This window comes from Acipenser ruthenus, chromosome 2 (genome assembly GCF_902713425.1).
Source record: "Acipenser ruthenus chromosome 2, fAciRut3.2 maternal haplotype, whole genome shotgun sequence".
Taxonomy (NCBI): domain Eukaryota; kingdom Metazoa; phylum Chordata; class Actinopteri; order Acipenseriformes; family Acipenseridae; genus Acipenser; species Acipenser ruthenus.
In genome coordinates, this window is record NC_081190.1 from 68,803,317 (window position 1) to 68,925,212 (window position 121,896).

At 37.9% G+C, this 121,896-nt stretch overlaps 3 protein-coding genes across 7 annotated transcripts in view; 1 reads left to right on the forward strand and 2 right to left on the reverse strand.

The window, feature by feature from the left end:
- Window positions 1-50,282, reverse strand: part of LOC117409386 (lipopolysaccharide-responsive and beige-like anchor protein) — a 282,415-nt gene extending 232,133 nt beyond the window's left edge. For 3 of the 4 annotated variants that reach the window (XM_058999629.1, XM_058999623.1, XM_058999634.1), the window contains exons 1-19: window positions 48,994-50,282; window positions 24,882-25,113; window positions 24,075-24,175; window positions 23,610-23,705; window positions 19,161-19,282; window positions 16,200-16,326; window positions 15,577-15,696; window positions 13,474-13,620; window positions 12,999-13,196; window positions 12,030-12,163; window positions 11,116-11,224; window positions 8,466-8,618; window positions 8,024-8,192; window positions 7,704-7,783; window positions 6,223-6,285; window positions 3,900-3,997; window positions 3,005-3,097; window positions 2,497-2,605; window positions 1,723-1,804 (exon numbers count right to left, since the gene is read on the reverse strand). In XM_058999629.1, the coding sequence (XP_058855612.1) occupies window positions 1,723-1,804; window positions 2,497-2,605; window positions 3,005-3,097; window positions 3,900-3,997; window positions 6,223-6,285; window positions 7,704-7,783; window positions 8,024-8,192; window positions 8,466-8,618; window positions 11,116-11,224; window positions 12,030-12,163; window positions 12,999-13,196; window positions 13,474-13,620; window positions 15,577-15,696; window positions 16,200-16,326; window positions 19,161-19,282; window positions 23,610-23,705; window positions 24,075-24,175; window positions 24,882-25,113; window positions 48,994-49,191 (2,431 nt within the window). In that variant the 5' untranslated portion in view covers window positions 49,192-50,282. The remainder of the gene's footprint in view (window positions 1-1,722; window positions 1,805-2,496; window positions 2,606-3,004; window positions 3,098-3,899; window positions 3,998-6,222; window positions 6,286-7,703; window positions 7,784-8,023; window positions 8,193-8,465; window positions 8,619-11,115; window positions 11,225-12,029; window positions 12,164-12,998; window positions 13,197-13,473; window positions 13,621-15,576; window positions 15,697-16,199; window positions 16,327-19,160; window positions 19,283-23,609; window positions 23,706-24,074; window positions 24,176-24,881; window positions 25,114-48,993) is intronic. The other variant, XM_034015363.3, reaches the window with a different exon arrangement.
- A 9,165-nt stretch (window positions 50,283-59,447) lies between these two features.
- On the forward strand, window positions 59,448-65,567 carry LOC117408320 (small ribosomal subunit protein eS1). Its single transcript, XM_034013215.3, has 6 exons — window positions 59,448-59,596; window positions 60,466-60,569; window positions 60,955-61,142; window positions 61,357-61,565; window positions 64,474-64,583; window positions 65,391-65,567. Exons 1-6 carry the CDS (start codon window positions 59,535-59,537, stop codon window positions 65,519-65,521), a joined length of 804 nt encoding a protein of 267 aa, XP_033869106.1. The 5' UTR covers window positions 59,448-59,534; the 3' UTR covers window positions 65,522-65,567.
- Window positions 65,568-65,711: 144 nt separating this feature from the next.
- Window positions 65,712-120,938, reverse strand: LOC117408318 (SH3 domain-containing protein 19-like). Of its 2 annotated transcripts, none has more exons than XM_034013214.3 (21): window positions 120,443-120,938; window positions 96,369-96,408; window positions 89,648-89,685; window positions 89,140-89,185; window positions 88,275-88,431; window positions 87,930-88,125; window positions 86,049-87,671; window positions 84,846-84,947; window positions 79,634-79,749; window positions 78,869-78,927; window positions 77,986-78,217; window positions 77,802-77,870; window positions 75,076-75,222; window positions 74,621-74,696; window positions 74,094-74,224; window positions 73,155-73,213; window positions 72,078-72,304; window positions 71,661-71,752; window positions 68,449-68,614; window positions 67,928-68,031; window positions 65,712-67,313 (listed from the first exon to the last, which is right to left on the reverse strand). In XM_034013214.3, the coding sequence occupies exons 1-21, from the start codon at window positions 120,534-120,536 to the stop codon at window positions 67,197-67,199; spliced, it is 3,891 nt and encodes a 1,296-aa protein (XP_033869105.3). In that variant the 5' UTR covers window positions 120,537-120,938; the 3' UTR covers window positions 65,712-67,196. The 2 variants fall into 2 exon arrangements, with proteins under 2 accessions (XP_033869105.3, XP_033869104.3); XM_034013213.3 differs by having other exon boundaries at window positions 89,140-89,188.
- Between the last annotated feature and the right edge of the window lie 958 nt (window positions 120,939-121,896).

Genomic DNA, 121,896 nt, shown 5'->3' on the forward strand with positions numbered 1-121,896 from the left:
AAAAAAAGTATTTATTTTCAAATGAATTTAAATGTGGGGCAATGTCACAATCAACCCCAGCGTTACTTGAGCTGAGCTAATCATGGCCTATAGATCGTAATTGTTACAAAATGTGCTGTAGTGCAGTGATTCTATTTCTTTCAGCATTACAAGGCAAGAGCAGATTTTGTAAAGATTCGTTTGGTTGTGAAAAATAAAATACAATCATTTGAAAGGAATTCCAGAAGCATGGTTTGTGTTACACTTATATCAGGTGTCAGCATTTTTTATTTTTTTTTAAAACACAACCACGTTACTATTGATCTAATTTAACAAAGTAATGGCATGACTAAAAAATAATAAACAAACAAACAAACAAACAAACATTCTTAATATAACATGGGCTTTCAAACATTAAAAACTTTGAAACATTAACAAAAGTTTAATGATTCTTGTACAAAACACATTTGGATTATTCTTATGAAGCCATGTGGTTCTTAATATAGGTACGTAACTGGAGAAACCAAAAAGTAAAATCCAAGACAGTTTTTTCTTGTAAAATTAAATTTTAGATTTTGCTATTCCAGTTAGGAATCAACCACCCATCTATTTACTTATGATAAGTCTCAGTACTACACATGGCCATAGTTCTCAATAATAATAATAATAATAATAATAATAATAATAATAATAATAATAATAATAATAATAATAATAATAATAATAATAATAACAACAATACATTTAATACATAACCTTAATATGCTGTTATAAACCATTTGAAATTCATTACAAATTTTTTTTTCTGTACGTTTTTAACTAAAAAGAATGCATGTTTAAATCCAGTATTTTGACAACGTCAGTGTCCATTTGCCTGACAGGAAGGTTTGTATTTCATCTCTTTGATACAACTTGAATACAAGAAGTAACTGATGCATTCAACCTAGCATTCTCGTAGGTTTCTTTTTATGCCCCAACCATTCAAATTATGAGTCACTGATCCTTAACAGCAGAAAATTACCTCGGCATGTATTTAGACTTTTTCCATTCCACATTTGGTATAACTTAATTGAGAAAATGCTATTTTCTTTTAATTTAGCCTGACATTACTAAAGACTGCAATCAGGGACATTTTGAGGCTTCAGTATGGATTAAAATCAGAGGGCTTTATGCAGAGGAAGACATTTGGAAATTCTCCAAAAATAAATGTAAAACTTCAAAATGAGGTTGTTTCATATTCGCATGAATTCAATTTTGGATGAGACTAAAAGATTTATCTTTTAAATTAGGCATTTCACTTTATGCAAAGCTCTCAGAACTGAATCTATTATAGAAATTGCAAACACAGAAAAACAGTTAAAAAGGAGTCTTAAACAGATATTAACATTTAAATAACTTATTAAAATCAATCCTTAATATTTAACCAAACAAAACACACTTTTCTACTTATAATATTTCTCAGTTGTGCTAAGAACCCTTGGTTTAATAAAAAACCTTTTACTCAAATTACGAGTTAACTAAATTAAACTAAATCAAAATATATATTCCAAGAAGAAACAAAAACTCAAAAAAAAGTAATTCTTTAATGAATCAAAGGTAAAAGGAAAAACTGGTTTTCATACATTTTGCAAGTTTTTTTCTTAAGTACATGTTTAAGTTTAAAAAGAAACACACTTTTATTTAAAAAAAAAGATGCAAAAAAGAAATATAAACTAATAATTTCTTGGGATAATAAACACTTACGTGGGTTTTGTATCTTTACCGTGGAGTCAGGGTCAGGATGTTGTTTGTGTATAACCTGGGTACAAATCTGTTCTGTGAGGATCTACAGGGGCAAAAAGAATTCAATATTTATGAGAAAACGGCATATCTGCATCATTACATAAATCTTACTTTGATGCATAATTTCTACAAAGAACATCCGTCAAGATTATGCAACAATGTCTTTTAAGATTTTCCTTTAAAAATACCCAAATGCTTTTCTTAGTTCTTTAAGCTACTTTCCCAGCCTGTCTACAAAAACATTTACAATCCGAGCAAGCTTGCCATGGTAAATCTGACAAAAGTTATTTCAGTTTTCCTTATAAAACTGCAGAATCATTTACGAAAAACAGCTATTCTGTTCATTTTGTGGTTAAAACAAACAACAAAAAACCACTATAAATCACATAGGAGGAGTTTCGCAATGCTATAACTTACAAAGGTAAAGAGATAGTAATAAATACCAGTGTTTGGCAAATTAATGTACAAAAGACAACACTTGTATTCATAAAGCAATTAACTTGTTCTTAGTTAATATTTATTGATTGTGTCTTTAAGCAATTTGTTTAACTCCAACCATTACATGCTGGGCTGATTATTTTATTAATATGAACAAAAAAATGTGTCACTACTTTGTGAGCGTGTTTACTATGAAACTGAAACATACCATTGTAGCAAGAAAATATAGTACTGCTAGGTAAATAAACATTTCCAAAAGCTTTTTTTCAATACAATAGGGAAGTTCACATATGTTACCTCAAACAGGACATTATACGTAGTCATTGTGAATTTATTGGTATGGAGCATCAGCCGCTCAGACAGCAGTGAAAACAACCCATACCCAAGCATGACTTCCACCTTCCTCCTAAAAGAACAAGATCAGAAGCATAGTTATTTCCCCATCCCTAAACACTTATCCAAAGAAATGGACCTGTTCATAAATCTTGAGTATACACATTTTAAGATGATAGCTTTGTACACTTGCATGTTTTAACTCGGCATATACAGTATGATGGTGAGTGCCAAACTATTGGATAATACGTACATACAGTATATGAGCCTTGCTTTAGCAGTTCACGAGAGTCTCATTAAAGTGTAGAATGCCCAATTTCTCCACATTTTTTGTTCCCCGAACTTAGCAGGAGCCACCTCTGCCCCCCTTTTTAAATAAGCTTACAGACACAATGACTACACTATATAAATACATTCAATTATTTCCATTCCACAGAAACTATAAATACATAATCACAATTGCAATACTTACTTGGCCCCTAAATGCTTTAAAAAGTAACCCAACACTTTCAAGGCTTGTACTCGAATCCCTTCACCTTTTGATGCAAGAAGCTTATAGATGACTCTGTAACAAAGTAAAGGCGAATTATGTCACATTCAGAAATGAATAAGCACATACAGCTTTAGAAATTGGAAACACTGCAAAAACGTTTCCCATCAAAATGTGATTTACATATTAAAGCAATACAGTAAATTAAGGAGAAAGAATTATGTTTAACGTTTTGACAATTGATTAAGTATTTTACACAGATAAAACTGTTTATAAAGCGAAAACCTGTTCAATAAAGCAGAACGTGCAGTTTGTAAAGCACGTCATTATACTTTAGTGATGCAATATCAAAACATGTTTATAATACAATTTTAAAACTTAAGCTAAATATGTATTCAGTACACTTATTTCTGACCTATCCCATATTGTAGATCTTCAGCATATGATCAAAAGCAGTATTTGTTGTAATCTATTTTAAACGGGGTACAAACTATCAAAGTGAGTGGGTACAGCAGCTTGAGGTCTTAGCCTTGAGATTACATTTCAGGGCTTCCAGTAATATCATTGTGCCAGTAACATCACATAATCCTAGCCTTCAAGCCAGGAAGAAAACAGGACATGATTATGAACAGTAAAATAAAACAAAGAAAGAACTGAAAGTAAAAATATAAATCCAAAAGAGTTCCTATGAAGTGCACATTCCGACTCCCAGTGAACTTTTGAGCACCAGCAGGAATATGAAATGACCCTGGTAAACAGGTTTTACAAAGGACCCCTGTAAATGTACATAACCTATTTTGTTCTGCTTTAATACCCAGTGTAGGCACATTCATTTGAATTTTACTTTGTCCCTTCTCAGATACAATAAACTCTTTACCGTATTCCATTGCGATGATCAAAGGCCGGGACCATGGAGCCCGGATGTTCAGACATCAACGCAACCAGCAGCTGCAGGACATCCATTAAGTTGTCATCCTAGATAAATAAATACAATAGAAGATCATTAGCATCATGTCTGACATGATAAACACCCAGTTGGTGTTACAGAACCTCCTGCAGTGTTTACAGGAAACACATGTTGTCTATATAGCAGCAATATATATTTGAACATAATCCCAGTTGTTTTGATATTTCTATTAAACACATCATAGGTAAATCAACTAGGGATTTACTTTTTTTTTTTCTAAACATCACAGTGTATCAAGATCATGCTCCCTCCTACAACAATTCTGGTGCTCTGATTGAAACAATAGGCATTTTGATGGAACAGAAACAGAATTGTTGCAGGAGGGAGCATGGCCTGGGTACAATCCTTAAGAGAAATTCCTTTCTCCTCCTGAACAATCTCAAGTAAATGCTGAGAAATGTATTCCCTCATTTGATTTATGACCAAGGTGCGATTAAATATTTGTTTAAAAGAGTGTTATTGCCACTGAATGTTTTAAAATAGAACGCTGCATGGCTCCTGAGTGGCGCATCCAGTAAAGGCGCTCCGCGCGGAGTGCAGGATGTGCCCTATAGTCTGGACGTCGCGAGTTCGAGTCCAGGCTATTCCTTTGCCGACCGAGGATGGGAGCTTCCAGGGGGCGGCGCTCAACTGGCCGAGCGCCGCCCAGGGGGAGGGGGGGTTAGGTCGGCCAGGGTGTCTTCGGCTCACCGCGCACCAGCGACCCCTTTAGTCTGGCCGGGCGCCTGCGGGCTTGCCTGTAAGCTGCCCGAGAGCTGCGTTGTCCTCCGACACTGTAGCTCTTGGGTGGCTGCATGGTGAGTCCGCAGTGTGCAAAAAAGCGGTCGGCTGACGGCACACGCTTCGGAGGACAGCGTGTGTTTGTCTTCGCCCACCCGAGTCAGCGCAGGGGTGGTAGCGGTGAGCTGAGCTTAAAAAAATAATTGGCCATTCCAAATTGGGAGAAAATAATAAAAATAACTGGCAACAACTAAATTAAAAAAAAAAAAAAATAGAACGCTGCAATATGGACAACACAGTATAATATATAATATACATTATATATTATTAAACGTATATTAATATTGCCAGTAAATGCTACAAATATACTGTCTAAGTTTTTTTAATAAAGAATCACATATGAGATTAGTACGTGTAAAAATGACGCAATGAGAAAGTCAGACGAACAGTTCTATGCCAAAAAACAGTAATGTACTATTTGAAACTAAGGCTTTATCAATATAATGTTATTTTTCTTTAATGTAGTTATTTACATATACTTCCTGTAAAAACTAGTCCAACTGTAAACATATTTTGTTTGTTGGATTTTTAGTTTCAAAGTTTATTTTAATATATGCACCTCCATTCAAAACAATTACCGGTAAGTTGTTTGTAAAAGTGCCTTTTTAAAATCTGGATATTTTGTATGTCTATAGTTATTTCCCATAACACAGGATATTTAATTTGTCGGGTGTGGGTGTTTAAAAGTGTTACAGAACCCTCTGCAGTGTATGTTGTCCATATCGCAGCAGTTTTTTCAGTATATTCCAGATGGTTTGGACATATCTTTTTTTTATTTCACACATCCAACCTATAATAATTTTCAACTTTTACTCGGGAACGTTCGAAGATTCTTCTAAACATTGCAATGTGTCCAGCTCATGCTCCCTCCTGGAACAATGCTGGTGCTCGATTGAAAGGAGTGGCATACTGAGGGACAAAAAAACAGAGTTGTTGCAGGAGGGAACGTGATCTGGATACACTGCGATCCTTAGAAGACTTTTTTTCCTCCTGGCAAACGCGCCCGAGTAAATGAGTAATGATGTGTGACAATTTTTTTTATGAAGAGTAAGCAATATGTTTAAAGAACATAACGCTGCGGTACGGACAACATGGGACACAGCAAATGAACTGTAACGTAATGCATTTCTTAGAAACTTTGGAGGGTCTTCTATGTAAACTACAGCATGTAGAAAAAATATTCATTCTTGCTTACGGTGCCACCTTGTGGTAAGAAATAAATAGAGCAGGCAGAGAAATGTATAAACACTTAATTATAATATTACTTCCTCAAAAAGCTTACCATTTCTTCCATAGTGAATTTGAAAAGAGTATTCAATATAATTGCTCTCCCAAGTAGTGGATCAAGATTACACTGGGGCACTGCTGGCTTGTAAGCAGTTTGCCTAGAGAGTGACTGAGTGAAATGTATTTCCTGTCAAGGCCCCTAAATTGTTAGCAAATTACATTTTACCTCATGAATCGTAAGTAGGTAGTTCAGAATACTCTGCAGCTCATCTTCCTTCACACCGTAATCCTACAAGAGAATTGAAGAACATTAACACTCCAACATTCCCATTCCTATTAATAACACAAGCGTCAAACATTCCTTATTCCTGTGCAATGTTAACTTAAAAATAATACAGTAGTCCGACTGCGGTGGGACCAGAGTAAGGGCAGACATGTAAAAAGCCAAATAATTGAATCCTGTTTTAAAATACCATGTAACAATTACTATATTGCACACAATTATTGTTTTGAGATTCAGCTTTTATTAGGGAGCTCCCCTAAATCCCTTGTTTAGAAAGATACAGGGTATTAATGCTTGTGACAGAGTAGCTGTCTGCCGTGTGGGTGCATGCATTCGCTGCCGAGTGACAGGCAGGAGATTGAGATGGAGGTGGAAGTTGATACGCCCCGCAGACAAACAGGATTTATTTACATATCAACACACTGGTAACGAACGGAGCACATACAACACAGTGTACGAAAACTTTGGTAGGATGGATCTACAATCTCTGAACTAATCTTCTCTGTTCAATAATAAACTAAATGTTGCTGAAGAGCTTGATCATGGTGGATAAATGGTTAGGGTGGATGTGTGACAGGCAGACACACAACGGATTACTGTAACATGGTCAACTAATTTGCATAACAACGTTCTCAGTCAGTTTTCCTAGATATTTTCACTCTGACTAACAGCACATTTTTTATGTCACAATAAACTCAATTCATGCATTGCAGAAAATAGGACTACCTAAGCCTTAGACTTGACATCCATGCTGCACATAGGAAACTACTTGTGATACCCCATTACCTGCAGCACAGTTAAAATTAGGACACCACTGAGGGTAAGTGGCTATCATCTGAGTCAAAGTTTAAAAAAAGAAAAAGAAAATCAAGACCATAAGGAATTATGTTGTGAGAATGTTGTTATGCTAATGAGGTAATCCAATGTTTTAAATGGTTAGCAACCAATATTGATTTAAAATATCCATCCATACAAGTTCTCTTAATCTCTTGCAACATACACATTATTCACTATTTGCCATTGCTGAGTCCCAGAGCCTGTTCAGTTATGTCCAGTCATTTTTGCATAAAACCCCTGTACCATTGCTCAGCCAAAGCACTAGCCCCAGATTAGGTAGTCTGGTCAGACTCCTCGAGGCAGGTACTGATTGTGAAATTATATTACATCAAATGCAACACACTGTCAGAACAGGTTTCACACAGGTGCCTTGATGACCTATTTCAGTACTGTAGGCCCTCAGTGGAGTGCAGGAAAAGGGGCCCACAATGATTGGATGGCCTTGTAACAGTTTCATAATATATGAGAGAGAGAGAGAGAGAGAAAAAGAGAGAGAGAGCGAGAGCATAGAACTGCATATTAACTGGAGTATATGGTTTAGCTAGCATTTGTTAACACAAAATAAAATAAATGAACTTGTTGGTTACCTTCATTATTAACTGTTTTACAAAGAGTAACAGAAACGCTCGGAGGGAATTGGTTTCTTTCTGGTTAGGTCTCGGCCCATCTAAATAAGGACAAAAAAGGACACATTTTAAATTTAAAAATCATGCTGGTAGTAAAACAATATGAAAAAGCAGGAACAGAGTCTTTCTCTTATTCCAAATTCTTAAAATGATTTTTGCAAGTGATGCTAAGAATATCTGCAATAGTATATTACCTATACACAGACACTCAAAAGACATTTCTAATGGATGGAGTCACAAACGGAACTATAAATGAGCTCAATAAATAAGCTATTCCATACCCAAGCCTTTCGGAGTAACTCCACTGCGATCCAGAGGATTCACCACCCAGTAAAAGTATTTCAGTGTGTGCATTACTTGCAGCACAGTCCCAACTCTACGGACTGCATTGTAGATAGTCACAGTGCTGATGAACTCAGTTGACAGGTAGGTGTACAGTTGCAGCTGCACCTGTAGAGGAAAAAGAAAAAGAAAAAAAAAAAAAAAAGTAGTCACCGATGCTACAGTCCCAACGATATGCTCACAAAAACTTAAATGGTTTGAATATTTATGGGATTCATGTGGATTATTTATATGAAAATGTTCTATTTAAACATAGGCCATGTATGACAAGAAAATAATTCAAACAGTGACACATTTGAATTGAAGTACCACCTCTAGATATCCAGTGTATGTTGCTCTACAGAATCGATTTGGCAATGCAATATTGGGTGTATTTTTTACCTTGGCTGGGGCATGGATCCAGATGGCCGGATTGAAGAGAATGTGGTCGCAAAGCTGCTTGAGCAAAAGCACTCCGTTCTGCAGGTTACTCAAGTACCTGGCAAAGGCCAGGAATGATTCCAGCACAGCCCGGGTGACATGAACTTTGGAAGACTAAGGGAGAAAGAAAACACGATCTAAGTCTATGAATAACACCAGCGTATAGAATTAATTATGGCTGCTTTGTAAAAAAAACACTCTGATCTCATCCAATAATGAAAAAGGACCAGATATAATCCCTGTATGACCAATCAAGTCTTATCACTTGTATGTATACATTATTATTATTATTTAATTATTTAGCAGACACCTTTATCCAAAGCGACATAGATAATTAAACACAATATAAAAGTATACAAGTGACAGGCAATAAAAATGCAAATGTATAAATATATATAAAATAAATAAAGAAAAATACAAACATATATAAATAGGAATTTACAAATAAAGATTGAATAAGTCAGTTTTGAGAAGACAGTGGTAAGCAGTAAAAGACCAGAGGATAACCGGTAGCTGGTTCCACAGCTGGGGGACAAGGGAAGAGAAGGAGCGAGCATGGGAGGAAGGAGAGGGAAGAGAAGGCATAACAAGTCGGCCAATAGACAATGAGCAGAGAGGGTGAGAAGGAATGTAAGGAGACACAAGGGATTGGAGATATGGTATGATGAATTGAGCGACAGGCAAGAGCAAGGGTCTTAAATTGGATGCAAGCAGAGATAGGTAGCCAGTGGAGAGTGCAAAGCAGAGGGATAGCGTGGGAGTAGGGGGGTTGGGAGAATTTTGGATAAGTTGAAGAGGGCATATAGCTGAAGCAGGGAGACCAACAAGGAGAGAGTTACAACAATCCAATCTAGAAAGAACAAGAGCTTGAACTAGGGGTTGAGTGGAATAAGTAGATAGTAAAAAGCAGATTCTATAGATGGTGTTAAGAAAGAAAAACAACAAGTATGTGTTAGTGAAGAGATGTGTTGAGAATAGAAGGGTCCAAAATAACACCTAGGTTTCTTTAAGATAGAGAAGGAGAAAGATTGAAAGCATCAAGGGAGACAGACAGAGGTCAGAAGAGGGGTAGAAGGAAAGTTAAAGGAGGTCGGATTTAGAAATATTGAGTTTGAGGTGATGTGAGAATGTGTCCAAAATGAGATTGCCGAGAGACAATCTGAAATGCGGGAGATATGGGAGTCAAAGGAAGGAAATCGATACGAGAAGCCAAGGGGAGATAAGAGAACCTGGTGAGCGGGTACAGAGTGAGAATAGAAGAGGTCCTAGGACAGATCCTTGAGGTACAATTGTAGAGAGAGGGTGGGGTGAACAGAGAGCCACGCCAAGAAACCTGAAAAGAACTGTTAGAAAGATAGGAGGAAAATCAGGCAAAAACAGTGCCTGAGATTCCTGGATCAGAGAGAGCGAGAGCAGGAGAAAAGCAAGATTGACCGTGTCAAAGGCAGAGGTCAAGGAGAATTAGAATGGAAAAGAGGGTAGCAGGACGAGCAGAAAGGAGTTAGTTACAGAGAGGAGGGAGTTCAGTTTGCAGCGTGTTGTAGTACAAGCCAAAATGTACCAATTTAGGCAGGTAGAATGCATTTTCAAAATATACAGTGCCGAGAGTTTGTGAACCCCAATGATAATTATGGAAATTCCATAGTTTTACCATGATAGCCTTCTTGAATCAAAGCCAGTCTTTTCTTAAATATCCAATAGGGTTTATATTAACCAATTCCATGTCTTTTGAAACAAAATGATGTATGAAATTAGACAAACAATGAGTAATTAAGATTCAGGGTATGTGAAAAAGTAAGTGAACCCCTGGTTTTATCAGCTCAATTAAGGGGATAATTGGAATCAGCGGTTTAAATAATTAGGTAGATCTTCAGGGGTGAGTTTGGGAGGCCCCACCCTAAATAAAGATCAGAAACTTTGTTAGTTTGGTCTTCACCATACAGGTGTGTGGAAACACGTCATGCCACGATCAAAAGAAATCTCTGAGGACCTCAGAAAAACTGTTATTGATGCTCATCAGTCTAGAAAGTTTCACACATGGATATTGAATGTTGAATCATTTGTGGATAAATAAATGTTGAAAAAGTATCATGTTTTGTATCATTTGTTTAAATCAGGTTATCTTTATCTATTAGGACTTAAATTAAGATCTAATAACATTTTAGGTTTGAAATATGTGAAAATCCTATGGGGTTTACAAACTTTCTTGGCACTGTATAGTGTAGCAGTACAAACAGTTTATGATTTTTCTCTCCTGGCTGCTGGGAGACTGCTAAGAGCAGTAGCAGCGAGGTGGGTGTCTGACTGAGTACAGGCTTTCTCAAACAAAAAAGCAGAGAGCTGCATGCAGCTATTACTTTTAACACCACCACTACCTTCTCTGGACAATCGCTGAGTAGCCATGCAACACCATCATTAGGGCAGTGCATTGCTGCAGAACTTAAAAATATAAATGTCCATACAATATTTTATAAAAATGAAAATACATCAGTAAAACAGACACTGTAATGCACTTTAGTTAGGGGTACTGGATGACCAGGGTTGAAATCCACTTCGTTAGAATATGAGAATTGGTAGAACGGCACATGCCCACCTCCCAATCGTTCCTTACCTTCTCCAGACTGTACCCAATCACAAGAAAGCCCTTGCAGGCAAGGACTTGCTCTTGCATAGCGACAGAATTCTTCAGCAGCTCCATGACAAATGCTAGCAGAGTGGAACTAAGAGAGAACAACAAGGAGGAGGTGATCAATGCAGCAAAATTCAAAAGTATTCCAAGTGTGAAAATGTGATATGTATTTACCGATGTGCTACATTAGAGCATGTGTCTGCTGGCGTTATGAAAGAGATTGCAACTCAGTGATAAACCAGCATGTCACTTCAAATTATACAGTGGCATGACCATTCCTGAGACTGAAGCTACTAGCGGTGTGGAGTAGTGGTTAGGGCTCTGGACTCTTGACCGGAGGGTCGTGGGTTCAATCCCAGCTGGGGGACACTGCTGCTGTACCCTTGAGCAAGGTACTTTACCTAGATTGCTCCAGTAAAAACCCATCTGCATAAATGGGGAATTGTATGTAAAAATAATGTGATATCTTGTAATAATTGTAAGTCGCCCTGGATAAGGGCGTCTGCTAAGAAATAAATAATAATAATAATAATAATAATAATAATAAACAACAATATATGGCATAGGTCTATAGTTTTTTTGTTTTTTTTTATATTCTCTTGGAGTGTCCAGACCACAGGATAAACATGAACTCCTATTTAAATCTAAACAAACGCTTGGATTTAAATCAATTATTGATCAAAATCCTAGTCAAGTGTGTGGTGTTCTGGATGCACTGTAACAAAGTATAGGTTTCTACTTTGAAAGGTAAAAGTCCATTTGAGATCCCCAAACTCAATTCAAAATCAAGCTTCCAGAAAGTGTCTCCCTCTCATGCAACTACTGTAAAATTCCTAAAGTGTTTGTTTGGGACAGGATCTCCAAATCCATTATCTGTGATGTAACTTGTTACCTACCAGACGGTGGTGTCCACTTGGTCAGAGCAGTGCTGCAGATAGTCCAGCTGTGCAAACAGGGGGAAAAGCACCTGCACTCCTCCAATGGAATGGATCGCACTCTGAACCGAGTGTGTTACAACAGCCTTCACATCCTGGAGGAAAGAAACACATGCGCTTTACAAATTTTCAAACAACAAGAAGAATAATCTATTATTGTCTCTGTGGTAAAAGAAGAAACTTGGCAGTCAGTCAGTGGAGCTCTTCATAAGGCAGAATGAGAAATAGTTGCTTTATGTATGTTTAATTATTCATTTTTTGAGGATACCATGTTAGATACCTGAATACAGATCTAAGAATGGTAACACCTGTGTCAAGACCTTGGGTTAGATTTTCTTTTCTTTTGCTGGCTTTACTGTATGTTACTAGGACTTCATGAAAACATTGGTGTTCATCCATTTTTATCTACTTTTTTTTCGTCTCAGAGACGCTTATATTTAGTGAAAGTGAGTTTGGTGTGAAAGCTGACAATTGGTACAATTGGAACATTTACTTGAGTGAAATATCAAGTTGTACTTACAAAAGCTATTCATAACAAGCAGTGCAAAAACCCTGAAGGGGAATTTAATTACAGTATTTGCTGTGGGTTGTATGATGACATTTGCTTATGCAATGCAAGACATTGAGCAATCCAGTTAAAGAGCTTAAAATGAGTGTCACTGTAAAACACATTTACTGAAATATTTATCTACAAGAATCAGCAGGGTTTATTCAACAACTACCCTCACCCCTTCTTGTAAACAGAGAAAGGCACATTTTAAACTGTTTTTGATCATTCATCCTGAATCGTGACCCACAAGTTGCTAGTAACATTCCAATAACGTATATATTTAATCACAGCAAGATCAACTATACAGCAGATAATAGCTTTTCTTCATCTGGAATCACTGTGCATCGGTAATGCTTGCGTAATGCATGAAAGAGCTCTACCTGCAGCATGAGGGCATGAGGTGAGTGTATAAAGATGGAAAGGTTGTCCTTGGGTGAAGACTCAAGGCATAGCTGGGCATCTGTAGCTCTTGGATTGTACATGAATGCAATACAGCTGGACAGCTTCCCCTCATACAACAGCAGCTTGTGATGTTCAGCAAAGAGAAGGTCACTCTCTGCCTTGTATTTGAAAGTACCCTGGAAAGATACACAACCAGAACGCAGTTTATACTGGGCAAATGTTTTTTAATATATACTGCTCACAGTAGTGGACATTACTAGTAAAAGGGTGGACCTATGATGACAAAACACAAGATGGGGAAGACAGCAAAAACTGCCAACAGATTTTGTTTGTTAATATTTGCTTATTACAGGTTTAAAATGTCTATTGAGAATAGAAACAGTGGTGATTCCTAAAATCTAAAAGATCAAGCGTCTTCAAAAAACTTGACAGTTACTTGCTTGCTTGTTTTACCTTGTAGCCTGGACCCAGCTGATAAATAGCTAGAATCTGAGCAGCACTGACTGCTTCGCTGAAGAGGTAGACAGCCCCCATCTGACCACAGAAAACACGGTTGGCATCAGCCGTCTCCGAGGACCCCAAGAAACATTTGTCAAAAGTCTGAATAAATAAATAAATAAATAAATAAATAAATAAATAAATAAAAGTTGATGAATATTTAGTGGTATGCAATGCAAGCACACAAGTTGTGTGTACAGTACTTGGCAAGACATTCCAGTCCAGAAGAACAGATCATGAAAAAGCAAAAATTTGAACTTGAAAGGGATTGACGTCTGTTGAAGGCAGTTCAAGACTAACATCAGCTGACAGGCAACAGGCTCTTTCAAAACATGCTTTAGGTTTTAGGTTGTACCTACAAATAACTGAAATGAATCCCTTCATCATCACACCACCTTTGATTGTGAAGTTACCAGATCTCAGAAGTGAAACAAGGTTGGGAGGAGCTCTATGCTGTGCTGTTGCTAAAGGGCCTAATGTAAAAACTGGACAAAAAACAACCTCATGACACAGATTTAATGAAAACGCTAAGCAAAGCTAAACCCTATGTCCTGGATGGCATATTGTCCCCTCACCTAAACCTTAAGATAAGCCTTAACTGCCCTAGTCATGAGAACATCAATGGAAAGGACATGTTTGCATCTATCCTGTATCTTTGAAATAATCACAATCCATAGACTGCATATTCCTATTAGTTATTAAAACCACAAACTAACCTGACAACATACAGTACTAATTCCTCTGAAGGTCAACCACAATATAAAACTTACAATGTTCATTCATAAAAGAAAAATGCATGCGACAATTTAAATGTGAAAAAGAATTTTCATTTTCATCTGTCCAGGTAGCTCACCATCATGTGTCAATTCGGATAGCTTTACAAAGACAGTTACAAAGATAAATGTTGATGGCTTTTAAAATTAAATTTAACAGCTGTTGCTTGAAAGTGTGAGACTCTTCATCATTGCCACAGCTTAAAGGTTACAACGATTCTTACACTCGCATACAATTTGAAATGGCCTCAGGTTTGTAAATACACTTTGACATGTCATTGAGGAGATGCAAACAAACATTCTGCAAGCAAGAATGAATTAACCTTTATTCTTTTTCTACATATAATATACAGCATATACTGCTGTGGTATATAAGAGCAAAATATTGCCTGAGAAAAATATCACGGATCGCATGAAAAAAAACTGCATAGAAGTAGTTGCTCTGTGCATTGAGTCAGACAATTGCTTGCATCATCAATGATGAAGGTTCAGATGACAAAGACATGGGGGTTCGGCAGTTTTGGATCAGATGAGACAGACTCCGCAGTCTGATTAAGCTTTTTTCTGTTATGCTACAATCCAAATTTTGGAATTTTCTTTTCTTTTTTTAAACTGCAAGAGCTTGTAACTCAGGCATTTTTTTGTATTGAACATTTTAATGCTGTAGTGTTACTTTGGGTGTTAATTATTTTATATTATGTTTGTTTTGTATGTGTTAACTGCACTTCTTGATTCTTTAGCGTGACTGTGTGCTGTGCTCTACCTTACCTAATTGTAAACGTAACTTTACCTACCTAATGTTAAAAATACACTCTCTGCAATAATGCCTGTAATTTTGCTCCTGCCTGAGTCAATGCCCACCACACACATTTAACTACTTTATACCCCCTGGGCGTTGACGCAACAGAATCCGGATGAACAAAGCACATTCCTTATAATCTACAGCTATGGCCACGTACATGACCTATAATTTTAGGATTGAGACATAAAAAATTAAAAACAACTATATGAACATAATTTAGATCTTTTATTTAACATCGTGTAATCAAAGAAACTACAACATGATATCGCAATGTCACATTTTTCAATTAAGTATATGGAAAACTACAAAGCAGTACATAATTCGATATGTTAAGGTAACATTATCCAGCAGGTTTTTTTCGACTTTATGAAGCAAAATTAGGTCATTTTATAGGGTGATGTAAAACTTTTGTCCATAGCTGTAGCTATTTCCATGTGTTCCATTCCTGCTTCTAATGTGTGTTTCTATATACAATGTACTTACATCACTGGTGTTGACCAACCAGGTGATTTCCCCATATGATGCAAGTTCCCCGTTCACGTAGCAACTTATCTCACTGTTCTTCCAGCGATTGTAGATATGTACAATTGTTACCATGTACCACTAAAAAAGACAAACAAAAATACAGTTTATATATATTACATATACATATATATATATATATATATATATATATATATATATATATATATATATATATATATATATATATACATATATACACACACACACACACACACACACACACACACACACACACACACACCTGTTTTTCAATACTGAACTTTATTCTAAATTTGGAGGGGTGAGGCAATTAAAACTCCACCGAAAACTGAAGTAAGAAAAAAAGGTTGGTTACAACTAAAGGATTTTGTGTGGCTGTTTTCAATACACAATATAATGAGCACAAATGCACTGTAAAAAAATTAAACATCTACTTACTAGCATAAAAATAAATAAATACATAAATAAAGTAGTTGAAGTTTTCAAGTTATGAAAATTAAGCCTGTTATGTTGTCCCCACTTAACAAGCGTCCTCTGACTTGTTGGCGAATGTGCACACACAGTTACATTTAATTGTACTCAATATCTACTTTAATACATACCTTCTGTGGTTTGAAGTCATACTTCACACAGTGTTGGAATCCTTTCCCTTTGGATTTTACTGAGGTTACAATCAAACAGCCTCCAACAAAATGTGCAGAGTACCCCTGTCCTTTACTTGTTCGGAAACTGAAAGACAAACACGGTTCACTTCAAATGGGCCAAACACAACCCACTACACATGCATCTGACAGAATTTAATTATTAGCTGAAAATAGGCCAATAAAGAAAAACCTTTAATTTAATGGCTTTCAAAGTGACTAGGCATAAATTAATTGGAACCTCCATCAATGTAGTTTAATCAATTTCTACCACACAGTGCATAGCTGCTTGCCTTTTAAAGTTGATTTGCTTTGAGGGCTATACACACTATAGCATTTATGCACAGCATTTTTTCACACAAGACGTTTCGCTGCTATTTTTGTATTCAGACTTGCACGTCAAACATCACAGGCAAGATGGGGGAACATCTGATTATAGCAGTGTAGAATATCTTGTTCTTTATGTTCTTTAGTTTAGTGCATGCCATGAGATACCGCAGCCCATTATAAAATATAAACTGAACTACAAAACAAAATCACATATCTAATTATATCCAGAAGCACATGCAGGTAAGTGGTATTGTATTTATAAAATGTCTAAAACGGTTTTATGTCGGTCATATGTTAGTATACATGTATTTCTCCCTCCCCCCCCCCAATAATGTAAAAACACGTGACGTTACATCTGCATTGACAGTACAATCTTCCTGCGTTTACTGTATTGTTTATTAAAATAAATAAATAAATAAATAAATAAATAGCACAGCACATCAGGTTGCATCAAAATGATTGCGCTTGGTAGTCCTGTCTGTACTTCTAATTTTGTTAAACAATAACATTGTTGAGATTATTTGTTACCCGTAACACAATTTGAGATTATATAACATATACAGTATATTTCAGCTCTTGCACAAGACGCTGGTACTCCCCTAGGGTTTCCCGTTGCTTGTTATCATAGGGTGAATCCACATTCTTCTCTTTCTTTCTCTTCTTCAGAGCAATAACCAAGCAGCAGCTTGCACCTGATCCATATTGCCTACAGATTACATCCAAATTTAGCAGGACAGGGTGGTGATCGCTGCATTTTTCATCCAAAAATCGAACTGGTTTTCTTTTTTTTCGCAGCTAATTACGCTCAAGTATGAAAGGTAGTATTCAATTCCATAGGTTTGATTTTTTACCATAGAAAACGCAGCGAATAAACGCTGTAGTGTGAATATCCCTTTAGTTTGTGGTAAATGTGTACACAACCGCATATATATAAATATATATAGTACTGTGCAAAAGTTTTAGGCAGGTGTGAAAAAATGCTGTAAAGTAAGAATGCTTTCAAAAATAGACATGTTACTGGTTTATATTTATCAATTAACAAAATTCAAAGTGAGTGAACAGAAGAAAAATCTACATCAAATCAATATTTGGTGTGACCACCCTTTGCCTTCAAAACAGCATCAATTCTTCTAGGTACACTTGCACACAGTTTTTGAAGGAACTCGGCAGGTAGGTTGGCCCAAACATCTTGGAGAACTAACCACATTCCTTCTGTGGATTTAGGCAGCCTCAGTTGCTTCTCTCTCTTCATTTAATCCCAGACAGACTCGATGATGTTGAGATCAGGGCTCTGTGGGGGCCATACCATCACTTCCAGGACTCCTTGTTCTTCTTTACGCTGAAGATAGTTCTTAATGACTTTCGCTGTATGTTTGGGGTCGTTGTCATGCTGCAGAATAAATTTGGGGCCAATCAGATGCCTCCCTGATGGTATTGCATGATGGATAAGTATCTGCCTGTACTTCTCAGCATTGAGGAGACCATTAATTCTGACCAAATCCCCAACTCCATTTGCAGAAATGCTTCACTGTTGCCTGCAGACACTCATTCGTGTACCGCTCTCCAGCCCTTCGCGAACAAACTGCCTTCTGCTACAGCCAAATATTTCAAATTCTGACTCATCAGTCCAGAGCACCTGCTGCCATTTTTCTGCACCCCAGTTCCTGTGTTTTCGTGCATAGTTGAGTCGCTTGGCCTTGTTTCCACGTCAGAGGTATGGCTTTTTGGCCGCAAGTCTTCCATGAAGGCCACTTCTGACCAGACTTCTCCTGAAAGTAGATGGGTGTACCAGGGTCCCACTGTTTTCTGCCAATTCTGAGCTGATGGCACTGCTGCATCTTCCGATTGTGAAGGGAAGTAAGCATGATGTGTCTCATCTGCTGCAGTAAGTTTCCTTGGCCGACCACTGCGTCTACGGTCCTCAACGTTGTCCGTTTCTTTGTGCTTCTTCAAAAGAGCTTGGACAGCACATCTGGAAACCCCTGTCTGCCTTGAAATGTCTGCCTGGGAGAGACCTTGCTGATGCAGTATAACTACCTTGTGTCTTGTTGCCGTGCTCAGTCTTGCCATGGTGTATGACTTTTGACAGTAAACTGTCTTCAGCAACCTCACCTTGTTAGCTGAGTTTGGCTGTTCCTCACCCAGTTTTATTCCTCCTACACAGCTGTTTCTGTTAATGATTGTGTTTCAACCTACATATTGAATTGATGATCATTAGCACCTGTTTGGTATAATTGTTTAATCATACACCTGACTATATGCCTACAAAATCCCTGACTTTGTGCAAGTGTACCTAGAAGAATTGATGCTGTTTTGAAGGCAAAGGGTGGTCACACCAAATATGGATTGGATTTAGATTTTTCTTCCGTTCACTCACTTTGCATTTAGTTAATTGATAAATATAATCTATTAACACGTCTATTTTTGAAAGCATTCTTACTTTACAGCATTTTTTCACACATGCCTAAAACTTTTGCACAGTACTGTATATATATATATATATATATATATACCATTACCACAGAGAATATACACAATATACAGCTTTTATGAATGAAAAAGCTGTGCATTCATTTCCCATATGTCACTTACCAGTACAAGTAAGGTTTATCCTTATCAACATTGATGTTGTTGATGGGGTCCATTCGTAGCCAGGTATGAAAGGTGAAGCCATTTTGGTAGGGCCACTTTGCAATGGGAGGCAGAGCTATCGCCTGTGAAAAAAGTAATGGTACAGTTATTGCAACAACTCCTCAATCAGCAAGTCAAAATACTGCCTTTAAAATAAGACTATATTTTATAAGGACTGAGCATTATTAGGGTAAATGTATTATTTCAAACACAAAGAAACCTAGAAGAAGCAGCACAGTATTTCAGCCCAAACTATTACAGAATAACTTAATTGTTCGTAGGAGCAACCTAATTGGAAAGATGCAAGCTTGATGTCTGGCTGAAGCAGTTACTGCAAGCGTTAACCATATTAGAATTCTAGATAATAAACACAAAGAAACTTTTATTTTTGAGAAGATTTCTAAAACAACTGTATGCTGGGAATAGCTACCAAAGAATAAAGCGACATCCATAACTTCAAACACTGCCACATGCATTGAGTGGCAGGTTTGGTCTCTGGACAGGGCTTCATTCTGGTATACAAAATTGCCTTCCGTTGAAATAGACATATTATCCTGTGCATGTTTTCTGTGCATTGTGTCCATCTGGTTCACCCAGGTCCCCCCTGGTGGTGATACAATGTTATTGTATACCCAAGGAGCCCCATGTCCTTTACTTTTCTGGGCCCACCAACAATTTACATGGGGAATGGGCACATCTCTCACTAAAGACTGGTTGTGTAACTATTTTATTCCAGTAACAGGATGCCAAGTGCAGGATGTCAAGAAAGAAAGAACAAGGTATCAACATAATGTTTTAAAAACCTTTATTTACATTTATTTAATGTGTTCAATGTTAAGGTTCTCAGAGCACTGTCTCTTGCATCCAATTTGTGCAGATGTGCGAAATTATCATAAAACCTAACGCACAACACAACCAAATGGCGTTGTCCCAAGGTGATCTGAAATCGATTAAGCATGCTTAATAAACTGGCTCAATAGTCCAGAAGGCTGCTGATGTACATCCCCTTAGTAAAGATCACCATGGCAATGCATTACTTGATTCCACAATGTCCTACCAAAAAGGTGTATGGGAATACTACCTATATGTCTTATGTGCAGTTTGCAAAAAGTGTATTTTTTTCTATGCAGTATCTGAAAAACTACCAAATAACATAGGAAATAAAGCTCAGCATGTAATCGTATCTAGTATTCTCGGATCAATACTTCCAAATATTTTGTGTGTGTGTGTATAAGGTCACTCAATTCAATTATCACGGGTAATAAACTGATAATTGTTTCTCATATTCTGACGTATCCAACCCTGACAAAGGAAGCCGACGAATGCAGAGCTGTGAGGGAGGGGGAGTGTGGATGCTGCTGCCTCATTAGCATCAAGCCTTGCTCTTAAACACAAGCAGTGATTTTATTTTCATTCTCCAAAAGCCCCAACAGGCAGGCAATCACTGCTGCTGTTTTTACTACTTATCACCAGTTTCAGAAAGTGATGATCTTCAGCTGATCTTGCCCTTCTGATTTCACATTCAAATCCCTCACTCCCATGGAGCAGCTCCTTCAGCCTAGCAAACATCCTCATTTGCCCGAGGATCCTGTTTCACTGAACTACAGTATATCAATACAAAGAAGCGTGGCTCTTCATTTTCTATGTGTGTGCATCATAGTCTGCAACAGACATGCTTATTAACACTCAGCACGGGATTGCAATTTTCAACAGTGTGTGTTATTCTACAAAAATTAACCCTAAGATTGTGATTTGTGATTAAAAATCAAAATGATTATAACTGTACAACAGCCACTTGTGCATTACACTAATTCAGTGGTTCCCAACCAGTGGTCCGCAGACAACTCCCAAAATTTGGTTACGGAGTTCTAAGCAACACAACAAACAGCTTGTGATCGTGTAAACACGAATCAAACTGAATTGTCATTCTGGGCCCTTGATCGGGTAAACACAATAAAAAAAACACACTTTGTTATGGGCCACCATAATTTGCAGTACAGCTTGTTAATGCATATCATTGGATAGAGGGGGAATTCGACTTCACTGCCTGCTTGTTTGTTTCTTCATGTGTCGTCACTGAGACGGGTATTTAATTTTTTAAAGGGCGGAGACATTTTCAGCAGCACAGAGAAACAAAACATGACAAAAACTTTACAGCTAAGAAAAAAAAACTACAGGAAAACACTGTAAATCTGATGTATTTGACTTATAGTCATATTAGAACATTTATTCAGGCTAATGTGTTTTAATATATATGTTTTACAACAATTGTAAATATCAAGAAACAAGTAGAATAAGCAGATACTATTTTTGTCAGGTACATTTTTGTTTTCCTTATTATGATGATAATGGAATGAACAAACTATTATTTTAATTATAATAATAATAGTTTAAAATCAAGAGTAGTGTCCCTGAGAATAAACGTGTATTATGTCATTGCAATCACTCAGGTGAAACAATGTCTTGTAAATTTGCCCAAACATCAATATATTTCAATAAAACTTTCAGGAAGCATTGAAAGGGCTCTCAGGTGATAGAATAACACATTTTTATACATGTATCTCTAAGCAGAATACATAATCATAGAAAAAATACTTGACATTAAAAAAATTAATAAATACATAAATATCGTGTTGAAAAATGAAAAAAGTGAAAAGTTGATATGGTTTCTGAAGTACTTCATAAAGATCCCTGGAGTGTTCTGAAAAAAAGGACAGCAATTCCAAGATGCTACTGTAAAAATATGATTATTATATATATATATATATTACAGCTCCCTTTAACTGAAACAGCTTTCTTATGTGAAACAAATACTAACTAAATAACTGTTAAGCATTAAAAAATGCACATTTGTCTTGTCAATTACAGACTTGTCAATTATAGCCAGCATTATTAAAAAAAAAAATCTACATCTAGCATTCATGTAAATGCACATCTTTTTAATCCATGCTCATTATACTGCTTGTGTTAATTGTTCAGGGAGTGGGGGGAAAAAAAAAAAAATAAAACACCTTTCGCTCCACATAAAAGTAGCAACATTGTCTTAACGATAGGAAATAATGTGTACAGTCTGTTCTGACACCGTCACATTTAACCAACATGCTATAAATCCTATCGACCACACGCCACCAATCCCATTTAATGTGCACATCACAGCCCACCAGAAGTGGCGTGTAACATCCTATATACTGTCCAATCATTTTTTTTAAATTGTTCAGATTGCTACATCGAGCGAAGCTGGCAACTCAGTGAGTGCAATGAGTTATGTTATAAATGGATAGAGTCATTTGCTACACGAGGTAATGGTTGCGGGGGACCAGCACTGGTATTTACATTTACTGGATTCGAGGATGACCTAAACCCCAGTGCATTATTTGTCAAACAAAACTCGTAATCCTACAAAATTGAGAAGCCATTTATTTACAAAGCATTAAGACTCTGAAAAAAATTGCTTTTTTAAAACAAAAGAAAACAGGAACTTTGCCATCAACTTGCGTAAAATGTCAACATTCCTTGATGAACTGGTAGCAAAGATTCAAGCCCAGGAATTTCATTAAGTTAAGTAAGTTATATACATACTTTACTTTCTACATGTACTTATACATCTACAAATTAGTTTCAAAATGCTGTTGTGAAAAAATACGTGGCAAGTGGTCTGTGGGAAAAATCCAAACACCAAGGTGGTCCCTACATTGAAAAAGGTTGGGAACCACTGTCCTAATTCAAATATTGTGATACAAGTGTGCAGTCCTTCTGTTGCTGATTGATATTTACATTAAATACAGGGTCAGAAACGTACACTAGTCCTGCACTCAGCCCAGGGTTTCAGAACTCTCCTGGTTTAGGATAAATTATTAAAATGAACAGGTACCTGGAGTTTGAACAATCAGGCCCCTGCTAAACCTGATCACACTTGAATGAGTCTCAAACTGTGTCTGTAGTATTGACTATTAGTAGTTGTTCATGCAGCTAGAAGGGAAGGAACAATATGGTTTACCAGAGGTTGCTCAAACTCTTGGCTACTAAATCATTTAAAATGATATACTTAATTGATGGTAGTTTGGAAACCCAAAACTGGGTCAGTTTCTAACCCTGTATGCATACCATGCTTTATTTATTAAAACCGTTCTCCTTTAGGGGAGTCATGTTTAACTGAATTGGGTTTTACACAACACTTCTAACCCAGCAGTGTGGGGCTCTAGAAGTTCAGTCTTCTCACTTGCTTCACAGCCAGGTTGCTTCTACTGTGCTAAGCTGAACCAGTATTGATTGCTCAGATGCTCTCTTAATGCATTTCACTACACCCCAAAAAGAGAATCCTGCACATCACGTCACCTAACCAGTCTCTCGCATGCATCACTCAAGTGATCTAAAAGCCAGTTACTTAGTGTGACAAGATTGGGGACTCACCGCAGCACTCTTTCCAGGAAAGCTGAAAAATGAATCGGGACCGTTTTTCTGTGGCATGTGTTTTAAAACCGAGAGCAACTTCACAGCATGTGGAGGCTAGAATACACAAAAACAAATGTTTAATTTTTTAAAACAAAATAAAAAAAAAATACTAAAACTACCTTATTTAGTTACAAATATTGAAATGCGAGTGGCTTTGTAACCCTTTTACCAAAAGAATAAATTGATAATATAATACAATAGACTTTTTTTCAAACATCCAGTATCTTTCAGATAAAATATAAGATTTAAATGCAATGCACACTAGATTATTAAATAAACCAAACAAACTTTATGTACAACATAAACCTTTACTATTACTTTAAAGTTTGTTTGGTTTATTTTAAATATTCTAAACTCAAAGTGAAGAACTTACTGAACATGCAAGTACAGGTATCAATTAAAAAAAAAAAAAAAAAAAGTTACCCATTGCCCTTTTTCTCCTTGGAGTTTGCTGAAGAACAGCTTAAGTTCACGGACAGTTATACTGTAGCTGGCCAAGACACCCAGCATATCTACCAGCAGATCTGCAACAAAAAAACAAGATAATAATCCAATTATAGCCACTGATTACATGCACTTATTTATAATAAATCTTAAGTGCTTCATTTCTGATTCGTCACACCGAGGGAGTGCAGATTTTCATACACTGTATCATTGTGCATCACCGATACACATATTCTATTCAGCACTGACAGCGTTTTTTTTTGTGTCTGTGTACGATCTATTAATTTGTTTTTCTCTTTAACATTGGTACATGAGAAAACAGGCACAGATATTAATTAAACTGATGAAGGGACAAGCCGAAATGTTCGCTGGTAGACTGTCATAGTAGACAAAAATAAGACGAAATGGCAATTATTTTTGTTTTGATAAACATAACTCAAGACTCAAGTGTTGCCAAGTATTGACTCAAGTATAGCTTTATTCTGTGGCAATTACAGTCTGCTGTATATATATGGTAGTGTTTACTTTATTGAGCAGCTTTAGTATTTTCAGTTTTAATTATAGATTTGTGGCAAAATAAACAACCAAAAACAGTCCTTGTTCATGCCATGAATGTATACTCTTAAGGCAAGTCTATTTTAAATCACTGAATTACTAGACTGACTATACACCCTCATAATAAGCAGCACCATCAAGTCATGGTGTGATGACGGCATGTAGCAGATTGCATCAGAAGAGACATTTAAACTTTTAAATCTTAAACCTGCGATTCCTAAACAAACTCACCTGCTATCATACTGTCAGCTTTATCGATCCTCTTGAGGACCTGTTCGATGAGCCCCATCTCGGTGCAGGCTTGCAGGTTACGAATGCTCTTCTTGAGAATGGCTCCGAAGATGCTCCAGACTTCTGCCTGGCAAGTCTTGTCACATTTGTCCATCAGCTCCACCATACAGGAAATACTTTCCACCTCTTGAATGATGAAATTCATTTCCAGATCAAACTGGCCACCTACAAGCTAATAAAAAACAATAATAATAATAACAACAATAACAATAACAATAACAATAATAATAATAATAATAATAATAATAATAATAATAATAGGGTTAGAGGATCATGTTCATGTAACTCGATTAGATAGATTGATACACATCTACTGTATAACCCCTACAAGGAGAGAAGTTTCAAGCTAGGAATGAACTCAAATAAAAAAAAAAGCAACAAAACCATGCAGAACTTTATCTCTACTATACATTCTGAACACAAATTACACGTTTTAAATGGCTGCGTATGCCCCATTAGGCTCCTTAACCTAGTTGTGTGGAATTTATGCTTTGTATTTAAAAGGTCAATGACTCGGCAAGGACAGCTGCCTCCCATGCTGAAAACGTATCTAATTCCTTCCACCACTGATCTGAACACAGTGTCTCTTCCATCACATTGAGAGAGACAGGACTCTGGTTCAGCTTCAATTTTCTGTTCAATAGCTGCCAACCCACCCTAACCCTACCCCTACCCTAATCCAGGCAGCCCTTTATACCTCTTCTCCACTGGCACATTCGACCCGTGAGGGCTCAGTACGGAACGGGTGGTTCTCCACTGCCTTGTCGAGCCGAGCGAGAACCAAACCATGAAACTCCGGCCTCACAAGACATCTGAATCTGGCTCTGAGCCAAGCCGGGCCATGGGCGGGTTAAGTATTTTCATTACATTGCAGACAGTACACTCCAGAAAGACCAACAACAAGCAACTTGGCAGGCAGCGAATGTGAGAGAAAAGCACAGCCATGGGACACTGAGGAAGTGCAAGCGCTAGTTTTTCTGTGGGCAGATAGTGTTTAGGAAGATCTGGAGATCTTTGACAATTTGAAGCAAATGGCCATAAACCGTGGGTACAGTACACAAACACAAAATTCTACCACATTTCTCATCCTTAACCTTTATGTTAATATAAAGAAAAACCAATGTGGAACATAAAATAAATTCTAAACTTATTTACAAAAATATAGTAAAACAAAATACAGCTGTACCATACTACAATGACGACTCTAGTAGCACCTTTTTTTAAGCACCCAAACAAAAAAAACAACTCTGGAAAACTATCCACCCTTAAAACGGGATCTTTGGTAAATCATATTTTAAAACCTTCTTTTTTTCCCCTTCAACAGAACTAATTGAACTTTATTAAGTTAATATAATCAGTAAAATTTGTGGATTATAAAGAAATTCCTAAATATATTTACAAAATATAGCAATACAAGATGTTTGCGCATCTTTTGAAAAACTGATTTAACTAATAACAACTGTCTTTTGTTGTATGTCAGTAGCACGGCTCGGCTTTGCAGTGGAAAAACAAGCCAGGCTCTCTTAACCGCAGCGTGAGGGCTCGGTACGGCCCTGCTCGGTTGTACAGTGGGAAAGCGGCATTAGATGCAGTGCAGCCCAGTATTAAAACAATCACTTACAGGGCATTTTCCAGTATTTCTAAACACTTTGCAGAATATGAAATTACATTATGTAATAATTCCAAGCAGACGTTATGCTCCCAGCAAATATACATATTCTAATTAAGGACAAAACTGCCCCAAGATTAAAGTGAGACCTAGTGCTGGGACGAGCATGGGTTATTCATGTTCGAATATGCTTTTGAAATTTAAACTAATTCAATTTTTCTTTAATTATGAATTGGCTTGAAAACAGAAGTATAATTTGTACCATATTACAATAAAATATCTCTTTGGAGTAAAATAAACCTGGCATCCCATCAAATTACCTATATAAGAAAGAAACAATCTTACAGCAGAATGTGTGTCATTCACTTCAGACGTCATTCATGCGTTGGTTTCTTTGCATGACATCTTTTTGATACAGTCCTTTATTAATTTGGTCATGTGAACTACTGTCATTTTTGCTACTGAATACATTCAGTGAGTTTGCTTGAATACTCAAAACAATGTATCCAAAAAAGCGTTAATATTATTAGCATAATTTTTATAGGAGCATTATGAAAACGGCCCGATAGCTTCAGTGGTGTCCAAGCTGAGGGAGATAATGAGTGAGACTGAAGCCTGGCTTTATCTTGGTTTCATATTCTATTGGGGCTGTGTCCTAGTCTTCTCCTTGGTGTAGAATTATTTAACTTCAAACTTTATGAAAAAAAAAATAATGAAAACACTCATCCAAAATGTTGGTTTGTTGTAAACTCACAGTTCAAACAGACAGCATACCTTGCTTTATGATTAATGTCATTAATATGATTACTGTGTATAACAAAAGATGCTATTGTTTAATGATCACAACATCCCTTATAAAATGCTGTGCAAATATTAAAAACCCCATTTCAGGCAATTATTATAAGCTGAACACAGTTTATAAAAGATTAGATTTCTAAAGATAAACCACATAGCACATATTAAAGAACCTGACTATGAAAAGATAGGTATAAAAAGGAGCGTAGCAATGCTGATGGCGGAATTAATTGTACAGGATAGGCAATTAATTGACAAGTAGGATATTGACAGCAGAAAGATTACCTCAATTTGTCGTGGGACAAACAGTAAAAAATGATTTGATCAGTGGCTTGTAATCAATTTCCTTTCCTTTTTGATGTCAAACTGTCCAATTTAAATTAATGTAGTAGGATTAAAATCAATGGAAAAACGCAAAGTATGCTAACAATGAAAGAAATAAAAGCAACGATTGCTGCTACTTTACCCCCCTAAAGAAATGCATTGCTTTCCTTATTGTGCAGCATTTGACAAAGCGCGTAGATTAGCCGAAAAAGTTCTTTCTACAGCATTGAAATACATTTGAAAAATGAATACAGGGTGTGGGAGAAAAATTACTGGGCCATGGACCGATTTAAAAATAATAATAAAATGAATATGTAAATGTTGTGCCGCGCTGGAAATGAGTTTTCCCTCCATCCATTAAAGCACCCCTCCTTCACCTACCTGCCATGAAAGCTAATAAATCATTAGACCTCGGAAACAGCACACCTTTTTTAAATTTGCATTTATGAGCTGCGTTTGTAGCCAAGTCTTGTAATGGATGCACGCTGGTGCAATCTAAAGGAACTTGTGATTTATTAAATGTGACACCTTTTTGAGAATTACAAATCAGTCATTCTTACACAGTAGTAAGTCACTTGGGTTATACTGTACAGTAATAACCACGAGGTAAAGGCGCAATCACAGCAATGCTAATGTTTCTCATAATCTGAGAATCAGGCAAAAGTAACAATAACATTTTTCTTTAGCTGTACATCTCTTAATATATTTTCCGCCATCAGGCTGAAAGCAAGAAGACGACGAACAAATAAAATGAAACAATACAATGGCACTCATGCACAATCGTGAAATATTGTACTCCTAACCAATCACATCTCTTCTTTTTTGTTTTAGTAACAATCTTCTTGGGTTCATAGTGTATATACAGTATGTGGATTATGAATAACATGTTTACTGTTGATTTATCAGTAGCAGTTGAAAAATGATGCAGAATATGTAAAACCATTGACAAAAAGACAAAACTAAAATGTAAACTATACTTTTAAAAAAAAAAAATAATTAACTACCAGAAGCATCAAATAATGATATCAAGGGCGTGCAAGATGCCTGTAGCAGATCTGGTTTCTGTTTTGTTCTACATCATTACTATTATGGTTAATACGTTTAAATACTACCTGTACAGATTATGTTTGCAGTAATTGATAATACATGTACTCACATTTGAGGGTTTGTTTAAGGAGTAAATACAAGTTTAATAAGGAGCACATGTTTGAGATTTAGACACACTCAATGTTCTAACAAATTCTCAATATCAGATTGTGCTGCACCCTACTGACTGACCACCTGTAAACTAAGCAATGTGCATAGCCCTAACCTGAATGCTATTTTAGGTTTTCAAGCACAGCCATTTAAACATCACCATCTGACCTACAAGTAACTTCATTAACAAAGAAAATATAGGCTAGTGTATTGTAAGCCTCTCCAGGGTCCCCTTTTAAAATAGATTTAGCCCAAAATAATTTAACTACAAAACTGATGAGAGCAAGGTAGGATATTTACATTATAAAAATAAATGATACTAGCACATGCCTCATTATCCCAACATACATATTTAAAAAGACACAAAATTTGAAGAAGAGTTTTGCAATATCATTGTTTATAAACTATACAAGCAAAAATATTGATTGTGTTCAACTTCATTACTTAACTGTCGACTAAAGCCCAAGACAGACAGACTACGGCACGCGAGGCATTTTGCTGCCTCTATTGCCACCATTGCTTTCATATGGTGTTGGACAGATCAGCACGGGACGATACCGCTAGCCCCGCGGTGACACTGAGTGGTACCGCTCAAATCGAATCCAGAGCGATGTTTTCTGGCTGCCGCGCGGTACAGTGATTAACCAATCATAGCCAAGTTGGTGACAACACGTGCTTGGCAGGAAAAATCATGAAAGAAAGTGTTGTCTACGGAGGTGTCCCAGCACCCTGAAGTGTTTGATCCCTCCCATATTTTGCACAAGGACAGGCAGGTCAGTATTTTATACATCGCCCTTAATAAGCATCTTTCCTGCAGCCAATTTGATATGGTTTTCCAGCCAGCAGCTAACCCAAACTACAGTATTTGTTTTGTATTTATTGAATACTGGAACAAATAAAAGACAACTCACTCATCAACTACTAAAGCAGGCACTAATAAAACATATCATGAGAAAAGACCTGGGATGGAGAGGCCTTTTCAAACTTGATACTTTGTTTTGGAAGTTAGACCGTCACAGTAACAAAACACAGTTCTCTCCGACAGGGCTGTAAATTAATAAGAGGAGACGTTGTACCAAGTCAGAGCCAGGACTTCACATATAATTTGTGGTTTCTATTTTCTTTCAAGCAATTATTTCATGGACTCTACTGCACACTAAAACCTACAGATATACAACACCGTTCTACAAGTGTGTCTTGTGTCAGTGAAAGAAGAGACACTGGTTTTCATCTCTGGCATACAGCTCTCCTGGCAGGAATATAAAAAATTAAAAAGCAGGACATCCAAGGAAAAAACGCCCACAGAGTCAGTCAGGTTAGACGATACTTCACTGCTTTTTCACTGGCGACAACCACTAAATAACAGGGACTGTACATTATGAAGTCCTTTCACTCGAATGAACTCACACCCCTATAATACATGGCTGTCGCTTTACTATTCTAGTCTTGTTTACAGTTTGTCTTGGGATGTCAACTCTATGTTGCAGTGCTAACACCATCTGCAATAAAACCTTTTTAATAGTCACTTGTTTCTTCTTGTGTAGATTTTATAACTATGCACATACATTTTTTTGTGTGAATTTTGAATAGGTAATAAGAAATTAGTCATGTTCGTATTTATTTTTTTATACCAGCTGGTTATTCAAATGCTAAAAAGAAGCGGAAAAAAAAGTATGTTTTGGTTGGACCATTTAACATCTATCTGTGGAATACACTGAAAACTAAAGAGAGATTTTCAACTGCTCTTGGACAAGTGGCTGGCCATTCACTTCAATAGAATAGGCTGTAAAGACAGGTCAGGTTTAATTGCTTTCCGCTTGCTTCACAAACCATGTCCTCCTAGGCATACCAGCTAAAGCTTTACTTCAGGTTCATGGTTGCATGCATCATTTTGTAAATATTCTGAAACGGGAACCAGGGCTTTCCTTTCGGATTTGGAGACAAGAGCAAACAGGGGACAAGGTGAATGGTGTGCTTGTGATCTGTCTACATCTCCAAAAAAAAACAAAAACAACAGTTGACTGCTGTATCTCTGACAGAGCAGACAGCAGTCAAAGCAACTTGTGTCATTCTACATTTAGAGATGTTCCAGACTATGAAAATATGTAGGTTTATGACAATAAGATGTTCAAGCACTATTCACTTGAAACCAATACAATAGTATGTTGTACTATACAATTCATAAAGTACAACATACAATTTAGCTCTCATTTTAATATACTTCATGCTGGATTAGCACACCAATTAAATAAGGATTTTAAATGCTATATCTTAATGCCTGGTCCACAGGTCACCTTTTTTAAACAACTAGATCAACTGGATTGCCCTTGTTGTAGTGTAATCAATTGGGATATATTTTACTAAGCAAGACTAACAGGTCATTAAGGGGTAGATGCAAGTATAGGTGCAGTGCAAATAATTGCAGATGCAAAATTCAAATTGCAATTATTTTGCGCTGCGCCCTATGTAAGCTTAACATCAATGCAAATTACTCAACACACACAAATAATGATCCACAATTATGATAATGAGGGTCTCGATGAGCGCATCTGTCTATTTAGCGGCTGCACTTGCAACCCAGAAGTGACAGAGTTAGGAGTACAGAGAGCAAATTGGCGCTGTATGACATTTGTGGAACATGAAAATACAAAAAAAAAAAAATTCCAAAAGGGCAACAAATTCCTTGGTGCACAGAAAAGAAATGAAAAAGAAAAAAGTTTTCTGAGAAGGAGCCGAGAGTCCTTACGGCTGAGGTAAGCATGAAACAGATTATGCTAGTATCCTTAGGAAATAATATGTATTGGCCTGCCCTTTTCAGCATGATATCCAGAAATGTGCCTAGCACTCTGGAAAAGGTGGATTGGGCTATCCCTCCAGGCATTCCAACTGTGGTCTGAAAGGAACCAGGGGCTAAGTAGTGCAGAGAACACAGCACTTTCACATCAAGTGTCTCTCTCAGACATTCGTCAGGATTGCTGCAGTAATTGAATTTATTCAATCAGGAAGCGCAGGTTACCGGGTTCCCCCCAAGCCTTTTCAGCGGCTGTCACCGCCCGGCTGAAAAAACCCGATCCACCCGTCTCGCAGATGCTACTGTGCCTTTAACAATAAGTATTAATTGCGCTTCTAGCAGACTAAATCACTTGCACATTAATGGGTGAAAAAAAAAATAATCTTGGAACCACATGACAGCTGTGTTATGTCTTGACACAACATTTAACCAATCATACAATTGAAGGGGCGGGTTTTCTGTGTTAAGCACATCGAGAGGCTAAAACGTTAGACTGCTAAAAATATATATATATATATATATATATATATATATATATATATATATATATATATTTTCAAAGCAAAAATAGTGACAATTAATGCAGGGTTTTCAAAATAAGCCAGCGATCAGCGCAATCAACCACCTAATACAATATTTACGCCGGCTACTTTATTAAAAATATTAAGATTCTGGGGTATTATCATTCAGTCCATTTTTTGTCGTATTACTGTACTGTAAGGTGATACATAGCTATACATATGCTGCACAAATGTCATCTGATATACAATTACAAATGCAAGTGCAGAGGTGCTGGATTATTACACTCCGGTTTCATGGAACAGTTATGATGGTGACCAAACGTGTCCGAGTACTGTTGTGTAAAAAAAAAAAAAGGTTAAAATAATGAACAGTTGCATTCAAAAAATGTAGAACAGCGAAATACAAAAATAGACATTAACAAGTGAAAAGGTTACCGTTTTTTTTTTTGTTGTTTTGTTTTGTTTTGTTTTTCTGTGTGACCTCCAATAAACCTACGTTATCTTTCCCCAGTCAAATTGTAGAGTGCCTAAATAAGCACGGTCATTTACCATAATAAAAAACAGTAAATAAAAAAATAAAATGTAGAATATAAAAAAGAGCAACCAGATATAGTCAACAGAAAGACAACACATTATTCAAATTCTTTGTCGTATTATATATTTAAGGTCAGGCAAGTTTATGTTTCTGGTAAAAGTGTTCCCGGCTATAATGTTCTGCCGCCCAGCTATACAGAGTTCCTGGGGTAGTTGGTCACTTACGCTAAGCGGAAATGAGTAAGCTTAGTTCATAGTGTTTTTAAAAGCACACAATTACAGAGTTGTGTTTGAATGTCATGGTGGGTATGTCCAATTTCTTTTGTCAATCCCCTGTTGTAATGTTTAGGTTTATAAGCCTCTTCGAAAAGCTGATTAGTATTAATTTTACAGCTTAATACAAAACAAACCTGACATCTTGTTGATTTATAATTATTGAGAAATTAAGAGAAATTTAGCGGGACATTTTTTTTTTATTTCAGGGGGTCATTGGCGCAATGGCGCGGCCTAGCGCAAATACTTGAAGAGATTTGTGCGGTGTGGCCGTTAGGACCGCAAAGCGATGCTGCTAAAACCAAGAGAAATTATTTCTGTTAACAACCTACATTCAAAGTAGTATTTATTAAATGAATGAATTACTGTAGCTTTAAGCCCTTTACCCACCAGATACAACCTTTTGATTCCCAGCGGACCATTTTCACTTTTAATGTTATCTGGTACACAAAAATTACGTTACTGTGATATCTGTTTCATGTAAAGTAGGTCAATTACATTCTAATGTAGGGTGGATGTGTCTTTCCTATTTGTTAATCCAGCCGTTCTGTGTAAATACTGCAGTTGGACGTAATACCTCGATTCCCATACTGTATATATCTTTTGTATAACACATTGTATTTTATAGATTATTGTTGTGTTTTTTGTTTTGTTTTGTTTTTTGGTTAACCCAACTCATTCTGCCTTCATTTACAGCTGGGGGAAGATAACATTCATAATCAGGTCACACTGTATACTGGGATAAAGATATGAAAGGTATTTTTGAACATACAATCAAAATCCAAATTTGTCCAGCCTTTCAGTCAAATACTTCCTAATCAAACACATCATTTTATTTCTTAATTATTTTAACAATCTGATGCATCATCTCTCTGGCAGTCTGGGAACGTAATACTACAGTAGGGGCACAATGTAAGGGGAAATGCAGCTCTAATTGAATGGATTATAAGCATGATGGAAAATTGATGAATAGTGCGATATGTGTGTCATTGATATGGCTAGAGGTTAAAACAACATGGTAGTGAAACTCTCAATGCAACTTTGAGAGACTCAAACACTAGAAACTAAAAACAAAGCATACAATAAAAAGAATGGTATCTACAATATAAATCAAATAGTTAGACTTATAAATGACAGTGTCACTAGCCCCTTATTACATTTTCTTTCACTTAACAGGCAGTAGAACAATCTCTTACACCAACCTTTCCTGGAAGAAAAACATAATCTCTTTAAATATGAAATCAAATGTCAGATGTAAAATAAGAATTAATAAATACGGTACACTTGCTGGCAGAGCCCCAGCACCATCCTTTATACCCTGTACAGTACTAGAACAGAGAGCTCTGCTTCAGGCAATCCTATATTGATTCCTAGAACCAGACCAAGTACTGTGGGGACCAGGGCATTCTCCAGCTCTGCACTTGAGACTGTAAAATACCCTTACCCCTGTCAACTGCTCTAAATGCAGAGAGCCCAGTTGCACACTGACTGCCAGATGCTGCTTATTTTTTTGTTTGCTGGCTGCGGGCCTCAGAGACAGACATCTCTCTGATGTGTTTCTGCTTAGTAGATTGCGAGTACAATGAATGCTTGCTGAGATTCTGAGTGAAATGCCACAGGAAAAAAAATAAAAACGTGTTAGGGATGAATGTCCAACATTTGAAACGAAACATATGAAACAGAACTGACATCATCTATACAAGTGCACGTCATCTCAGTCTTGGAAGCAAATGGGGCAGCAGTGTGGAGTAGCGGTTAGGGCTCTGGACTCTTGACCGGAGGGTTGTGGGTTCAATCCCAGGTGGGGGACACTGCTGCTGTACCCTTGAGCAAGGTACTTTACCTAGATTGCTCCAGTAAAAACCCAACTGTATAAATGGGTAATTGTACGTAAAAATAAATGTGTAAAAAAATATTGTATGTAAAAATAATGTGATATCTTGTAACAACTGTAAGCCGCCCTGGATAAGGGTGTCTGCTAAGAAATAAATAATAATAATAAATGGTTTCAAAACCCATCTTCGCAAACTACTGATATTGGGGAAAAGGGGGTTGAGATCAAAGGCATACTATACTGTGGTTACACTAATATTTAACAGCAACCATGACAAAGTAATCATTTGCTGTAGAGTACTCAATATTTTTATAGATGCTTTATATTTTATAACAACGCTTCATCCAATAAAAACGTTTTTTTGACTGTTTACCTAAATTAGTCCTCATATTAAGCCATGTTACTGTGATAAGAGACTGATTGAAGCTTTTTTGTTTTACCAAGGATCTGACGTGATTGGATTCAATGGTTTTCATTTTTCAATAAGAAACACTGATTGACAATAGTACCAACTTGCTGATTCAGACTAGCTACCTTTTCTATAAAAAAATTCTACTGTATGCCTTATGTCCTTCAGATATTTTGTGAAGCGAACTGAGATGCACAGATGATTTATAAAAAAAAAACAAAAAAAAAAACACAAAAACAAGAATATGGATGCACATTATATTTTCCATTAGACACATGCACTTCAAGCCCCACTATCCAACAACAAACATCTCAAAGCCAAGAAGGGCAGTAGCAGCTGACTTTTGGTTGTAGCAGCCTATAGTTATAGTGTATGAGCTAGTGGAGCTACAAGGTAACAACATGAATAACAACCTTCTCCCTCTCTGTTGTGCTTTTGCTGCTATGTACTGTACATGTGTGTGTTCAGGATTTCGACACCAAAACCCAGTTGCAAATTATATTTATTTGGTTAATCGTTTTTTTTTACTGGTAAGGGATGCATTGTATAGTTTGAATACTGTCATGCCTGGTTGCTTGAGAGAGATTGTACTTTACATGTTTGCCTGGCTCCTGTGGGACCCATTTTAAAACAAGATGACTTGCTGTAGTCAAGTACATAACAATATAATACATTTCAATTAAAGCAATACTCATTTTTAGCTTCTGTCAGTGTCCCTACTGCCTGTTAGCCATACATTTAAAAAGACACTTTGTTCAATAATACAGACATTAATATTCTGATTTGCTTAGCCACTTTTTTGTTGCACTGAAGCATGTTAGTAGTAGTATGTTAAAATAAAGGGGCACTCAAACAAAGTTTTCTTTACTAATAAACAACAGGGCACTTGTTTATCTTCATTAACAGAGGCGCACAAGCTGGTAATTAAGCAATTTATCTGAATGAATTTAATGACACAGATATAGGCAAAAACACCTTTCCTGACACAAAGTAAATTTCCCAGCAACAGCAGCACCTAATCTAGAGAGCTTTCCAGAAGAGCTCACTTACTAATGACCGTAAAGTTTTTCATTCCTAAAAAAAGATGGATAACATTTTGGGGTTTGATGGGACTTGCTCTTGCCATACGGTTTGCCAATTAAAATCATTTGAAAATAAAGTATCTTAAAAGTGGGCAATTATCAGTTTAGGGCTTGGTATCCCTACAGTATTGAAGAGGCAAGCGGTCTGAGTGGGTCAAAAACATGCTATGTACAAATCTCAAATGACCACAAACCAGCAGGTCAGTACACTGTAGTATTTCAATTTCGAATGCTAGATCACTTGAATAATACCAACATGAGCATTTATTGAGTAGAACATAAACATGTACAGGTGTAGTTTTTTTTTCATATTGCAGACATCACAGGTCAGATACAATGAAGCTGATACAGCAAGAACATTTATCAATTACCAGATTTGACAGGCTTTGCTACAGTTTGTGCCTTTTGGCAGCCATATTGTTCTGTATGAAGTATTTTTGGCACCAAAAACAAGCAAACTAATGGAGTTTCGATCCGACCTGACTGAAGTATTGAAGAAAAAACAGTGTAATTGACCAATTAGAACCTACAGGACAGTAATGTATCGTGCTGTCTGATTTATTGGAAGGGAAGCAAAACCGCCCTCATTTGTGCTTATGTTTTCTGCACTAGTACATTCTTGGTCTGTCTGTGCGCCTTCCTGTTTATTATTGCATGCCCCCTCTGGACTTTCCTACATTGAGAACCATCTAAAGGGTTTTATCCTTCTTAAAATAAAAAATAATCACTGTGTTGATGGAATAAAAGCACTAACAGAATAGAAGAGACATGGCAGTGTCATGCACTTAAAGTACGCACCTTTACAGTAAAAATGCCAATACAACAACAAACTGCCATACTTACAAACAAAAACGGCTTGTCTTCCACTTAGGCTGTTAAGTCTCAGAGCTAATAGCAAGAAGCTCATGATAGGGATGTCCCCTCTTAGGAACTACAGAAAGGAAGCTCGGATTTGAATTCTAACAGAAGCTAAATCCAAGTGCAGGGTTCGAAATTAACACCCGCCAAACGCGGGTTAATTTGGTCTGTGGTGCTTAAATTTCACACTTGTACGCCACAGTGGCGGGTACGTTTTTGTACACTTAACATTGCTCGCCTGTCGTTGAAGCGCAAGGCGACTGGCGATCATCACTGTCGTGGTTGGTTGTTTGTAGAGAAGCTGCTCAGTGTTTATCCCTGCGTATATGCAGTCGATAGAGCGGATTATAAAAATCAGATGAAAATGGAGAACGGATGGGTATCAATTGCGGAACAGATGTCTGATACTTGAGTATTTTAACCTCACTGAAAGTGTAACCGGTGAAGTTTTAATTTTAATACAGCGACTGCTGTTTTAAACACACTGTACATTACGAAGTGCCCCAGGTCCAGCACGTTGTAATTATTTTTATTAATATTATTACTGTGCTACAAGATTTTGTTTTTTCAATATTGGATAGTATATCATATATTTTCTGTTATTATTTTGCGTGCTACAAACTTTGAAAAAGAGATTCAAATGATTGCTAGTAAACTATGATGCAACCACATTAAATAAAGTAAACTCTTTTGGTATTTACGACAAATGTGAAATGTCACGGAGGTCACAGAAATTGTGAAAATCGTTAATTTGAACAGTCAGTGAAATCTTGGAAATGGATGTAAAAACACATTTGGTTAGGCACTGACTATTTCCTTTCAAATGCAATATGTCATACACTGAAAATACAAATATGCGAGTATCTGTAAATTGTTTGGTTGTGTATGCACACAGCATTTAAGTGTAGCTATGTAGGTCAGCGAATGAGATTTGTTGTATTTTGTAGCTGAGTGAGCATGTAAATGAACAGATTGTACGTTACTGTAAACTCTTAGTTGTGATCTTCACATACATACAGCGCTTGTTAATTTATTTTTTTAAACAAAAAAGTGGGCTTGCATCTTCAAAACATATTAATGAAACTTCTTAACTTTTTTTCATACAATGTAGCTCGTGTACCCAAGTAGTCTGTTGAAAATAAATACGCACTTCCTCTAAAAACTAAAGATTGCAAAACAAAATACTTTAGATTGCCATTGAACTTTTTAATTTATTTCCTGCAAACTGTAGATAAAACGAGAGGTTTATCTATTTCTGGTCTTTTTTCTGATCTTTGTCATGCCCCGTTTCTTGGACACGGTGCTGCCTGTGTGATTTGACCTTTCAACTGTTTTTTGTTTGTTTTATGTTTAAAAGGGGCAGTGCTTTGTAGGCTACTCAGAAACAACCAATTTAAATGTCTCGTTCTTATTATTGAAGAAAAAATAAGTTACGTTTGTGTGAAAAGGACCTTTAACTAAGTTTTGTACTCTAAAGTAGCATATAAACTCACCAGCAGTAAAAAGCAATAGTCTTTATATTATTGGTTTTTGTGTACTATTTAAAAGCTATTGTGTATGTTGTTGTAGCTAAACCTACGTTATTTGGTCACTTTTCCGTGACTGGCCATTTCTATCAACATTTTATTACATATAATAATAATAATAATAATAATAATAATAATAATAATAATAATAATAATAATAATAATTACAAAATTCAAACAGGAATGCTTGAGTTCTGTGAACAGATTTATCATACAGTTCCACCATGTACTTTGTACTGTATAGTAGCCTATAACTTATTTTCAGATTTTAACTAGCTCTAGAGGAAGTTACCCCTCAGCTAATCACTACTGCCCACAGACTCCTTCAAATGTACAGTTAATAAAAGCTTTCAAGTACAGTAGGTTCATGAAGGTTGTTTTTTTTTTTTTTTTTTAATGTGATTATTTAGAGGGTTTGTGAATCAACAAACCGTTGTCTTCACATTTCTGGAACAAATTGAGCATTAGTGAAAAATACTTTTTCCTTTTTTGTTTTAATCAGCTTGAATGTTCAAAGTTTGACTAAATAAATGACCTTTTTCAGTCTTCACTACAGTTCAGGACGTGAAACACTCAAGGGGCCTTTTCACCAAAATTCCACCTCAAGCTTCTCCTGAGGGTGAAATGATGGAGGAAAGTTTAGCCATCAGAGATTCAAACTGTAATTAACTAACTGTCTCACAAAGCCAAAAGCAGTAAAACATGGAAGACTTTCAGTTCATGTCTGAATTTTTTTAAGGAAAAACCTGCTTTAAGAACTCAAAACTAAAGTGTACCTGTTAATGTGTGCATGCACATTTTTTGCGATCAGGATTTCTCCGAACTGACAGATTTAACCTCAGTGGTTATTTCAGCAACCATAAAAGCTGACCATACTTTTGTAAAAGGCACCAATAACAGCCTCTGGGTCATACCCATCGCTTTTTGTAACTTATTTCCAGTGAATAAAACAAAAGGATGCTTGGATGTGTTTTGATTTGCAACTGTACAGTAAATGTCTTTACTCCCTTGTCAGGACCACAAAATAAGCAGATGGATAAATCTGGGGTCCAACAAAATCAAGTTCCAAATCAAGGGTCTGGAAGAAAATGATGTAATAAAGGACTACAGTAAAATACTGTAGGAGAAACAGACAAGTAAAAAACAAACACCGGAAAAAAACACCTGGATCTGGTTTTAGTGTTGCTTGCTCTTTAGGCAGCGTCTCCCAACTGAACTGAACTGAACTGAACTGACCTGACCGGTCTAGCCTGTTCCATTTTTAAAACCAGATCCACCTCATTGTCCGTTATTCGTGTGGCAAACACAAATAAGAGAAACCCAGCTTCTGGTAGCGACTCCTCTAACTGGAAAACAGCTTTTCTGATTTCAGGCATTGATCCCCACTCCCCAAATAATAAAAAACATCTCTATATTAAATTAACCTAATTACTGGAAACTAAGTACTGTATGTGGCAGGTTGTGTAATGGTGTTTTTTTATTTTATTTTTTTATTTACTTGAAAAAGACAAAATACAGTAAACATGGTTGTAATTATTTTATCCAATGTGTGATTTTGTCCTGTCAGGGATCTGGAAGCCCAGAGTGACAAGGGCTGAGGAAAATAATCAGTCAGTATCTCATCAAGTTCTTTGCCAGCTGCCAGTTGTGCTAGGAATCATAGATGGGATGGACCGATTACTGTATGCGTTACCATTCATTCTTGTTTATGATTCTGAATCACATAAGAACATGATCCTAAACAATTAATAAATAAGACTTCAGCAGTTTCATGGTCACAGCACACAAACAGACATTGTGTAACTTCAGTAAAGGTAAAGTTAGTTTCTAATACCTCATTTACACTAAGATTTTTTTTTTTTTTGTAGTGTAAATGCAGCCTAGTTTCAGTTGTCCTAAAAGTGACCTACTCCAGAGCAGGCTTTGCGACAGCTTAAGGTCTGTTTCTACCTGTGCTGTGAAAGCATCTGTCCCACACAGAGGCACATTGTGTGAAACACCCCTAGTGTTAGTGTCACGCAACTCTCTCTTTGGGAACAGGACGAGTAAGCAGTCAGCTGAAGGTGTGGCCATGATAGACCGGATATCTATTCTGGGCAGTTTCACTCATGGACAGGACCCTGGATTATTATTTGTTTATTTAGCAGACTCCTTTATCCAAGGCGACTTACAGAGACTAGGTTGATATTTGCACTGCATATTTTGAAAAGCGCAGCATCTGTGTGATCTGTGCCAGCACTTAAACTTTGTAAACGATTGTAAGTGAAGCCCCATTCTGTTCAAATGTTTATTTATTCATGTCATTTCAATTATAGTACAGTGCCTTGCATAAGTATTCACCCCCCTTGGACTTTTCCACATTTTGTAGTGTTACAACCTGGAATTAAAATGGATTTAATTAGGATTTTTTTGTCACTGATCTACACAAAATAGTCCATAATGTCGAAGTGGGGAAATTTTTTTTACATATTTTTCAAAATTATTTACAAATAAAAAACTGAAAAGTCTTGATTGCGTAAGTATTCACCCCCTTTGCTGTGACACCCCTAAATAAGCTCTGGTGCAACCAATTGCCTTCAGAAGTCACATAATTAGTTGAATGGAGTCCACCTGTGTGCAATTAAAGTGTCACATGATCTCAGATTAAATACACCTGTTTCTGGAAGGCCCCAGAGTTTGTTAGAGAGCATATCTAAACAAACAGCATCATGAAGACCAAGGAGCTATCAAAACAAGTCCAGGATAAAGTTCTGGAGAAGCACCAATCAGGGTTGGGTTATAAAAAAATCACCCGGAGCACCGTTAAATCCATTATTAAAAAATGGAAAGAATATGGCACAACCGCGACTCTGCCTAGAGAAGGCCGTCCACCAAAACTCAGTGACCAGGTAAGGAGGGCATTAGTCAGAGAAGCAACCAAGAGGTCAATGGTAACTCTGAAGGAGCTGGAGAGATCCACAGTTGAGATGGGAGAAACCGTCCATGGGACAACTATAACCCGGACGCTCCACAAAGCTGGGCTTTATGGAAGAGTGGCGAGAAAAAAGCCATTGCTGAAAAAAACCCATATCAAATCCAGTATGGATTTTGCCAAAAGGCATGTGGGAGACACAGCAAACATGTGGAAAAAGGTTCTCTGGTCTGACGAGACCAAAATTGAACTTTTTGGCCTTAGCGCAAAACGCTATGTGTGGCGCAAAGCCAACAGTGCTCATCACCCTGAGAACACCATCCCCACGGTGAAGCATGGTGGTGGCAGCATCATGTTATGGGGATGCTTTTCATCGATTGGGACTGGGAAACTGGTCAGGATTGCGGGCAAGATGGATGGAGCCAAATACAGGGAAATTCTAGAGGAAAACCTGTTTCAGTCTGCAAGAGACCTGGGACTGGGGCGGAGGTTCACCTTCCAGCAGGACAATGACCCTAAACACACTGCCAAAGCTACACTGGAGTGGTTTAAAAACAAGAACCTGAATGTCTTAGAATGGCCCAGTCAAAGCCCAGACCTCAATCCGATTGAGAATCTGTGGCAAAACTTGAAAATTCCTGTTCACCAACGGTCCCCATCCAACTTGACAGAGCTTGAGCAATTTTACCAAGAAGAATGGGCAAAAATTGCAGGATCCAGATGTGCAAAGCTGGTAGAGACTTACCCAAAAAGACTCACAGCTGTAATTGCTGCCAAAGGTGCTTCTACCAAGTATTGACTCAGGGGGGTGAATACTTATGCAACCAACAAATATCTTTTTTTTTGTTTAATTAACTTTTGTTTCACAATAAAAAATATTTTGCACCTTCAAAGTGTTAAGTATGTTGTGTAAATCAAATGGTAAAAATCCCAATTAAATCCATTTAAATTCCAGGTTGTAACACTAGAAAATGTGGAAAAGTCCAAGGGGGGTGAATACACCTCTAATACTGTTAGCAAATATCATATCCAAACAAACACATGTTCATATGGGACTACTCACACCGATACCCACATACTTCTTTGCAAGAACAACTATTGTCTAACAACAAATAAATACAGTTACTGTTTAGGTTTGAATGACCCTGGCGATTCCATGAAGGTCTATGAACACGTAAGTAAGGAATTAGACAAAGGTTTGACAAACTTTTAAAACGCATTATAAAAACAATTTTATTCAGCCCCCCTGCCAAATAATTTACTGGCTACACCTTTAAAATATATTTAAAAAAAGTAAAACAGTACTCTTCCAAGTTGGCAGTAAAAAAACTAACTTAACTTCTGATTTTTTACCGGTAGATGCACATTCTCTTAAATAGATTTTCTTTAGCAAAATACTGTTTATTTCTTAAATTAAAACCACTGTCCTGGCTGCTACCCACCAGACGTGATGCGGCAAGCGAAACTGTGCAGCGATGCGACAAAATAAATAGAACCTATACTTTTGAGAAGGAGAAGGAGCGTCACTGGAGCAACGCAAAATAAATAGGATCGAATCCTATTTTTTGCGATTTGTCGTGCATCAACTAGGACATTGAGCAAATCAGAGAACAGCTTCAATGCACGTGGTCCAGCAGGGGGAAGCAGTATTCAGAATGACGGAGGAAACGATAATACTTGCCGTTGAAAAAATACCCACAGCTTTATGACAAAGGTTATCACAATTATAAAGATACAGATTTGAAAAACAATATATGGGAGTCCATTTCGAAGGAACTGGATAAGCCTGGTATGTACTGAAATACCATCACTGAAGACACAATTTCCACATCATGTTGACGAAAACGTACTAGTCGATCATAGTTTTGTCAATAGCACTGTTTAACGTGTATAGATCTGGCAGTTTTCACGCCTCTGTGTCGCTTCTGATGTGTATGGTCATGTCGCTGTGAAAGTATCTCATCACCAATTTTAAAAATCGCATCGCGTCTGCTGTGTGGCAGCCTTAATGCATGCAGGGACCATGTGTGCTTACAATATTATTTCACAAAAGCCTCATGTAATAAAAAATTGAAGTACACAAGTGGAGAAATACTTATTTTGGATTAATATCTGCATTTCAGCAACATATACTGGTAACTTTATGCAGACAGAAATGTGTACTCATGCATAGTCCATGCTTTTATTGTAGGCCCTCAGGTTGTAGCTAATCAGAACGAAAACACTAATACAGTGCATGTTTGCTGGTGGCCAGATAAGGGCCTTTTTAGAACCATGAAATGAAAAACAAAGAATTTGAATCGCTTGTAGTCAGGAAACCGCAATATATGTTTATTAACTTTTCATCTTGTGAGGTCGCTATGGAGATTCAGTATAACCTTTGAGGTCACGCACTTCAATGCAGGGGCAATCATGCCTGCTCTGAACCTGTATGAGCTTAAACATAAGAACATAAGAACATAAAGTTTACAAACGAGAGGAGGCCATTCAGCCCATCTTGCTCGTTTGGTTGTTAGTAGCTTATTGACCCCAGAATCTCATCAAGCAGCTTCTTGAAGGATCCCAGGGTGTCAGCTTCAACAACATTACTGGGGAGTTGGTTCCAGACCCTCACAATTCTCTGTGTAAAAAAGTGCCTCCTATTTTCTGTTCTGAATGCCCCTTTATCCAATCTCCATGTGTGCCCCCTGGTCCTTGTTTCTTTTTTCAGGTCCAAAAAGTCCCCTGGGTCGACATTGTCAATACCTTTTAGAATTTGGAATGCTTGAATTAGATCACAACATAGTCTTTGTTCAAGACTGAACAGATTTAATTCTTTTAGCCTGTCTGCATACGACATGCCTTTTAAACCCGGGATAATTCTGGTTGCTCTTCTTTCTAGAGCAGCAATATCCTTTTTGTAACGAGGTGACCAGAACTGAACACAATATTCTAGGTGAGGTCTTACTAATGCATTGTAGAGTTTTAACATTACTTCCCTTGATTTAAATTCAACACTTCTCACAATATATCCAAGCATCTTGTTAGCCTTTTTTATAGCTTCCCCACATTGTCTAGATGAAGACATTTCTGAGTCAACATAAACTCCTAGGTCTTTTTCATAGTTCCCTTCTTCAATTTCACTCTCTCCCATATGATATTTATAATGCACATTTTTATTGCCTGCATGCAATACTTTACACTTTTCTCTATTAAATTTCATTTGCCATGTGTCTGCCCAATTCTGAATGCTGTCTAGATCATTTTGAATGACCTTTGCTGCTGCAACAGTGTTTGCCACTCCTCCTATTTTTGTGTCGTCTGCAAATTTAACGAGTTTGCTTACTATACCAGAATCTAAATCATTAATGTAGATTAGGAATAGCAGAGGACCTAATACTGATCCCTGTGGTACACCACTGGTTACCTCACTCCATTTCGAGGTTTCTCCTCTAATCAGTACTTTCTGTTTTCTACCTGTTAACCACTCCCTAATCCATGTGCATGCATTTCCTTGAATCCCTACTGCGTTCAGTTTGAGAATTAATCTTTTATGCAGAACTTTGTCAAAAGCTTTCTGGAAATCTAAACAAACCATGTCGTATGCTTTGCAGTTATCCATTTTCAATGTTGCATCCTCAAAAAAGTCAAGTAAGTTAGTTAGACACGATATCCCTTTCCTAAAACCATGCTGGCTGTCTCCCAGGATATTGTTACCATATAGGTAATTTTCCATTTTGAATCTTATTATAGTTTCCATAAGTTTACATATAATAGAAGTCAGGCTTATTGGTCTGTAGTTACCTGGTTCGGTTTTGTCTCTCTTTTTGTGGATCGGTATTACGTTTGCTATTTTCCAGTCTGTCGGTACAACCCCTGTGTCAAGAGACTGTTGCATAATCTTGGGTAGCGGTTTGTAAATAACTTCTTTCATTTCTTTGAGTACTCCAAACTGTCATTTAGAGATATCTTAAAATGAGGGTTTTAAAAATATCTGTAAATCATTTGAAGATTTCTTCAAATAACTTCCCGTTTTAGAGATATCTTTAAATGATTTAGAGATGTCTTTAAAACCTTCATTAAGATATCTCTAAATGGACAGTTTGGCGTGCCATGCTAGCACAATCCATATGGTTTCCATTATTTCAAGATATCTTAAAATGCAATTAGAGATATCTCTAAATGACAGTTAGGCTAGCCATAAATGAAAGGTTCTATTGCTTAGAATGAACAGATCGATAATATATCAGAAGGATTCTGTTATGCTTCAATGCGTTTACAATATGCAGGGCTTGAATTTCAGCGGGAATCGCGCATTTTCCAAGTTGAACTGTTATACAATTAATATTTAACAATAATCAATAATGTTAAAATAAATAAACAATCAGCGATGTTAAACGCAACTTTGGAGTAACGATCAGCTTGACCTACAGCGGGTATGCATGTTGTGGTAAGCAAATCAATTTATTTGCATTATTATTATTATTATTATAGGCAGTATTTCCGCACTGTGTGTTTCACAGATAGTGAAGGGTACAGTAGTAACAAGATGCAATGCTTGATGCTGCAGTTGTCACATAAAAAAACTAATGTCTAGTTTATAAGACTACATTCCAAAGTGCTATTTTAGTAACACCCCTGAAGTATGTTAATCTTGCATTAGGCTTGTTGCAAATGTTGTGGTTTTTTTTTTTCTCTCCTGACGTTACCAAGGTGTAACTACCCCTTGCATTCAATTGTTGTGCAGAAGCTTTAACTTACTTAATGTGGTGAATATACAGGCAAATAAAACACTGGGGCCTTAGTTCAGCTCAGAACTGCAGCGCTGGGTTAATCTCATTAATTTGAGTATCATACAGTAGTATAATAGAGCCATATGGTACGGTAAAGTATGTCATATTGTTTATAGTGATATGAAACAAAAGAATTGCCTGCTGATCAAAAGTCAGCAGGGAAAAGAAATGTTCATAAAAAGTTAAGAGATTTAAAAAGAGAAAGATAGTAAAATAACAGATCAAAGAATAATTTCCAAAAACTGCTCATTTCTTTTGCAGGCTAAGGAAATGTTCTTTGCAATTAGTATTTTGCAAGTCATTAATAGAAACATAATTTACCACTGTAATTATGGGCAGTGTTCCTGTGCCTTTACGCACCACAGGTATGAAGCATTCCTCTTACAAAATGAACCGCTTCACTCTGTCTGACCTGATAGACTGGTCAACCAAGCAATACCGCTAAACAGGATCGAATTGATACACTTTCTCACTACATTCCCTTAAGCAGCAATTTTAAGAATGGAATGCTGTTTTAAAATGGAACTCCCTTATAAGCAGTGTTGTGGAGTAGCACATTGCATGTAGGCTTAATGTGTTACAGTAATCCGATTAGGCCTACATTTTTTCAATAACTTCTAACTGTAATCACACATTTAAGAAGGACTGCATGCTTACTGGGGGGGGGCGACACAGTAAATTGTGTCAATAGAACTAGTACAAATTAAATTCAATTCTTAATTATTTTACTGGGGGACACTTCTTACTCTCCAGCATTTATTTATTTATTTATTTATTTATTTATTTATTTATTTAAACCACCATATTAATAGCAAATTATTTTAAAGCCTAGCATCTTGAGCAGAGCAGGTCTGTTAACAGTGTCTACAACTGTAGTGAAATTATAATTTGTTTATTTAGCAGACGCCTTTATTCAAGGTGACTTACAGAGACTAGGGTGTGTGAACTATGCATCAGCTGCACAGTCACTGACAACTACGTCTCACCCGGAAGACGGAGCACAAGGAGGTTAAGTGACTTACTCACTTAATGTAACACCCAACTCAATTTCCTACAGTGACAAAACAGTTTTAAAGGTGTTTATTTACTATGTATTCTTGCCTTATTCATAAAGAGCATCAACAGATTTCAAAGACAACATTGTTTGGAATAAAAAAATAAATAAAAAGAGGGCAAAATGCATCTAAACCAAATAAGCCTAGATCAGATAAAATCATGCTAGTCAAAACTTAAGCCATCCTGCAACCAATATCAAATGTCTCCTTGGCTCATTTGGCAATAGGTAACGGATACAGGTACTTCCTGGTACGAGAAAATAAAAAAAAACTATGGTATAATGATAAGCATGCATTTTAAAAAGGGTGGCCAAGTTATTGCTAGATATCATCCTTGTACAATGCAGTTTATTAATTTACTAATAAAGTCTGTTATTTTCCCAGCTGCAAGCAGAAGACTAAAGGTTAAAATGAGATCAAACCTATCCTTGCAGATCCCCAGGGCATTTTTATTTTTTGTTTTTAAATCACTGAACCATTTGCCTTGCACTGTAGTACACATTTTCAACAGGTGTCTTCAGTAAGTGAAGCTACAGTACAGTGCCTGTCAACCTGTCCTACCAGATATTCTGTGTGTTAGTAAGTACGGTTCTTTTTCCAACACTGTACTGTAGCTTTATTAATTTTACAAGAAGCATGCATTTTAAACAATTGTATAAATTGTCTGCAATATACAGTACTGCTCTTATTTCCAAGCTCCATTTTCTCAATTGCGTGCCGCTGCTCAGCTGTGTGTGTGCGCAACAGGGCAAGACACTGGCCTCACCACAAACTCGTTTTTTCACCAAGATATTATCATACTGTACTCCGGACTGCCTATCAAAAGGGCGCTATATATATATATATATATATATATATATATATATATATATATATATATATATATATAAACATAACCTAATATATTTAATAAGTTATTTTGATTTGCAAAAATAGAGAAAAGGGAATAAATGTGAAGACTTGGCTTCAACGGTTCTGTAACAAAAGCCTCCACAATAGTCATTGTCTGGGTTGCTGTACAATTTAAGAAGTCTGTCTGAAAGTGGGTCGAACAGGTTTTTAAAATAGCGACATAGGCCAATAAAAATGTATCAAAAAAAATTGTAAAGAAGTACTAACACACAAACAAAAACGCTCAAGATGGAATTACAACATGATGTAAGGCGCCCAAACCGAGTAAGGATATTCTGTACTGTATAGTTCCAATTTAGCCTACAGTAGTTTTTAAACATACAAAACGCTGGTAGGTCTTTAATTAGTTTTCGTGAGCGTTTGTTTTTAAATATATTTTTTATTGATTTTCCATTTTGTAGTATAAAGTAGCAGATCGACCCTTTTCAACAATTCTATATTTTATTTAACAGCGATACTGAATAATGAATGTCATGTGTGACATGATACTGTATGTGGGGTTTCTCACAGAACACTATTATTAACAGACTTCATTGCACTGTTTTACAGAATATCTTATATTAGTGGCCTTCGTTTAGCTCTGTTTGTACCGTCTGTGTAAAACGAAACCTAGCAGTGGCAGAAGGCCTGTTTAAATTAATCAGCTTACCAGATTCAAGACAGTCTCCACGATGTCCCTGTTCGAGACTTCCCCAACTTCCACCAGACCGGCCAGTACTGCAAATTTCATCTTTATCCCCCGAATCGGAACTCCGGGGTTCAAGGAAAGGGGAGCAGTTCCTTCGTCCTTACCACCCGCATCACTTGCCTGCAGTCCAGGAGGAACTGGTTTCTCCTCACTGGCCATTGCAAACGAATTAAGTGGAGACTACAGGTGAGATACCGGTTTTACAATCTAGGGCGTGGAAGAGAAAAGTACAAATCTAAAATGTTTGTATTTCTCCCTATAATATTGAGGCAACAAACGCATGCAAATGGCGTTTTCTTTACCCCCGCATTCAACACGAAATTGAATCTAAGTACCGTAATTATAATGGTCTTTTTTTCAAGGATGCAGGTAGCAGCAGTCGTGTCTGCGCAGTAGTTGTCAAGCCAGTGAAATTTAAATTCCGTTTCGGTCACCCTAGTCGTTGCTTTCATCAGCAGGTGAAACTTAAGAGGCAGACCCGACAGTTTAAAAAAACGAACTTGTTATAATATCCTGTGAGTTTTTTTTTTTTTTTTTTTTTTTTAATGGTACCATACAGCACTTGAACCCGGTCTCTCGATTTGTCTGTCAATTCGATGTATTTTGCATATCAGCACAAAACCAGTTGATAGGAAGTTTGCTCCATATATTTTGTGACCAGATTTGACCAAGAAAATTACTTTCCCCCCTTTCTTTAGATCAGCAGGGTATAGTCTGAATATCTACGAAACCCAGCGGCCACAGGTCCTCCTGCTGCTCCGGCAGAGCTGCCAGAGGATAAGCAACTACGGAATGCTCGGCGTTTTCAGTCAGACTTGTTTAAATTGTGGTATTATCCCGTCTTCAGCTCCATCTCTTCCTGGTTCACTCTCTGTTGCAGCCTGCCTCCGCCATGACAGTATTGTCCCTTTGGAGGCTCGAGCATGCGCAGTACGCCACGATTGGTCACACAAGAGGTGTCCAGGTGTATCTCAGGTAGGAGCCGTTGGTTAGCACTCCAGGAAGAATAAGTAACAAATGCAAGGATAGCCGTGGCGCTCCAAGTGTATCTTCATGTCCCACTATTTACTAACAACGAGAAGTGTTTAAGGAGAGGCGTTGTGAAATATTTCAAGCACCATAGAGACATCTAGAGGAGGGGAGGAAGACAAGGCATTTTTAATTATTGTTTTTTAAACACAATATTTTATTCTTCTGTGGTTTAACAGAGAAAAGCTGATTAATCAAAAGACCAACGATCACCTCTTATGCCACATCTCTAGCCTATTCGGCTAAATGACAAGATGGAAAAATACAACTGCAAATGGAGGAAGTGTGCGAATGCCATGCCAACCATCTTACCAGCAAGAAGCACAGCCTAGCACCTCGGAATGAGTGACGAGTGGCTGTGCATTCAAAAAAGACCCCAGCAGGCATTTTCTTGCACACCCAAATGTTAACATTTAGGAAGAAAACTGTTTTTGAGGATTATATCGATATTTAATAAATATTAAACTTTCAAAATTAATTTCTCTAATGTATTTCCAACTAACTAAAAGTGACTATCATTTTCTTAAAGGAAGTGCATATTATAATATTGGATATGGAGGTGTTGGATAACAATAGAAACTCATGTGATCTGCAACTCCAAAACATTGTTTAAAAAGCTGCGTTTCTCTTTTTAGTCAGTTTCAAGAGGCTCAAAAACGAGGATTTGGAGAGAGTAATCAGTCAGGTCATTTATTATTATTATTATTATTATTATTATTATTGTTATTATTATTATTGTTATTATTATTATTATTGTTATTTATGTATCTATGTATGTATGTATTTATTTATTTATTCCTTAGCAGATGCCCTTATACAGGGCAACTTACACAATACAAAGTATCACTTAAAAAAATATCACATTACAGAATATCATCAGTTATAAAGTACAGTAAAATCAGTAGAAAATAAGGTCAAATTCAAATAAGTGCAAAATAAAGAATACAATTACATTTAAGAGAGAATTCGACTGAGCAGTTAAACTTAAAGTAAAATGATTTACTTATAAGTGTGAATTCCATTAAGAGCACGTAGTAAGTACAATAAATGGATAAGATCGATTTCAAATAAGAGCAAGTACAAAAAACGACATAGGTAACGTATGCTGAAACTAATACAAACACCTGTCCTTATAAAAAATCAAAATACAATACTAATTAATTAGCAATTTTGCTTGAGGAAACATTTATAAAAGTTTACCAGTTTATTATTATTATTATTATTATTATTATTATTATTATTATTATTATTTGCTATTATTGCTGTTTTTCTATGCTTTCCCCATGGTTATACTATGCATTTTCCATAGTTTGCCAAGTTTATGAATATGCTTTTCCATACCTTGATATTCTTTACAATGCTTCCCATGCTTGACAATGCTTTCACTAGGCTTTATTACACTTTTTCACACTGCTTTTACTATGGGACACTTTTGAAGGGAAAGCATAGCTTTGATGACAGTTCTTAAGAAGTGCCAAAGTACAGTAATATTTATCATGATTCAATGAAAGCATCATCCACACAATTATAGTAAATGAAAATGACAGTACGTTTTGGGTAATGTTATTCCTGTTATAGTTGTTATACACCTGAATCAATTCATTTTAGTGGAATTAAAGCTGCCTTACTTAGCACAGCAATTTGCAATTGTAATTGTTTGCAATATTCAATAAATTATAGGACCATTGAGGCACATCCATATTATCTATGGATAAAGTTAAATGTTGGCTTTTATACTTAAGGATTATACTAAATATGCAAGACAGCCTGGTCGATGGAAATGTATTACTGAAAATTAACTGTGGGTGATAATCCTTTGTAATTAAATCATGGTTTGTACATTCCGCCTGCCTTGATTTCACTGTTTGCATGTTTTATTCAATTTAAAATTACATTTCTACTTAAAGAAATAATACTGGATTAGAGACACAAGTGGATACACACAATGGGTCCAGTCTGTTATTATTGTTCAGTGGCATACGCTATTTTTATTCCAAAGGGGAAGAATAATTGGTTTGTAAATTTAAGAGCTCCTTAATGAGTCTGAGTTGTTTTGTAACATTTCTATTTTTTCTCTTCTAAAGCTTAGCCTATCGCACAGTACTTGTGTAACCTAGACAGGAATTGATATGTTGAAAACCACCAGGGACTGATAAACCCAATCCAGTTCCACCAATTGGGCTGAGCTATATACAGCAATCTGCACAACTAATTAGTGGGCATTCACTTATTGACAGAGGTATTAAATACCCAACAATAATAACAGCAACATAGATGTACAGTGGTGCCCATAGGTATGGACACACTCTATTTGCTGTAATATTAATCTCCTGAATTGCATGCAATAAATTATTTTAACTAAATGAACTAAATTATCAAAGCCATTTACTTCAAATCCTCAAAATTGATCAGAAAAATATTAGAAAACAAATTAGAAACAACGTAAAGTGATTGTAGCTAGCAAACTAATTCCATCAACCAGAATTTTCAAAAGAGCAACCAGAATTATCCTGGGTTTAAAAGGCATGTCGTATGCAGACAGGCTAAAAGAATTGAATCTGTTCAGTCTTGAACAAAGACTACGTTGTGATCTAATTCAAGCATTCCAAATTCTAAAAGGTATTGACAATGTCGACCCAGGGGACTTTTTGGACCTGAAAAAAGAAACAAGGACCAGGGGTCACAAATGGAGATTAGTTAAAGGGGCATTCAGAACAGAAAATAGGAGGCACTTTTTTACACAGAGAATTGTGAGGGTCTGGAACCACCCTGGGATCCTTCAAGAAGCTGCTTGATGAGATTCTGGGATCAATAAGTTACTAACAACCAAACGAGCAAGATGGGCCGAATGGCCTCCTCTCGTTTGTAAACGTTCTTATGCTCTTATAATTCCTACTGTACCTCTTAGCTAGGCTCAGGGCTCCTTGGCTCCATGCAAATGCAGCCTGTACCAATACCACTGTTCTTTAGATTTCATGACACTTTTCAGATGGGAATTAGATTTTTTACATTGGGTCGGATTGAAAAATAATCATTTTATACTGTTTGACCAATAATATTTTCTTTCATAATAAGGTGTCAAATTTGACCTACTGTAGTCGTATTAGTGTGGACAGGTTTATCATTTGGACAAAGCTGGACGTGCTTCAAGATTCACATACAGTAATATTGTACGTAAGTGAAATGTATCTAATGTTGCACCAAATACTGACATCTTCATTTCTCTTAGTTCTTCAATAGAATGGAGCTTTTATTTCTAGTTTGGTTGATTTGACATGGAATGACCCTACATTTTTCCACTCGTATTGCCTCAAGAGTTGTCAGGGAATCTCACTATCTATAAAGCATTGCTAACTACACTGACATCCCCTGAGGACATTTACTGCCAGACAATCAGAGTCGTGTGAAAGTAAAATAATTTACTATTGGGCAAAAGAAAACAATGTTGTTGACTTATTATCTTTTTTGATATAACAACTTAGTAAAGTACAGTAACACTGCATTTATGAATCTTTTGTTATCTCAGTGCAAAATGTGCACAATTGTTTAAGCCTACGAAACTACAAAGAAACAATGAGATACATATGTGTAGTCTGTGTTGTTTATTTATGTTTTTTAAGTTTACACAAGTACTCATTTTGCAAAAAGAAAATGTTACAAAAGTTCAAATAAAAGACGTGCAGGATTAATTTAGGAATTATTCCTACATGTACCTTAGGTTTAGGTTTCTTGCTAGTTCTGTATTTTGTTTTTCATTTACCAAAAATACTGCAAATTTAACACTGGTGTAAATGCTTGTGAATCTGACTGTAACCATAAAAAAACAGTGCAGACAAGCATACTAATACTGGACCTGTTCTGCATTTTTTTCTGGCAGTGGTGAAGTGCCCTTTTCGGAGTCCATTCAAGGAGTTTTTGCTTCAACTTGGAAGCCAGGCTTCAATAGTTCCTTGGCTGATGACAAATGTGGTGTTGTTTTCCAGGTTTCTCCTCGCCCCTGGAAAGATCTGGGCAGATTACTAGCTAACCCTATGAGTGAAGTAAAAGGCTTCCTTGCCTGTAACTTATCATGTCTATAGGGAACTCTAGGATACAATAATACCTGAATTCAATCTCATGACCATTTAATACAGTAGGTTAATGTGTTAGCATATCAGAAACTGATATTCCATTGGGCCTTGTTTGAACCCCATCAAGGTTCAAATGTCATTTGTGGTGATATACAGTAATCTTAACTTTGTTCCTCTCTGAAACGCTGGAGCCTATTCACAAATAATTAAATAGTCAGTTACTTAAATAAAGCATGTTTTTGTTAGGTCTGATTTGATAGATTAAATAAAGCTTTGTGTATGTGACATTTTTCTTCACTACTGTTAAGGAAAAACCAACAACAACCCTGAACAGCTTCATGAATATTGGACTGTATTTAATCTACTGACACAGACTTTAAAAACCATTCTTGAAGTAATCATGTTAAAGTGTTGTGAATAAGCACCACATCTGACGTGCTTCCTTATCTGATGTGCAGTATAGAAGGCAAAGAGCAGTTGCTCTTATTTACAGTAGTGATTGAAAATTGGAGTTCTTAAGGGGAATGATAATACTTGTTTAAATGGCTAAAATCTCAGAAGACAACTATAGGTCTAGTAGGTCTACATACACTATGTTCACAAGCAGTATCACCAGAGGGTTGCATAATGGTTTGCATAACTCCCTTGCATGCAGCGTAGGCAAATACAGCTGGATCACAAGGTGCATTTGATGGGAGTTATTGTCTGTATCTGCAGCCAACTGATTCCTGATATCAGTCCCTAGTTTCTTCTGACCACTTATTATTTCCTTCGTTTGCCATTTGTTGGGTAAGTATGATGAATTTATCTGAGATGTTCTTCAGAGTCAGTATCTCCAACCTTGGTTCTTGAATCAGATTTCACCTTCAGAAACAAGGGGCCATATTTTCAAAACATTTCCTCTCGTCATTAATTAACTTTAATTAACTCCTGATGAAGGCACATTTGTGCTGAAACCGGTAGATCACTATGTCTTTTTAAAAATATAATAAAGAAACTATTTAATATTAATATTTTGTGTGCACTATAAATTTGTTCTTTGCACATGCAAGAAATTGGATGTATGTTTATTCTGCTTGGCAGCACCTAATGGAAGATAATGACACAAACTTTTCAAAGAATGATTTTTTTTTTTTTTGGAGAACTCCTGTAGCGCAATACAGTTCTTTTATATATATATTGTATGTATGTATGTATGTATGTATGTATGTATGTATATATAGGCACTTTTTTTACATTTTGTTGTGTGAGTGCCTCAGAGTTTCATGCATTTAAATGAGGATTTTTTTCCACTTATCGACAAACCATACTCCACACTGTTAAGGGGAAAAAAGTTTTTATTGAGAAGAAAATTATATATTAAAAATACAAAACTGAAAGATCATAATTGGACAAGTCTCCACCCCCCTGAGTTAATACTTGGTGGAAGCACCTTTGGCAGCAATTCCAGCTGTGAGTCTGTTGGGATAGGTCTCTACCAACTTTGCACACCTAGATTTGGCAATATTTGACCATTCTTCTTTACAAAACTGTTCAAGCTCTGTCAAGTTCCTTGGGGAGCGTTGATGGACAGCAATCTTCAAGTCATGCCACAAATTTTCGATTGGATTTAGGTCGGGGCGCTGACTGGGCCACTCAAGGACATTTACCTTTTTGTTCCTTAGCCACTCCAGTGTAGATTTGGCTGTGTGCTTTGGGTCGTTGTCATGCTGAAAGGTGAACTTCCGTTCCAGTTTCAGCTTTCTTGCAGAGGGCAGCAGGTTTCCCTCAAGGACTTCTCTGTACTTTGCTCATTTTCCCTTCTGTCCTGACAAGTGCCCCAGTCCCTGCCAATGAGAAACCTCCCCATAACATGATGCTGCCACCACCATGCTTCACAGTAGGGATGGTGTTCTTTGGGTGATGCGCTGTGTTGGGTTTGCGCCAAACATAACGCTTTGCATTTAGGCCAAAAAGTTCAATTTTAGTTTCGTCAGACCACAAATCTTTTTGCCACATGGCTACAGAATCTCCTGAGTGTTTTTTTGCATATTTCAAACGGGATTCAAGGTGGGCTTTCTTGAGTAATGTCTTCCTTCTTACTACCCTACCATACAGACCAGATTTGTGGAGTGCTTGGGATATTGTTGTCACATGCACACTTTGACCAGTCTTGGCCATAAAAGCCTGTAGCTCTTGCAAAGTTGCCATTGGCCTTTTGGTAGCCTCTCTGATCAGTCTCCTTCTTGCTCGGTCATCCAGTTTGGAGGGATGGCCTGATCTAGGCAGAGTCTTGGTGGTGCCATACACTTTCCACTTCTTAATTATCGTCTTGACCGTGCTCCAAGGGATATTCAAGGCCTTTGATATTTTTTTATACCCATCCCGATCTGTGCCTTTCAACAAGTTTGTCCCGGAGTTCTTTTGAAAGCGCCTTGGTGCTCATGGTTGAGTCTTTGCTTTTAAATGCACTACCCAGCAGAGGGAACCTACAGGAACTGCTGAATTTATCCTGAAATCATGTGAATCACTACAATTTAACACAGGTGTCCACTTAACTTGGTGTGTGATTTTGAAGGTGATTGGTTACACCTGAGCTAATTTAGGATTGCTATTACAAGGGGGGTGGACACTTGCCAACCAAGCTATTTCAGTTTTTATTTATAATTAATTTTCTACAAATTTCTAGAATAATTTTTTCACTTGGAAGTTGTGGGGTAGGATGTGCAGATAAATGAAAAAAAAAACTATTTTCATGCATTTTAATTCCAGGCTATAAGGCAACAAAAGGTGAACATTTTGAAAGGGGGTGTAGACTTTCTATAGGCATATATATATATATATATATATATATATATATATATATATATATATATATATATATATATATATATACTGTATATACCGTATATATTACATACCGTAAAACTTCAAATAGTTGCCGGGTCTCAAATAGGTCTGCTGGCAAATATATTGTAGCGATCTCAGTTAACGCAGGCAGGCGCATCACACAGGGCGAGGCAATCCACACACAGGCGGAGGGCGGGCGCGATCCTGGGACCTCTCGCACTAAAGCATAGCGCCGATACCGCTGTACAAAAGAGCCGGCTCCTTTGCAGGAACTTATATCAGGCTTATGTATTCGTGTGTGATTATGTCACCTACCAACCCTTCTGCTGCCTTTCCCTGTGCACGCTACACTCTCCCCTGCCAGCCTCAAGTCTGCCTGCCCCAGACTTGCTCACCAGGCTACAGTCCGATGAGTGCGTGCCAGGGTGCCTGCGTTCCCTTCTGATACCAATGTAGCAATCTTGGTTAACGCAGGAAGGCACATCACACAGGGCGAGGCAATCCACACACACTGTTTTATATCCCTTAGTTTTAGATGCAGATTAACTTTGCCTTTGTACATGCTGCTTAATAGGGCATTGGATGATTAAATCTCAATATTTATGATCAAGACGTTTAATAATAAAATGCTTGTAATATAGTGTATATAATGTGAATAAAGTTATGTCAGGTAGAAAGCTTTGATACCATTCTGTGTTGGTCAGAGGAAAGCTTTTGACAGACAGAAAAGATATTTATGAAACAAGCCTGCCACCCAAGAGAGGAAAGAAATACAAAACACATTTAAACCAGAAAAACTGCAAACCATATGGTTCAAAGAAGAACGACTTACCATTCCACTGAAGGTTTTTGGCAAGACGCAAGTGTTATTAACTCAGCAGCTGCTATACAGTATTAATAATATACTGTCGCTTCTACTGTTAATATACTCACTTGTTGCTCTTTCAGTTCATTGCAGTATAATTCAGGACTGTTCGAAACAGGTCTTCAGTTACTTTAGGGTTAATTACCTTTAGGTTAAATTAAACAATTAAATATTTGGTTGTAATAAAGTTGCTAAAATGAATAATTAACGGAATGGACTGTAATTTGATTGAATGAGTCACAAGTGTACTAAAGTACACCTGTTGAACACACATTTCATCCACAATATCAGCAAAGTCCAATATCTACTATACGACTGCTTGCTTTCCCAGCTGTCATTTGGAAATGAATTTCCCTCAACAAACAAACTGCAATGAAAGAGCTGAGGAGACAAGGCATTGGCTGGCTTTTCAGTTGCAGTTTTTTTGTCAAAATAGTTCAAAGCATGCTGAAGTGAATTAATGTAATCAAATGAGACAGAATCTCACTATCAGCTTTAACATACTGTAAATAAAACTGCTCTTAAAATGTAAATGGGATACACATAAAAGGGTTCATAAAATGCATGCTGAAAAGAGCGCCACATAACAAATTAGAAAGTAGAAAAGAGTAGTTCTGTATATATCTATCCACCATTTCTACTTTCTAATTTGTTATGTTTCAGTACCAAGGTTGCACCAAGGAGAGCAGATGGACAGAGTTGGGTCTCTCACACTCTGAGATCATGTCTCTATTTCTTACCTGAAAGTGGCTAATACATATTAAGACAGTAAGTAAAACAGTAAAATAAATGGTTTTCTTCCAAATATGTAAAAATCAGAAATATCAATATGTTGTTGGCTTGAGATTTTACCTTGAGTTTCTATTTTGGTGTTATGTCCATATCATTTTGCCATTTCCTATGCTTTTTCCACATGCTTATATCAGTCTCCAATTGCCATAGTTTAATATGGTTTCTGTTTGTTTTTTTTTGTTTGTTTGTTTGTTTGTTTTTACCATGGTTTGTCCAAATTTGAGCTTGCCTATGCTTTTCTACACTTTGCTATGCTTTTACCATTTTCCATTGTAAACTGTTACTGTGACTAGCTGCTTGTGCCTCTTTCCATGTCAACAGTGATATTAGCTACTAGGCAACAGGGCTGTTTTATGTATAAATCAAACATTTGATAATTGAAAACCTACAGTCAAGGTTGGAGGCCTAGTCATTTAATCTGATGTATTAGTGGTACTAAGCAACGGTACCATGAAAACAACATATTCAAAAAGAAAAACATGCATGAGAAACAGAAAGTTACTTCGCAGATTTGCTGGCATGCTGTATTAGGATACTATAATATGCATCATAGAGGAATGTATTGCACTAGCACTGAAGTATATGTTTACAGGGGAGTATGGTTATAGAGATTTACTTTTTAAAGGTAAACATATTTATTAAAATATAAAAATGTAATACAAATATACAGTTATATAGATTATTTTTAAGTAAAAACATGCAATGAAGTTCTGCTCCTCACTGCAAAGCTTGCCCGTTTCAACGTGCGTTTACGGTTATCTTGTGTACACCTAGACGTTCTTTCGGTTTGCTGCCAGCAGGGGCTCCTAGCGTTCTCTGAGTCGTAGTTCCCGCGAGAGTCGGAGTGACCCGGCTCCTGCTGCTCTAAATTCTCGCGTTATTCCGTAGTTCCTCCTCTTTTACTCTCTGAGTCTAACATGGCAGTCGGCAAGAATAAGAGGCTGACCAAAGGAGGCAAGAAGGGTGCGAAAAAGAAGATGTAAGTCACATAATACACTCAGAAACCGTAAATATATGTACTGCGGAGTCTATATACCCGATTACCGGCATTTATGATCGGAGGATGAAGGAGATATTGTTTGGATGAAGGTGTCTGTACCTCTGTCATGTAACACAGGCACTGAATCGTGGATCAATTAGGTGTCGTGTGTAAATGTACAGCAGTAATGTAGAAACGTAAAATCTCTGTCTTCATTCTGTGTAGATACGCATTCTGTAGTGTATGCCCAGAATTAAGTATTGCTGTAATCACACACTGCTGAACGTAACAGCACGTTTTTGTGTGTTTTTTTCTTTCTTTCTTTCTTTCCCACACCAAGGCCTGTACGCTTTGGTTAAAATGCAACCTGGGTTAAAATTGTTAACTATCCAGTCTTGCAGGATGTTGCCGTGGTGTAAAACGAGAATCGGGTTAGACATGTCGGTTGATTTGTAAATGTGTAAGGAAGCTTGCTGCAAGTCTATGCAGTATTTAATCAAGTTATTTAGGCCTGTTAAAACCTTAATCAACAGTATCACGACATAGACAAATCTATTGCCTGTAATCTTTAGTCCATGTTGTGCTTGGTTAAGAACTAAAGCTTTTCACAGTGGGCAGCGCTTTGCAAGTTCGTTTCGTAGAGCATGTGGGAATTACGAAATTGTAGTTTATGGGTTTGCTTTTAACAGAATAAAAAGGTCGCAGTGCACTGATTCTTGGCTTTGTTTGGGTTGTTTTGTATGTACAATTTATATCAGCAGTGATAACAGGTTGTAATCCCTGACTGGTACAATTGCATCTAAACATGCAGTGGTGTGTGCTTTTGGCATTTTAACATGCATTTCTAATGTTTGTTTTCCTCTTCTCAGTGTTGACCCCTTCTCCAAGAAAGACTGGTATGATGTCAAGGCGCCAGCCATGTTCAACATCAGAAACCTGGGCAAGACTCTGGTGACGAGGACACAGGGAACCAGTAAGTGTCATTAGTGTCATTGTCCTCCAGAAACATTTGCTTGCTATGATTTCACTGTCAACATGGAGCATGAGTTTACTCAGCAGGGGCAATAGAAATCTTTGGAGGCACACTTCATTTTCCAGTAGTCATGCCTTCGACAGATGCAGTGCATACAAATTGTTTTGTTAGTTATGTACATGGTTAAGAGTAGGATGTTTGCAAAGAAAAAACTTAATTTGTGGTGGTTTTAGCAGTAATGCACATTTAATGTAAAGGCTTAAATTGCACATGCAATCTCCTGTGGGAGTATGAGGAGACAATGATTGCTCTGTTCCCGTGTGGCGTGGTTAGTCCACACACTACTAAAAGGACAGACCTGTTAACTTGTTTCATCTTCGTACAGAAATCGCCTCAGATGGCCTGAAGGGACGTGTGTTTGAGGTGAGTCTTGCCGATCTGCAGAACGACGAAGTTGCCTTCCGTAAATTCAAGCTGATGACGGAAGATGTCCAGGGCAAGAACTGTCTGACCAACTTCCATGGAATGGACCTTACTCGTGACAAGATGTGCTCAATGGTCAAGAAATGGCAGGTAAAGGAAATCTGTCAATTTAGCAGCTCCTCTGAAAGTGCATGATTAGAAAGATTCTTCTTGATAATTTTTATATTGCTCCTAAGGTGTAAAATAGTTACCCCCGCAGAGTTCTGTTTCCTGGAAATGGAGTATGTTTAGTTGGGAGGGGGGTTATGCATATAATCACCTGAATACTTTAATGGACTGTTAACTGTTTTGTCTCTGCCTGCAGACCATGATCGAAGCTCACGTTGATGTCAAGACAACTGATGGATATCTGCTCCGCCTGTTCTGCGTGGGGTTCACCAAGAAGCGCGCCAACCAGATCCGTAAAACCTCCTATGCCCAGCAACAGCAGGTCCGCCAGATCCGCAAGAAGATGATGGAGATCATGACCCGAGAGGTGCAGACCAATGACCTCAAGGAAGTCGTCAACAAACTGTAAGTCTGTATACCATTTGTCTGTTTTCTTTGGTCAAATTGACACTCATTACTTTCTACTGTGTTATACTGCAGCCATAATGCGCTAAAGTTTAACTAGCCCCAAATTGTGTGTGCAGGTGAAATACTGCAGTTCAGAAATCCAATGCTAGTTCTGCACCTGTTGCTCCCCCACTTGCAGTACAGCACTGTAGCCATTACTTTCGGTAACAACTGTAATACCAGTCCCTACAAGTTTGTGTGTAGGTGGGTCTTGCTCCTTGTTTGCTTGAAATGTGAAAAAAAATGTTATCCAGTTTGTATTGGAAGTAGAGGGTTACAGGTTTCATATGAGCTCTGTTTCAGAGTATTTAAGACCCTTTTATATTCATTGAAATACCACATTTCCAAAACTTTAGTAATTTGTAACCAGAATTTGGCCTACTGATTTTATAACAAGAATTAATTTACTTACACAGGGCTCCAGACTGCAACTAAATTATTTTGCCAACTTTTCTGTTAGGCGCCATTGGTGCATGTAACACAAATACTGCCTCTCCCTTTTTATAAGTATTAACACCAGCAGAATACGGTAACCCCAGTTTCATGCAAGTTGTGATGGTGACCAAACGTGTGTGAGTACTGTTTTGTAAAAATGTAGCTTAAAATGACCTGTTGCATTCAAGAAATTTTAGAACAGTGAAAAACAAATACACAAGTTTTGTGTTGAATATACGCCATTAACAAAAGAGAATGAATGAAGGGCTGTAATGCAGCAAAAAAGCTAGATTAAACAAAAGAAAAGGTTACCGTATCAAGATGAGAAGTTCTTTGTGAACAACAAGCCAATGTTGTCTTTCGCCAGTTAAACTTGTTTGTCAACACAAACACATTATTTTTATCTTACTTCTGGGATAGTTGCGGCTGCTAAAGAAGATGCAAGATTCAGTTACATCCTTCAGCTGAGCCGTAAAACTGAGGTCCTATTATAAGTGACTTGGCAGCAGCAGTTGATGCATAGTTCATCCCCGAGTCTCTCTAAAGTGTGTATATATATATATATATATATATATATATATATAAATTAAATTGAGTGACCAATTTATTTATTTTCCCCCAATTTGAAATATCCAATTATGTATTTTCTCCTCACCGCAGCGAGTCCCCACACAGCATGGATGTTCTTGGGGCATTTGTGCGGCCTCTAATCTCACAACTTAAAGCCAGAATCGCTTTTACACTGAGCAATCCAGAACAGCGATGGGCGGGCTACCGATTCTGGAAGACAGAGATCAGCCCTGCTTCTTATCTACTCTGAATATGCTCGGTGTCTGGCCAGTAGGGTTCGCTGTTGCGCGATGAGGAGAATAAGTCCCTGCTGGTTTCCCATCCCCACCCCTGGGAGTGTCCAAGCCAATGTGATGCCCCCTTCAGTCCAGCAAAATTCGGCCTCTTTGCACAGCCTGGACATGAACCGTCACCGTCCAAGCTGTATGACTCATCCTGCGCTCGGCAGTGCTTTAACTGGATGAGCCACTCTGGGACCACTCCCACTGGCACTTCTTCCTGGACCACAATCCCATGTAGGGTGAAACCATGTATGTGGGTCGTACCCGGGTTAACCCGTGTCCCAGAGACACACCATGAGCCAGATTGCAGCAGGTCTGATCAACATTTGGGCCGACGATTCGATCTAGAGAAACTTGGATGGAAGCGTCAGTAACAAGCTGCTTCCGGGGCATTGATATCCACGTTATTTACTTGCGTCTGTCACCCAGGTCAACCATGCTTTATCAAAAGCAGAGTGAAATCGAGTACCTGTCCCTCATGACAGCGAGTCCTGACCCGGGTGGGTTCTGACCCAAGTAGAGCATGCCAGTGTCAAAGGGGCTTTAGTCACTTTGAATAAAAGCATCTGCTAAATGAGCAATTAATATTAATTGTTTAAGGATTATTCATTTAAGTATTTAATTGCGCTGCAGATTCCCTAGTTCTATGAAGAGCCATTTTAAGAAAGGTGAAAGAAAGAACGCATAAAAATACTTAGGACTGCAATTAGGAAGTGTACTTCTGAGAGATAAAAAACAAAAGTTTTAGGGAATTAAATGTACTGCAGCTTACTTGATTGCCGTAAAAAAAAAAAAAAAAAACTGCAATTCACTAAATTTAACTCTTGGATTGTGCTTATGAAAATATCTAAAATATATGAAAATGTGCTTGCTGTGGTGCATTTAATATCGTAACTAGCAGAACGACCACACTGCGATTTTAAACTTGTTTCTACAGAAAAATAAATGTGAATATGTAATAAGAGTTGTCAGTTGCATGCTGTTAGATCAGGACTTCACTAACACTGAGGATGGGAGCTGAAGAATGCTCTTTCCCATATTACAACTATAAACAATTAAAGGTGCGGTCACTAATTCCATACACGACACTTGTAAAAATAATTAATGTAAACATGCTGAGTTCACATCAGTCGTTTGCTGCTAGATTAACCATTCAGCAGAATGTGGCAACAAACCAAGTGAGTACAGACGTTAAGTTACTATTTTAGTATCACTTTAGTGTCTGAGCAAGTTGTTTAAGCAGTTGAAGATGATAGCAACCAACTTGCTCTGTTAAATATACGATTTAATAAATAACAAATGGGTACTATACAAGGTTAAGAGACTACGAACAGGGAGATGACAAGTTTGTGTGTACTTGTATCTGCTGTTGAAATGGTATTCCTGATCTGTTCTAGTCTTCAGGTTAACTTCATGATGTTTAGTAGAGGAAAAAAAAAACATATTATATGGTATGGGGAAGGTGGTAAACATGTAGCAGAATATTTTCCAAATCCTATAAAGAGGTAAATAGTCCTGCATTATAGACTGCCATTTGGTACACCTTCATACTAATGTGCTTTTGTTTTGTTGGCTTACAGGATCCCAGACAGCGTTGGCAAGGACATCGAGAAGGCTTGCCAGTCCATCTACCCCCTGCACGATGTTTTTGTAAGGAAAGTTAAGATGCTGAAGAAACCAAAGTTTGAATGTAAGTCTTTGATTCTGTATAAAGTATTTGGCTCACTAAGTGTGGTGTCTCTTGGACTGGGACTTCCACATTGCTAGGTCAACTGTTCTTTTTATTCTGCTTTTCGCCATTAGATCAACATTACTATTAGTTTAATTGAATATGTGTGTTCCAGTAAGTCAGAATATTGGCAAATCGTAAGATTTACTGGTAAGTCAGTATTTACCAAGCAAAACGGCAAGTGTCTGAAAAACATAACGGTTTACTTCGGACATTTACCTGAATCTCAAGAATAAGTGTGTCGTGTGTGTGTTGTGTGTTTTTTTTTTTTTTATTTTATTTTTTTTTTAAATATGCATTGAACTTATTTTTCAAACTACTATATTTGGAGTACAATATCCTTCAACACCATTGTGACTGGTCAATTTGTGTATAAAACCAGAATGTTGGTTGTACATAAGTGGGTCACAATATTAAGTACCATGTTGAATTGCTCAGTTGTGCATTACTGTAAGATAATTGATTATTTTGTTAATGAAAAATGTGTATGCAGAAATAAATTATTGGACATTATTTTGACCATTATATTATATGCAGGAATACATACATTTAATGTCTGCAAATACCTGCATTTACCAATAAGCTTCGGTAAATCATACCAGTAAAACTTGACCAGATTCAGACTTCTACTGTAACATATGTACAGATGAAACCCATAGGCAAAAAATATTGTATGGAAGTTATTTGTTCCCCTGACTGAAAAGACTGCAGTGCATTACTGTAATGTTAAGTAACATGAATGTGTTTTGTTTTGCTCTTCTATTCCAGTGGGCAAACTGATGGAGCTTCATGGAGAAGGTGGCGCCAGCAGCACCAGTGCCAAGCCCAGTGGCGATGAGACTGGTGCTAAAGTTGAAAGGGCAGATGGTTATGAGCCCCCAGTCCAGGAAGCAGTCTAAATATTACAGACCCGCATTCAATAAAAAAAAAAAGTAAAATCCTGAATGTTACTTGTCCTGGTGTATTTGTTAAACAAAACCGGGGTACTGTTTGGAGGGGCATAATCGTAACTTTTGATACAATATTTCAGAGTGCAACCTTGACTATTGTATAATTGTGTAATAAACATTTATGCATCAAAGGTGGTGGTGTGGCTCTACAGTATGGAGTATTGCATTACCAGTAAGCCTCAATTCTTGCCACAGTAGTACCTACCTAATGTTGGAATACTTTTATTTTGGGGCAAAGGTACTGTTGTGGTACTACACCAATGCTAAAACATCCACTCTCTTAGAAATTGATAACTGGGATAATGAGACAGCATGGGCTGTACTAATCTCTTTTCACTGCTGTATCATTGAGACTTTTGGTCTGTGTCTTGCTGACTTGAAGTGACTTTCATAATCCCAGTAATGTATAATGTGTGTTTTTGTACGTGGTGGGAAATGTACATATGTTTTGCCATTAGTTTATTGAAAAAGATGAATGAATGAGATAACTTGTCTTGAATTATTAAATACAAAAATACCCAAATTCAAGTAATTAACATTTTAGCTGGTGATAAATCTACAAATGGAACAAGGAAGCATCACACTTTCATTTAGACACATACTTTTATTATTAAAATGGTCCACTGCTTAGTGCATTGACAGTTCATGTCCGCTAGATCGTGACGAATGCAATGAAAAAATCCCAGTGAAAAATATACAAGTTTGGCGACTTGGTATTATCCAACAACGAAGGGCTGTCTCAGAAACAAATGGCACTAAGGCGGCACTGTGGCATTTTAACCCTTATGAAGAATTTAGTAAACCTTTAAATGTTTTGACAAGACTTCTAGTCTACACATTTTTCTAAGAATTGATTAAGTATGAGTGGACACAGTAATAAATAACATTTGGGATTTATTTTATATAACATATTGCACAGTTTATTGTTGGGTCTTGCCAAGACAACCTTAGTTAACATAACAAATTAATGTCTGGATCCAAATAAGGATTGTTGATCCTTGGTAAGGTTGAGCATGCTAATTAAATTTGTTTAGGTTAACTAACACTTATTCTGGCACAAATAAACCTTTTCCAGTTGCCATGGAAAAAGGTGGTAGGATTGTGTCATCTTCAATACAAGCTTGCCTTTTGCACTTCATTACCTGTTTTATTTAGATTTTATGGCATTTTACATTACACAATATTTAGCTATTTGAGAGCCTTGCATTCAGAAGAGTAAGCAAATATTGTAATTTAAATCCCATTGCACAAAATAGCACCTTCAGATGGATATTGCAATCTTAATCATTTTTTTATGTCAGTTACAGACCACACCCCCCCCCCCCCAAAAAAAATGTAATGACAAATACTGCAGAATAGCTGTATTAATTAAACTTACATTTTGTTCTGTTTAGAGTCAAATGAAAAAAGGCACATTAATTGTAAAAGAAAGGCTGAATTATCCTGTAAGGCACACAGTTGCAAAGTAATTTATGCCATCCATAGCTCAGTGCAAAGAAATAGTTTGTGTATTAAGCAATGGCATTGGATAATAAATTCCAATCAGCTTTAATTTCAGAGAGCCGTGCCTTAAAGGTAGGTCAACTGAAACAAAACTATTCAAATATTCAAAAAAGTTGCATCTTCACGGTTCTTGCAGCACTTGGACGTAGTTCTTGGGGAACAGACCACATTTACCGTGCAGCTCTCCACAGAACCATTCAGCGTCTATTGACTCCAGCGCTGTAATCACATCCCCGGTCTAAAAAAACCCCCAACAAAACAGAATAAACACCTGTGAACTTTGCCAAACCTCATCATGTTCACAACAATTACAATGTACTGCAAAATTAAAAGGCTTCGAAATACAAGATTGTTATGTACATTATGTCATTTCATAAAAGCATCTCATTGAGAAGGAACAGGTTTAACTTGACACACAGCTGCAGATTCATGTGATAAGAACATAAGAAAAGTGGGGATCTGAAAAAAGCTTTTTGTAATGTGTTAATTTAAGAGAGAAATGCAGACAAAGTATAAGTGAAGTAGCAGGAATGGGTAAAGTGATGTATACTCTGCCAAAATGAGATATGGTGGGCAGTGCAATTGTACCAACTTGTTTATAAATATCCTCATTAGCAAGCCAAATGTATTGTTATGTAAAACTACTAACCAGCATAATAATAAAAAACTCATATGGATTTTGGGAGATAAATGTATTGGTATCTAAATTCTGACTCTCCAAGTCCCCTCATTGTGATAGTTGCATTATCTTAATACCAAAGATGACCACAAGGGTGTGCTAAATACAGTGAACTCCCTCTATGTAAATAGATCTGTAAGATCAGCAAAGTAGTATCTCTAGGATATCGATACCTTAAAAGAGAGCTCCTCTTCGCTCTCGGAAACAAAGTCAAACAATGCTTTAGCCTTTCCCGTTGTACTCCCTCCAAGCTGAGGATTCGCTCCGACGGCTCCCTCTGATGAGAAACAAAAAACATACATTTGATAAATTCAGTTAAAAAATGCAAGGGTATTAAAAAAACGCTTCTAGATGAGTGGTTTCCTATAACAGGCTGTCTTTGTACATCCTTAGCACTGACTCCTGAACATTAATTGAAAAAGAGCAACCAGTAATCCAGAAAGAATGGACTAGGATAACTCTGCTATCCATATGTAGTGCCAGAATCTCACCTCTTAACCCGACAGCCTGAACAATGAATACAGTGATCAGTAAGTCACTGGACAAATGTGACAGAAACATAGCACAGTGCGTATATATAAATTGATCACCCAATAAACACAACAGTGTTTACATTAATGCAAAATCGTATTAATTGATTACATTCTGAAGATACAACTGTCTCCTATAAAAGTATTTCTTCACAGTTTCTCACCCGTGGGCCCTTCGACAAAGATAGCTGGGAAGATTCCCTCATTGCCGTTTAGCCTCCCTCTGTACCACTCTGAGTCGACTTTCTCAGTAATCAGTATCCGATCCCCCTTGAGGAAAGACAGGTCTTCATTTGTCTGGCCCGCAAAGTCATACAGCGCTTCACACCACTGGAAATGAAAAACAAATACTCATGGGTAGACCATGAAAATATCAACCAAGCTATCTGTTTTATTCCTCTGAGAAAACACTTTGAGATCCCGTACAATAGAAACATGTTCGAATGAACTCACACCAGCCACACAAGCAAGCACTTTAATGTACAGAAACAAATAAATGGCACATACACGCCCACAGAGGGAGCTGTATAAAACAATACAATTACACAGATCAGCCAGACAGCAAGTCTGATTTGTCTGCCTTTATGTCTTTTTGTAGCACATTCCAATTATTGCTGTTTGACCCAAACAAAAAAAAAATGTTAATAAGCAAATAGCATCTCTGGGCTTAATTTTTTTTTATGAATGATTGTTAACAGATTTAGCATTTACAATATATTTCAACAGGTAATCCCTTGCAACTCATTGGGATTTTGTCATATACATGAATTAGATTTGAATGGATAAACATAAGGTTTTAAAAAGAGCGGGATGAATCTGTTAGCAATGACACAGACTCTTGGTGAATGCAGTGATCTCTTGGCAAGTGACCCTTTTGCTGCTCACATACACCATGTATTACAAAATGAAGAAAATGCTAAATTCCAACTTGACAAGCACTATATAAAAATAAAATTGCATCACAGACAAATGATGACATATGGTTATTATAAAGAAAAACTCTTATTTGAGAACAGTAGGCCTACACAGCGCAGTTTGCTCGTGTCAAACAAATACACATCTAATTAAATTGCCATAATTTATGTCTCCTTTATTGTAAAATAATAATAATAATAATAATAATAATAATAATAATAATAATAATACATCTGAATTTAAAAGGTTTTCAGTCTTTAGGGTCTGTTTTTACCCTGAAGAAGACCATGATCTATCCGCTGCACTGGGCTATCTCCGGTTTCGGAAGCCGTAGTGCTAAGGACAGATCAGCGAGCAGATTCCCCAGGTAGAAGCACAATGTTCGGTCAGTTAAAAAATTTGAGCTCCGTGGTGCTGCTGGGAGTTGGGCAACGTTACATTTTTTTTACAGCTGCATTTGTATTAAGTCGAGTTACAAGAACACAAATCACAGCATCCCCATTTAGTTAAAAAGCCTTTAAAAATTATTGAAATAGTCATTGTATTATTGTTTTATTTCTATTTAGATTTGCCCGAATGTATAAGAGGATCAAAATAAATTGCTCAGATGAAACTAACAGAAGTCTGTGTTCAAGAGGATTAATTTGCGTGGTTTATTTATGTATTTATTTATTTTAGTAAATATGCTGTAATACGTATACGGGTATATATATATATATAAATAAATAAATAAATAAATAAATAAATAAATAAATACATACATTAATTAAAATGTAACGCGTGTTTAGCTAAATCACAATACATGTATTTTAAATTCAGTTTGCCTTAGGCCTATATTACTCAGGATTATTATTTTTTTTTTAAGACAATATTTAAGAAGTTCTTTAGAAGAAATTTAGGACAATCATAAGAAAAATTGAAGAACTGAACTTAACAATCTAAACTTAAGAAGATGGATGCTCTAGGCGTGCGAACTCAATTCAAGCAAAAAGTTTTGATTAGGCTGTGTGTTCCAGTGGTTAAAGAAAAGGGCTTGTAACTAGGAGGTCCTCGGTTCAAATCCCACCTCAACCACTGACTCATTGTGTGACCCTGAGCAAGTCACTTAACCTCCTTGTGCTCTGTCTTTCGGGTGAGACGTAATTGTAAGTGACTCTGAAGCTGATGCATAGTTCACACACCCTAGTCTCTGTAAGTTTCCTTGGATAAAGGCGTCTGCTAAATAAACAAATAATAATAATCATAATGAGTAGAGCGCCGCCTGAAACAATGAAGTTCGCCTCGACGCTCTTTTGACACCAGCACACCTTCCTCTGCCACGCCGAGCGGCTCTGGTGCACCTTGGTTTCAGAAGGAGCTCCAGCGGCGAACTGAACTAAGCTGCAAAAATAAATAGTTAGCTGTACTACCTCCTTTCTGTGAACATGCCTTCACTTCTCAAAATACACCTTCTAGCAGTTCTTCTGCTGTCAGTTTCGACAGAGTACTTTTTTTTTGTTTTTAATTCAGGATCTCTGCAAGCCTGTGAATCAAGCTACATCATGTCAGTACAGTACAGGGTGTCCCACTTGAAAGTAGCCCTGTAAGTATTTCAGTTAAATGTTGGCATTCAGTCCATGTTCACGTTGGGAGTGACATTCCTGTATAAACCGAGTTTGTAATAACGAGGATTCCTGTACATGTCTGTGCTGCTCCATCATGTGAGTGTTTATTTAATATTTATTTGTACGTTGTAATATTTGTAGTACTTGCTGGGCTGTACTACAGCGGGACACCCTGTATAACCAATGCTGTTACAAAGTGGACAGCTAACGACTTTTAATTTTATTTCAATTACCAAATTTATTATTGATATTGTTTACAATTAAGGAACATATAACCGTTACTCAGTGAATGCTTTGTTTTATTTAGATATTTTCAAGTTGTAAAGAACAATGTAATACCCTTTTAAAGGAAACTGATAAAATATAGAGTATAATTTGAAATGCATTAAGGTGAGTAATAAACCGACTCCATTGTGATTTAGCAGTTGGTTCAAACAATTTAACAGAAAATGCTGGACTTTTTCTGTATAATATATATATATATATATATATATATATATATATATATATATATATATATATATATATATTGTTTTAATGATTATTAATTGTGTGCATTTGACAGTTGGAGGCTTCAGATGTGGGAAAGCTTAGCAAGCAGTAAATGGAGGAATATAAATGCTCCGGCACAGAACTACACTGTTTTGCATTCCATAGGGTTCCCAAAACTACATTTTTGTTTTCACATTGCTTGCTTGGAGCAAACACAGTCATGAAATGCATCTGAGTTTTCTATTTTTGGCAACTGACCATTATAAACAAATACCTTGCCATCAAACTGCACATGTCAGTGCCAGTCAGATAACAGCGAGATGTCTCCATTGTGCTGTAATGCAAGAAAGACATTTCAAACCTACCTGGCCGGATCTAGCAACCTCTGGTTTGGCCTTGCATGATGTGCCAAAGTGTGGTGTTCGTTTTATTTCTCCAAAACTGTTTTGATTTATTTCTGTAAAACATTTATCAGGAGAAAAAAAAAGTTTATAACATTATATACAATTTAAAATCACCCTTGACAACACTGTTGGGACATTTTATAATTTTATAATCATATTAAAATCACCATGACAAAATGCACCTGTATTGGTTTATACTGCTTACACCTGGAAATCAGAATTATTTTATCCCCCTCCACTGATTTTAGCAAACCCTTAAATAGTACAATACAAAAAAGGGCCATGTTCTTTAAGTATAATGTCAATGACTGAGAAAAAATGTTTGTAAACAGCAGATGAACCAACTGATATATATGTGCAAATAGTGCAATTCCTTACCTGAAATAGGGAGTTTATTCTGGCCCAGCTGTTGTTTAGAGGGAGGGATCAGGCCCTCCACAATTTCAACAAAGTTCAGGGGGAAAATTCCAGTCTGACCGTTCATTTCTCCCCGCGCCCACTCCTCGCCCACTAACTCCTTCAGTTTAATCACATCACCTTCAAAGAAGGTCAGCTCATCTGCTTGCTCTCCTTCAAAATCAAACCGGGCTACACATCTTGGACCACTTTAAAAAAAAAAAAAACAAAAAAAAAAAACAAGGTTTTAAAATGTATTTTCTTACCTCTGCCATTTTCACGGCTCCCATTATCACTGAATGCTACCCTGCTACATCACAGTATCTGTGCTAAAAGCCTAAACTGGATGCAGCTGAGTTATGGATAGTGTGGCATTTCCTGACTTTTGTGATTTCAAGCTTAAAACGTAACACTTTAAACAAATTACTATGCACACTCAGCAACTAAAGGGATAACGTGTAATGTACATGTACATTGATTATACCATCCCAGTTATCACACATTCTGCTGTGATGTCTACATGCTATCTACTGGTGAATAAATATACTGTAGCTATTTTGTTTCCAATGTCACTGAACAACCCAGTTCAGTTATGGGATGGCCCTTGCTACAGTACATAAATAATAACACTGAATGAGGCAAACCACTGACAAGGAGAGGGATGTGGATAAGGATTGTAACGGTTGTAGATATAGATATAATGGTGTAGATATAAAGAAAGAACACAATGTTCAGCGAATGCTTGAACTTTGAGTCAGTTGCTAAGCGACCATCAATGAGAGTGTGGGCCTATCACACAGTCACAAGCAGACATCTTGCTGAAGCAATGTCAGACAGAATTTTATGCCCTCAATGCTGTATGTAATCTATTCTATGTCAACTCTGTGGAAAAGCAGGACTGGGTGAGATTTGATAGCTGTATATGTGAGTGTGAGGGTGTGTGTGCGTTTGTCTGTGTGTGTGTAAGGGGAATAATACAAATCAGTGTGCTCAATGCATTATAGTGGTCAGTACAGCAAGGTCAGTGGGAAATCGGAAAGCATCAAATGAAAAACCTACCTGATGGAGGCAGGGGAAGGACTGGCTTTCTTTCCATTGGTTGCTGCCGGAACATCCACCTGAGAAATAAACACACAGATGACATTTTATATTCCACAGCACTCTAAAATCCTTATATAATCCAAAGAGTGTACCGTAGGTTTGTTCTTTGTGCAAGAAATTACTTTTAATGAATGTTCTGGTGAGAGAAGACCACAATGAATACCAGGTTAGGGGTGCCAGAGGCAAAAACTCGATAAATGTTTATAGGGGAAGTACCACATGTTTCCTGTCATATAAAAGTAAATTAAGAACAGGGAGACACTCCTTTCTAAAAACAGCACCCATCAATCTGAAGCTGTAGAGCCATTCCATGTTGTGTAGCAGAAGTCATCAATATCAAACTGCTGGCAAGCACAAGACTTTTTAATGGTCAAACCTCATTAGGATATGCATCACCACACAAATCTTGGGATTGTCTGGTAAGGAATTTAGGGATCTATCCATTTGTATAAAATGGTCTGATTTGTGTTATTTAAGCATGGACTGGCACTGTGAGGTTAGCAGTTGGCACTATAGAAAGCCTTGAAAGACTCACAGCAATGTGCATTATTGACAGCTCAGCCTTCAGTCATGTAAACTATTATGTTTTTTTTAACCATAATAATGGCACTTTAGGGGAGTTTTAAAATTGTGTCACATATCAGACTTTTCTGCAGTTGGCTTGTGGGGTTAAAGGAAAAAAGCCTTGTTAAGGGATCACTTGTGAATAACTGTTTGGCAAAAAGGTTAGATAAATGCCTAAGAAAACCAATGACCTTCTGTGACGGGGTACACCCTGCCCATGTGGATTTTGTATTATTATTTAAAATGTATGGTTTAGGGTATAAACACATGATGTTGTATTATTTTTGTTCGATCCTGAAGCTTGATCCTCAGCATTGACTCAGTTACACTCACTTCAACCTCAATGAAGTCCACAGGGAATATCCCACTGCGGCCCCGACACGTCCCACGGTAGCAAGCTGCATCCAGTTTCTCCAGCTGGGTCACAGTGTCCCCACCCCTCAGCATCAGCTCATCCGAGTGTTCTAGACAAATCAGAAAACTAAATTACTCACTGCATTAGTCAAACTTATTTTTTGTAGCTTTTGAAGTCCATTATGTCATTATTGAGACAACTACACCTGTCTGATAAAGTCTGTTATAGTTTTCTTTTTCATTAACATAGAAAAACTCTGATTAGAACTTAATGAAAATGCATCAAAACTGACAAATTCATGAAAGATAATTTAAATATGTGGATCATTATCAGAACCATATTCTCCAGAAGCACTGGACACAGCAAGTATTCTGACAAATTAGCACAGTCAGGATGGAAGATTACTTCAATTCTTGTCCATAATCTCTGTGGCTTGTAGCCTGTAGCCTGTAGCCTGCAGCTCCCCACACCTACCCCACCAACACCATGAAAAATATTTCTTTACCTGCAGTGAAGTCATGTAGTACTCTGCCTCGAAGGCCACTGCCATCTCCATCTAGTCTGCCAAAACTAAATGACTTCTGAAAAATGTAAGCACAAAGAAAAGCTGTGAACCTAATACAGAGCTCCAAACAAAGGATTTAATAATAAAACAAAACCACAAAGTCAAATGGACAATAGCAGTGAATGTTTCAAACAGGAAACTTTCTTCTCTACCTACTAATATAAGTGTCTGTGAAAGAGACAGCAGAGTATTCTTCAGTATTGTATATTTCTCGAACTTTCCTTTTAATAGGGCAAGTATCAGATTGGAGCTTTAGCATTATTATTTCATTATTAAAACAAAACCTTTTCTAAAGTTCATTGAAGCTACTTTTTGTTTAGATTTTTAACGGTGTGGTTAAATCAAAAGATGTTTGCTGGGTTGTGGCTATTTTTTTTTTTCATATTGACACCCACCTTAAGTGGTCCCATGTTGCCTGTGTCCGCATTCAGCGGAGTGATTATCTTCATGCGAGATTGGAGTACTTTCCCCTTCTCGTCTCCTCCTTGGCACTCGTAACTATTGCTGTCGATCTGCTGTAGCAGCACCAGGACCTCATTCTTCTGCAAAACGGAAAGAGAAAGGGTGTTGTTTTTCATACACTGGTACATATTGTATTAGTAGCACTGGCTGCTGCTGGGAGCAGATGACATGCAAGCTTCCCTATAGCTCTGCCAATCCCTTCACTGCAATGTCTCTAATGATGTTAAACTCACATAAAATGCCTAAATACTGTAGTTCATCTCTGAACAATACTGTCCTTTTCAAATAACTGACCATGTGTTGCTTAGTGACAAAGGTTAAAATTATCATTACACCAGGAGAGGATTTTCAATGGAAAAAATGGTAGTTTTGGTCTTTTATTTGTGTTACAGTGCCTTGCGAAAGTATTCGGCCCCCTTGAACTTTGCGACCTTTTGCCACATTTCAGGCTTCAAACATAAAGATATGAAACTGTAATTTTTTGTGAAGAATCAACAACAAGTGGGACACAATCATGAAGTGGAACGAAATTTATTGGATATTTCAAACTTTTTTAACAAATAAAAAACTGAAAAATTGGGCGTGCAAAATTATTCAGCCCCCTTAAGTTAATACTTTGTAGCGCCACCTTTTGCTGCGATTACAGCTGTAAGTCGCTTGGGGTATGTCTCTATCAGTTTTGCACATCGAGAGACTGAAATTTTTGCCCATTCCTCCTTGCAAAACAGCTCGAGCTCAGTGAGGTTGGATGGAGAGCATTTGTGAACAGCAGTTTTCAGTTCTTTCCACAGATTCTCGATTGGATTCAGGTCTGGACTTTGACTTGGCCATTCTAACACCTGGATATGTTTATTTGTGAACCATTCCATTGTAGATTTTGCTTTATGTTTTGGATCATTGTCTTGTTGGAAGACAAATCTCCGTCCCAGTCTCAGGTCTTTTGCAGACTCCATCAGGTTTTCTTCCAGAATGGTCCTGTATTTGGCTCCATCCATCTTCCCATCAATTTTAACCATCTTCCCTGTCCCTGCTGAAGAAAAGCAGGCCCAAACCATGATGCTGCCACCACCATGTTTGACAGTGGGGATGGTGTGTTCAGGGTGATGAGCTGTGTTGCTTTTACGCCAAACATAACGTTTTGCATTGTTGCCAAAAAGTTCGATTTTGGTTTCATCTGACCAGAGCACCTTCTTCCACATGTTTGGTGTGTCTCCCAGGTGGCTTGTGGCAAACTGTAAACGACACTTTTTATGGATATCTTTAAGAAATGGCTTTCTTCTTGCCACTCTTCCATAAAGGCCAGATTTGTGCAGTATACGACTGATTGTTGTCCTATGGACAGAGTCTCCCACCTCAGCTGTAGAGCTCTGCAGTTCATCCAGAGTGATCATGGGCCTCTTGGCTGCATCTCTGATCAGTCTTCTCCTTGTATGAGCTGAAAGTTTAGAGGGACGGCCAGGTCTTGGTAGATTTGCAGTGGTCTGATACTCCTTCCATTTCAATATTATCGCTTGCACAGTGCTCCTTGGGATGTTTAAAGCTTGGGAAATCTTTTTGTATCCAAATCCGGCTTTAAACTTCTCCACAACAGTATCTCGGACCTGCCTGGTGTGTTCCTTGTTCTTCATGATGCTCTCTGCGCTTTAAACGGACCTCTGAGACTATCACAGTGCAGGTGCATTTATACGGAGACTTGATTACACACAGGTGGATTCTATTTATCATCATTAGTCATTTAGGTCAACATTGGATCATTCAGAGATCCTCACTGAACTTCTGGAGAGAGTTTGCTGCACTGAAAGTAAAGGGGCTGAATAATTTTGCACGCCCAATTTTTCAGTTTTTTATTTGTTAAAAAAGTTTGAAATATCCAATAAATTTCGTTCCACTTCATGATTGTGTCCCACTTGTTGTTGATTCTTCACAAAAAATTACAGTTTCATATCTTTATGTTTGAAGCCTGAAATGTGGCAAAAGGTCGCAAAGTTCAAGGGGGCCGAATACTTTCGCAAGGCACTGTACTTTATTCTCGAAAAAAGCTCAAAACAACTAGAACCAATTGTATCCCTGGACTCCAGGAAGGTTAGAAAACAAGTCAGCTCGTTTGGCAGCTTCACTGGGTGGCATAGAAATATTGGCAAGTCTATTTTGACTCGGTTATTCTATTTTTGACTCTTCTGCTCAGCAGGGAATCAGTCCTAGCTCTCTTCCTGATGTTTTCCCCAAAAAACTATACAAGCTGTGTTATCTGGATATACACCAATATATATATTATATATATATATATATATATATATATATATATATATATATATATATATATATATATAGTTACATATTTCATTAGAGACAGAAACCATGATGTACATTGAAAAAAATCCATTGGTTCTGTAATGGAACTAAGACCTGTATAAAAGGGCCACTTGCCGACAGTGACTTTACTGTAGTATATATCAATTCTAGTTACCTGCAAAAAGCTCTATAACTGCAATCAGAAGCAACACCAAAACATTTTTTCTGGTCAATAAGCTTCCTACAGATGTTGGATGCTTTTTATGTACAAGCTTAACCTTTCCATTTACACACTTTGTGGCCTGCTAAGTAAATATGGGAGCTTTTGTAATTCTGGTCTTGTGTCCCTCAAACATTTTAATTTTACCTGGAAAGACAGCTCTCCTGGGGTCCTGGACATATAGTCACATTGTGCGATTCCATGTGGCACTGCAAGCTTGAATGAAAAAGTAAAACTAAAATGATTTAAAAAGAACAACAACATTAGACAGTACATTCTAAGCAGACTGACTGCATAGATACAAAAGAAGCAATTGTGTTTGTCTCCTTACTGTATAGTTGTTATAGAGGGGGTGGCCCGGGCCAGGTCTGGAAGGCAGCACAGGTCCCTTTTTTGGTAACACCATGCTCTGTGGACGCTTGGACCCTGCAGAGTGGAGTCCAGCCACAGAGGAGGAGTGGCACAGAGATGGAGACTGAGTCAAAACCTTGGGAGGTGGGGGCCTTTTGGGACCCCCTTTAGCTGGAGGGGGCCGGATTGGAAGGACCTTTGCTTCCCTGGGTCTAAAAGCAGAGGATGCACAGTTCATGAAAAGCTACGCAGGAATCTGAACTCTTCATTCTGCATACTCTATTCACTTGTTGGAAACAGGTTGAAGACATACTGTGTTGACATACATGCTGATATGGAAACAACACAGAATAGTAGCTTGAGCCATTGAGGTTTAAGACAATGTCATCTGGAAGCAAGGCTCATAATAATTATTTTGAAAAATGTTTTGACTAAGTGTCTTATTAGTTATGCCATATATTCTACAATTGGGTGTTTATAGTTATGGACGAAGGCTCAAAACAAAACCAGAAATGTATTAATTTAGCAAGTGATTGGCAAGTCCTAACTTAACTTTATATCTTAAAATCACAAGTTTAAAAAAAAGTCTATTGTTGAGGGGTTGGGACACATTGGATATGAAAGCATTTCACATTTAGATCAATCATTACTTGAGTGTTTCTGGCACATTTACAGGCAGTTGCTCCATTTCCGAAGACTGCATTGGCACAAAGCCTGAAACCTCTGACTGACTACACGTGACAGTGCTCCCTCCAGGCAGGATCAAAACTGTGTATGTAAAAGAATGGAGGACTTCTTAAATATGCTAAATCCGACACAAGCACTACATTCTAACTACAACACAAACACACACAAACACTGACCTGCTTGGCATAAGTGGTCGGGCCAATGAACTTCCTCCCTCACCTGAAATCCCAGATTCCTACAGAAAACAAAACATGAAGTGGCTTAAACCAAGGTTTACATTTCACAGTGTTTTTCATTGGGATTCAGTTTTGTTGACTTTATCAGTGTTAAATGTAGAGAATGGGCTGCCTGCACAGCACTGCTCTATACACAGTTGCAGGGTTTCCAGTATCACAACATCTATAGGCTCTAAGCTTTTTTTTATCTGTGTATCATAAATATGCTGAAGTTGTGAATGGCTACATCAGATATAGTCTTGGCTATAGAGAAAGGAATTACATTTTATAGGTCAAGGATATTTGTAACACTGACAGCGATGGTTTGAACACAGTTTTAACTAAGAAGCTTCCTGTCCAGCATACTATCACACAAGAACCAATGCTTGCCTACAATGGAAATGAGGAAAGGGATTGTGATGATGCACCAAGAATAGCACAAAAATGCAAAGCAAGAGGTTATGCACTAGCAAAGGCTTGTTCAAACTGCAGGCTCACTTTACAAAAATCTAACAATGGTTAATTTCCAAATTCTCACCTCTAAGCGTCACTGGTGGACAATTAAAACAAAGTGGTCAAGTTACCATAATAGTGACACAGCACTGATATGGTTTTCAAATGATGACGTGCAGTCTATCATTCTTGCTGCCTCTGCATGGGATGTCATTTACAAGGCTAAGCAAGGCTAGACTGAAGGGGACAGGAAAGCAGGAAAGCCTGTCTTACCAGTTCTGCCGCTCTTGAGGCAATGGTGGGTTTCTTGGGTTTGGCCCCGGTAAAGCCACCCACAGGACCATAAGCAGGGAGGGGGGGAGGGGCCTGGCAATCCTCACCATTGGGGGCTGAAAGACATCAATTCAAATCAGGCAATAAGCAAGAGGAAAACAGAAAACAGTACAGGATTATATAGGACAACCTATTGATAACCTATTTGTGTGGTTCAGGGGGTGTTAGTTGGCCCCATCTATCCTATTATCTCCTTTCATCAATAAAGTCTACTCTATTTAAACCATTAGTCACCCCTATGCTTGTGTTTTAGTTTTCGTTTCATGTATCACTACAGACCCACATCTAAATCGATTATTTGGAATACAGAAGAACACTCTTTCTAGAATCAGGAAAGCAATTTTCTTTCTAGAATCAGGAAATCTCAGATGATGGCGTCATCCCTCTATCCAAATCCAACAGATGAACCAGCTAAAGAAATCTGCCGGTATCCTGTTTAATCCTACCAACATAGCGACTTTTCGACTCCGCACAACACCGACTTTCCACGTGAGCTGCTTCAATGGTACAGTACTCAATCCAAATCTTCCTTGGCATGTCTTTTTAAAAGAATCCTGAAAGCTCTGTTCAGAAAGGAATTTCTTTTCTGTTGCAATCCAGTGCTTAAGCCGTTCAGGCCACCAACATTTTACTCTCAGTCTGCGTTACAAGATCCAGTAGCGCAGATTATCTTTCTGACCTTTTATAAAGACAGCAAGCTTTTTTCAACTCTCAACAATGCCCTTTGGTGCACAATCGCCTGGAATTACTCAATATCAGGATTACCAATTCTGTTTCTAGCCATTGCAGACGCCATTACAGCCTTGTCTCTCCATGCCCATATCGGCATTAGATCTGTCAATCATCACATTGCACTGTTTCCATACAATCTCCTGGCAGCGATCCATTGCTACTTTCTTTCAGTAACTGAGACACAAAATCATAAATCGGTAGGATATTAATTTGGTTCAATTCTCATTCAACACGGGATACCCCGCTTGTTTTGAACTTTACTCATGGTGAAATTGTCCTGGTTTTGCAACGCATTCGTGTAGTCTACCCTCTCACTTCATGAAGTCGTCTCATGCATGTTTAATCGTAACCACTAGATGATATTATGACATCACAAGTTGTGTGTGTTTTCTATATCATTATGTAAGAAAGCCCTGTATTTTCTAATTAAATGATTTTATTACCTGGATGCTGGTTTACTTTAAAAGGCTAATAATTAATGTGCGGAACTGCCAGCAGATACGGAAGAACTATTTCTGCAGCAGCCTCAGAGCAAACGCCTGCAGGGATACGCTCCACCGCACACTCTATATCGATCTGCCCTAAAGCAGCCTCAACATTTGTATAATCTATCCCTCGTCAGCCCTCTTGACCGGACCTCTTTGTCACTGGTCATGCAACTTCTCTGTCATCTAATATGGATTTCAGTCTCCAATCATTTATTATTCAAGACACCACCTTCCCGGTACTCACAATAACACTGTCGATGCTTTAGCTCGGATACAGATATCCAGATTCAGTCATAAAGTCTGCAGCTCATCCAACTCCTCTGGAAGCTCCGCAATCAAATCTATTCAACTAAATCTCTCATTTGGATGTTGTTTTAACAATCAATGGTTTTCTAGTGCATGGATATCACCACACCTAAAATTCACAGCTCTTCTTCAAATGTACCCAACAGTCGCAGCAGTACATATATGGGGTCATCTTTGGTCAAAGAAATCAATACTTTTCTTGTGCAAAAACAAATCTACAGTTCATATTATCAATAAAGGCCGTTCCAGTTCACCTGTTATTATGCAATTACTGCGGCGGTTAATATGGATTTCAATATCAAATAATTTTCTAATCCAAGCGCGCCATCTACCGGGCATTTATAAAATGCTAAGAAATAAAAATGCAGCTGTCGCTCTTTCTAGTTTACAGATTTTCAGATTTTAGTCTGGTCTCTACAGCTCTGCCAACTCCAGCAGTGACAACCCAGTTCAACTAGCTAATTTTCAACTGAACCTAACTATCAGCGGTCTACTCAATACAGCGCAAGCATACATGGCTGCAACACTTGCTATTTCACCAGCTGGACCACCTATTGATTTTCTGTTCCCAAAGCAGGATTAATCCTACTCCATTTAACCAGGACTGGATCATGGCTTTCATAGTTAATGCAAAGGATTCTTTAGATCTGGCAACGGCTACAATCAAATCCTATTTGTCAGATATCCAACACCAATTTCGCTTGATGTCCATCGCTGCTCCAGCTATACTATCAATACCAGCCTGCAAGGAATTTCCAGAAATCTCCGGTTGCATCTCCTGCTCGTCTGCTTATCTCCATAGACATTCTCATTCAATTTGATTTCAATTCTCCATCAAGGCTGCTTTTCTCCAATTGATGATCTAACAATGGAAGCCATATGCCTATCTGCATTTTTTTGATTTCTGAAATGCTCCAAATATTTAGTTCCTTATATTTCCAGTTTTCCTTCTCTGGGTATTCGCTGCAGTGATCTCATGCATATTCTAGATTCTCATTTTTCAAAAACAGATCAGCTTTGGCAAGGACAATGTATTCAGACTCTTCTTTATGCCCATATGCTTCCATGCTGAAATATAATGTAAACCCAAATCTCCTTCTGACCCCCTGTTCATCAATGTAAACAGGTCTATTGTATCAAGGCATTGGTTTTCTTCCCAGCTCTCCACTTTGGTTTCCAAAGCAGGACTTCCCCCGCAATTCTACACTCCTCATTCATTCAGAATCGGAGCACCAACTTCAGCAGCAAGAGCAAAAAATATGGGACGCCGGACTTCATCAGCAGTCAAAGCTTACATTCGTTCTTGTGAACGTGTGGTTGGTAGTGCACAGGTGTAGAGGTGAGGCAGTGATTATAAACAACAGTCCAACAACAGTTCAATGGTCAAAACAAAGCTTTATTATTACTTTTAAATAATATGACAAAACCACGGGGTTCAGTCCTGAAATAATAATACAATAACACACACTTTAAAACACCTACACGATCACCAGTCCAACAGTGAGTGCTCCAGGTGCAAGTGGTGTTTTGAACAGTGAACAGTGAGTAACAGTGCAGTGCAGTCCGGGTTTGATGCTGGCTGAATAGCGACAGCTCCCGGATATTTAGCCGTCTTCAAAGACAAACACAGTTAGCAAAACAAACAAAACACTTAACACTCACTCTCCTTATTAATTATTTCTGTTCTCTCAACGGGTCCTTTCCGTAACCATAGCGAAAGAACAGATCACTGGGGCCACTTCCCCTAAAATACCCTCCATCATGCCCTCTTTCGGTGGCAGGCCAATCATGTCTCCACCAATTAATTTGCTCTCTGTCACAGTTCTTCACCATCTGAAATAGCATCCGCCCATCAGTCCGATGACCTATCCGCCTAGGCCACCAAAGGTTTCCCCCTAAAAAAAGAAAAAAAAAGAAAGGGGGTTTTTCCTTTCCACTGTGCGGAGGGTCTTCACATAGTCAGTAAGGTACAGTTTACTAACCACTTTGTCACGTTAAGTGTTTCCTTTCCTTCTCGTGTGAAATGTTCTCTCTTTTTCTTCTTTTCTATATGCACTGGTGGTTCACCTTTTTCTTCTCATAAATGTCTTCAGCGGGAGCCGGGGATCCATTCTTTGGGGGGTTAGTGATTCCACTTTCTCCAACCCTTTGTTAAGCGTCTGTGGCAAAGTGATTTGCAGTGCCCAGGTGTAGAGGTGATGCAGTGCTCAAGACAATGACATACAACAAAGTACTGGTGAAATGTCTGATGACAACAGTAAAGAAATGGAGGCTGGTAATACACAGTGATGTGTATTGCACAGTTCAATAAACAACGGGTAGCAGTCCCGAAATAATACACACAGTTAAATACACACACAAAACACAAACACGGTCACAAGTCCAAATGAGTGCTGTAGTGCTCAAGGTAAAATACAATTTTAATCCGTGAACAATGGTGCAGTTTATTTATAATGCTTGAACTTGACTTGTCCACAGAGGCATTCCGATTATTTATTTCAATCATAAAATTGGATACGGGTTTCTTGGGAGGTTCTGGTTTTGTTGTCCGGGTTTGTGCTGGCCTTAAGCGACAGCTCCGGATCATGTTAGCCATCTAATGAATAACAAGCAGTACAATTAGACTATACAAACAAACAAAACACTCACGGTTATTTTATACTCATCCTTCAGTGGTTCTCTTAACCATAAACAAAAGAACAGACCATCTAGCCATGTCCCCTATGACTTAATGTACTGCAGCTGTGCCCCCTTTCTAGATAGCCGACTTCCACCTAACCCTGGGAATGAACTGTCAGGCCATCCAGTCCAGGGCACTCTGTTCCCTTTATACAAAGCCCCCAAAGGTCGGGAGAGAGATTTATCACCAAGAATCATTCTGTCTCTGTCACAGCGTCACTTCATTTACCTCTTAAGAGAAGGGTGCTCAGTAAGTCAGAAGGGACCCCTGGCCAAATCCCTCCTTTAGCGTGCATGATTCCTTGTCTTCTTCTCTTTCAGGTTCTGATGCCTCTATTTATGTGAAGGCCCCCAAGCGGTGGAACCCCTGTTGTTTGTCGGCTCTCCTCAAAGATGGTAACCCCTCTCCTGTTTGTCGGGTCTCCTCAGCAACAGAACTCCCCTTCTATAATGTTGGGCTTTTGAAGAGGCGGAACACTCTGCTCTATATGTTCTAATAACTACTAACTACATCTTTTACTTTCTGGTTCGCGAGCCTCTTCATATATCTGGTTACCTCAGAGAAGGTGCTCCTCTTCATATATCAGGTCACCATCAAAGACGGTGACTCCCCTCCTGTTTGTTAGGTTTCCTCAATGACGGACCCCCCCTTCTATACGTTGGGCCTTCGAAGGGACAGAGCCCCTGTCTTCAAGTGTTTCATCTGTTACTAACCCCACGTACTTAAACATTACCTCGCCGGCCTTGCTCACGCCCTGTGAATTCCTATTTAATTAATTGAGAAACATCTATGCTTATAATAGAAAGATTTGCATCCTTCGCTCACATATGAGGGACCGGTAAAGTTATTTTGATGAAAATTACCAAAATGGTTTAATTTACATGCCCCTGTGCTGAAATTCAAGGATATGTTACTTTTTTACCGCCATCTGCTATGACAAACTTACATCTGCTTGGTGGCTTGCCAGTTCTAATCACTGTAGGTTTACGTTGCATGCTCTGGCGGTTCGGCACATTATTGGTTGTTTCCGGTTTGGAGAAATATAAATCTAAGGAAAAATAAAATACATAAATAAACATTTTATGGTTTCTATTTCTGCATTCTTACTGCGCTTGTGTGATTAAATATTGTTGTATAAATTTGTTTGAGTGGAAACAAAATGTTTTTCACCGCCCCTTTACCCAGGGTCGTGCTTAAAGAGTAGAAGTGGGGTTCCAAAAATATATAGCGTTACACATCCCCACGTGTTGCTACAACTGTTTAAATAATGTACCTGTCATTTTAATGTTCATTGTTAAAACCTTTTAAACTTATTATTATTATTATTATTATTATTATTATTATTATTATTTAGTCATTTAGCAGACGCTTTTATCCAAACTTGGGGGTGAACTATGCATCACAACTGCTGCTGCAGAGTCACTTTTACGTCTCATCCGAAGGACGTTTCAAAGCTGCTGTCAAAATGTCAGTTCTAGTGCACTACTGGGGTTGGAGATCTGTCCTCTAAATTACTATAGGAAGAGCGATTAAAAAAAAAAAAGTGCACTGGCTTTTCTGTTCCGTACCACATCATGGATCGTTTTTGCTGTGTTACCTGTTTGACAATGCGGGCAATAATCCTTACACTATCAGTGCACTAAAGCAGACATTTTGAAAAGTGCTTTGAAACAGACTTTAAAGTTATAATTGCAAAAAGCTGTCAGGATGTTAACAATGAAAAGAAAACATTACAGGTACATTATTTTAACAATTGTAGTAACACGTGGGGACATGCAATGCTACATTTTTCAGAACCCCGATACTTACTCTTTAAATGAAAGATTTTTATAACCCCACAGTACACGATTTCAAAAAGAACAATTAAACAGAAACAAAACTGCTCAAGGTTTCTGGTTTGGTAAATAAGCTCTACAGCAGAGGTGGCCAAAGTTGACCTACCCACTCCTGGTTTTTGTTCCAACCCTGTTCTAAATTTTTTAATTGAACCAATGAATTCTCCATCCAGATCCTTAAGCAGTTAATTACATAATTGTATCTGTTAAACCTGGAATGGAATGGCCTACAGGGTTAGATAGCGCAAAGGAGATCTCAGTGGGGGGAAAACAAAGAAAAATGGTATATTTCACAATTTAATTTGCCAACCTACCAGTAATGTCTTCTGAGCTCTTGTTCTCTGCACTATTCCAGCTAATTAATGCCGGTGTGATTTGGTTATTGAAATTATTGAAGTCAAGGCCCGAAGTCGCCAGCTGCAGTGGAGGAGTGGGGCGACTGACTTCGGGCTTCTCATCTGGTGCCCCAAAGGCTTTAGCCCTTTCAGAAATAGAGGGCCTCGGAGTTGAAACCATTGCTGGTGTGGTTTGGTTATTGAAGCTGTTGAAGTCAAGGCCTGAATTCACCAGCTGCAGTGGAGGAGTGGGGTGACTGACTTCGGGCTTCTCATCTGGGGCCCCAAAGGCTTTAGCCCTTTCAGAAATAGAGGGCCTTGGAGTTGAAACCACTGCCGGTGTGGTTTGGTTATTGAAGATGTTGAAGTCAAGGCCTGAATTCGCCAGCTGCAGTGGAGGAGTGGGGTGACTGACCTCCGGCGCTTCACCTGTGGACCCAATAGCTTTAGCCCTTTGAAATACAGAGGGTCGAGGAGCTGGCACCACTGCCTGTTCAATCAAGTCTGTATTTTCCAGGCTGGCATTTATTTTGGTTAACTTTGGTCTTGGGACTGGGACTGGCGTCTTCTTTTTTTCGTTCTGCAGTTTATTTATAATGCTTGAACGTGACTTGTCCCCAGAGGCATTCCGATTATTTATTTCAATCATAAAATTGGATACGGGTTTCTTGGGAGGTTCTGGTTTACCACCAAAAGGCACTTGTGTTCCCTGCAGCTTTGGTAGTACAAAAACAGGGCCATCCTTGATGGCAAGATCGGGTTTTGATTCTGTCAAAGTGTCCAATTCCCCTGATCCTCTATTTGCTGGTTTGGGGGCTAAAGATGGTCTACAGGCTGCCACAGGGGGCTTTTGAGCTAGCGTGCGGAGCGGGATTTCTGGTCTCTTCGAAAGCTCCCCATCGTTTATGTCTGTGCTGGTTTGGGACTCAAAGGCCTGTATTTTAGCACGGATATTTCTTTGGTTGCCGTAAGTATTCATACTGTCTGTATCACTTTGCTCCTCTGGATAAAAACACTCTAAAAGCTCCTGCAGATAAGTTGCAGTGGATTGTTCTATGCTGTTAGGCAAAACCTTACTATTTTCATCATCATCTTCTTTTTTAAGTTCCACCAATGTCTCAATTTGTGCTTCTTTGACTTGAGGTTTCAAGCTGGTCATCAATCGAGGCCTTGGTACTGGCCGTCTTATTATCACACCCTCCTTGGCTGCTGGTTCTACCACTAAGACAGGCTCAACAGGGACCACAGGAGACTCAGTAGGGACAGCTGAGGATTCAGTGGAGACAAACAGAGGCTGAGAGACAGTGTTTGTGTGGACAACCGGACACTTGCTAGGAACAACCGAGGATACAGGAACAAGCAGAGGCTCGCTGGGGACAATCAGTGGTTCGGTGGAGATAATCAGAGGCTGAGAGACAGCATTTGTGTGGACAACAGGACACTCACTAGGGACACTAGAAGATTCAGGGACAAGCAGATGCTCACTGGGAACTAGCTGAGGCTCAATGGAAATGAGGGGAGATTCTCTCGATATGAGGAGAGATGCTGGTTTAATAGTCAGTGGCAGCACAGATGGCCTTGGGGGTTTGGGCGGTCTTCTCACTAAAAAGAGAAAAAAAATATTAAAATATTGTATATGTGGATGAGTTCATATGCGAACTTGCCATTTATCTCTGGGGATTCCACATGGAGCACTGTATTAGCTCTGGCTCTCCATCAGGTTAGAGAGGCAACAAATGGTAGGTACCCCAAAATGCGTTACAATGACCAACACTAGCCAGACACAATTAGAGCTTTATCACTGGCTCACGGAAAATGTATTTTTATACTTTACAAGATAAGGACTGTAATCATGCTTACCAGCAGCAGGAACAGACTCACTCTGAGCTGCCTGGCTAGTTACATCACTTCCCGAGGCTGAGCTCTCAGCAGCATCATCACAGTCAGTCTGCGTTGAGATAGTCACAGCTGAAGGTCGAGGGGGGGCATTCGTGGTTGTCGTGGAAACCTGCTCATGTGTAATCTCTCTGATTACCTGGTCATATGATGGCGGTGGCTACAAAACACAAAACAGAAACAAAAACATTTTAAAACTATCAACTGCGAACCTTAGATTTCTTTATTATAATTTGTCAGACAATAAAGCTAATATAAAAAATGGAGACTACAACTTTTTTTTCTCGTGTGTGGTGAGACAGCGGTTACCTGAGCTGATGCGGGAATGCTGTCCCCCCAGAGGCCCTGAGAATGGGCAGGGGGAAAGCCAAGAGGAGCCGAACCTGAAGCACAGCCTCCAGGACCCCCTGGAAACCAAGTCCCTGGCCCGAGAGGCTCCACAGCCAGGATTCTGATCTCCGGCCGCCTGCAACAAACAAAAACACTGTCCATTAAGGGCACATAATTGTCCCTGTGGTCAGACAGACCTGCTTTCATTATGTTAGAAGCAGCCTTGTGATGACTACCTAATGACGTTTTACAACACAATAAGCAATTAAGTAGGAAAATAAAGTGAAGTAATCACTATTAGATCTTTTCCGCATTAAATACTAATTTCTAGTTTGGCCTTTCTCATTTCAAAAATGCTGCACCCCCTATTTAATAACATATTTTGTGGCACCTGTTGCAGTTTGTGATCTGTCTACTCAGAACTGAGACCAAGAATAAACATGATGCAAAAATCTGACTAGGAACCAAACAGGGGACTTAGCATGAGAGTTACTAGTTGACTGATTCACCCAGCAATCAGGTTTACGATTTCAGCACATACTGTTCATTTAACTAGTAACTAAAAATCACCACAGTTTAATAAAATGAAATGGACTGCATGCAGTTTACGTGAGATCTTCACACTTTCCTATAGTGCTAAATTACAGATAAACATGGGTAACATTTCATGTATGAAAGTGTCATAGCTGGTGGGTCAGTCTCAAGTTAGGTTCTTTCGTTTGTTGATGAAGAAGACTAAAGACACTACATAAATCTATACGCTGTTGTAGGCCAATCTAAGTAGTTGTGATGGACATGAAGGGACATTCCAGGACTGAAACCCCTTAGTAAACAGGGAGCTCACCTTCTGTCTCTCTGCTGCTCGCTCGGAGAGTTAACTCTTGTTGAAGCTGCTGAATTGAGCATAATAGGATAAACAAAACAGACAAAACACCAAAGTACCATGTGAAATTAAATTCTCATGATTTACATACTACATGAGGAATAGAGTTGTCTCGATCTTAAGAGGAATGTAAAGATTAATGGCAAAAGCTCTGGCAAAGAAGAGAAGAGCAGATTGACACAATTTTACAGCAGCCATTTCAGTAATTAATAACAGATTGTATTAATGTCTGTGATTCACCTGGGTGCATTCTGAAACTCAAAACCGCTGTTGAACATGGAGTCCTGGTGTTGAGCAGCACTGACTTAACAAATGTACTGCTTTGGATGGCTGATTCTTTGAGGCAACGGGGACAACACTGAAAAGCATATAGCTATGTGTTCTACGCTACATGTTTTAAGCTACATGTTTCCCTGTGCATGTATATAAAAACAACTGGCTATTTAAGAGAAAAAAATGTATAACTCACATTTGATGGCAGCCCGTATGGAGGAGAGAGGTCCTTGACTAAAAGAAAATGAGGAGCAGGTTCAGTAAGAGCTGTTCTTTTCCTGTAGTGGTTTGCTATTTGGGAATTTCCATGCTAATGGAAACTTTACACATGTGTAAATGTTTGAGTAAACTGACAAGTTGCAGCTCGATTTCTTTGAGATTAAATATTAAAATTAGATAAAACACACACTGGAGATATAGTGTAGATAACTTTGTCCGAAAAAAAGAAGCTGAAGAAATTTTATCTGCACATGGAAGTGTATACTATCCCTGTCAAACACGATCCAAACATAACATGATGACTTACAGGGTGTATATAAACAATATTGTCACATTTATGTCTAATTCAATTGATTATTCTAATCTAGAAATCTTAAAATATTATCGTGTGTTTTTACCACTGTAGCAAGCAAATTCTATATTCTAGATCAGTTTTTAAAAAATGTGCAACATTCATATCAATGTCTGTCCACGCTGTTACGAACATGAAAGTTATTATATCAACTCTTTAGGAAGGAATAATACTCAAAGTTTTCTTTTTTGGGAGCAAACTTATACCTGTACTTTTTATGAAAAAAAGGATGCAGGATTTTGTTAATCACTAATAAAGGTTTTTAATCTTGCATCCTGAAGTCTGTCCACTCAATTTCTACGTTTATAACAAACAGGAAGTTGATTGTGTTAAATCCAAAACAGCACTTCTGACTGAAGAGAGTCGTCATTTTGCGTCATAGTGCTATTATTGTTATTGATCTGTTGGTGTCGGTCCTTCATGTTGCAAATGTGATTGTGGTTAAGAACTATCACTTACTTGCTGAAGTGTATAATTATTTCGTGGATTACATCTTCCATCTCTCTGGATTAATAAAGAAGGTACATTTCTTGATTTTTACAGCAATTTGACCGAGATTGATGAAGCGTGTGTTTCAGTATATCTTGTAAAAAAAGCTGTGTGGACGGAAGTGTATGCCTTTCCATGTAACCTTTCCATGTAACCATGGTAGTAATAACAATACTCCACTTGTAAGCAAAACTTATCTTCTTCCTTGATCTATCCTATTTATTTATGTCATGCAGAGGTGTTGTTTATATGACACATTATATATTATTGTTTGATAAGCACTATAAGTCTGTGATGGAGAAACGTAATTCTCTCTCTGACTGTAGTAAGAGACACTGTATTTCCATCACTCAGCCAGAAAGCGGTTCTCTGCCCACAGTAGCTTTAAAAACAAAACTGCAAACTAAAACTGATTAACTTTCTTTTTGTAAATTGATAGATAAAAAACTACCCCATAAATCAATGTTTATTCAATTTGTGTGTATTTGCTCGTCAGGAATCGGGGAATGGCATGAGAATGAAATCTGTATTTATACATTTGTTGTTTTGTTTTTTTAGTGTGATGTATCATTTTGGGTAGCAGAGTGCACACTGCTGGTAAAGTGAACTCGTATTTTTTAAGTATTCTTTGCTAATGAAAATGCTTCTACATACAGGAGTTGTGAGTTTTAAGATTGTTAACAATTAGTTATAGACATGGTGCTTACCATTGGCTTTAAGGAGTGCAGGTAATGTACGTCCTCCTGTTCTCTGTGGCAGGCTGTTATCTGTACCGAAAGGGGAGTGCGCGCCTGAGGCTCATGCTTGATATGCGCTGTTCTTTCGGGGTCGCGCTGACCTTTTCCATAGAGGGGACATTTAATCTTGTTTAACCCTATTATTTTAATAATGGTAAATTTAATAAGGGTAAGATTGAGTTTATATTGAAATGAATGTGAAATAAAGCATTCTTATTGAGTAAATAATAATAATAATAATAATAATAATAATAATAATAATAATAATAATAACAACAACAACAACAATCTGGATGAATGTATAATTATTATGGGTATTTGCCCAGTAATGGTTTTGTTGGGGGAGGGACCTACCTGAGAAGGTATAAAGGAGGTCAGTATGAGGAGCTCTGGGTGGGCTGCAGTAACTGACCTCTGTGGTGGCCTAGGTATAGAAGGATTGTGTTATATGCCAATGGGTTTTTTTTTTTGTTTTGATCCAGGATCAGTGTAAAATAGTTATTTGTTGAAAGAACAAGCTTACTTTTGTTCACAAATAAAGTATTTGCTTCTTTTAACTGAATATTTGGTTGTGCGTCCTCCCTGTTTAACATCAGCCACTCGGCACACCCTCACAAAGTCGCCTTGGATAATTGATAATTGTGTGCAAGCAACAAAACTTTTGATCTTTTGAACATCACATTATGAACTTTATTTTTCAAACTTTGTGTTACACATGTGTACCCCGTAAGCTTGGAAATGCCCATTTAACACTGCAAATGAGTGATCTTTAAAATATTCATAAGCTGAAAACTGAAGGAGGTAGAGGTTCTTAGTAAAGATTAGCATTTAAACTGTTTAGTATAAACAGTTAATTAGGATACCAACGCTGCTCCTTTTAAAACAAACAACATGTCAGTTAATACCATACAAATTAATGAAACAAAATCCTTTTGAAAGACCCTTTTTTCAAGGATGGTCTGTTGTATGGTAGGGGGAGGGAGGGAGGGGTAGGTCATCCCATCTGTTTCAATTACATACTTTGCAAGTAAAAGAGGCCATTATTTAGGCCTCTCGTGCATTAACGAAGCCAAAGTGCAAACCGTTATAAGCACAATACCTCCGTTTCCAAGGTTACACTGTTATGTTTGCTGACCACTGCAGCTGCTCCATGTGCTTTATGTTACAATGCCTCAGATCCTATAATACAAAGCTATTGCAAAAGTGCACATCCGCTTCTACTGGTTCATATTAATGTTAAAAAACAGGCTTGAAATAACCCATTGTACATGGATACATAGCCACACTGTCACAGTATGAGGTTTGGCAAAGGTGGGCAGAGGAAAGCAAACAGTTCTCCATTTTGCAAAGGTATCCTCAAGAAATTGTCACACCACTTTAGCTGGGGGGGAAAAAGCTCATTTCATAAGTTCACAGGTGCAGTCTACAATGCTCTGAATAGCACCTAGTATCGTACTCAATACAGTGTGTGTGTCTGTGTATATTGGTGGTGGTTGGCAGGGATGGGGTTAATTCCTACCCCTGCCAGATGTGAGAATGTGGCTGTTCCCAAATTAGATAATTGGTGCTAATTGGGGACAGACACAGGATATAAAAAGGGAGCTTGAATCTCCATTAGAACGAGGATTGTCAGGGAGCTGGTAACAAAGAAGAGTACTGGGATGGTATACTTGTAGAGTATATGGTTGATGACCAGTAAACAGCTTAGCTGTCTGGTTTAGTTAAGGAAAACCAGTGAAGGGTTTGCCCAGCCTGGTGGTTTTGTTGGGAAAATGGCTGAGCAGTTCCAACCCTTTCGTTAGAGAAAAACACAAGTTTAGTTAGTGCTCCCAACTGGAGTTAGGCTTTTGTTTTGTTTGTTTTTGTTTTACTGTATGTAAATAATAAAAGTTCACAAAAGCTTAAACTTACAGTTTCTGTGTCCTGGTATATCGCCCCCCAGCTAAGGCTGGGTTTTGGCGCCCTTCAAAGTATGTGACCCAGGCCCAGGCTGGGTAAATGAACCCCATCACTGCTAACCACCACCAAAACAGATAGCCCCAATACTTTATTTACAGGCAGGGCTCTATATATTGTAACACAGCAGGGAGGGGGTTAAAATCCTCCCTGCATAAAAATGTATGTTTATTGTTTGTTTGATTGTTTAATTATAATTGTATTATTGTTTTATTATTAATTATCCCCTGCACCTGGCTATCATTACATTTAGCCAGTCTCGTCAGGGCTGCTGTGTGGAGAGCCCGCCTGTGTGTCGTAGTCCTCAAAGGTACTGTGTGAAGCCTTGTTGTTGTGAAACGTATTTGTAAACCTGTGTGTTTTGTTTTTAGCCAGTAAACTGCCTAGCTGTCCGGTTATTAGTTGAGAGTTACAGTTTGTGTTTAGTTAGTACTAAAAAAACTAGGTGTTTATTTTCATTTTACAAAAGTGCTTAAAACCTCCAGTCTGTGTGTCCTGGGTCTGTTTAAAAGGGACAACAAACGTGAGAGAGTGCAGCTCGATCACAATACATATATATATATATATATATATATATATATATATATGGGGGGGGGGTTTAAATGGTACAACTATGTTCTCTTATTGTGCAGTGTGTTTATACTGATGAGGAAACAAAATGAGAAAGACTGACCTCCAATTAACCTTATAGACAGCCAATTACCTTATAGAACAGTTGCATAATATCTTGGCTGAAAATGTTGGAAAAAGAAAAATGCTGTGTTTAATCTTGCTGTCTGGCAAAAACAAGTGTCAAATTTCAGATGTTTGTGCTTATTTTTGACCCACCAGCAGATATAATTGCAGCCAAGAGCAAAATGCCAAGGGAACTGGTGCATCAATGTAAAAATCAACCATTTTATTTTCTGCCTTTCTGAATTGCCAGAAGTCTGTGCTTGCAAACAAACCAAGCCAACACAAATGCGAACAGAACGGTTTACAGCAACGTTTCACAGGTCATCTCTAATTATGCAACATACAATATCCTATTATGTGTATTCTTTAAGGTTTACTTGCAGGTTTAGTCCATTTTCCTGCTTCCAGATGTCGCAGCCTGCTCTGTGTGTGTGTGAGCAGGGTCATATTTCACTGGTCCTGCTAGTTCCTTTTAACTCAGGGTGAGAGCTGTGACTTGTATTTTATGCTTAGAAGACTAAGAGATTGACTGTCTGACTATTGTGATTTCTGTTTAATATTTGTGTAATTAATAAAATGTTGCTATTAATTGAACATTCCTTGTGTCTAGTGTGCGTATGTGTGTTCAAAGTAAATCCTCGATCTTGTAACATGTCAATAAAATATTTTTAATAAGAGAACTAATCAACTTATATAAAATTCTAACAATTAAATAATTGTTCTTCCAGGGACATACATTATATCATCAAGTAATGGCAAATATCCCAGAAGACCACTGCTGATCCTTCTGCATGTAGGGACAGAAACTCAGGATAGTCCTGGATTTCAGAATTCATGAGGTAGGCTATATGAACTGATAAGGTGCCAGAAAAATAGATACATTAAATAAATTCAAGCTAAAGATTGCTTTGACAATTTTGTTCTTTATCAAGAAGTTAACATATATTTAACTTAAATGCAGATATAAATCCTGCTATCAGTTTGGCAGATTCCATTTATATGCCACATATTTTTTTTAAGAAAATTAATTATAACGAGGGACTGCATGCACCACAGAGCTTGCATTGGATGCTTAGTGCATGACCACCAGCATATACTTTCTCTAAGCTTACTTTAACAAAGCTAGTACATACAAAGAAATGCATTTAAAAAGCCTACCTTCTTTATGAGGTAAAACCAGGGTGGTTTAAAAATAAACTTGCACTCAAGGCAAATCCTGATGCAGAGAAGACAGATCACATGTTCAATGCACATCAACCCATTAAAACCCAGCTGGTAAAAACAAGTACACAACTAGTTTGGTAAGAGCTATACAGACTCGCTCCAGTCCGCCACACACATATAAATAAAGCTGACTGCACATATATTCTCCATATGACTTGGTCATAAAGGAAGTTTGGCCTCTTCTAGATCCTTAGTTATCACCCAGGGGATCCTCTGCAAAACTGTAGTTACTAATCACAATGAGTCAACGTTCTGCAACACAGTTATCTTAAATGAAACAATATTCCATACATTTAAAAAGTTGCATCTGATCTGCCAAATGTTATTTCCTAGGCAGTTTTATAGCCGTCATCCCAGAGAGAAACTGTGCCAAAGGGCTGTGGAGCAAAATACTTAATCTGCTGCGCTATGGAAAAAAAAACAGTCAAAGCGTGCTCAACTGGAGTTGTTATTCATCAGTTCTGTAACATCTGGACAACTTTTCAAATATCTCAAGGCTGAGCAGCTCTTTGCAACATCTTATAAACAGTAACACAACCAGGGGAGGGGGGTTCAATAAAAAAAAAATACATCATCTGCGTTGCTGGCCTGTTTTGTGGTGGCAGTTAATCAAACACAGGCTTTTGAAACTTTTGCTAATGTAATTGTGTGTTTGTGGCAGGGTGTCCTCGTATAACCTGAAGTTTGATCAAATAGCATCATAAAACAACAAAATAACGCAGACCTAAAAACTGCCTAGTATCTACCCCCACGTTGAGTGACATACATGTAATAAAAGTACTTTCCCCTGAAATCATATCTAGTACAGATTTAAAATTAGGATCCATTTTGTTTGTTTTGATATTTTGATTTAACTTTCACTCAGAAACGGCCGACGTGAGAAAAAATTTCTCTGACGAATGTCTCCTACAACAACACTGATGGAAATGAACGGCTACAGTGGGAATAAAAAAACAGCAGCGTTGTCATGATATTAGAGAACAAACATCAAAAACAGGGTTACAGTGAAGAATACAACTCTGCAATATGTACAACAGCATTAAGATAAAGTAACGCATTTCTTGTGAACGCTGTAGGGTCTTCTATTACCCTGAATATCCAGATGTTCAGCTTTTGTAATGTCTGCAGGTCGAGCTTAAACACGTACTGTTGAAATAATGTACTATATATCAGTGCAGACTAGTGTGGCCTGCAGTGCATGGCAAAGATGCTGAATGTTAAATATATAGTGGCACACACTTAGAAGTTAATAAAGTACGTCTTACCTTGGGAGGTGCTGATCTGGTTTATTTCTTTCAGAGCGATCTGTAAAAAAAGAGCAGAAAAGCATGCTTTTTTGACACAAATGCACAATTAACCAGAGGAACTGGTATTCTGTATTAATCTTGATAAAAAATGAGAATCAGGGACAGTTTTAAGGATTATTATCTGGTATACATCAGTACATCAGAAAATGAGAGTCCTTAGTGTCACTACTCATGAAAATAAATAATTATCTTTATTGTTCACTTATACAAGAAGAATGACTCACTAAGAATCACTATTTCACAGACTGCACTATTGCAGTGATGCTATAGGTGAAACCTTATGAATGACTACCTGAGACAACTCACATCCACCTTTCAATACAACAACCAATGCAAAAGAGAATCTGCTTCTAAGAGAGAAGCGCAGTTTGAAACCTAATGCATACAGTAGCTCTTTCACAAAGGTAGTGAACTGGACTGACTAAGGCAAACATGGTGCTAGGGAATTACCTCGTACCTGAGTTGAAAAACAAAGCATAATAAAATCAGATCATCTTTAAAACAGGTGCTAAATGTACTTTATAAAATAAAATCAATCTGGTTGCATTGACATATAAAATTGCATTTTAATTAAACTTGTATTATATTGGAGGGAATTATGGATCTTGGCATTTTTTTTTATCAACTAGAGGATTTGTGTGAAAAGCTGACAGACCGTTCCTTATGAGGTTATAGCAAACAAAATGATTCCACAGACCTTACCTGTTGTGCACCTCTTTTCACTACAGGACGTAGGTCTCACATGTAACTTTTAAAGTAGCGTGTCTTAGCAAACATATTGTGTTTTCATTTTAAAACCTAGTATACATGCCTTTCTGAAGTAGTCGTACGCTTCCTTGGCCAATCCCTTCAACACCTTTTCTGTCATTTACTATCCAGCAGCTTCCCCTAACAGAAGCAGCCATTAACATGCAGTCGCACTGTCCTCGGAAGTGACAGGCATGCAAACTAAGAGCTTTCTTTAACCTAGGTAACCTGTTTTAAATGTAACCTACATACTTAATGGACAACTGGTTAGATAATATGTAATCATTTCATTAGCTATAACCACTTTAAATACTTGAAATTATTTTGTTTTGATATTGTAAGGTAGAATGGGTGTTCAGATACCCAATGAAGATAATTAATGTGTGTAATGGTTTAATTCAGTTAGCATTATTAATTACAAATGTCTCCCAAACAGGCTCAAGATCGCGAGGAAACAATTGCTTTTATAACTTATCAAAGGTTTGTGAATAAAATGCAGTACGAAAGCAGGAAAGCAGGTTAATTTCAAAATATTATAAAGCAGCACATTAATCTCAGTAAGCAATATGGAGGCAAAATCTCAGTGTAAATATCAATTAAAAGTGAAATCAATACATTAATGTTCTATAATTTGTCTATTCTAATTATATTCTTAAGTCAGTAAATATAATATGAATACGCAGGATAATTGTTTGTTTGAGTGAGTATATAAATTCATATAAATTGAATTCGAATTAATAGGATATTACGAAACTGTTCTAAATTCTGTATCAACCAGTTGTTGAATATATATCCTTTAATTAGAATCACGACACAAAAACATTTTAACACCCATTTATCTGTTCTTTAAAAAAAATAAGATTCAGCACCCCATATTTAAGGTCATACATCGCCTTGCAATTCCAGCTGTTAGCTGTAATTCACTTTCATGGAAGATTAAAACTAGCCTTTCTTTTTGTAAGAAAACAAAATATAACACACACCCTTTTTGCATCAACATTTCTGCAAATATACATTTAATTGTCCATGTATAGTTTCTGTAACCCTTTCTATTCTTTAGTTTAATTGGTAATACTCAGTTTGTTTCTCAGGGTTGATGCAGTGTTGAGCATGCGCGACGTCTTGTAGAGCGATGTCCCCTTTCAGTCTTACAACAAAACACAAATTCTTCCAATAAAATTGACCATTCCTGGTAGATCAATTCAGTCCATTAATTGAGTCTTTAAATCATTAGCTGTCCTCCTCTTTAATGACAATCCCAGGTAGTGAAGTTATTTGTAATGAAGTTATTTGTATTTTAATGTCCTTTAAACAATATTTGAATCTTCTTCAAGTTTATTAATTATTGGGTGTTTTCTAGATGTTATGTTCAGAGCTCTGACATATTATGTATGTGGGGATTTTCTGGATGGTATTAGCAGTGTTGCAGTCCAATTATTAAAAGCAAACTCCCTTTTCTCTGACTTATTCGTTCATGTTTGGAGCTGCTGGTTAAAGATGTTTTTCTGACTTTGCTTGCTAGATGTTGATAGCAGCGTTGCCATTCAAGATGTTTTGCCTGCTCTTCCCTTTCTCTGACTGACTGTGCAAACTCTTGCTTGCCCTTGAAGATTTCCAGACTTACAATATCTCCCCCATTCAATGTATCCAATGGCAATGTGATTCTCTGTAAATAAACATTAAATAGGGATCAGAACTATGGAAAACACAGGTTGTGCAAGTTCACAGTCGGAGCAAAGAACCTCACAGTAATTTGGTTTGATACGTGGTTTATTTAACTGTTCGTATTTCTCAAAACATTAAATACAAATCCAGTTGTTCACTGAATATTCAGACATGAAAAATGCATGCCCATACAGAAAAAGGAACATTTTCACAACTTACAAAACAATGCTCCAAGGATCACAGATTAAATGATAGCACACTTCATAACCTTCAATTGAAACTGAGTACTTTGCCCATTTATAGGCTATATAGAATGTTCTGATTGCAAGATGTCATTAGCAGACATATTTTATTCTATGCTTTGAGAAACACTGAGTGGTCTTTGCCAGTCCAATAAAATTCAAGAACCAACTAGCAAGCACATGGCAAAGCCTAAAGACAAGACCAGCTACAAACTGCAAGAAAATGAATTTATAGGTGATCAGATCATCAAGGTGTCAAAAATATTTTAAGTCCATAAGTATCATGTAAGTTGCAGCCACGGAGGGGCAGACAGAAACATACAAAGGCTCCTCTATATTTTCTCAGATTCTTACACCATACTATACATGTACTCTCATTAACTGTTGGTTAAATATATCTTTAAAAAGTTTTATCAAAATTGACTCTGCAGTTCTCTAAATAAAGTATTTAAAAAATGCAAGAGTGGCTTGCGTACAAATAAAAAGACAGACAAACAGGAACCTCCTTATAGCCCCGGGACCTCATAATGTCAGTAGCATGTACCAAAGAATGTCCTAAACTACTTTAATCACAACATTGACTCATAATTCTCACTTTATATGTAAAACACTAAAGTGCCAGCACTTCATTATATCCCTGTCACTCAGCGGAGGTAATTATTGTTCAAACAAATGTCTGTAAATCAATCTGCTGCAAAAGAAACAGCCTATAAAAATCAGTAAAAGTCCAGCCGTGTACCTATTTAACATCCGGAAGTCATAGTCTGCCACGAAACCCTTAAAAATGTCTGCTGCTGACTGTATTCGGAAAGAAATGCTGCCACATTGTACAGGCTTTAGGTTTTAAACTGTGTGGAAAAAATGTCTCATTTCTTTACAGCTGCTAATTAGCACACTTTGCTGCTGTCACATAAAAATAAGAACTAACATTATTTTCACAAAAACTATAACTTCTACCAGTGATTTGTTTACCGAGAACCTTCATTAGCCCTCCGGCACAGCCTTTGCTAAGCCTAATGAGCGTAAGTAATGGGTGTACTGTGTCACTTCTCTAATGAGCATCCAAAACAGTCTCTGTCTTGTCAAAACCTCTCTAATCACTTCTACATTAAACAGTGCTAATCCTGCATTGCATTAAAACAATGCAGTTAACACAGTTTTACATCATGGAAAAACAAAACATAAACACATCTACCTCTGCAGAAACACTGCTGAGAAGTATAATAAAAAGTAAGAAGATAATACTTAGACCTACGCAGTACATAATGTGCAATAGTAAACATAACAAACTGGCTATAACAGTAGCAAGTCTATTGATTTATTTTTAGTATTTGTAATATATAAAAAGCTCAGAACATTTTTTTCCCCAAAAATACATACTGCATGGTAAAAAAAGGTACACTTCACTTATAAAAAATTACCACTGTATTTTTTGCAAGGTATTTCTTGCAGTTACTATGATTTTCCCTGGCGATACTATTTATTTACCATAGTTTACCCATGTTTGCCATGTTTATTAATATGCTTTACCGCACTTTGCTATTCTTTACAATGCTTTATTACACTTTACTATGCTTTTACAAAGGGACACTTTTATAAGGGTTACTGTACTGAATGTCCCACAAGAATTACATACGAGCATTAAGGTAGTAAAGAACCAAAATAGGTTTTGTATCCTATGACCATAACATCACAGCAGAGTTTAGAACGTCAGACTTGTGTTTTTTTGTGTTTAGTTCGAGTTAGACTAGATTATTTTGAAGAACTCATTAGTTCAAGGAATTTGGTAACAAAATAATCTTAGAAGCAGTTCTGTAACACTGCAATGAAATTCAGATTGCAGACAAAATAAAAGCAATGGAAAAAATAACTATACGGGTATCTTTTTTTACATTTCCTTCCTTGCATTGACTAAGAGACATAATCTGCAGTATATCCTCCATGCAAGGCTGCACATCTCATGGGCACATGTGTTTGTGAAATTTTTAAAAGGACTTTATTTCATTTCCTTTGTAGAAAACAAGCCAAGCAATTAACACAATGTAAATGCAATTAATATCTGTTTGTGCAAACAGAAACAGCTCTGTTACATTTCAACCCGGCAAAAGATCTCAGAAAATCAAGGAAAAGTCAGCACTCGACTTTTTTTTTTTTTTAGGCAGCGGTAGTGCATGCTGCACCACCTTTCTAAACTGTGTATGCATTCAGCTTGTTTCCAATTCATTCTCAGTTTTACATCTGGCAGGCAAGTCACATTGGAGTGTGTATCCAGAATATCCAGGCTCCACAGTAACAAACCAACAACTGAATTTTGTGGCAGGAGGACCAGTGGAAAGACAAATTAAATAAAAATAATCACCTAAGCATTCTGTCTCATAGGTTCTGCATTTTGTTGTAAAACCTATAGACCCTCCATTCAATTTTGCAATGAATTCTGTGTTTTGAAACTGTGGTGCTTGGGATGCAGACATCACAAGATTGAACTTGCAAAGCAAATGTGTTTCTAGTCAGTTACCGTTCAAACTGCAGCGCAAATGACTGTCCAGGACCAAGTACTCTCTATCCCCTGGAGTCTGGAGAAGCAGCTGTAAGAATACTCATCTGACTTATAGCAGCCTTCACCCAAAACCACAGGGATTTCTATGATCCCCAGCCAACTGTTAAGAGAGAACTTTAAACCAGTCCTTCAATTTGGACCCCAGAATTACCCACTTTTCCTTTCCCTGGTTCTTTTACTCCTTAAAAGTGAAAATATACTTTTAAATGTTCCTTTCACGGGCACTTTAAATATTGAAAATGAATGCAACAAAAGAAAGGAACGTTCGGAAACGTTAAATGCAACATGAAAAAGGAATACCACAAACTACTTTAAGTACAAGTTATTTTATGTTAGAGAGGAAATAAGTTTGTGGAGATTCAGAAAAAAATATCTGCAACCAGTTCTGGAAAAAAAACAATTACCATCCCAATCCTCAGGTGTTAAGAGACACACTTTCCACCTGTTTATGTAATGATGGGCTGCTCCCTTTGTTTTTTGCTGTAAACTGCTGGCCAAGCCCTTTCACTGAAGAGGCTTATTCTCTTGTATCTTTCTCGTTCTCATCCAGATTTTTTTTGTTGTTGTTTTTTGAGGGTTTTTTTTGCAATTTGAATCTGTTGTTATAGTCCACCTTTGCAGCAATATATAAAAAAAAGTAACTCTTACCTGCTGTGGTATATTGATTGCTTTTATTGGTGTCTATGTGGCATTGGGATCACATCCCTCCATCACTTTCCATGTTGTATTCCAGTGTGTGGAAAAAAATAAAACCACACAGCCCCAGATAACAACAGTATGAGGGCAGGAGGACTCCGATTGGTGAATTAGCACCAGCCAATCAGGACACTGTAACTGGAATGTGGTAGTTCAGGAAGTTCTGACTGAGTCGGCTGCCTTGCTTTCTCTTTATTATACAGGAAACAAATGACCCTTGATGTACCATACACCGATTTTTATAAAACAGATATAATGAACTGAATATGCCAACTAGGGGAAAAAAAAAAAATTCCCGACAGAATTATGTAAAATGTGAATGTTGATTCCCAGAAAATTAAATAAACCTCCAAATAAGAGTATTGGTTTGATTTACTGGAGTTTGGAAGTGTAACAAAATGCAACACACAGAACACATTGGTTCCTACATCTTGTTACACCATGTTAAATGTGTCATGTTATGGATGTGACATTTGCACACAAAATTGAACTTTGTTACCATACACAAAGACTCCTTTAATGAATTAAAGAAACATTATAGACTATTTAGATAACATATTTTTAAGCTGTGTCCTGTTAATTTCATGGTTCAAAGTCTCACAAAAAAAAAATGTTGTTGCCCAAAGAAACTCACGTTATGGGTGTAACAGAAATGGACAAGCATTGCTGGGTCACTTTACATGTTTTCAAAACATTGAATGTAATTTTGTAAGAAAGACTTGGCTGCTCCCCAAAATCATATTAATTAATATATCAGGTTTTTTTTAACATTACAACCCAAAGTCCAGTGCTATGGATGTGACACGGCATTATGGATGCGATGGCATCTGAACTGTAATCAAGAAATTAATTACAATCTTGTTTTAAAAAAAGAAGAAAAAAAAAGCTTTAATGGACATTTGTCCAATATATACAGATTTTTTTTTTTTTTAATATCACAAAATATTTAACACTAACACTACACATTAACACTACATTTCACATATAGGACACAGAGACATGATGTTAAGGTTTCAGTGAAAAAACTGTCTGGTAATTCAGTCAGCAGGACTGACAAGATTAATAAACTCTGGTCCCAGTTCAGCTCCTCCTACTTGGCACAAAGCAGCCCCAGCTCAACAGAGGAAGCTGGTATCAATGAGGTGCAAAAGCAGGAGGAGAGGATGAGGTGCGTAAAGGCTGTTTCCCAGGCCAAGCAGGGAGAATGGACGAGATAGGAGTGTGGAACAACGCAAGATCAGCTGCTGAGATTTATGGACAATGGAACAGAGCAGGATCAGTTTCCTCATCAGGTCAACATATGATGTTCTCCCATCATCACATAACCTTAATCTATGGGTAGGAGAGGATCCATGGTGTCCTTTGTGTTCATCGCCAGCTACATTTAGACACATTTTGACAGGATGTTTGGTGGGTCTTAGCCAAGGACGGTTTACTTGGCGTCATGACCAGGTGCTGCGATGTTTGGCCTTAGCATTGGAAGACAAGCGCAGCATGACCAACAGGTTGCCACCAATTCCAGCAATATATGACACACGAAGAACAACATTCCTCCATCCAGGAGAGCAACCTCCAAGAAAAGGTATTAAAACCAAAACTCATCTAGGACAACTGGAAGCTGCTAGAGACTGGAAAATGCTGGCAGATGTTGGACAACGGCTTATTTTCCCACCTGAGATTGCCACCACTAACCTTCGACCTGATATTGTCTTGTGGTCTGGATCAGCATGCCTTATTCACCTGGTAGAGTTAACAGTGCCATGGGAGGATGCTGTGGATGAGGCATATGAAAAGAAGAAACTTCGGTACGCTCAACTAGCTGCTGAAGCGGAACAGCGAGACTGGAGAGACCAGGTTTACCCAGTGGAGGTGGGGTTGTCGAGGATTTGTGACACACTCCACACCCCGGTTTCTCAGAGATATCGGATTCAGTGGTCTAGAGTTGCGACGCATAGTGAAGAACTTCTCTGAAGCAGCAAAGAGGAGCTGCAACTGGCTCTGGTTGAGACGAAAAGATTCTGGTTGGGGATCTCAAGCACAGTATAAAGAAAGCAACGTCGATGTAAAGGAAGGTAATTAAGCTGGGTTTAGCTGAGTGGGGGACGGAGGGGGGTAATGCTGGGATGCCAGAATCACTGTCAAGCCCTCTTAAGATGTTGTGGGCTAGTCGACAAAACACTAAGGATGGAAGGTGCCCACTTGAAGACCCCAGAGAAGTACCCTATTCAGCTCAGTCCAAATATAATTTGTTATGGTCTATCCATCTTTCATTAGACTTTACCAAGTCCATATACCGCCACAAATTGGGCAGGAATGACAGATGTAAGGTGACTTTTAATTGGATAATTTATGACACATACTATTTTCTTTAATTTCATTGGTTCTCATTTCATTTTCAGTGATCTGATTGGCCAAAATAGTATGTGTAATAATTAGAATTACAACACGTACTAAAATCAAATTAGAATGTGTACTAAATATTTGAAACGCATACTAAATAACAAGTTTTTGACCCGGATGGCCTTCCATAATCTTAAATCAATGAAAATGATAGAACATTTAAAATGAAACCTTGTGTGTAGTATACAAGTGTTTTTAGCACAATGCCACTAATTTTGCCAATTTAACTAGCGGCACTGTTATGGATGTGACATTTGGTTTTATTTAAACACCATTATTTTGAATCACTGTAAAATAATTTCCTTCATCCCAAGAAAATGTAATATTAATAATTTGGTATTACAGACCCAGTGTCAAAATGTGACATATTTACAAATGTGTAACTTAAACATTTATCCTACCACTGATACCTAAAATGTATGGAAGTCAGACTTCTGAAAATGCTGCTTTTTTTCTACTTTAAACAGAAACTTTAAATGGTTGTAAAGGCACAAACCGAACAGAAATAATACAGCCTGCATAAATATACACGCCATGGTCACTTTATCATGGAATTGCCCATGTACAGTATGAACAGGATGTGGGAAACACAAATGTATCATACAGCATGAGCCGTCGTGAGTAACTAGTGCCACTTTCATAAAAAGCTCTGTAGTAATAAGAAGTACTGTACTGTTGTATCTACAAACATCTATTTTTCCAATTACTGTGCATTGCATAGAAATGAATAAGCAACCAAACAAAGTTTTAACCTTTCTCTCAATATTGCCTCATTAAGGATGTACAGGAAGAGTATAAATATTGCCAGCAGCTTTCCCTGGGGCTAATGGTGAAATCTTTAGGTCTGCTGCTCCCCGCAGTGCTTGACTGAGATAAATGTTGCTGCTGATCTTCTCTCAAAGCTGCTCATGGCTTTACGGCGAATCATCAAACATCAAACGGATTTCAGAATAACAAAATTAGGCTGACATGCGCAGGATTCACAGCTGAAGATGTTTTTAAAAAGCAAAATATTATTGAACTGTCTTTGCTTCAGTAAGCACACAAATGTACACCGCAGACGGTATTTGACAGTTTACCCTCCCTTAAAGAAAGACTTGGGGTAGTAAACTGTGTCGTCAATGTCCTTCAGATGAGACATAAAACCTAGGTCTTATTGTAAGTGACTCTGCAGCAGCAGTTGTGAATCATAGTTCACCCCCAAGTCTCTGTAAGTCGCTTTAGATAAAAGTGTCTGCTAAATTACATAATAATAATAATAATAATAATAATAATAATAATAATAATAATAATAATGCTGGCGACTTATTTAAAAAGGACACTTTGGAAGAGGGGAGATGCTCTTTTAAACCACAGACAACTACTGTACCTCAAACCCCATGCTTTCCTTTGTAAATTGCATAGAAATTCATAAGCAAGCAACCAATCTCTTACTGCTTAGATAATAGGAAACGGGGGAGCTGCACTTTTGTCTAAACATACATGTGGCTCCCACAGGCAACTACATCAAACCCCATGCTTTCCTAGGCAAAACTAATTCTGGGAAATAAATTGTTGGGCATTTGTTTGCTAACTTGACAACTTCACTTCCAACTCAGAAGGTCACACTTTTGAATCAAGCCCAGACACACTTTTGGAATGGCAGTACTTCACTGCTATTCAAATCCTATTGAAAATACTGTCATCTTCAGAATTTTATATTACAGCTCTCATTATTAAACCTCTTATTTTTATGACACAGCCTACAGCAGGGATGGAAATAAGACTCCCATTGCATGGCAGTTTGATCCACTCCTGGTTTAAAAGGACACACCTGAAGCTTGTTGAGTCAATAGGGCTGTATTTTTTTCACACTAAAAAATGGCTCATTTCAAGGCATTTCACCGTTTAAAAATATGTATTTCAATTAAACATAATATTTTTTAAAGCAGAAAATGTGTGTTGTCATATTCAAAAAGTATCATTTTCTCTAGTTATACCAAAAAAAAAATCTAAATATTTAAATGCTTACCTGAAAAACAGTAAATGCTAAATTGCAAATATTTTGTTTTTGTATGTCTAATCTTTGATGCAGCGGATGTATTTTTCTGTTGAAGACATTTTAAAGAAATCGTGCAGTTCTATGCAGTGCGTTCAATCATTTACCAGAAGCAAACTAAACCGGCTGCCTGGTTTTTAAATGCAGTGTAAAAGGCAGTGTGTCAATAAGGCAAACATTTGCTGTGTTCATTTTAAGTGATAACAAATACTGTAATGATGTAGCTTCCTCTATGTTGCTTTTATGTTGCTGCTTCATTAAGACTTCGTTTTTTCAACAAAATGCAAACAACCAGGAAGTGCAAATCAAAAATGCTGTAGCGTGTTTATTTTTCACCAAACAAAATAAACAAAACAAAACCAAACCTAACCCCTCTCAGGTCCTAACTGATACAACATACAATCAGTCGATTTAAACAGGGATTGGCTGCTGCTCCTTCTTCCCCGTACAAAACCACGATTTCTCGTACTTTTCTCTCCTTCTGTTTTTCTCAATATCCGACGCTCTTTCCTTATCTCTCACCCCCACACTAGGGCTGTCAGTTAACCCTCAAAATCGATTAACTGGTCACACAAAATAAAATCATTTGAATAAATATCGATGATTGTACCGCCCACATACATATTCGCTCTACTCCCCACACCCGGACGTGATTATTTTATATCCAGGGAGGTATGACACAGGCCCGGTTTTTGGGATGGAACCGCATAACAGTCTCGCGTTTTGATTGGTCCATGTCTGTCACATGAATACGTCGTCACACGAGTGGAAAAGGGTGCAGGCATTTTTAACATTGTGATCAGATAGCGAGAGTGATCTGCTTTCCACAACCTTACCATTAAAATATAATGTGGTATTACACTGTACTGATATTACAAACTATGAGGAATTACTTTATATAAATTATCATGTTATGCACGAATGTAAGAATTGGCTTTCTGTGGTGGTGTACTTTTTTCTTTCAAGTAGCATATATCTATAATCGTTTTTGCGATATATTTTAATATAAAACATATACGCTATTGCAGTTTTGTTACAGGATACATTAGTTTATCTCTAATGTAATCACAGTTTTACATATAGACTGCCCCTGTTTTCATTTACGTCCCAAATTCTGGGCCGCTTTACTTTTCAGATAATGTCCCAAATTCTGGGCCGCTTTGGTTTTTAGATAACGTCCCAAATTCTGGGCCGCTTTGGTTTTTAGATAATGTCCCAAATTCTGGGCAGCCTTGGTTTTTAGATAACATCCCAAATTCTGGGCCGCTTTGCATTTCCGAATTCAGCCCAGTTTTGGGGAATCAGCTGACAGCCGAGTTTCTAAGTCATGCATGCACAGTTTACCATAAACTGGATCGTGAATTCATTTGAGAGTAACCCTTAGTACATTAATCAAAGTTCATGTATTTTTTACTCTCCCCAGAAATCTTTTTTTTTTTTTTTTTTTAATGAAAAAAACAAAAATGTAAATGTTAAAAAACGTATTTCTTATTACATGAAGAAACTACATTGCACTGAAATAGATACATGAAAATTAATTTAAGCAGTCGTTTTCCTTTATTAAAGGCTAATATTAAAACACATTTTTGGGAAGGAACATGGTATTCCAAAAAAAGGACATCTCGTTTTCTTATGTAACGTCCATCAATATATTGTAGTGTTTCAGGTTCTTTTTGGACAGAAATGAGACTGCAACTGTGAGTAGATGAAGGCCGTTTATTTTGACAATAATTAAAAAATCACAAAATAAAATCATAAAGTGAGGGAAAGGAGACTGGGAGTCGAAAGTGAAAATAAATGATTGTAGTAATTTTTCTTTTACCCTACCCTTCCCAGTCTTTTCCCCGCCCCTCTTGTGCGCAAAACCTGAACTCCAATTCCCCTCCACACACTCCACACACCACCATGCAACCCTGGCACGCACACACCACCATGCAACCCCTGCACGTATACACCCACCATGCAACCCCTGCACACATACACACACCATGCAACCCCTGCACGCACACACCACCAAGCAACCCCTGCACGCATACACCCACCGTAGCAATTCTTTGCAAAATATATTTTCGGGTATTCAGCCCCATTCATGTCTATGGCAGTGTTATAAAACACATTTTCAGGCATATCTCTCGAACCCGAGCACGTAGAACCACCATTCAAAGTGATATAGACTCAGGGGAGCACCCCAAACCACCCCCTAAAAAGGTTCATCCAAAAACTCATGTCATGACGAAAAAATTCACTTTGCCAAGCCGTCCTGGCATTTGAACCATGAAAATGGTGACTCCTTGTGCGGGGCCCCATGGGGCCCCAACGCAAAAAAAAATCAAGTTCCTAACCCCCACAGAACCCGAGATACGCCCTGTCAAAAATGTCCAAAAACGACCCTTTTCGGGGTCATATCTCCATGACCCCGGGGCCTAGAAACCGGGTTGAACTTCCTAGGGTCATGTCTGGGGGCCCTCTTTCACAGGGAGCCACCCGTTTTCAAATGCTGCATTTTCAACAAATTTTCAGCATGATGGCATGTCAAGGTTGCATTTCCAATAGCTTTTGAGCTCCAGGTTGGCAAAAAAAGTCTAAACTGGTGTCCTTTCTAGCTGGGGACACGTCACTTGGAGGGATCGACAGGGGCCCCGAGGTGGACCTCCATACCGATTTTCAAGTCTTGGGGACCCCCGGAACCCGAGATACAGCACCCTGAAAAATGTCTATGGGAAATCCCATTATAAAACACCTTTGGGGCAACGCCCACCATCTGGCGGTGGGGTGGCGTTTGAACCCGTGGCTGATGTCTTTCTTTAGCTAAGACTCTTGTGCACGCAAAGAATGTCCTTCTGAGTTTGTTGGCCCAGGGGTCGTGGAGATACGGGTATGATAAGAGACCACCCCCTTCCCTATGGCAAATCCCATTATAAAAACACCATCGGGGTAAGGCTCAGCTAATGGCGGTCGTGGGTCTTACGAACTCGAAGGAACCCATTTTCTTTAGCTAAGATTGTTGTGCATCTAAAGAGAGTACAGAAGCACCAATTTAAGTCCATTCCAAGTGTTTTGTGATCACAGTATCAGCCTGAGTGTATCGGAGCACAGTTTTGCACCAAAAGCGAGGGGAGGCGAAAAAAAGCACTATATACCCTATTCTTTAAGATATCACTTTGCAGTGCAAATTTGAGGAACACAACCACTTAGCAACTTGCAAATTGGTACTGCAATTTAAAGGCCTGTAGTGTCAGACTGGTAGTCCCTAACTGATTCAAGTGTTTTTGGAATGATTCTTGCAAAGACTGATTTATAAGAAAAAAGAGAGATTGACAAACAGCATTTTGCTTTATATGCAGAAACGGGCAACTACAAGAGGGTGTCAAACAAGCTGTGAATGTCCCAGGAGGCGACAGAGTACCTCTGAGTATGAATCCAGATGCTCGCAGTACCTGTTCTTAGATGTCCGAAATCACTGTATCGCTGTATAACTGTATACCCTATAAATATCACTTTTTATTGTGTATTTGAGGATCATAACCAATTACAAACTTCATTTGAATTGCTGTGCTATCAGAATATCAGTGTATAACTTTGCTGGGTATTGCAGTGTATGCTGGGTATCAAAAGGCCTTCAAACTTTTACAAAAGGCCGTCAAAGTTACAAAAAAATAGGTGTGCCCCTAACCCAATACTTGTCTTTTTAATTCTGTGCATCCAAATACTTGTAGTTAAAAGTTTTAAGAATTAAGCTTACTGTTTGTTGTTCTGTCCTAAACCAGCAGTTTGTCACCCAGATTTATTAAATAAACGGGGGGGTGGGGGGGTCATCAGATTATTCTCCATTTTATTGTAACTGAGGTACCATTCAGTTGAGCGAAAATTGTAAAGGGGTACTCGAGCTGAAACCTCCAGATAGAAGGGGTACAGTTTCAAAAAAAGGTTGAAAACCCCTGACCTACAGTATAAATGATCAGGAATAGATAAGGGAAATGCTGACTAATACAATACAATAGGATTTATTTGAAGTTGTTGAAGGGCACTGGTCTCTTAAACCCAGAAGTTCTGATAAACCCCTATGCCTCACTATATATTGATGGACATTACATAAGCAAATGAGATGACCTCTTTTTTTTTGGTATACCATGTTCCTAAATGTTTTCTGAGGAGAGTAAAAAATACATTAACTTTGATTCATGTACTCTTAAATGAATTAACGGTCTATGGTAAACTGTGCATGCATGACTTAGAAACTCGGCTGTCAGCTAAGCAGAATATCTCAAAAACTGGCCTGAATTCGAAAATGCAGAATTCGGAACGTTATCTGAAAACCAGAGCAGCCCAGAAATTGGGATGTTATCAAAGCGGCCCAGAATTTGGGACGTTATCTAAAAACCAAAGCGGCCCAGAATTTGGACGTTATCTAAAAACCAAAGCGGCCCAGAATTTGGGACGTTATCTAAAAACCAAAGCGACCCAGAATTTGGGACGTTATCTAAAAACCAAAGCGGCCCAGAATTTGGGATGTTATCTGCAAACCAAATCGGCCCAGAATTTGGGACATTATATGAAAAGTAAAGCGGCCCAGAATTTGCGACGTAAATGAAAACAGGGGCAGTCTATATGTAAAACTGTGATTACATTAGAGATAAACTAATGTATCCTGTAACAAAACTGCAATAGCGTATATGTTTTATATTAAAATATATCGCAAAAACGATTATAGATATATGCTACTTGAAAGAAAAAAGTACACCACCACAGAAAGCCAATTCTTACATTCGTGCATAACATGATAATTTATATAAAGTAATTCCTCATAGTTTGTAATATCAGTACAGTGTAATACCACATTATATTTTAATGGTAAGGTTGTGGAAAGCAGATCACTCTCTCGCTCTCTGATCACAATGTTAAAAATGCCTGCACGCTTTTCCACTCGTGTGACGACGTATTCATGTGACAGACATGGACCAATCAAAACGCGAGACTGTTATGCGGTTCCATCCCAAAAACCGGGCCTGTGTCATACCTCCTTGCTGCAGTTAAGAAAGCTTATGCACAACAATTAAATGCGAGGGGTAATTACGCCTTGGTAGCGTCAGGAGAAAAAAAAAAAAAAACATTCGCAACAAGCCTAAAGCAAGTTTATAAAAACCGTATTTTTTTAGTGACAGCTGCAGCATCATGCATTGCATCTTGTTGTACCACCTAAATCTAATCTGTGAAACACACAATGCGGAAATCCCTGACTAAAACATAATAATAATAATAATAATAATAATAATAATAATAATCTGATTTAATTACCACAACATGCAGACCCACTATAGGTCAAGCTGATTGTTACTCCAAAATTGCATTATTGAATATTGTTAAATATTCATTATATAACAGTTCATTTTGAAACTCCAAAGAAGCGCAAACTATATGCAGTCTATTTTCTTCAATGTGCACAATTTATTTACCTGTGTTTGTGAATACAAACCTGTCGTTCTGCTCTGTTTCGCGGGTAGTAGTAGTATGGAGGATAATTGGTGCCAACATTAAAAATAAATAAATAAATAAATAAATAAATAAACAAACGAGATCAATAAATAAATACATACATACATAAAAATCGAAATACATTACATTTATTAATTTATTTCGTTTTTTTTCATTTTGGCACAATCTTTTCACTAGTATTTCTCACTCTGCGTCAATTATACTGGAAGGGCGGGGACACTGCGGCTGGTGAGTTCGATTATCTACAACTGGTCTGCTGGTTAGTCAGCGTAGAATCGAGAACTGACGGCTCAATTAAGAAACCTTTCAAATTAACATCCTCAAAAAGAGGCTGCTAAATAGGTGAAAATGTATACCACTCGTCCCGCCCGTTTCCATACTAGTCTGTCACACAGCTCAATGAGAATTTTTTTGCACAGAAAAACAACTGGGGGGGGGCTCGTTTCTATATTGCGAGATTATAAATTCAAATATGATAGGCCTTTCGATCAGTTATCACCTGCAATCTGTGTGAGCAGCGTTATATACAAACGCTATACAGTACGACATTGTATGATATACAAACAAACCCCAGGTTTTCAGGGTGAACAAATTACAACTACTGTATATAAAAACAAATCAGTTAATATTTTAGTGGGTCACTGGGATGCAGGGCATATGGTTTGGCAAAAAAATAAATAAATAAATAAAGAATGTGTATGTAACATTCTTAACACCCTACACCAGGGGTGCACAATTAGAATTCAAAGAGGTCCAGTGACTAACATTTTCTCCCCCCAAAGGTCCAAACCATTAAAATGTCTAACGTGCGCTATGATTTGGGGGCATATGTAGTTCTTGTATATGTATAGCTAATAAACAAAGTACTACATTTCAATAACATTTCAACAATATTTATTGCACATTTTCAATGCAGACACATTAAACATGAGGTAAAATAAATATGCAGCCTAATCATAAATAAAAGTAGGCCTATCACAGATGTTCTCATTTCAAGCAAAACAAGACTGCATCTTCACAAAAAAATAACAAAAGTGCCTGTTTCTGAAAAAAGTGCTTTGATTTTTGAACAAATAAGAAAACACAGGTTTAATATTTATCTTTCCTACTCTCTCCCACTTCACTTCTCCATCTCTCTTCTTTAGTGAGAGAAATGGGCTTTTGCTTGCCCTGCCAGTAATTTGAACCTTGGCTGGAATGGAGTCAGTGCCATTCTCATGCACATATGTAGGTGCTCATTGGTGAGTCTAGAACGGTACTTATTTTTAATGATGTTCATAGTGGAGAAAGAAGACTCACAACTGTATGTGGAGCCAAACATGGTCAAGGTGTGTAGTGCTACTTTGGTTAGACCAGGGAAAACAGTCTCAGACACAGCCTGCAGCCAGAAAGTGTCATGATCAGTTAGTTGAAAGTGCTCTCTTAGTGCAACATTTGCTTGCAGATCAATCAGTTCCATCTGTAGAGATCCAGCATGTGCCCACTTGAAGGTCTGTGTCACCTCCTTTGAAAATCCCCTGACATCTGTGATGAGGAATGGATTCTCAATGAGAAGAAGGAGCTGCTGTCCAAGGCTGAAGCTGTCAAAGCGATTTCTGAAGTTTCCAATCAGCTTATCTATGAAGTCAACATGAGGAGAAACATCTCTCTCACCCTGAATCTGTTCCTGCACTTTTGGAAAGTGTGCACAGTCTCCTTGAAGATCTTCCTTGAACACTTCCAGTTTCCTCTGGAAGGAGCGGACAGCTGTCATCAAATCACAAACTGAATTGTTCTTGCCCTGTAGTTTCACGTTGAGCTCATTAAGGTGTGATGTGATGTCTACCAAAAAAGCAACAATATCCATTTTGCTCTCGTCTTGCAAAAAAAGTGAAAACTGTGTTGCCTTCTGACTCTTGAGCTGTACTAGGAAAGCTGTTATTTCCTTTCGAATGGACCAAAAGCGTTCCAACACCCTGCCTTTACTGAGCCATCTTACGTTGTTGTGCAGCAGTAGGTCATTTGCATTTGCCTCAACTTCTTTCAGGAATTCTCTCAGCAGGCGATGTTGATGAGATGAGGATGCCCTGAGGAAGTTGATGAGTTTCATCATTGTATTCATCACTTCAGCATACTCTTCTGACAGATTGGCGCACAGGACAGACTGATGAATGATGCAGTGGTAAGCTGTGAGATCAGGGTTGTCCTCTTTCAGCCGTGCCACAGCTCCTCTCTCTCTTCCTATCATGGCAGGGGCCCCGTCTGAGGTGATAGAGACCACTTGTTTTAGATCTGTCCCCCTCTTTCTCAGCATCTCCTTTATGGCCATGTATATGTCCTTTCCTCTTGTATGTGTCTCGAGTGGTGTTACACCTAACAGGTCTTCACAGAATTCCTTCTTCTCTGTGTGGTAAAATCTAACATACACCAGAAGCTGGGCATTATCACTCACATCAGTAGATTCATCAACAGCTAATGCTATGCATGGTGCACTCCGAATAGCTTCATCAAGCTGTGTTAATACATCCTCTGTTAGTATTTCACTCTTTCTTGCTGCTGTTGTACGTGACATTGGGATTTGCTTGATCTTTTCACACAGCTCGTCTTTTTGTTTACCGTCAAGTAAAGTTTCAGCAACAGCATTCATGCACTCCATCACCACTCCCCCGTCAGTAAATGGCTTTTGGTGTTGACCCAAAATCCAAGCTATTTTTAGTGAACATTCGTTTGCACGTTGTTGGGCAGTGAATGCATGGGAGAGGACTCTGGTGGACCGATCATACTGGGCTTTGAGTTCGTTTATTTTGCGTGCCCTCATCTCAGACTGCTGTGGATATGTTTGCTCAAAAGATCTGTGCTTTGTCTCGTAGTGGCGCTTCACGTTGGCACTTTTTATTAGAGCCACGGTCTCTGAACATATCAGGCAGAGTGGTTTGACACTCGCTGCGGGAAGGATAAAGGCATATTTGTCTGTCCACTCCTCTTTGAAAGCTCGATTTTCTGTATCGACTTTCCTGACTTTTGCGCACGCCATTCTATAATTTCTCCTCTCGCTTCCGCTTTTGCTTCTCTCGCTGTCTCTCTCTCTCTGACAACATCAGTCTCCTAACATGCATTGTAAACATTCGCTTTGATTGGCTGAGTTTCGTGAAGTGATTTAAATAACGCACGCGATTGGACAACACACAGTAGTATGGGGCGCTGTCCGGGACCTTCCCAGCTGCGCTGAGCCAGCGCAGTATGTGTACATTGAAAAAAAGGGTTGCTTCATCAGTATTTAATTTAACAATTATTTATGAGAAATGTGTCGAGGTCCAGATAGAACCTTCACTCGGTCCGGACCCGGACCGAGGTCCGCCAATTGTGCACCTCTGCCCTACACAAACCTGATGGTGAAACAAGCCAAAAATCGCATTTGTATTTAATTCTATAAAATCGGAAAACTGCTTTGTGTTTTTTATTCTTTTTTTTTTATTTCTCTGATCACAGAGCTAATAAAAAAACGAGTTTTTTTCCGGTTTTCTAATTGCCTTTTAATAAAGGAAAAAACGACTGAACCAAATGCACACAGCCCAAGCAACTTTCATAAAACAAGATGGCGGCAAACTTAAAATTGCTTCAGTTGAACACGGTTTAGTTGATTAACTCCAAAATTGACAAGCATCATCCTGTGTCATTACAATGGACTTTTTCAAAAATTGTGTTTGTGTGTAAACCAATATGGCCACCTGACCCGCATAACAATCTCGTGTTTTGATTGGTCCTTGTCTGTCATATGAAAGCTTGGAGGCATTATGATTAGAGAGAGAGAGAGAGAGAGAGAGAGAGAGAGAGAGAGAGAGAGAGAGAGAGAGAGAGAGAGAGAGAGAGAGAGAGAGAGTTGTTTTTGTTTTATTTACATACGTTTTAAATGTTCATTGTAAAGATGGAATTTACCCATCATTGCTTTGGCAATACTTGTAAAAAATCAGTTATGCCAATAAAGCAATTGAAATTGAAATTGAAAAAAACTGAGAGAGAGCGCTTTCTGAGCTTTCTGCTTTCCAGAACCTTTCAATGAAAATATAATGTGGTATTTTGCTGTACTAATATAACAAACTATGGGTGACTATTACTTTATATAAATTGTCATGTTATGCACGAATGTAAGAATTGACTTTCTATAGTGATCTACTTTTTTCTTTCAAATAGCACATATCTATAATCGTTTGCATGATTTATTTTAATTGCAAATATATAGCCTGCCCACTATTAGTCTTGTTACAGGATTCATTAGTTTATCTGTAATGTAATCACAGTTTTACATATAGACATATAGACTGCTCGTCTATATGTAAAACTGTGATTACCACAGAAAGCCAATTCTTACATTTGTGCATAACATGACAATTTATATAAAGTATTATTATTATTATTATTATTATTATTATTATTATTTATTTCTTAGCAGACGCCCTTATCCAGGGCGATTTACAGTCGTAAACAAAAATACATTTCAAGAATCACAGTACAAGTAATAATACAATTAAGAGCAAAATAAAAATACAATGACTTTGGTTCTAGCAAGTACAAGTATATGACAAAATACGATTCAATAACGGAGCAGATAACAGTGTCAGTGATAGTTACATCAGGATATAATTAAATACAAAATACTACAGATTAAATAACACCTGTGACAGATTACAGTACTCTAAAGTACAGGATTAAATGCAGTAAAATAGGGAGCAGATAAGAGCAAGTAAAGCGCATTTAAGGAAGAGTGATAAAGTGTCCAGAGGGAAAAGAGGAGTTCTACAGGTGCTGTATGAAGAGGTGAGTCTTGAGGAGGCGCCGGAAGGTGGTCAGGGACTGGGCAGTCCTGACATCTGTAGGAAGGTAATTCCACCACTGCGGGGCGAGGGTGAAGAAGGAGCAGGCTGTGGAGGCAGGGGAGTGTAGAGGAGGTACAGCCAGTCTTCTAGTGCAGGAGGAGCGGAGAGGTCGAGTGGGGGTGTAGGGAGAGATGAGGGTCTGGAGGTAGCTGGGTGCAGTCTGGTCAAGGCATCTGTAGACGAGTACAAGAGTCTTGAACTGGATGCGAGCAGTGATCGGGAGCCAGTGGAGTGAGTGGAGCAGTGGAGTTGCGTGGGAGAAGCAAGGCAGGGAGAACACCAGGCGAGCAGCGGAGTTCTGGATGAGCTGGAGTGGACAGGTGGCGGACGCAGGGAGGCCAGCCAGGAGGGAGATGCATTAGTCAAGGCGTGAGAGTACCAGGGCCTGGACCAGGAGCCTGGTGGTGTAGTTGGTGAGGAAGGGTCGGATTCTATGGATGTTGCTCAGGAAGAATCGGCAAGTGTGTGCCAGAGTGGAGATGTGCTGGGAATAAGAGAGGCAGGGGTCCAGGGTGACTCCTTAGCTGAGGAGGAGGGAAAGAAAAGGAGGTCAGATTTAGAGAGGTTGAGTTTGAGGTGATGCGAGTGCATCCAGGAGATAGCAGACAGACAGGTAGAGATATGGGAGGTGGTGGTTATATAGTTTGTTATATAGTACAGCAAAATACCACATTATATTTTAATTGAAAACCAGATCTCTCTCTCTCTCTCCCTCTCCACCTCCACCCCCCCCCCCCCCCCCCGAAATCGTGTTGACATCATATTCCTGTGACAGGCAAGGACCAATCAAAACGCAAGACTGTTATGCGGTTCCATCCCAAAAACCAGGTCTGTGTCATACCTCAAGGCCATTTTCAGTCCAGCAACATGTTATATAACCAGAATGCTCAGCGAGGTTGGTTATTTGCTAGAGTTTATACTAGCGAGTGAATAGAAAAAAATGGATGGAAATGCATCAAACTTTTTTTTTGTTCAGATCAAGAAAATGTGTGCAATAACCATTTTTTTAAAACTTGTGATGTCATTACATACAGCTGTTTGTTCGCTAGAATCTAGTTTAATCATGTGAAATGTGTGAAAGTTTGCAAGTTCGCTAGAAATGTGTTTGGCTTGTTGAGGGAAACATAGTGTAGCGTGCACGGGGGCAGGCAGCAGCAGGGTGGTAGGTAACGTAATCACACACAGAGACATAAGCCCGATATACGCTCCTTGCAAAGGAGCCGGCTCTTTTGTACAGCGGTATCGGTGCTATGCTTTAGTGCGAGAGGTCCCGGGTTTGCGCCTGCCCTCCACCTGTGTGTGGTCTGCCTCGCCCTGTGTGATGCGCCTGCCTGAATTAACCTATTCGCTAGAATAGAGAGTGACAATGTTAAGTAGAAGCAGACTAATATGTTGATAACATCGTACATTCAGAAACCCACACCAATAACTGAAGCAATATTTGCAGCAACACAGAAAGTGCATCTGTAGGTCAGCTAGATTCTGCACCTGTTCCAGGAGTCTCTGATTCCCAGCTAGGAAGAAGAGAAAGAGTTTGGATCCTGTGGAAGAAGCTTTGCTAGACATGCTAAAAAATATAGATAAATCAAAAGAAAAAAAAAACGAGGATGAATCTTTTGCAAAATTCATCTCAGTTTTTCTCAGCAAACTCTCTGTAGGTCCCTGGCAAGGTTAGGAATTCATCAGCTTCTATATGACATGGAGCAGATGGATTGTACCCAGACCTTGGCGCATATCCCTCAAATGTGTCATTAAACTCCAGTATGTCACGCACCTCTACTTCATGCTTTCCTGAGGAATCATCGGAAGGGCATCTTTCCCAAACCGTTCTGCACTTACCAAATGCAACATTTTGGCATTATACTGACTTACAGACAACGGCGCGGGGCCTTTCTAAAAGTGGGTGGGCCGATGTGGGGCGGGGAATATGTCTAAATGAATTAATCCAATTTAACAACTATGTCAAATATTGAAGCAGGTTATTTATAGTCTACTGGTTACTTAAAGTTTGCAACAACAATACTACTACACTACTACTACGACTACTAATAATAATGAGCTTGTTATCTGAATGTTGGGTAGGAAGTGGTATCCCACAAACACCGTTTGATGTACTTCAAAATAAATTCAATATTTGTTTTGTAAAAAAAAAAAAAGAAAAAAAAGAAAAAAGAAAATGACCATGTACAGCATTTACATTGATAAAGAATATACTGATAAAGAATATTAAACAGCTGTCTACAAAGTATTTGTTTAGCTTTATAGCCTATGGAGCTTTTTTTTTAAAGTTCTACAGTTATTTACTGCTTTGGACACAAATTACATGAAAATGTTTCTACATGTTTCAGCAGTTCTATAGTGTTACAAAATGACGAATGTAACAACATTCGCTAAGTCACATTCTTCAGTGTACCTATGTAGAAGCTGGCGGCACAGCTACGAAACGTTAGGATTATTGTCTATCAACACAGTTCCGGTGTCGTCTTAATTTGTGGATTTATTTGATTTATCTGTGTCACTGTTTGGGAAGAACGTGGGTGGGTAGGCCCTCTCACCCCCACCCCTGTTTAAAAAGTGCGTGGGCAGTGGCCCGTTGGCCCACCCGTGTCTGGCGCCTATGTTTTAGTTGCTGTAAAGTAGGTAGTTTTTGTTATTGCCTTTTGATACCGTATTTATAAAAATAATAACTTAATTTATCCTGCATGATGGCAGATTTGGAAAATATGTGACTCCTAAAGATTTTTTTTTAGCAGTTGATTCGGTATAAATAAGTAATGTAGTGATTATCTTAACTGTTTAAATTGTGTACTACAGATGTATCAAGGCTTGCCATGATGTTTTGTTGTCTATTTTAACCCCCCACTGGAAATTTGACAAATCGTACCATGCGTTTAAGGATAGTTGTTGTTTTTTTAGTATTCTTTTTTTGTTTGGGCGCTTAAAAAAATAAGCTGCGCGAGCGTAACGAGAGCCTAGTTGTACAGTATAACTGGCACAGCTGTATTTTGTTTTACTATATATTTTTTTTATATAAATACGTTTAGAATGTTTTTATTTTCAGATTTTTTTCTTCTTTATAGTAATATAATGAAGGTCAAGGATGACAAATTTGGTAGAATTTTGTGTTTTTGAGTGTGAGTTAAGTGACGAGATTGGCTGATGATACTTGAAAAAAACACTTATTGTATTCCAAGCATGATTTGTGCACAGCATTTAACTCACTAAAATGATGCACGCTTAATAAAGATTAATTTTTAATGTGTTTTAGAAATACACATAGTTCAGCGAGTAAAAAGGTACAAAGACATGAATTCAGTTTTAAAACTGAACTTGTATCATACCTGTGGCTGGGTTCATGTGTCCTCTCCTGTTCCGTCTATTCTCGGGCTCCCTGAAATCTCGCAGCTCATCCTCTTCCAGCCAGGCTTCAGCCATCAACGGAGAAATCAATTGAAACAAGCGTCATATAAATCCAGATGCTGCTCCAAATCGGGCTATCCCAGGACCTCAATCACCAACTGACCCTCTCTCGTTGAGTGAACAGTTCCAATTGTCCAGGAAACGCAGACAGTACACTTTCCAATTGGGAAGAATGCGCCAAAATATGACATACGACAAAATCTCAGGGAGCGACCTCAGCAGTTCTCCTATTATTTCTGTCATCTACGCTTTAAGGGTGTTTACTGGCCACTTATTGGGAACCGCATCGATATAAAAAGAGGAAGCATATCTACCTTTCAGCACTTTCCTAAACATTCTGTCGTCAACAGGAAATCCAGTATAGCAGCTGCAAAACAAAAGGTGGTGCCTCGTCCGAACACAAGAGTCGCTAGTGTAGCAGAAAAGTCAGAGGAGGAGGTTAATAAACTAATGTTGGTGTTTTAGTAATTTAATAATATTTACAAATTTCCTCTTGTTATTCGTATTTTAGTACTAGATTTGACTTGCTTAGTTGCAGTTATCTACAAACACTTGTATTTTTAGCAACATGTACCCACTGAAACAAACAACACACTTTACCCAACAGCAAAGCCATGGTGGCAAAAGAGACGGTGCCAGGGGCCAGCTTCACAAACCACTTCCAGGTAGCAGTATGTAAAGTCCAGTTGGATTCTATAGAAGAGAATACATTAAAGTAAACGCTTATCTTAATAAGTAGATGTGTTCTATTTTGATTACTGTTTGATCGATTGCTAAATTACCCATATTTTGTAAAGTAAAAAAAAATGATACAACTGATATACACTTTTGCCTTGTAGTTTTTATTGAATATTGTATATAACTAAGAACATAAGAACTTAAGAAATTCAAGAAGGAGAAAAGGCCATTCGGCCCACCTATGCTCGCTCGCTTTAGTAAAACCTCTGGGAATCCGTGGTGAGACGGACCACCCTTCCTCCAGGCGGCTAGCTAAAGGTCTTATTGTAGTCACAGAGGGTTTTACAATATTGTTCATGACAGCATCCAGTCTATTCTTGAAGGATCCGAGAGTCTCTGCTTCGACAACTCCAATGGTTCACCACCCTTTCTATGAAAAGCTCCTTCTCCCCTCAGTTCTGAATATGCCCTTCTTTCTTGGCTATATAGATTCAGCTCTTTCAGTCTATCTTCATTTGTTTTTTAATCCTGGAATTAATTATGTTGCTCTCCTCTGTACTCTTTCCAAGGCCTCTGTCTTTTTTAGGATATGGGGACCAAAACTGTACACAGTATTATAGGTGTGGTTGGACCAGTGCATTATACCATTTTAATATAACTTCTCTAGATTTGAATTCAACTGCCTTGGCTATATAAA

Excerpts from the sequence above, each read along its gene's own strand:
- LOC117408320 (XM_034013215.3), top strand. The coding sequence starts at position 59,535 with ATGGCAGTCGGCAAGAATAAGAGGCTGACCAAAGGAGGCAAGAAGGGT. Across the intron at positions 61,143-61,356 it reads CAATGGTCAAGAAATGGCAG|ACCATGATCGAAGCTCACGT; the intron begins GTAAAGGAAATC and ends CTCTGCCTGCAG. Across the intron at positions 64,584-65,390 it reads GAAGAAACCAAAGTTTGAAT|TGGGCAAACTGATGGAGCTT; the intron begins GTAAGTCTTTGA and ends CTTCTATTCCAG.
- LOC117408318 (XM_034013213.3), bottom strand. The coding sequence starts at position 120,536 with ATGGCTGAAGCCTGGCTGGAAGAGGATGAGCTGCGAGATTTCAGGGAG. Across the intron at positions 96,409-120,442 it reads ACACATGAACCCAGCCACAG|ATCGCTCTGAAAGAAATAAA; the intron begins GTATGATACAAG and ends CTTTTTTTACAG. Across the intron at positions 79,750-84,845 it reads TGGCAAGCCACCAAGCAGAT|CCCCCAATGGTGAGGATTGC; the intron begins GTAAGTTTGTCA and ends GATGTCTTTCAG.